At 39.1% G+C, this 144,179-nt stretch overlaps 1 long non-coding RNA gene across 1 annotated transcript; it reads left to right on the top strand.

Annotated features, from left to right (window-relative positions):
• Positions 1–81,770: 81,770 nt before the first annotated feature.
• LOC120522764 lies at positions 81,771–132,620 on the top strand. Its single transcript, XR_005632517.1, has 3 exons — positions 81,771–81,911; positions 120,763–121,088; positions 132,301–132,620. It is a non-coding gene; the product is annotated as an uncharacterized LOC120522764 (long non-coding RNA).
• The last annotated feature ends 11,559 nt before the right edge of the window (positions 132,621–144,179 follow it).

Genomic DNA, 144,179 nt, shown 5'->3' with positions numbered 1-144,179 from the left:
TTATCATTGTTAAGATGAATATCCTTTCTAAGCTTCTCTTTTTATTTCAAAACATTCCAATATTCATCAGTAAATCATTTTTAAGAAGTTAAATTCAACCATAACCTCATTTACTTGGAATTCAAAACATCCACATATCCAAAAAGCGACCCTAAAAGACCTAGGGCAGAGGTGGCATGGTTCTACCTAACTTTCAATTTTATTACTGAGCAGCAAACATACAAACTATAAAAACCTGGGCATGGACACAAATAGATGAACATACACAGGTTTGGTTGACAATAGAAATAAAATCCTGCAGTTCTTCTTTATATTCCTTGCTTTTTGCCCCAATAAATAAAAGTTATCACCAATATACTAACAACCCGTTTGTGCTTCACTCATTCAGAATATTTAAACAATGTAAATGGAAAACATTTGAGATTAAATCACTTAGAGATCTATACATAGACATCTTTGCATCCTACGAAAAATTACATTCCAATCTTAACTTTCCAGCAACACATTTCTTTCACTACCTTCAAATTAGAAACTTTGTTAAACAGATCCTCCCAATTTTCCTCACTTCCCACCACCTTCTATGCTGGAAAAATATTGATCAGTTTCAAGGACTTATACAGCATTTCTGCAATATATATAACCATTTTACAGTTCCCCCTTTTCAAAAATCCAAGAGTATAGTAGGAAAAGTATCTCTCACTTAATATCTCAGAAAAGGAGTGAAAGGTAGCAATGCAGAGAAGTCACATGAACTCCATATGTTCAAAACATACGATTATTCAACTCATAATTATATATCTAGCACATTTGTCTCGTTTAAAATTGTCCAAAATGTTTCCAGGGCAAGAGCCAACCTACAATCAAGATCCAGTCTCACTGGGTCACTTGTTTTGGGCCTCGTCAAATTAGCATGTAACCTATTTGAAACTGGAAAAATCTAAATTGCACTTAGAGGAACTGTGCAGAACTTTTACAAAACCTGGCAGGATATAATTAATAACATTTTAGAATAAGCATTTAAAGCACTGAGGGAGCAGATTCTCTCCCCATTTCTTTTTCTTCTCCATTTATCTTTATTTACTTATTAATTAATCTATTTACTTATTTTTTACTAGCTTTAAGTTTTACTCTGCTGGCCATGCTCTCTTTCTCACAAGTGGGGTTGATTTGTTTTCAGTCCTATTTTTGTAAAAATTGATGTATTTGTATGGAATGTTGTGTGATTACAATAAAATCAATAAACTTAAAAAAACTCAAGAGGAGACACTTGTAATATTACAGTGGTGAAGTATTCAGGAGAAATATCTTACTAAAGCAATGCATAGAACCCTTGAAGGCAAATTGTCTAACTAAGTTACAAAGAAATTTATTGGACCTTTGAAAGAAATGTATCTAACTCAGTGGTTCTCTACCTGTGGGCGGGCTCCCCTAGGGGCACAAAGTAACAAAAAGGGGCGAAGATGTGAAAAAAGAAAACAAGAATCAAAACAAATTAACTTAAACTACATTCTGATACTAGAACAATAAATATAGAGTTAGATAAATGTCAATAAAAGTTAAGTAGGTATAATAAAATATGCAGCTACATTTCAAAAAATGTTAGGGGCGTGATTAAAACTGTTATGAAAACTCGGTCGCAAATACTTAAAGGTTGAGAAACACTGATCTAACTACATCTGCAATATTTCTTTTGATCAATAGTTGAAATTTTGTGGCCAATAATTTAGCAATAGTTTATAACTTTCACGCATGTATAAAGTGAAAAGTCAAGCAAAATGACACCTTTTATTGGCTAACTAAAAAGATTACAATATGCAACCTTTCGAGGCAACTCAGGCCCCTTCTTCAGACAAGATGTAATACAGAAACTGGAGTTCCCTGTGTTTATATACACACTAGGACAAGAAACAACATTGGTAAATCTTTAATTGAGAAATCTAGCTTGCATATTGTAATCTTTTTAGTTAGCCAATAAAAGGTGTCATTTTACTTGACTTTTCACTATATTCATAATGGCTAACACGGTATAACACCCTAGTACTACATACATGTTGTCACAGGTGGCTGGGGCGACCGGCCGGGATGCCATAGAGGACCGGAGGAGGGCTTACACCTCCCGTAGACCACGTGGGGTGACCATCCTAGTGGCTATGGGGACCACGGGTGCAGAGCTTTGAAGCTGAACCCTGTAGGTGCCCGTGGTCACCACCAGGTAATGCCCCAATGCCTTTGGAGCCCTGGACCTCAACACTTCCGCCACACCAGGTGGGGAAGAGGATCGGGGACACCGGAGTGTTTCTGGAGTGCGCAGCGGCACTTCCGCCACACTGGTGAGTGCTGGTGGAAGATTGTCAGGAGGCACCTGGAGCACATCCGGATGGTTATAAAGGGGCCGCCTCCCTCCATTCGAGGGCTGGAGTTGGGAGAGAAGGAGGAACAAGGTCTTGGAGAAGGCAAGGAGGTGGCCTGAAGAAAGAAAGGCATTTGGACTTTTGGGGCTGTGTTGCACAATTGTAAATAGTAGGATATACAATAAATGTGTTGTAGGTGAATTAAATGTGTCCTGCGTGCCCACTGATGATTGGATGGAGGCGGGACTAAGGAATGTCTGTCTCGTGCGGGAAGGACCGATTGTGCGGAGGAAAGGGCCCACAGGAAGCAACTGGTGTGTGTTGCTGACGGACAGGTAAGCCCACCGCTGACTGACTTTCTGTCCTTGCCTGCGGGTCTACGTCAGCTGGAGGTCTGCCTTCAGCCTGCAGAGTCGCTGTCACAGGTGCTACGTGCCCTCCGTGCGGAGTTGCAGAAGCTGGAGGGAAGGCAGTGGCGTCAGTGCCAGCTCTGTGTGCATCGGCAGAACGGCGCGACGCTGGATCCTGCAGCGGGCGGTACAGCAGGGACAGTGAGTAGAACCGACCCTGTAAAGCATAAGGGAGATCCAACCAAAATACCCATGATATAAATGATCAGAACCGAGTAGGGGTTCTCCGACAGTGGACACGGTGGTGAGGGGAGAGAGAGCGAGTAGGCAGGCAAGGCGTGGGCTGATGTGTGCCCTGGGTCCTAGAACCCTACACCCCGAGCCAGCAGCGGTCTCCTGTTGGTCTACGGGATGCAGATGGGACAGGATCTGTACCTTTGCCATAGGCAGACCCAATCCAGTGGAAAAGGAGGAATCGAGGGAAGAGAGCCAGTTCCTCCGATAAGGGAGGCGTGAGGCAGGAAGCTCATGTCAGTGGATGGCCCCCCTCTACAGATGCAGAGGGGAACCCTGAAGTCGGCTGAGGCTACGGGGTGCAGTAGCTCCAACCGAAGGGGCATGGAAACCTCGGAGGGGTGTCGAAGGAGAAGGCCCGGGGTGCTGGTAGGAGGGGAGTGCTGCCTGTGCAAGGCACTACAAGACGCCAGGTGGTGGTGTCCAGGCAGCGTCTCCACATCTGTTTCTGCTCTTTGTTTTGCAGAACAGGACCCTGGAGCTTCAGGAGAAGGACCCACTGGGGTGAGCTGCCCTCGGGGACGAGCGCTCCGCCCGACAGGTCTTCGCTGGCACAGGGGCAGTGTCACAGGTGGCTGGTACAACATGTTAGTACTACATACATGTTGTCACAGGGGCTGGGGGACCACGGGTGCAGAGCTTTGAAGTTCAACCCTGTAGGTGCCCGTGGTCACCGCCAGAGGCCCCAATGCCTTTGGAGCCCTGGACCTCAGCATTGCCGCCACACCGGAAGTGCTGGGGAAGAAGATCGGGGACACCGAGTGTTTCGGTGCGCAGCGGCACTTCCACCACACTAGGGAGTGCCGGAAGATTGTCGGGAGGCACCTGGAGCACATCCGGGTGATTATAAAGGGCTGCCTCCCTCCATTTGAGGGCTGGAGACGGGAAAGAAGGGAGGACAAGGTCTTAGAGGAGGCAAGGAGGCGGCCTGAAGAAAGTAAGGCATTTGGACTGTTGGCCAGGACTTTTGGGGACTTTGGGGCTGTGTTGCACAATTGTAAATAGTAGGATGTACAATAAGCGCGTTGTGGGTGATTTGAGCGTGTCCGCCTATCTGTGTTGGTCATCCTCCACAATGTATAAGTAATTTAAGTATTCTTAGTTTGAAATAGTCAGACAATTTATAACTTAATAGTTAAAGAATGGAAACAAGAAGACATTGCACAGATAAGTATGAGGATCAAAGCTTTTGGGCAGAGTCATCCATTTCTGGGATAGGTAACCAATGTTATGTGTATAATACATGTAATAATAATAATAATAATACATAATATTACATATATGGACATGTATGTTTAACATAAATAAAGGCCCATTCAATGAACCAAAAATAGAGCAACATCAAAGACAGAGATACATCAGACAGAGATACTTTGAAAACGCAACTCCTGCATCAGCCCGACTTCCTGAAACTAAAAGCTGCCCAAAACAACGTCTTTTTATGGCATTGTTGCTAATTTTCAGTAAAATTTCTAAGACTATATATACCCAGACTTTGCTATAATTTCTTTGACTGCTATTATTCAATTTTAACAAGTACTACTTTGCATTAAAATATCTATACTTTGTCTTTATATCTTGAATGACTGACGTAATAATGGTAAATACAGTACATGACACCTAGAGTGAGGAGGCTGCCACTGTTTTTCTAAGGTCATGGCAATGCCACAAGAAAAAGTGAACTTCACAGTAATTGGTTGGTGTTTTCAACCACATGTGTCCTAATGTGTAAACTAGAAAGGCATAGTAAAGATGTGTCTTGGGGACCAAGGTAGCCTTAGATCTAGGTTACAGTATACTCGGAGACACCCATGTGTTGTTCATACAGTACCTGGTGAGTTCCTATGTGGAGTACTGAAGAGTGACAAGCTGTACAAGCATCATCCATAATCAGTGCTTGTGTGGATAGGGTCTGTGTGTGCCTTTTGTGTATGAACTTTATGGTGTGAAAGTAAACCAACCCAATAATGAACTTTATGAGTTCCACTCATCCAATGGTAATGCAGCAAAACAGATACTCCGCTACAGTAGAACCATTGGTGGCATAGCTGTTAATAATACAAAACACAAAATTACTGTTTTTTACAACTGTTGGTCTCTCTTGCCAACAAAATTATCATCTTGAACCTTCTCCTGCCTTGTGCAGTCTAGGTGGTTCTCTTGAACATGATAACCCTGTGCCTGCTCAGAAGCTTTCATTCTATAATTGAAATAAACTGTTCAAAAATTAAATATTTACTTTAATTCTTTCAGATTAGGTGTTATTTTGAAATTGATCTGTCCTTTAATATTCACATTACTGCTTTGTTCAAACTAGCTAAGGGACATTTGAAAATCAAGGCAATATCTCCATACTAATAATAAAATAATAATAATAATAATAGTATAGCACCTTTCCCTTGCTCAAATTACTTTACTCACTTCTGACTTAATTTTTCAAAGCAATTAGGTTGGCTTGAACCTCAGTATCCTTAGCAAAGTTCCTTGAATGAAGAGTGTTCTATATATTGGCCTGTTTCACATCATCTTTTACCCGCTACATGTTATTTTCACTAAAGCCAGTCTGCTCACTTCCTCCAATTCTTTTTTTTTTTCTCTCTCAGCTCATTTTTCACCTTTTTTCCCTCTGTCTATTCTGGTCTGCAAGTCGTATCTCCCAGGAAGTTCAGCAGTTATAAAGTACTGCATTACACCTCTCTTTTCCAAGAAGCAAGCAGTGTTCACCGTCAAAAATCAGGTGTATGGTTTATTCAAAAATAATAAAGTAGCAATTTGCACCCTTTTATTTGGTTAAATTTATTCCCATCTTTAAATAAGATAGAAATCCCAAATTAGTGTATCAAACACATCCAAATAAGTCAGATAAAGTTTACCTAATATTACAAATTTAACATGTCAAAAGTCTCAAATGTAAATCAGAAAAGGCTACTGAATTATATTTAATATTTTTAACTCTTTTATCACATTCTAAATTGCACTAGGATATTAGGTATGATTTACTTCTACAACCTTTATTTTTGGTAATTATTTCAGCTTTATTTAAGAGCTTAAGAGTTCATGACAGAGCCATTGGTGATTGGCAAAGTTAGCTACTGTGTGTGTGTTCATCTTGTGATGGACTGGCACCCTCTCAGGGTGTTGATCCTGCCTATAGTTAATTATTTTAGCTTTATTTAAGAGCTTAAGAGTTTATGGTAGATGGTATAGCCATCTATCCATCCACTTATTAACCTCACTTATCCAATGCAGGGTTGTAGAGCAGTTGGAGCCTATCAAGCAATCACTGGGTGCAAAGCAGGAACATCACCAGTCCAATTTACCATTACACCACCATACCACCCTGTCTGTTATTATTCTTACCTAAATATTCTGTCAAAGCGTTATTAAGAAAATCTATTATTATTTAATACCTTTCCACAGTGGTATACTGTATTCTGTAGCACAGTGACACAGTGGCAGCGCAGCTGCCTCACAATAAGGAGACAAGGGTTCACATCCTGGTCGCTCCTGCACGATGTATGCATGTTTTCCCTGTGGGTTTCCTTCAGGTGTTCTGGCTTCTTTCCACAATCCAAAGACATGTTGGTTTAGGTGGACGGGTGCCTCTTAATTGACCCTAGTGTGTGTGTGTGTGTGTGTGTGTGTGTGTGTGTGTGTGTGTGTGTAAAACCTGTGATGGACTGCTACCCTGTCCAAGGCTCCAGCTGCCCTGGAATCTTGTCTTGGATACACAAATTTAGATAATGGATGGTTCTAGCATAAAGTATTGATCTCTTAAATAAAGTTGATATAATTACCTACAATATGAAGGTGTTTAGAAGTAAACATTGCCTAATATCTTAGAGTAATTTATCATATGATACAAAATAAAAATGTAATACATTCAGTAGTCTTTACCTGATGTATCCTTGTGTCTTGTTAAATTTCAAGTATTAGGTGGACTGTATCTGAATTATTTGGATGTGCTTAAAACGCTAACTTTGGGTTTTCTTAACTCGCTAAAATGTGGGACAAGTTCTCCCAAGTTATTGTCTGTGTTTTCAATGTACATGTAAACCATTTTGATTGTGTGACTCTTTCAGTTGTTAAATTAACTCATAACCAAAATGTAGAGAATAGATAATCATGTGGTTTATAATGCAAAAAGTTAATTACTTATTTATCCTAATAAAAAGCAAGTACTGTCACAATTCCTTTACTATTCTCTTTTTCTTTCAGTATACTACCATGGGCATGATCCACTGCTACAGTGCTACAGTGGGCATCAGGCCATACCTACTTTCAGTCTGATATCTGCTACATTTATTAGATTTTTCCTTTAAAACAGAGAGACAAATTTAACTTGTAGACCCCGAATGGGCAAATTGGCAGCATCCCTAATTTGACATTGATCTTAAACATTTGCTCTCTAAAATGTAATGTGCTGAGTCCCCTTGTTCAGCTGTGACTTTATGGCCAAACACATTGTCACCTCTGTCATTAAAATTTCTAATGATTATCCCCAGTGTAGGTTTGATCAGCAGCAATGATGAGACACCCTGTGAAGAAGAGTTTTACCTTCTGACAAGACAACAATCTCTCCACTATCATTAGCAAAATGAAGGAGCTTGATGTAGATTAATGAAGTAGGAGAAACACCACACATCCATTTACATCATAGTGGGTGCTGAAAAGTCTCAGCAACTTTAAATTACTTTGGGTCACCATCACAGATAACCTGAAGTGAGCACAATAGATCTCAGCTATAGTAACAGAGGCTCAACTTAGTCTTTACTTGTTATAATAGTAGATGTCTACACCTATGTTCTCCAAGTTTTATATGTGTACAATAAAGTCCTTTTCACTGGCCACATTATATCCTGGAATGACATCTGTTCAATTCAGGACTGCAGTGCACTGCAGTTTATACTGACGTCAGCTCAAAATATTACTAACACACTGTTCAATTCTTTTTAGGAGATTTATAACACATACTGCTTTGGAAAAATTATCTTCATTTGTAAAGGCTTATGTTTCCTGTATTATTACTTTTCATCTTCCTTCATTGTAAAAATATTAGTTGACCATTAATACACATCCATAGATTTAGGGACAGTTTTTATCCAAAGGTAATAAATTAATCCAGCAACTCACATCAGCAACTGCTTTGGAGGCCCTGACATGTGTTTCTTCTATGTATATCTTGGCTGATTTTTATTTTTTGCCTGTCACCTTATATTGCACTGTGAACACATAACAATAAACTTGGATTTGAAGTAGGATTTTTATATTACTTATCGTTGAAACAGAAATGTGTGCTTATATAGACTATGTGGAGGCAATTAAAAAATCCAGGGTTGAGTACAGCAAGTCAGCATTTATTCAAAATGGTATACAGGAGAAACAAACACAAGTCTCACAACCTTCACAAGCTTTACAATTAACTTTATACAGGAAAGAAGCAATAATCCCTCACAAAGAAAAGAGAAACTGAGGATATACAAGAGTAAAGTCTGTTTTAAGAACAAAACTATTCTTGCAATACAAATTTGGTGTGTGCATTGAACTAAGTATGAAATCAAAAGAAAAACAAGATATTTAGGCTGGTTAGCCAATAGTCAGGTCACTTTGATAGCAGAGCTCCATCTGGTGGGTTGCTCTTGCTAGAAATGACTCCTTCTGGGAAATTCGGGGTTTGGAGGCTGAACCAGAATGGGTGGAGTCAGTTGTTCTCACTGGGCAGTTTCTCAACAATATGGGGAGAGAAGGAGACGACACAATTAGCAGTAGTGCCCCTCTCATCTTAGGGGTTATTACATACTTCAACAGAGCCTATAAGGAGGTCCTCTGATGCACATGAGTGACACTAATAAAGTTCAACGTACAGTTAAGTAAATGAGTAATTGCATCATTCAATGCACCTTAAATTCTAGACAAGAACAAAATAGCTGACAAAGGTAATGTCAACTTAAATAGAAAATATTCACATTTTCATAATGAGATCCACCATACCCTCCTTTTGGTCCAAGATGACCATTCTACAAAAGTGATTCAAAATCACAGTTAAAGAGGGAAGATAGCTTCATAAAAGATAAGATATGCGGTAGTGAAAACAAAGGGAGATGGGAAGCTGACACAGTCATCTGAAGCGATATATATGACAAATTTTACAGAATGTAAACCAGAAAATGTGAGGCAATGGAGGATCTACAATAACAGATCAATACAAAGAGTCTAATCACAATAATTCTTACGAGTTTTAACCCCTGTCAATTAACCAGTTTGTAAGCCAGGATAACTCAGAAAAGCTGTTACTGGAGATAAGCTGACCAATGTCCTTAACAGCACCTTTAATGTACTGAGTTAAGACAACAATTTATGGGAGGGATCTGAAATATATGTACAGCACTGGGAACCAATAACAGTACAACTACCACCTTGGGAAGGCAAAAGCATATCTATGTCCATGTGATTTTGGCTCACATGGGAACAAATTCAGTAAATACACTGTCTGTAGCATCAGCAGTTAGGTTGGTAACAGTCAAAGAACTTGAGCAAGCTCAATATTTTGTGCCCATAGTCAAGGGAATTAACCTGGAACATTAGAATAATTGGGCCTCAGCCTGAGTCAGGGACTGATTTTATAGGTGGGATTATTTTTTGAAAGTGGTCTTTTTTCCTCAATGGAGTTCCTATGGGAAAATTCTAACTATAGAAGAAGATGATCAGAGCAGCAGGTACTATACCAGCATTTGGGCACCCAGTGTCTAGCATTCTGTCTATGAGGAAGAAAAGTCTTAATGGGTTTGATAGAGCCTATGCCTTGAGGGATGGCTTTTGTAAATTGTAAGGAAGCTGACATAAAAGGAGGAACTTGTGCAATTTTAAGTCACTTGAAAGCCCATCATCTTATAATTCACATGAGATAGGTACAAATATCCTGTAGGAATGTGCATCTGAAACAACTCTGTGTCCTATCTGTCTCTTGCCTGGTTTGTTTCAAAGCTTAATATCTGACAAGCCCCACATAATCTGATAGGTTGAAAGGTACTTGGAATAAAGGGATGCAAATCTATTACGAATGAGAAAAGCAGTGTAAACACCCGTGTAAGGTTGTTTGGTCCTTTACAAGTCTGAGATTGTCTGGTTGTTCACAAGTCTAAGTCATCCCGGACTAAGCAGTGGTGAAGCAGACGGGACTGGTGGCCGTGTGTAAGGTGGTGACAAGTCTGTCTCTGAACCAGCACACTCACATTCCTACTCCTCCTCAGCACATGCAGAATCCACCAATAGAAACTGAATTCACTGACCCCATACAGAGCTCTATACTTTGTCTTTATCTGAGTCCTAGTTCTACTTGTCTCTATAGACTACTCTCAATATTGATTACACTACTTATCTAGCCCATAGGATATCAGTACCATCAAACACAGAACTTTTGACTTTATAAGATTCACATTATATTTAATCAATTTCTCTTATAAAGACTCATATTTACTGTATGCCTTAATGGAATGCAGGCAGCTCACAGACATTATCCATTTTGAATAAAGTTAGGTAAGCAGGGGACTCCCAGGAGCATCATGGTAAAGGGAATGTGTCAGTTCAACTCAGGTATCCTTTACCTTGCATTTTAGCTGACTGAAGTTTCCTGAGATGTTTTCCAGATGTGAAGGACTCTGCCAGGTCATGTTTCGCTTCTGACATCAAGTCTTTAGAAAAGTCGAAATCTGAGTACAGTGAATCAGCATTTATTGAACGTCACATACAGGAGAAATGAACACGAGTCTCGCATAAGGTACTTCCTCAAAAGAAAAGGGAAGTTCAACATATCTGATAGCCAAGGTCATTCTTAATAAATTAAGTCCAACGCTGAGAACAAGCAATAAATTAAACTACTGTCACTGTTGAAAGAAGCTATAGCCTGCAGGGTCATATTAAGTTCACAGCACATTTCAGTAAATGTGTAATGCCATCTTTCAATGCACCTTAAACACTAGACAGAAAAACATGTCAGAAAACACTAATGTCAATTTATATAGAAAGCATTCTTATTTTGAAAATTAGATTTTATTTATAATATAAAAATAATATATTATATATATATATATATATATATACAGTGTATATAAATATATATATATATATATATTGTCGCAGGTGGCTGGGTGTGGTCACCAATCAGCCACCTACTTAGGAGCTGCCGCTCTGCAATCAAGGCTGGAGTCGGGTGAGGAGGAAGACAAGGTTGTGGCAGAGGAGGCAAGGAGAAGCCCGTGTGTTTGTGTGTGAAGACAGTGGCTAGTGAGAGCCTGGACTTTGGGGATCTGGGGGTTTGGTGGCGGTGCACTTAATGTTTGTAAATACTGTAAATAAGCGTGGGGTGATGACTGAAACGGTGTCCACCTGTGTATGTCCAGGCCGCATGGTTTCACAATATACAGTGGGATGCAAAAGTTTGGGCAACCTTGTTAATAGTCATTATTTTCCTGTATAAATCGTTGGTTGTTACGATAAAAATGTCAGTTAAATATATCATATAGGAGACACACACAGTGATATTTGAGAAGTGAAATGAAGTTTATTGGATTTACAGAAAGTGTGCAATAATTGTTCAAACAAAATCAGGCAGGTGCATAAATTTGGGCACCGTTGTCATTTTATTGATTCCAAAACTTTTAGAACTAATTATTGGAACTCAAATTGGCTTGGTAAGCTCAGTGACCCCTGACCTACATACACAGGTGAATCCTATAATGAGAAAGAGTATTTAAGGGGTCAATTGTAAGTTTCCCTCCTCCTTTAATTTTCTCTGAAGAGTAGCAACATGGGGTCACAAAACAACTCTCAAATGACCTGAAGACAAAGATTGTTCACCATCATGGTTTAGGGAAGGATACAGAAAGCTGTCCCAGAGATTTAAGCTGTCTGTTTCCACAGTTAGGAACATATTGAGGAAATGGAAGACCACAGGCTCAGTTCAAGTTAAGGCTCGAAGTGGCAGACCAAGAAAGATTTCGGATAGACAGAAGCGACGAATGGTGAGAACAGTCAGAGTCAACCCACAGACCAGCACCAAAGACCTACAACATCATCTTGCAGCAGATGGAGTCACTGTGCATCGTTCAACCATTCGGGCACTTTACACAAGGAGATGCTGTATGCGAGAGTGATGCAGAGGAAGCCTTTTCTCCGCCACAGCACAAACAGAGCCGCTTGAGGTATGCTCAAGCACATTTGGACAAGCCAGCTTCATTTTGGAATAAGGTGCTGTGGACTGATGAAACTAAAATTGAGTTATTTGGGCATAACAAGGGGCTTATGCATGGAGGAAAAAGAACACAGCATTCCAAGAAAAACACCTGCTACCTACAGTAAAATATGGTGGTGGTTCCATCATGCTGTGGGGCTGTGTGGCCAGTGCAGGGACTGGGAATCTTGTCAAAGTTGAGGGACGCATGGATTCCACTCAGTATCAGCAGATTCTGGAGACCAATGTCCAGGAATCAGTGACAAAGCTGAAGCTGCGCGGGGCTGGATCTTTCAACAAGACAACGACCGAAACACTGCTCAAAATCCACTAAGGCATTCATGCAGAGGAACAAGTACAACGTTCTGGAATGGCCATCTCAGTCCCCAGACCTGAATATAATTGAAAATCTGTGGTGTGAGTTAAAGAGAGCTGTCCATGCTCGGAAGCCATCAAACCTGAATGAACTAGAGATGTTTTGTAAAGAGGAATGGTCCAAAATACCTTCAACCACAATCCAGACTCTCATTGGAACCTACAGGAAGCGTTTAGAGGCTGTAATTTCTGCAAAAGGCGGATCTACTAAATATTGATTTCATTTCTTTTTGTGGTGCCCAAATTTATGCACCTGCCTGATTTTGTTTGAACAATTATTGCACACTTTCTGTAAATCCAATAAACTTCATTTCACTTCTCAAATATCACTGTGTGTGTCTCCTATATGATATATTTAACTGACGTTTTTATCATAACAACCAACTATTTATACAGGAAAATAATGACTATTAACAAGGTTGCCCAAACTTTTGCATCCCACTGTATATATATATATATATAGTGTAGTACTAGGTTGTTGTACCGTGTTAGCCATTATGAATGTAGAGAAAAGCCAAGCAAAATGACACCTTTTATTGGCTAACTAAAAAATTACAATATATATACAATATTATTGTAATCTTTATTTTATTTTTTATTTATCTTTATTTTTTATTGTAAGATTACAATATATATTGTAATCTTTTTAGTTAACCAATAAAAGGTGTCATTTTGCTTGGCTTTTCTCTATATATAGTGTATATATATTGTGACGGACAGCGGGTCCCATGCCTGGCGGGGACGCCTCTGCTGCATACTGCCTGGGGCAGTCTCCTGGCCGTGGGTCCTTCCTCAGTCTCCCCGTGGCTTCATGGGACATGGAGTCCACCACAGCAGTTGGGAGATGGGGTGGCCACTAGGGGTGCTGCAGAGCCAGCCGCCACATCGGACAACTTACCAGCCCCACCCGGAGGTGCAATTAAGGCCAGCTGGTCAGGCACCTGGAGCACTTCCAGGTGGGCTATAAAACAGGTAACCTCCCTCCATTCGGGGCTAGAATCGGGAGGAAGAGGACGAGGTTGCCTGGGAGGAGTGGTGGTGGCGGCAGAGAAGGTTGTGAAGAATTGTGCTTTGTGCTTTGGAACTGTGTTGGGTCTGTGGGACACGGGAAGGCGTGCCCTTAGGGTGAAGGAAAAAGAATAAAGCCTGTTTGTTTTATACACGTGCCTCTGCGTGGTCTGTGCGGGTCGAGGCTATATAGCTCCTTTTACAATATATACACAGTGGAACCTCGGTTTGCGAGCATAATTACTCGAAAGGTGCTCGCAGTCCAAAGCACTCGTATATCAAAGTGAATTTCCCCTTAAGAAATAATGGAAACTCAGATGATTTGTTCCACAACCCAAAACTATTCATATAAAATTGATTAATACAAAATATAAAGTAAAATACATAAAACAAATTAACCTGCACTTTACCTTTGAAAAGAATCATGGCTGGTGTGAGTGAGTTTCTAAACTCTTGTGGGATTCCACCCAAGGGGATGACACGTGGAAGAGCGTCCCAAAGCAATCGCAGTCTCCCATCGCTGTAGCAGTTCGCGTATAAGCGTATCAAAAGATCGCAGACATGCTATAAGTGCCTGCTGTCGATGGGTGATACAAGAACATTATAAAGATCCGCTACAATAATTAACCGTGCTGTTGCTGCTTCAAGCTGAATAAAGCTGGTGTTAAAGTACTGAGACTGTGTTGGGGTGTTTTGGGGTGCAAGGCGGGGACTCGACTGCGGCACACACATGCGCACACACACACACAGTCACAATGCTGTAGTTAACAGTATATGCTCGTGCGGTGTTGATTATATGAGTGAGGCAAGCAGACTCAGGCGGAGAATAGGAGGCGATTGCCCTCAAGAGAAGAGAGTAGCGTGAGCAAAAGCGATAATGAGATAGAGTCGCGTGCGTGAGCAAAAGCGATAAGGAGATAGAGTCGCGCCGTGAGCAAGAGAGAGAGAAATGCGCGCCGAGCAAGAGAGATAAGTAGAGAGATGCGTGCAAGAGAAGAACCATCAGCTCAGTTGTGATCACATGATGCTCAGCAGACAAAGTGTATCCATACCACTCGTATTACAAGACATCGCTCGTTTATCAAGTCAAAATTTATTAAAAATTTAGCTCGTCTTGCTAAACACTCGTAAACCGAGGTTCCAATATCTATCTATCTATCTATATATATATATATATATATATATGAATATATATATATATATATACAGTATATATATATATATATATATATATATATATATATATATATATATATATATATATATATATATATATATATATATATAGTGATCGAATAAGAACTCAGAGAAGCTACAGAAAGGTTTGGGGAACCACCAGGACCACAAGATGAAAAAAGGAAAAAATAAAAGAACACAAGGATGCAGATAAATGAGAAAACAAATGTAGTACTTCTGAGCATTCTGTCTCAGCCGTGGTGAGTCATGACAAGCTTCCCACAAAATGAAAAAGGAAAAATAAATCACACACAAGGGTGCTGATAAATAAGAAAAGAAATGTGGCCATTCTATTAATTATTTTGCAATTATTAATTATCTTAATTGAGTTAATTGTGTCATAAAATGTTGTATTGTGCTTAAGAGTGGGGAGCTGAGAATCATAATAAGATTTAAATAATCTCTCTGTAACACCTGAGGATAACTGTACATAATACAGTAATCCCTTGCTATATCACGCTTTGACTATCGCGTTTCACTCTATCGCGGATTTTAAATGTAAGCACATCTAAATATATATCACAGATTTTTCGCTGGTTCATGGATTTCTGCAGACAGTGGGTCTTTTAATTTATGCTACACGCTTCCTCAGTTTGTTTGCCCTGTTGATTTCATACAAGGGGCGCTATTGGCGGATGGCTTAGAAGCTACCCAATCAGAGCATGTATTACATATTAACTAAAACTCCTCAATGCTATAAGATATGCATCCCTCGCGGAGCTTGATTGTTTGCTTGTCTCTGCCTCTCTCTCACCCTCTTTGACATTCTCTCGCCTGACGGAGGGGCTGTTTGCACAGAGGCTGTTTGCTTAAAAGATATTGACGCTCCTCTAAAAAAAATGCCGCTTTATTGCGGTACTTGGCATATTTAAAAGCACACGTATTGATTTTTTATTGTTGCTTTCATCTCTCTCTCTCTCTGACGTTCTCTGCCTGATGGAGGAGATGTGAGCAGAGGGGCTGTTTGCTTAGAAGATACTGACGCTCCTCTAAAAATGCCGCAAACTTAAAAGCACACGTATTGATTTTTTGATTGTTTGCTTTTTCTTTGCAAGCGCTCTCTCCCTCTGAAATTCTCTGCTCCTGAAGAGAAGAAGATCTATTTGCATTCTTTTAATTGTGAGAAAGAACTGTCATCTCTGTCTTGTCATGGAGGACAGTTTAAACTTTGACTAAAGGGTGTTATTTCATGTCTAGAGGGCTCTAATAATGTTAACAGTGTGGGAGAGTTTATAAGGGCTTAAAATATATAAAAATAACTACACAAACATATGGTTTCTACTTGGATTTTAGTCTATCGCTGGGGGTTCTGGAACATACCCTTGATCGAGGAGGGATTACTGTATTCTGTATGCCACTTCCTTTTGCAGTGGCATTATTTCACTTTAGCTGTATCCTCTGCTTCCATTTGTGCTTAATACATTTCTTAAGTTATTAGTCTTTTGACCATTTTCTTTAGGATTGTTCATCTCTAAACCTTGGGGAGTTGTTCTTGGATTTTGTTTTCAGACATAGTGCTTTTATGATTATCAGTTTATTCTTTTCACTTTTGTTGAAGGTTTAGGTATTTAGATATTAAGTATATAATTTTGTATTTTTTAAAACTAAAACTGAAAAAGAAGTCTTCAATAAAAAAACTATGTCTTATATCGCCTGATGAGGCCTAGAAGCAAAATCATGCTGGTCCCAAACTCAGGAAGTAAGTTTCAAAGCCTGCACAAGACAAAATGAAACATACATTGAAAACGGGAGAAGGGAACCATAAAAACCCTGGCATACAATATCTAAGCTATTGGAAAGGAAGTTGAGAAGGCAGACTTGTAGCTCACTGTAGTTGCTGTGGTGTGTCAGTTAGAACACAGGAGCTAATCCAACCATTGCAGGAACATTGCTTTAATGTTGAAATACCCATGAGGTAGAACAACTGTACATGTAGGTTTGAGATATGTACAATTTCTGAACCTTGTTCATAAATACAAAGATGAACACAATAACAGACAACATGAAACATAAAATTACAAAAGCCTAGTTGAACTTGTTGTCACCTAAATCACATCCTAGTGAGCTGAGCGACTTCCGCCTGTCGCTCTGATGTCACATGTGATGAAGACCATGAAGACCATGGAGTGGCTGCTGCTTCACCACCTGAGATCACAGGTCTGCCATGCCCTTGAAGGTGGGTGCGGAGGATGCCATCATCTATATGCTACACCGATCCCTCTCCCACTTGGTCAAAGGCAGTGGTGCTGTTAGAATTATGTTTTGGACTTCTCTAGCGCTTTCAACACCACCCAACCTCTGCTCCTTAGGGACAAGCTGACAGAGATGGGAGTAGATTCATACCTGGTTGCATGGATCATGGACTATCTTAAAGACAGACGCCAGTATGTGCGTCACGGAACTGCAGGTCTGACACTGTGGTCAGCAACACAGGAGCGCCACAGGGGACTGTACTTTCTCCGGTCCTGTTCAGCCTATATACATCGGACTTCCGATACAACTTAGAGTCCTGCCACGTGCAAAAGTTTGCCGATGACACTGTTATCGTGGGCTGCATCAGGATTGGGCAGGAGGAGGAGTATAGGAAACTAATGAAGGACTTTGTTAAATGGTGCAACTCAAACCACCTACAACTGAACACCAGCAAAACCAAGAAGCTGGTGGTGGATTTTAGGAGGCCCAGGCCCCTCATGGACCCCATGATCATTGGAGGTGACTATATGCAGGGGTGCAGACCTATAAATACCTGGGAGTGCAGCTGGATGATAAATTGGACTGAATAGCCAATACTGATGCTCTGTGTAAGAAAGGGCAGAGCTGAATATACTTCCTTAGAAGGCTGGCGTCCTTCAACATCTGCAATAAGATGCTGCAGATGTTCTATCAGACAGTTGTGGCAAGTGCCCTCTTCTATGTGGTGGTGTGCTGGGAGGCAGCATAAAGAAGAGGGATGCCTCACGCCTGGACAAACTGGTGAGGAAGGCAGGCTCTATTGTAGACGCGGAGCTGGACAGTTTGACATCCATGGCAGAGCGGCAGGTGCTGAGCAGGCAATTATCAATAATGGAAAATCCACTGCATCCACTGAACAGGATCATCTCCAGACAGAGTTGCAGCTTCAGCGACAGACTGCTTTCACTGTCCTGCTCCATTGCTTCAATGCCACCCGGGGTAAAACATTAATATTATAGTTATTATAAAAGTTATTGTCTGTCTTTATACCTTCATTGTTATCACTCTTTAATTTAATATTGTTCTTTATCAGTATGTTGCTGCTAGAGTATGAGAATTTCCCCTTGGGATTAATAAAGTATCTATCTATCTATCTATCTATCTATCTATCTATCTATCTATCTATCTATCTATCTATCTATCTATCTAAATATAACTTATGAATTATATTTCTTGGCTTAGCTAGACCTCATTCTCACATATAGCAAAAGACACATAACTTATGAATTCTCATCTTTTAATACATGTGTTCAGGATGGATAAGATTCTTTGCTAATTATTCATATTTTAGTGCCTGCACCATAGTGTTCATTTGCTCACAGCTAGGCTTCATTGGCTCACCCTTCCTCACAGCAGTTTCTGTGTGTGAGTAGAACATCATTTTCTCTGTTTTCAACTGTGCATTTTTATCATCATTATCTTTATTATAGCTTAAAAGAATTGCACAAAGGTTTCACTTCTTCTTTCTATGATACCAGACACTGACTAGAAGGGAACTACAAACTGGAACATGTTGTATCCTTAACTTTAAATCTGTAAAAGTCTCTAAACATCTAGCAGGAAGGAGCTACAGTTGTTTAAGATTCCTTTGTACATTTTTGTTGACATAGCAGACAACTGGCACTAAAATCTAATCATTTTTGTTTGTTCAATTGCTTCTTTTGTGCCTTATTTTTATAGCCATTACACCTCTGTGCACATTGAGATATTAAATAACAAAAATGTACAGATTGTTAATTTGGCAATGTTTTAAGTTGTTTAATTTAATTAGAATAATTTATATATTTGTAATACTCATAGTGTTCCTTAAATATTTACTTCTACTCTTTTCTCATTCTCACACAACATTCGTGCTTACTCAAGTTATTGGTGACAAGAGCTGGCATCCAACACATGGCATGAATCATTTTTGGAAGAGGCATCACTCCATTGCCAGGCACACTGCATTACATACTCACCGTGGGCGAGTTTAGAGTGTTCAGTAAAGCTCATTTGTGAATCTAGGAAATGTTTGAGTAAAACTAGAGTACACAGGGAAGATTCTGGCAAACACAAGGAGAAGAAAAATGTCATGCAGATAATGAGATTGTATTCAGAGCCTGGAGGCTGGATTCATGACGCAGCCAAGTTAACCACTATGCCACCATACAAACATTTTTGTTGCTATTAGTTGATCAAAAATGAGGCCATTCTTGTATATCCAGCAGAAACGCATGCTACTTGGGAAAATGTTCTTTTAAGATTGTAGTCATACTGGAGGCATTATGGCGGAGATATTAAGACAATGAAATTATGGTATAGCAGAATATATTAAACTTCATTTTAAATACTGCATTTTCTCCTAATAAAAACAACTGAGGATGCCAATCAGACAGCACAATTGCCTTATGATGTTTTAGTGGAGTCTTCGATAATCATATAGACATTTTCAGATCAGTCAGAGGCATGTTCCTACAGGGAGGATGTCTTCCATCTGCCCATAGGAAAGGTTTCAATGAGTGGATTTGCTGTATTCTCTTTAATACCCTTACTTGCGGATGTTACATCATCTTGTATCAAGACACTGCTTGATAGAACTTTAGTAACTATTCAAAACCATTGCTGACCCGTTAGTACTTTAGTAGTAGCTTTTTCATAACTGTATTGACCATTAGCTTCAATGGACTGGCACCCTTTCCAGGGTTTGTTCCTGCCTTGCACTTTATATGTGACTAGCCAAATACCCGCTTCTCAGCGGAGAAGTAGTGTGGTAAAGAAGTTATGAAAAAGAAAGGAAACATTTAAAAATAACGTAACATGATTTTCAATGTAATTGTCATATTCTTATTTTAGTATTGAAAGTGAATTTGATGATTGTAAAGAGTTTCATTTATGATTGTAAATGTTGTGTATGAGAAATGCACATTTTAGGCAGAGAGCCAACCACATGGTAGGTACGCGGACAGCGGCCATGTGGAAAAGAAGGGGACCGGGCGGCCTTCTGCATCTCTGCCGTGAAATAAATCATCTGTTAACAGAAAACGGTATGAAACCACCAAAAGGAGAGGTCAGTTCAAAAAGTTCCTTACGGCATAATGGTGACGACTGCCAAAAGAAGACGTTATTTTCGAAAGTTCGTTACGGGCACGGCGCGAAATGAAACATACTTAATGTTTGTAAGTACAGTGTAAAGGATGAGCATGGGAAATTGGTTCGTATATTGGAAGTCACAGAAATAGTGAGGAGGGGTTTCCTCTATCTATATATACAGTTTAGGGGGTACACCCATTTCCCCCCTTGGGTGTTGCAATAGGACATGAAATATACCTAACTTTTGTAAGAACACTGCAAGGAATGAGCACACGAAATTTCAGTTTCCCACCTATATGGAAAGTGGGAGAATTAGTGATGAGTCAGTGAGGGCTTTGCCTTTTATATATATGGATAGGCTTTATGAACCCCACCCTCACGACCCCGACTGAATTAAGCAGGTTAACAAATGACATAACATGAAATGTTGATCATTATCATTTATTTCACAGAAAATCTAACAATTCAATTTTGTTTTAGTCATCTGGTTGACCTGTCAATAGGCCCAGTTAATATTCAGACTTAATTTCCTGTTGATCGCCTATCTTCCATTTACAATGGTCATTCTACAATCTCCAGGTTACTGTCTATGACCTCATTGTGTATTAAAGTAAAATTTAATCTTAAATGTAAACTATTTTGCCTGCATTAAAAATGAGACTCACTGAAAACAATGACATTCAATCTTTGGCAAACCAGAGGGTTTCATTTAACCATTCCTGATGAATAATCTAGAGACATGCTGAACTGTAAACTTTATTTCAATAATTGACAATAAAAATATCCTAAACCTAAATCCCCTGTTGAATATTTCGTAGAGCATTCCAAAAGTTTCCACATGATTTAACATTTCATTTCCACCTTAAGTATATTTAGAAATCATTTTATCCTTTCTATGATGGAGTATAATATTTTTGCTTTATTGTTGATCTACATATGTCGATACTGGGTTCCATGTCTATTATTTCATTTGCTACTCAAGCCTCACGCTTGTCTACAGCCTGTAACTTGTCAAAACAAAGCTTTACTAAATGTGTGGCCTTACCCTCTTTAACTGTTTCATACAACATTACTGGAATTAGTAAATTAATCACCTTCTCTTATTAAAGACATATAATATATCATATTCAGTTGTGAATATCCCTTATACAGTACTTTCTGTATTTTCTCACAGTTTCCACGCAGAAGTTTTCATTAGACTCAGGTTTACAATTCAGCATGTCTATCTACACAAGTACTGTACAGTGCTATGAACATTCAATAATCAATTTAGGCCTTGTTTTAATAACTCACAGTAATTTTACCAGACTTTCAATATACTATAGCCCAGTGGTTCATAGATAACTCCATCTTTATTTGTAAACCCTTTTATGTTTTTGTTGATTTCTCTGAAGCTGTTCATGCAGACTTAGTTGGCTTTGGATGTGGCAGGACACAATTCACAGGAGCTAAAGGTGATATAAAGACAATTTAGGCAGATAAGATGTACCCACATGCTGTCACATTAAACCAGAATAAACACACTTCACTGGCTGCAGCCTGTACAGTAGTCTACACCATAAGGAACCTTTGAACCCAAGAACTGCCATCATATTTTATACATCAGTAGGCATTTCAAATCTCTTTTATTACATGCATGGATACCCAATTGCTTTTCAGAGATGTCTGCACAACATTATGTATCATTAAATTTGCTTTGACTGCTAGTATCTGGCCTTGAATGTTTAAAAACTCTTCTTATGACCCTATTTCTCTGAACAGAATCCTGCAAACACTTTTTCACCAGCTACTGTATATCACCCTATAATTACAAAGAGCCAAAATTCATTCATACAGTCACAGTCATAGTTGGAAGGGCATTTAAAATCACCATTGAAGAACTCTGTTTCTTGGATGATAATATACTTTTGGGCTGGAGAGGTTAATATACCACTAAACTTACAGGCAAAGTTCTCAAATGTAATTGCTACACTAAAGTTAAGTTAAGGGTGCTACACTAAAAATTCAAGGAGTAAAAACTAACACAGCATAACAACAATTGTGTGCATTAAAGTACAGTACACAGCACTATGACTGAAATTATACATCCTCATTTGCCAGTCTTGTATTTGTCTGCCTGGTATGTTCCATGAGTTTTTGGGTGGTTCCCAAGTGGTGGGGCCAAATGCCCATCACCACAAGTGACTGCCTTCAGCCCTGTTACAGTGGAGTCAACCAACTGTTCTTTGAGATTTCATTCAAATGCCCTTGGGAGTTGATGTTTCTTGTGATTATTTCTGTGCTTCATTGATTTTTTTACCTTTTGCTGTATTCTTGGCCCTGCTTTAGATCTCATATTGAGACTTTGATCACCTTGGAATGCCTTTCCTGGCAACTCTGTTTTGCTTTTTGTGTTCTTTCTTTATATTTATGAACTTAAGAATTTGCCTTACTATAGAGTGGGACATGAGAAGTAGTTATGAACTGCCTGATACTTACTCTCAGTGAGGAATAGGAATAGGAGTTCACATTTGAAAATGAATGACATCACGATTTTAGGGAACTCAAACTGCAAAATGGCACGTAATGATGTTTCATAATTTTCTGATATTAACTCTAAGGCTTTACAATATAGATAATAATAATAATATGTATAAAATGTATAATTCTGCATATTACCTTACATGTTGTAAAGGCATTCAAAATTCAAGAAATGTTTGGTTGTGACATGCCCAAATCTTTCATATTCTAAAATGGTCTTTTCCCTTTGGGCAAATAATGTAATCTTACCAACATATTAATTTTGGCAAATAGTGCAAGTCTGGTTAATAGAGACAGAGTGTATTACATTTGTTATGAATTTTATTGTATCTCAGTCAAATTGAATTTGTTTTGTGAGTTCCATCTTGTACTTGTCCAGCATTCCCACAACATTCCACCATTCCCAAAATATGTGTGCCAATCACTGCCTGAATGCCATTTTCTGACAGCTCCTAACAGCTTAGGATAGAGCATGAGTTCTTCTAAATCCTGGCAAAGTTATATAGAGAATATATATTAACAAAGACAAAGTACAACAAAATGCTAAACAGAGGAAAAGGAGTTCCCAGTATAGCAGTCATAAAGTGAATGTAGCTGCATTTTCCCAAAATTACCAAAGTTCAGCAGCTTCAACTCAAAAAATGGGATTCAACAAAAGCCTGACGCGCAGAAATGATTCCACAGACAAAAAATCTTTGTTTTTAAAAGTTTAGTTAAGTTTTAAAGTAAAACAGTTCACACAAAAAGGGAAAATTAAAATAGCAAAAGAGGAAAAAGTAATGTTAAGAAAAGTTCAATTATAAGTTTAATCTTGTTACATCTCAAATCGTTACTATTTACTTAATGTTTCTGAACCATTTCAAAACGGTCAGAAAACTGTATGCTTATCCCATTTCTAAGTTTAAAATGAGTCTTTTAAGTCCCTATGTACTCGGACCTGTTCTAAACAACAACTAAGCTTATTATCACACTGTTTCTCAGTTACAGTAAGAAGGTTCTCTTTCTTCCTAACTTATAAGGGGAAAAGACTATACCATAGGTTATGACTATGAAAGAAATTTATGTTCTATTCAAATTAAGCAAACATTAATATGACATTAATATGAGTTATCTTACTTTGTAAGATTGGCTCTTACAGTGAACAACTCCCAAAATGACAATCCAATAGAATAGTCAAAAACAGAGCAAAAGACTAAAAAACCCTAGAAAATCTAAACCAATGAATCATTTAAAGAAGGGAATATTTATTAACAAAAGAAAATGTACAACAAAATGCTCAAAAGAGCAAGAAGGAATTCCCAGAATGGGACTCCTAAAGTGAACAAGTCCCAAAACACAATCCAATAGAACATTCAAAAAGCAGAGCAAAATAGTCAAAACAAAGAAATTCTAAACCAATGAAAATACAACATTACTTTATCCAATAAACTCACTCAATGAATCACAACAATCTCACTTCCCCACCTGCCTTTACGGACCTGGGGTAGTCCCAAGTAGTGATGCAAGAGGTGGCCCACCCTCGCAGTTTTACCCAAAAAATATAAGGAACATAGTAGTACAAGATTAATCACACAGAAACAAAATAATAAATAAATAAATAAAATAAAATAGATAGAGAATGCATAATTGGCAGTTGTAATTTATTACATATTTATATAATCATTTGGATTATCTGTCGGCAACACTTATAGCAGCAATTTGGGACTCTCTGACCATAAAGCAGTGCTTTTCACTGTCTCATTATCTCTCCCTCCTCTTATCTGGTAAATGTCAAATTTCTTTCCAAAACCTTAAAAATATCTGCCTTAATAAATACATCACTCTACACTGGGTTTGTGCCAGCCAATTTTAAAATTGCTTCTGTAACCCCCATGTTAAAAAGTCTAGTCTTGATGATGACAATCTTAACAATTTTCGGCCTATTACCCATTTACTTTTTCTGTCAAAAGTTCTTTAGCGTGTTGTAGCATCTCACCTCGCCAAGTACTTAACTTCTAATAATTTGATGGAACCCTTTCAGTCTGGTTTCAGGGCGCAGCACAGCTGTGAAACTGCTCTTCTTCGGTAACCAATGATTTGCTTATGGCAGCAGACTCTGGACAAACCATTATATTAATTCTATTTGACCTCAGTGCAACATTTGATGCTGTCAGACATGACATTCTGCTGTTCAGAATGGAGAACATGCTGGGTATCTCTGGCACTGCCCTCCAATGGTTCAAGTCCTATCTGACTGATAGGCAAGAGTTTGTTAGTCTTGGCAACAGCAGATCCAGTTCAGCGCCAGTCACACAAGAAGTTTCTCAGGGCTCTGTCCTTGGCCATCTTCTCTTCTGTTTTATATGCTTCCCTTGGCCATGTTATTCATAGCTATGGACTGGGTTTTAATTTTATGCAGATGACACTCAACTTTATTTCAATGTTTAAAGTGCAACTTCATCAGAGTTTCCTCAGTTTACAACTTGCCTCAGTGAAATTAAAATCTGGATGGAGCAGAAGTCTTTTAAAATTAAATTGCAACAAAACTGAACTACTGCAAATTGCCACTAAAGAGCTACTTAAGAAAATGAGCTCCTTTCCAGTCACTGGGAAGTCGCAAGGAATCTTGGTGTCATTTTTGATTCCTCCCTTTCTTATTCCCCCACATAAACCATATTAAGAATCTTTCTTAATTTCACCTCCATAGCATATCCCGTGTTCTCTCATTCCTTTCCTTTTCTAATGCTGAGAAACTTTTCCATGCTTTTATCACATCCCGCATCAATTATTGTAACTCGCTGCTGGCAGGTGCCCTTCTAATCTTATATCACAGCTCCAGCTGATTCAAAACTCTGCTGCAAGAGTCCTTACTTGAACCAGCAACAGTGAGCACATCACACGCATCCTGCTTTGCCTTCATTGGCTCCCTGTGTCTTACAGGATTGAATATAAAATTCTATTAATAACCTACAAAGATTTAAATGGCCTTGCATCGACTACATCAGTGACCTTCTACATCACTAGGCTCCTGTTCGCCTACTAAGGTCCTCTGATTCTGGTAATCTTGTTGTGCCTCACACTAACCTGCACTCTATGGGTGACAGGGCTAAGCTCCATAGCACCCAGACTTTGGAATGACATCCAGAAATTAATTAGATTAGCTGACTCCATTCATTCTTTTAAAAAAACAACTTAAAACTCATCTATTTAGGAAGGCTTTTAACTTAACTTAACATTGTGCCCTTTCTTTCAGTTTACCTCTCTGTCCAGGTGCTCAGGATAATTTGTGTGTCTGTTATATCACACATTAGCTTATTTGTTAGGTTTTTCTTTTAGTATTTAATTTAGTATTTTATTCTGGTTTATTGTTCTTTATTCTATTTAATGCTTTGTTATCTGTTTCATTGTTCTATTCAGGAAAACATGTCTATCCAATGTTACATACAGTATACCCTGCTGTTTTTCTAAGACTCTGTGAAGCGCCTTGAGCATGGGAAAGGCGATATATACATAAAATCTATTATTATTATTATTAATTGTAATAAATGAATCAAATATGAACAGAAAAGTAATTTAAGCATAAACCAGATGAGGTTATCTAACTTAAACATAGCGTGCGTTAATATCTATCAGTCAAGCTTTTCGAGTAGTTGGTTAAGAAAGTTATAGAGAACACGATCAGGTATTATTGGAGGTGAAAGTACAATACAATTTGGTTTCTTGGCTGAGAAATAAGCAAAAGGCAAAGTGTTAGGAGGCATGGAAGAGGTAAGTGCATACCTATGTGGCATGTGCAGTAGAAGTGTTGGGATAAATTCAATTCATTGCACAGACTGTTGGAAGATTGTGCATAAAAGATACAGTGGTACAAAGGGGAGTCTGATGACACTGAGGTTACATAAAGTGTATTTCTCATTTCTAATTGCTTATGGAGAAGTACTCAGTTGACCTATAGTTAATCCCAGAATTGTTTTATAATGTCAATTTTTTTCTTTGATGATTGTTGAAAGATGGTCAAAACTTGGGTCATCTTTACAAGATGCTCTGCTCTGTCAGATTCTTTGCCTTAACTCTTGACTGTGTCGTCCTAAAAACATTGACTAGGCAAGAATATATCTTCAAAGATGTATTATTCTCTACCTTTATAAATTCAGTGATTACATGATACTTTATTTTGCAGTGTTTAACATTCATGTTGACTTAATTATGAAAAAACCAATACCCAAGTATAGGAATGCAAATCTGTGAATACAAAAGGAAACAAGAAATATAATTTTTGTTGGTGTGTTAGTGTTTGCGTATGGACAAATGTGTGAATGGTGTGTAATAAGTGAGCCTACACCTTTAATTAAGAATCTTATCCAAAGTAATGTATGGTTCATACTAACTAGTGAGTTAATGTTGGCTCTGCCCACTCCTACTACTACTATAATAAAGAACATTTAATTATGGATTTCATCCCTAGTTGTACAAATATGTCTGTTTCTTAATCTGATAAGTACAAACAGCAGTGCATACAGAGTTCCAGGAAATACAAAATATTTGTGTAACACCAACTTGTGGACCTTTTTCTACATGAGGTTCCAAATCCTTAATTATTACTCATCTACTCAGCTATCAATTTACCTTGATTAGTTCTGAACAAAGGATAGAGTAATACATGATAAATAAGAGAACGTTTTCACTTTCAACTATTACTGTACTGTATATCTAGTAGTAAGCTACAATAATATGTAATAACTGAATACTGTTTTTCTTTATATTGTATTTGTGCAAACCGGTTTATGGAATGCGAAAGGGATGACATTTGTTCCAATATGAAGTCTCAAATCATATATATATATATATATATATATATATATATATATATATATATATATATATATATATATATTTTTGGCCACACCAACACAAATTATCCTTAACTGTCTCTTGTTTCATCATAGCATAACTATTCACAGGTAATTTTTAATGTCGTGTTTCACTTTTATCAGTTATCTTTGTACACATTCTGTGAAGGTTGCTTTTGAACATGTCTAGTTATAAATTATAATTGCTATACAAAACGTGTGTCCAGCATTTAGCAAATTGTCCCAGTATGGCATGTGTGACTCAGCTAACCATTTTCAAGAACTGGATATTTGCACCTTCTACTTTACATATTTTCTACTGCCTTGTTCCAGTTGCTGACATGATAGGTTTCAAATCTCTTAATCCTGAACTTGGATTAATGGTGATTGAGGCCTAATTCTGACTATAAAATTGTAAAGTCAGTTAATTACAAGTATGCTTTGCATTAAACTATGTAAAACATATGTGCACTGCACATTCAATACATGACACATCTGGTGCCTCGATGGTGACATAAATGAGGCATGAAAGAAATCTGTAAAAGATATTTTAAGGTAGAATTGGTATCACAAGTGGGCATAACAATCTAATGTTCCTATAGAGGTACAATAAGTTTGTCTATCCATGTTTTTGTTTTTCCAATGGGGACATAATCGTTATTTTTTATCCTTGCAAATACATTGTGTTCCAGCTATTCACTAAATCTAATGCACATTTTAAGCGCCATTTAAAAAAATCCCCTACACCACTGTTTCTATCATAAAGTAATCTTGACTAAGGTGATCATGCTCAACCAAAACTGTCACAAGAAGCCAGTTGCCGAAATTATTACATTAACTGTAAAACTGTTGATATTTTTGATTTAAAAGATTTAAAACATGCCCTTTTAAGTGTATTATTCATTAACCGATTCTGAGAATGTTATGACTATAGTACAAACTTATTTCTCCATTCAGTCTGAGCGTTTAATATCGTAGGGCTATAATAATAATAATACGTGTTTGACAAGATTAATTCTAATTATATCGTTCGCACTCTGGAGGTCATTCGAACTAAAGACACAAAAAAACACAAAACCATTCGCAACTAAATATACATACAAAAACACCGGATTAAAAACATGTCTGGATTTCTCAAAGGTAATGTAGACTCTCCCGTGTTTGTCCACTCCCCTACCCCGCTGTGATACTTTCACTTGTTAGAAGTCACCGCTGCAGCTACCAGTTGCCAGTCCGAGATGGAGCTGCGAATGAAAACCGCCGTCTGTGCGGTTCTGTCCGTGGCGCTCCATTCAGGTAAGAAGATGTAATAATTGTTCCATGTGCTCCGTTTACACTCCCAGTCACCGTGTACTAACTTTCTGTAAAACTTATTTTAAATCTTCCTTTTTCTCTTTTCCCACAGGCTGCTCCAGTTTGAATGACACCACTCCCGCAACCACCGCTTACGTGAGCGTCATAGCTAGTACTGCAGTGACTACGAGTCGAGGTGTCACATTAGGTAAGCAATGAACAATTTTAATTTGACTACAGATCATCCCAAACACACTGTAGCTAAGCATTATATTAATTGAATTCGTTCTAGTCACGAAGATGTGTAATCTACGGAAGAGCATTAAGGTCACAGAGAAGACAAAAATTAGGGACATAGTGAGGAAAATAAAAGTTCAATTTCGTGATTAAAAGTCGAAATTTCTACTTTAAAGTGAGAACTTCGAGATTAATCTCGTAGTTTATTTCGGCATTAAAACGAAATTTCGTTTTAATCTCGAAATTTCCATTTTTGTAGTTTATTTCGTGATTAAAGTAGAACATCAAATACTTACGGAAGCGTATTAGGGCCACGGAGAAAAAAAATACGGACTCAGTGAAGAAAAAGTAAATGTCGAGATTAAAGTCGACATGTTGACTTTATTCTCGACATTTCCGCTTTATTCTCGACATTTATGTCGACATTTCCACTATATTCTCGTACTTTATTTTGTCAATAGAATGTCGCAAAGTAAACTTCATCTTAAAATGAATGTTTAATTTAGTAGATTTTCTCGAACCCCATTATAAATTAATGTAGCACATTAAATGCTTTATATTAAGTGTTCCCGACCCAGTTGTTAATCTCTACACGCTTCTTAAACTGACTTCCTCTGCACTAAGAGGAGGCGAAGGCAGCGATCGCCGCACATTCACTTCATGATATTCCTGCTCTATGAACATTCAGAATACTAAGATAAATACTTGATATCTTTTTCATGATGAAATGCAGTAAGGCATGTATTAAACATGGGTTGCGGGGCACGGTAGTGTGGCGTTACTGCTGCCCCTTGCATTAAGGGGTCCCCAGCTCTACGTTCAGTATAGAGAACGTTATAGCAGGTGTGATGATACTCCAAAAACTGGATTTATGAATGGGTATCGCACAGGTTTAACATAAATATTGTGTAAATGTTGCGTTCGTGATGTGGTGGTCGGACACACGAAACACACAATTCAATGGATGTTCTTCTGAGCGGCTTTCTTTATTGCATGCGTGCCGTCTTTGTCTGAGGTACTAAACCTCCTATCCTTTCTTTTCTTTATCCACATAACCAATCATAACACAATAAACGTCATTGTGAAATTAAAACTAGTTATAAACTCTGACCTCATAGTTTTCAGAACTTTAAAACAATCTTTATTATGCATGTTTAATTATACCATCCATTCAGGGTTGTGCCTATCCCAGCAAGCATTGTGTGTGAGGCAGGAGTAAATCCTGAATGGGGCCAGCACATCGCAGGGTGAAAAGGAGCAATACATACAGTAGCAGGGTCAATAATACATAACAAAACCCCACATCCTGCATGACTTTGAAAGGAAACTGAAGCATGCCGAGTAAACCCACCAGGAAAACATGCAAACTCAAGGCAGGGTACACCGGGACCCCTTGCTGCGAGGCAGCAGTGCAACCACCATGCCACCGTCTCACGTGTTTAATACATTTCATCATAAAAATGATATCATGTATTTATCTTAGCATTCTAAATGTTCAGAGAGCAGGAATATCATGAAGTGAATGTATTCTGTGTGGCAAATACAACCCTAACCCTAATTTCTCCTTTCTCTGAATCCTTGTGTAAAACTGAATTTGACAAAAATGTTAGCAAAATTGTAACAGGGATTGACACACATTAGCAGTACTACTACTACGTTAACCTTGGATTGTACATAAATCTGGATCTTACCTTCATAATTATGGATGTAGCTTGAAACATATCGTTTGAAGCCATTCTCCTTTAAGCTCCTGACCTGTGGCATAATGTTTGAATAATGTGAGTTACATGTAACTGGGCACATCTTGAAGTGATTATAGTCTGCGTTGATATTAGCACTGGAAGTGAGGTAGCAGACATAAGTGGAATCCGGAAGAGAGTGTGCATATAGTCCATTGTATGAATGTATAAGAAATACAGTATATTGTACTGGTTATGGAATATGACCTTAGAGGACACAAGTGTAAATAAAAAAAGAAGCTGTGATACTTTATATTCTTGGTTAAGTTAAGTTTATTTGTTTTATTGATTGTAATCTATGATTGTAAATATATAAATAATTATAACTTTTCATTTATGGCAATCAGCTTTTGTTAGCTGTCCTACTATACTTGCTGAAAAACACTTGATTGTTTACCTCTTTGTAAGTCACTTTGCATAAAAACATTTGCTAAGCAAATCAATGTAAAAGTATTTTTAGGGATGATGGATGAAAATTAAATCATACTTGCTGGCTACAATTTACGTAAAAGGTGAACAACCACCGAATAATGTTCACACTGACCGAAAGTTCAACTAACTTCTCAATCTGAACACAATGATAAAGTCTGTACATAATAAGTGGCTAGAGTGGCCTCAGATATTTGAAGATATTGTTTGCCATAATGAATGTGGTGTCTTTAACACCCACCCTTTATTTGGTAAATGTACTGATTTGGAACTATGAAATGGATGCTATCAATGAGAGAAGATTTTTAAGTAGATCCAAAGATAAAGCTAACAAAGAAAAATATTTCCTTTTTCGTAATGGCACCTGCATGATCACTGTTCTTTTCTACAGGCCATGTACCACCTTACTGTCTTCCAAATAACAGAAATATCTTCAACAGGATGTCCCACCTTGTGAGGTCTTTTAGCTGATTAAGTGAAGAAGACCACTGAGCTTTACCTGGTGTAACAAGTTTAATGTGATATAGCATCATAAACATTCTCAGTTGAGTTTCATATTGATATAGTATGATTGATGTGATGAAAAACTACTCCAACCAATGTGTTGCACCACCTGTCATTGGAGACCCCCACTGTTAGTCAAGTTCCCTAAAGGTTCTTGTTTCCAGCCGGTCCCACGAGGAGGTGTTGGTGGGATTTCACTGGCCTGGTTGTGGAATTTCGCTGGACATTGTGGTGGGATTTTGTGCAGCTTTATTAATTAGGATGTACAATTATTTTTATTCAGTTGTTTTAAAATCTAAATAATCCCACTAAAGATTAAGTGCCTTGTGACAAAGGCACTTTCATAAGAACAGAGGCACGTGCATATTCAGACCAACTGGACGGCGACTCACTACATGCCAGCCTTTCCAATTGTTTTCATTTCCTGACCCTTAAAACACTTGAATATTAATGAACTTGAAATATTCTCAGTTGATTATCAACTTTAAAATGGGATGAAATATGAATTTTAAAACAGGTTTAAAATATTCTCATTGATAAATTTGGACTAATATCATCATGACTGACAGTTATGGGATTAAAGATACTTGGAAGGTGGGGATCGATCTGTTCTTAACATAAGTCTTTTTTTTGTAAAAACTTGATTGCTATGTATGGATTGTAATAAAATTAATAAAAAAAAAGATACTTGGAAGAAGTACGATCGAAATTGTCAAATGAAAAGAATGAATGGGTAATGATTTTAATTAGGAGAAAACAGAAGGATTAAGCTGTAATGTTTTGAAACTGGGAGTCACAAAATTGCTGAAAAATATGAAGATGGGTAAAAGTGGTGATGATGATGACAATGATTATGATGATGTGCAGACTAATCTTGTTGTACTAAAAGTCACTCTCTTTATCTCCATTGTTTGAACATAACAGTCACATATAAAAGCAAAATAGAGCAGGAATGCCAATAATAATAATTCAGAGAAACAAAATAATGAAAAAAAGACTGTTTATGCTTGTTTAAACAGCTTGACATGTAAACAAGATTTGCACATTATTTAAGCAGGAGAAGCTCACTCTGTGTATTGAATGAAATCCCTACATAGGTTGTGGGATTTAAAAGGCTGGATTTTGCTTAATCCAAATCAGAATCATGGAAAGCTGAGCTGGGCTAAAGTTAATTGTAGGGCCCACCTATGCAGAAACCCTTCAGTGATTATAATTGCCAATCATCTCAGTAGAAACAACAACAAAGCATGGGATTTGAACCCAGGATCTGTGAAATGCTGGCTGTAATTATTACATTATGTTGATAATCAGTATGTTATATCATCAACGTCCATAACACTGAAGCAACAAGGCCAGTCAGTTATGCATTTGCATTCTATGATCATCAAAGTTATATTGCTAATTTTACAATAATAATTGTTGTAAAGGCTTTTTAATAAGCTCATTATTGTGTATGTTTTGCTTTTGCTTGTTTTCTTTGTTTTCATGAATTTCATCTGCTCAGTCATAAAGAAGCATTTCAAGCAAAATAGTTATAATAAAACACATTTTTCCAATTGTTTCACAAATATGGAAACTGAATTGTTTATTACATCTCAATGAAACATTGTGGCGTTTGTGAATTTACTATATCTATTGAGGTTACATAGAGAATACTTTGTAGCATCTCTTTTCAGTTGTTGGTTAAATTATCTGAAAATAAACTGATTTATTAACAGTCTGGCTTTTTTGGAAACATTTGTATTATTTGCAGTATACTCATAATTCAGTTTAAATTAATATGCGTGGAAGTTCCATAACAGCATAAACCCTTTCAGTGTGTATGAACATTGTTATTGTTTATTTAATGACTGATGTAAAACCTCCTACATTTTCCAGAAAGTTCAGAAGGCACCCATTTCTCCTTTTCCATAGGTCTACTGAGAATTTATCACACTGATAACAAACACATCACAGCAGAAGGGTCATTTGTTGAACTATGGACATTTGGTATTCTCCATAAACTAGTATCTGTTGTGCTCAGCATTTTCTATTATTATTGTTGACTGAATTATTTTGTATAACTCATTTTAGATGTCAGCTCAGACAGCTTCATTAAGTTTGATTCCATTAAGTAACCTTGAAAGTTTCGTCATACAAGAGAAAGAAGTAAAGTTGAAAAGGCTGAAATGAGGAAGATTAGATGATTTTGTTTGGTGTTGTATCATGACAGATGAACGCATATTATACTTGTGTGTTGTATGACAAGTGTTTAAAGTTCTTCTTCTCAGCATTCATGTACTGCACAAACAGGCAGGCCATTTCTTATATTACTAATACCATGAATGATTGTTTTCCGTATAAAAACATTTTTAGCAATGTTTTGTCATGGGCTGGGTCATGGGGAGACCCCATTCTCCCTTTATACTCTTTATTACTTAGTGCTAAGCAGAATGTCCAAAATCCCAAATATAGCCCTCATAAGGTATACTTACACATAGCTGCAGAGAAAGTTTCTACGTTTATTAATTCACAAATTAGCTTACGGTTTCCAAATGTGTCCAAAATATAAGCAGAGTAAAATGGGTGTTTGATGTACAACTATAATCTAGTAAAAGTTACATTTATAGATTGCATTTCACTTTCCAACAAATTAAGAGCTGATTCCTAAGAATTGCCTTATTTACAGTAAAATATCGTCTTTTATCATATTATCTGCCAAAACTGAATAACATCACCCAGAAACTCTCAGTGTCACGACTTGCAACCTCATCTTTTAGATCTTTAAACAGGACATTCTGAAATGCAGAAATTAATGTATCTTTATTCTGACCTGTCTCATCAGACTAGATTTTGAAAGCATTTATAAAATCTCAAATGGAACAGTTAACCTATTTAAGATATCGAAGTTTGAACTGACTGATACCCCAACCAAGCTTGGTTCTTCCATTGCACCTGAGTGGAATCCTTACTCCCAAGACCTTGAACATGTTGAAATGAGCTCAATAATGGATTGATAATTATTACTGATTTTGTTTTTCTGATACCTCTAAAGAAAACATTTCACTTTGTAACTTATTGCAGATGGAGGAGCAATGCAAACCATTGCCAAAGTCTTTTCTAGACGTCTTCGTCTTGAAGAACTGATAGATGTCATACTGGATTTCTCAGAGAAAATCACTTGACTGCAGCCTAACAAATAAACTTTTACACTCTGATGCTTTGATTGTCCGTCTTCAGAAGAAGCAGTAGTAGATAGTAGTAGTAGTACCAAGTGTACAATGTGATATGTGCTTTACAACTTGTAATTTGAAGAGCAGCAGCTTATTTAACTGAAATATCACTGTGCTTCTCCATTTTAACAGATAAACTTGGAACAAATATTAAGCAATGACTAAATGGTCCTTCGATGATAATATAAAAATATTGTCTATACTTTCTTTAGTATGAAGTGAATATTTCCCCATGTAATAAAGACAAAAAGAAGCATAAAATGTTTGGGGTTCATAATGGTGAATAAAGACTATTTGATTGCTAAATACTCACTTTAAGTAGAGTTGAATACCGCACTATGTATTAATAATATACTTGTTCCTTTCTTTAGATACATGGCTTGTAGTCATAATCCAGTATCATGATATGGTTAAATGGTATGATTGTTTAATGTCTTTTCTTTTCACAGAACCGGTCTCTGATGTTGTAATAAGACCCAGTCCACCAGAGCCTATTAAAAATCACACCTTCTCTTTGACTTGTGAGGCAGCACACGCTCAGTCCTTTCGCTGGCTTAAAGATGGTAAACTTCTTGTCTTTAATGATAGAATATCATTGACAGAAAATGACCAGACGGTTTTCTTCCAGCAAGTATTGCACTCAGATGAGGCTGTTTATCAATGCAGAGCATCTAACATTGTCAGTAATATGGCCAGCAAAGGATTCATGCTGATACTCAACAGTAAGTAAAACCCAACTTTTCTTAAAGCACAATGTTGATATCTGTTCCTCTACTTTTCCTCTGATAAGCTGGTGATCCTTTTTACCTTGGTTCTTGCAGCTGATAAGCTCTAGCCCCATCATGCTAAAATGGACTAAGCAGGTCTGTGCATATCATGATGCATGTTCTGCTCTCTAGTTTGGTATGTATAGCAGATGAAGTACAGAAGGCACCCATCACAGTGCCATACTGTGTAGACACTGGATCATCTGGAGCCTTTACATATTCGGTTCTTTCCAGACAAAATGATAGCATATACTAGCTATTCTAGTGAATACCAGATTCACAGGTATTGTACTTACGTGATGAGAGCTGCAAGTTTGGCTGATAATTGAATTTCCAATTGCACAATGATACACCTGGCAGCCCACAAGAAGCACACAGATGCTAAATGATTGGTTGTGAATTTTAGGCTGTGTACAGGATTTGGGTTGTTTCATATATAAAAATAAGACATGTAAATGCTGCTTACTTTTTAATTGACAGTTGCACAAAACAATGAAAATGCGAAGGTGTTCACAGAATGTAGATGAATTTTTAAATTTGGTGATGGAACAGCAAGAAGGAGGGACAAAATTCAGTAAACATATATACACCCTGGGTCAGGAAAACAGGAATTCAAGAATATCTGCATCAAGCCAAAACAAAAGTTAAAAGAAAAAATATCCAAAGATGTTTCTTAAATAGCAAAGCTACCATGTAAAAGCCTTGTAGTCATTATCCCAAAGCTAAGATGCCAGAAGTTGAATCTTTAATGGGGTCAGAATGATGATGCAATATGTCACATGACTTTGGCTTTGTGCAACAGGCATAGTAACTGTAAATAATACGACGGCACTCATCCAAGGATAGTCACATATTCATGGTGACCATACCAAAACAGAATACAAAATGACACTGCCAGAATAACATTACAACTAAACAACAATTTAAATAGGAAACAATAACCAAAAATAAAATCTCTGAAAGCAAAAAGAGTGAATTGTCACAAGTAGCTTGGTGGTTTCTTCTATGTGGCTTAAATTGAATATTGGCCTAGTCGCTGTCTTAGAGAAGGTTTTCTTATGGATAGTCAGATTTTCCTCTCACATCTCAAAGATGTGCGTTTATGTTGACAAACATACTTTAAAGTGGCTCGGGGTGGGTGAGTTTAGGTATGAGTCTACGTATGCCCTGTTGTAGATTGGCATTCTATTGAAGGTTGGTTCCTGGCTTCCACCAAGCATTTCCAGCAAAATCTTTTACAGTTTATACTGAAGCTCTGAGTGGAAAGATTCACAGCACAAAATGTATATTAGTACACAACAATGAGTCAGTTAGCTCTACATTACAATCACATTGTTAGGCCGGGTTATTCAATTTTTATTAGGTCCCTAGTTGAATTCTAAAGTGGCAGTATATAGCATCTCATAATTAAATATTATTTTTGTATAGTACATTTACAAATATATATGTTTCCTTTATATGGGCTGTTCACAAACTAATGTAGTCGTCTCCTTTTTTTGCTTTTAGAATGTGTTATTTTCATAACTAATAATAAATATGGCTATGATAAAACACAACACAGGGATAACAGAAAAACAACTTCATTAATCATAATTCCGTTAAAGAAATTGTCCACAAACCTTTGACAATGAAAACCCCAAAATCATTCACAAACATAAGAAAAGCAGTAGAAGAAAATTAATTCTCATTGTCTGTTGAAACATTACAGACTCAAAATACACAGAAATGGGAGGTGAGTTAGAATTTGCCTTGCTGCCAGCTGCATCTTAAACAGTGATGAGCAATCCCTGCTTTGCCTCAAGTTCTACAAAAACACGGAAAGGATTGGGAATTTCGCAAACGCTGTGAAATGCATTGATGTCAATGTGGAAACTGAACTATTTTTGTGTTAATTATTATAGTACAGTGGTCTCTTAAGTGTCAAAGATGGCAGGGGAAGAATCTGTCAGCTTTATTGGACCAATTATTGTGGGCAAAATTGCTACCTGAGCTTTGAGGCAGTAGTGCTAACCATTGCACCACCATGCCTCTCTGAGATAAAATAATATCACAAATCAGGCTACATTGTCACTTTCTAGGGCTGATTCAGTTACAAAGAAACACACTCTTTCACACAGACAGAGGTCAGAGCCATGCTTAATCAACTGTGCTTCTGCACAAGTCACATATCTCATGGTGATAAAACCACAGTCTGTGGTTCAGGCATCATGCAGCCCATCTTCTACAATGGGGAACAGCTCTCTAAAGCAGTGGCTCTCCAACTCTGAACTGCCACATCTCAAAGAGGCACAGAGAGGAAAATAAATTAACACTAGAAGTGTCAGGGGAATGCCAATGTTATGTTTTAAATCGCTAATTATTTTATCAGTGTGTATGTCACACTCCTTAACTTTTCCTAACTTGCTACAGTTTGAACGACCATGTTTTTGAAATTATATTCAGAAAATGTGATTATTGCTATTTGTCTTTGCTTTTCTACACAAAGACCCCACTTTACCATCCCAAGCAACATCGAGAACACTGGTACCCAGGTATGAATTGCTGTCTGTTTACTTCGCTACCACTTGAGTACATTTGCATATCCTTTATACATTAAAAATCCTCTCCTGCCACTATTACTAAACTGTAAAACTGTTGGCACTTGACTTATTTCTATTAGGCAAAAATGACTTTGCACTCATTTTGAATTGTATAACAATGCTTTTCACATAGCATGAAGTACAAGGTACCCAGCCAACAACAACATTTATTTATATAGCACGTTATTATAAAAATGATGATGAAGAAAGAAAAAAAAGAACAGAAAGGCCGGCATTAATGTGACATAGGGAGGGAGAACATGCAAGTGGCAAATACTGGGCCGAGTGATCGAGCCATGAATGGAAAGCGCAGTGCACTTGAAAAGTCTTCACACACACAGCAGACCTTACAATGAATGCAATTGTGAGAATAAATGGTGGGATTTCTTTGTGAAAATGGAAGGACTGATGCAACAAGTTACTCAACCATAAATGAGGCTCTGTTTAGGAGTAAAAATATGATTTGAGTATAGCTATCTTGAAATGCTGGCACAAGTATTGAATTACACACATTCACATAATGAATCCTATACATGATTTAATGGCAGATTTGTATGCACAATAAAAGTGACTGTTTATTCTTGTATTTACATACTTTGCCAGGTCTGCTATGACTGTGAAAACATTACAAAGTGAGCTGCTTTCACTTGCAGACTGCTCCATCCACAATGTGCCATCTCACATGTTCTCCTTTCCACACATAAAACTGATGCTGGTTGCACACTTCTTATAGGGACAACTTTGCTGTCATATTTGGCGACTTTGTGCAGAACTGCATCATTTATTACAAGTAAGGGAAAAACACCCATTGATGGACAAGGGATCAGAAATTTATAATCGGAAGTTTCCCATTGAACTTGACTGCTGAGGATGTGTAGTGTTACGCCAGCCAAACAAGGTCACCAGTGAACCCAACAAATTCGCTCAATTTTTCGCTAATCAACAGTAATGAGATACAAACTTCATGGTTTCTTTACTTTTGTAAACCAATCAGAAAAGCTCATTGCTTCTTTAAATTATATGAGATTAGTTACCGTGAGCAGCACTGATATGGGATGATTCATTTATCAGGTCAGAAAATTAGAGTTTGACCACCCAGGTGATACCCAAACCCATAAACAATATATACTTTGGCCTCATCTCAGATGAAAAGTATATTTGATTTCTCTTGTATTTGTATTGTAAGTGGAGTCATGAGTGCTTAACATGCATTATTCTGTTCACATATTCAAAGGTATCCTTTCTGAAACTAGAATCTCAATACTCGTAGTCATTGGCAGCTTTCATATTAATAGCTCTTTGCAGGCCTGTCCAGTCCAACAATATAGTACTACATGGACTGGGTATTTAAATCAGCAGGAAAAGGCCATTGCATCCAATTTAGTTAATTATTCCTGCTTGTGATTAAAATTTCACCAGTTGTACTTGAAACTCAGTTACAGAAATGATCAATTTATCTTTTAATTGCATGTGACTAGCAATGTAAAGTCTCCCTGAACAAGCTCAGTTTGTTTAAAGTCATTAAAGTTGTTTTATTGTATGTTTTGGTTTTCATTAAAGGATGATGGTCCAGTTGTATTTGTGAATTTAATGATATCTCACTTCAGAAACCATGATATTGTTTTGTATTTTAACAGCACCTTTACCAGGAGCAGTTTTCACAACAGAAAAACTAGCTGGAACGATCATCGGTTCATTTCTAGGTGGTGCTCTTGTATCAGTGATTGCATTTCTTATTGCAGATAGCATCAGGTGAGCACAACAAATAATCATCTTAATTCTGTTCATTTTTTCCGGATAATTAGCATGTCTGGAAAAGTACATGAGATTTGATTTTACAGGAAACCTAAGCTTGAAAATAATGATTTAAGTGTATTAATTTAATTTAAATTCATAAGTCCTTCATAACAGATTATTATGCTGTGCTTCATCCAGTTACAATCACACTTGTTGAAGTTCATTGGTTAATTGTGATCAGTATAATGATCAATCTACAAAGGTAATAACAGTGTGTTTATATCTCCAGGAGGGGCCTACTTTGCGGAAAAATTTTAAATATTAAAGCAGATATCAATGGTATGTAATCTCTCCTTTATGTTTAATCAGCTTCACACTCCAGTGCTATATACTGATAAGTTAGGTGACCTGTTGTTAAGCACAACCTTGTCTTTAGTTGTCAGGCTGATATCAATGTTTCCTTTCCATTCTGTAGATTTCTTATGTGTTTCACTCTTGTCACCATAACCCTCAGTTGACTGTGTAACATATGTATGGAGTATTCAACATTAAGAGTACTTCTATAGTGACACTTTAAACACAGATAAATATTAAGGAGGATAAATATACAGAACAACATATTATAAAGAGAAAAAAGCAAAAACACAGGTGATCTAAGAAGAACACTTAAGTACATAATATATTAAAGGAGCATCTTTACATCTACCTCAAAGAGTTCTACTCATTGTCTGCTCACATTTTCTTCTCTCATCTCTCTTGCTTACATACTCCCAGCCCCATGGATTATATTCCATTAGATAGTATCCCACCTCAATTCCTTTCTCTAGACATGAAATGCTCTTGGCAAAACATAGCTAATGATAATGATTGTGAGACCTGCTGGAATCACTTCTTGGGACAAGGATGGCCCCATGAAATTTCGGGCCAAAATTCCAGACATTGTTCAATTCCACTCTACTAATAAAGCACATATGCCCCTCTGTTATATAAAATCATTTCTGCCACCTGTTAGTATGATGGGATTTTCCAGTCTTTTGTCACTCCCTCATGACATCTCTTTTACTTTCATGTCCACAGAGTATAATTAGTTCTAGAGCACTCTCTAAACATATAGAGTATTCCATTCCATCAAGGTGCCTTTCTTTACCTTCTATAATAATATATAAATTTGCTTTTCCATTGTTCCCTCATGTGGTCTTCTTCTCCACCAAGCTCATTTCTTGTCCTCTCCCACCTTTTTTTCCTGGTAAACCTCACGGACTATGTAAGGTCCCACCATTCACAGAGCTACTGTATATTGCAAAATATTAATTTGTTTAGCAGAAATGGACTATAGACCTAATTATATTTTATTTAGCGTACTAAAATCTTTTTCAACTTAATGTCACATGTCATCAATGTAGAATTTTACAGTTAGAACTGAATTAGAATTACATGTGTAGTAGCCTGTAAGAAGAGAAGAGAGATTTCAATCATCCATGTTTTAATATGTATACAATACATTGTTTTCATGCTCTCACAAATCACACCTAGAATTAGAACAAGAGTCACATTTCTCTTTCTTCTTGTGTCTAACTCTGGCACTCTGACAGTGCTGAATCTTTGATTTGGAGGCTCAAGATGTTGTGATTCCATAGCACAAAACTGCAAAATAGAATGAACAGGCCTTAAATAAATAAAATCCTGACTAGGACTTCACCCCAGAAAGCCTGGCTCCAAACTCAGATGGTAGGCTTCGAGCCTTGTAAAAGCCATAAATGAACCTTAGGCTTTTAAAGTTCAAACTCAAATACACAAAAACTCAAAAGAAAAAAATGCGCCTTAATCATAAATCTCTGGTTTACAAGTGAATTGATTAGGAGTCACGAATATGTCAAAAAGGGAATTAATTTTCCAAAATAAGCCACAAAGCAGGCCAGGACCTTTATCAGTCAGCCCAGATGACGCTAACTTTAAAGCAGCCCGATTTCCCAACTCCACATACAGGCTTTGGCCTAGCTAGGCCCAATATAGGAATCTAGCTTTTAAATTTCAAAATATCTTAAATGTCCCAAAATAAATGAAATTATCAAAAATGGCCATAATAAGAGATGAACTGTTAAACATAAATCTGGCTTAGAAGAACAAGGCTAAAGCAGGATCTTCAAAAATAAATAAATGTATTTGAAGATCTAAAAATTATTAAAATTGCAAGAATGGGCAGAAATAAGGCCGTACAGAGCAAACAAGTACAAATATGCATTTCAAAAATCCAAACCCTAAAACTGAAGTAAAATAATCAAGAAACATAAAAATCTTACAATAACTTTAGAATACTTTAGAACAACATCCAATGACACGCTAAAGCACCTGCCTTTCAGCTTCAAATACATAAGCTTAAGGAGGTTCTTCAGGGGTGACAGCAGGATGTTTTGGGGTTTCACAGGACAATAACTATGAAACAAATATACATAATACAAAATATAAAGAAAAATGTAAACAAACAATATTATCAAATATCACAATATGATAAAAACAATAAAATAATAGTGCAAAAGCTATTGAAATGTTAACCAAAAGGAAAACATATTTAAGCCAAGGAGCCTGTCTGAAAAATAACAATATTTAGCTGATAGCTAGATAACAATGTGGCTAAAGATGGCAGATGGCTAAAGATAAAAAGAGCAGTCATGGTCCTAGTGAGGCATTATGAAGGTGTATGTCCGTTGGTATGAAGGAGACCCAGTAACATTTGCACTTCTTGTTGTCTAAAAGTACTCAATGTTACCGTATGAAAGGGGATGAGCTTCTTTCCTTGAAACCTAATAAAAAAAAGAACTATGGGTTATCACAGCTGACAGTGGTTAACCTTTAAATTGTTATCACAAAATACCCACATTATCTAAAATGCCATATAAAGGGTGGTTATACCAGAAAAGACAGAGTGGCATTTTTAGAGTCACATTTCGTGTAATGCCTTTTAGCCACAATTACAAACTGCCATTAATATCGCCCTTAAGATCCAAGAAATAAATACCACTTTTAGAGAACACCTATATTAAGGAAAAGCTGAGACAATGAGTTACTGCTAAACTGCTGTGTTCATTAAGATCTAGTACTGCCCGCTTTATGTGACAGAAGTGTTTGGCTTTGCTCATTTGTTTCATTTGTCTAAAATCAGTCCATCACAACTCATAAAATTTGACTGACCAGGGCCTCATGCATAACGCGCGTAGACTTCACACTAAAACATGGCATACAAACAAAGTGGAAATGTGCTTGCACAAAAATATCCAGATGCATTAATCTGTGTGTACACCAACTTCCATGTTCTTCTGCTACATAAATCCTGGTCAGCGTGAAAAGTAACGCACGTGCCTGCACCTGCTGCCACTTCACAGCTCCTCCCAGAATTATGCCTCTTTGAATATGCAAATCAATATAAATAACCCTTAAGCGCAGCGCTCAGTGAAAAGGCAATGGCAAAAACACTGTGGGAAATTAGAAGAATTTCAACAAATACCAAGTGGAGGCAAGGAAAATGTACTATTTGCTGGTTTAAACAGTGGTGTAAACAACAAAAGAAAGTTGATTGAGTGACATAGAGTGTCAGAGAAACTCGAAAGCTCAAGTTCATAAAGTCGCACAGTTTCCAAAATAAAAAGAAGTTGTCAGATATCAAAGTCACCGTGAAAAGGCGAGTTGTAGCCCACCGTCTGAGTGTCATATAAAAGCTTATTAGGGAACAAATAAAAGAAAAACAAATAGGGACACAATGGGAAAAGCTCAAAATTTCCACTTTAATCACGTAGGTTATTTTGTCATTAAAGTAGAACCATCCATCCATCCATTTTCAAACCCGCTGAATCCAAACACAGGGTCACAGGGTGTGCTGAAGCCAATCCCAGCCAACACAGGGGCAAGGCAGGAACCAATCCGGCAGGGCGCCAACCCACCGCAGAACATCAAAAACTTCATCTTTAAATCATTTCATTTACTAGTTCCTCAAATTCCTTCGTAACTAAAGTAGTGTGTTAAATGCTTTGTTTTTGCATGTGTTTTTCTATGTGCTCTATGTGTGTGAATCACTACGTGCTTTCTCTTCCTCCGACAGGACTCAGAATTCATTACATTTGTGATATTGCAGCTCTCTGAATAATTTAAATACTGAGATGTATATTTGATATCATTGTCATGATGATATGAGTTAAAGCATGTTATTAAACATGGGAACACGGTGGCAGTCATTGTGCGTGACCATCGATGAAATAATTTATTGCAGCAGTACTGTCTCTTTCAAACGTGATTTACCCACAGTTCCTGTCCTTTCTTTCTCCAAGTACCCAACGCCACACAATCAGCTCTGTAATAGATGTTAAGCCATCTGTAAGCTTGATTCTTCAAATCTTTTAAGGAACATTAAAATATCTTCATGTTTAATTATTCTATCCATCTATCCTGCCAGTGTTGCTCCAGCCCCAGCAAGAATGCAGGGTGAGGCAGGAACAATCCCTGAAATGGGCGCCAGCTCTTTGCTAGCACTGCAACACCGTGTCCTCACATTTAAAAATATAGATTATTGAAATGATGTTAACATTTTATCTGTATAATGTAATAAACATATTTTGCTGCATTTCATCTTAAAATGATATTGTCATTATATGTAAATATGCGCTAAAGTGGCTCATGTTGTGCAATATGATAACTGTATCGCAAGTTTACAGTGAGGTAATTGTAGTAATAAGTAAAACAGTTCTACAAGGAGCACTTGATGGACTGACTGATTGCATTTATAGTTCTTGGGATGAAACTGTTTCTGAACCGCAAGGTCTGTACTGGAAAGGCTCTGAAGCTTTTGTCGTATGACAGCGTGTGCTTATACTGTATACCGATAATCCTCTTTCCAATCAGCTGCTGTAGAGTTGTGATTCCACACTCAGATACAGTGATATAAGTAATCCGAGTGGTGCAGTGAGAGTAATATGGAAAGAGATGATCTGCTGTGGCAACCCTTAACGGGAGCAGCTGAAAGAAGAAGAATGTGCAGTGAGAGTAACAACACTAAATCAGTTATGGTATTTGGAATAGTTTGGACATTCTGTGGACCATTATATTCTTACAGGTTAATTACAATCAGATGCTTTAAACTAATAAACAATATGTGGTTAATTTCAGTGTATGTGATTAAGCTGTGTCAGGGATGTGGATCTAAAAAGAAAGGGAAACCACACTGGAACAAAACACTGCTTTCAAGCTGGGTGTCGCCAGTTTGCAAAACTGAGCGGAGAACTTGCGCGACGCCAAGGATTGAGCTAGCGTGAAATGTGCGGGGCTTTGCACCAAGTTTAGCCTTTATACATTGTGATGTGAGCGTGGAAACAGATGTATGCAATATTTTTGCGTGTACACACGTTTATACATGAAGTCCCAGATCTGGCACTTTTTGATTTGTTTCTTTAGCAGATATTTGTATGGGTCATTTCTAAATTACAAGTGGATTAAACAAATGACTGTGCAGTGTAATGGATTTCATGGGCTGGCCAGAATGATTGAAAACACAACATTTCTGGCTCTCTAGGAGTTTGGCGTGAGATGCTATCAATATGAAAGGTATGCTGGCATCCCAATTGAAATGGAGCAGGGACATTCTGTGGGGCCACCAGGAGAGTCACCAGATTTAATGACTACTACTTTCAGGGATTTCCGTTTGACCCAGAAGTACTCCCAATGGGCTAGGCTGCAGCACCTGAAGTACACCGGGAATCCTTTTGAAAACATACAATGGCATCATTAATTTCCTGTAGTTATGCACTATGATAGGTGTGACTGACCTTCAACATGGTAGTAGGAATCACGCTCACCAGTTTCCTCGTGCATATCTGTACAAGTTACACAACTGTATGGTTTTCAACTTTGGTGTTCACTCTCATTATAAACAGACTGGAAAATTCAAACTATAAGACGTTTAAAAATAATGTTTTCCAATGTCTAACTGCAGTTAACCTAATAAAAAACAATGGCACTTTACATAGCCTTATACACACAGTCTGTGCATGCGTTCCACTTCGGTTTAATGCCAAATGTTTTATTTCAGATCACTTTATTGTGTTGACAGGGAAATTTTTAATAATACTGTACATTGTATTATGAATGTAGTACACATTTTTTCCATATTCATATATCCCAAAAACATTCCTCTTTTAAATGGCATACTGTGTAAATATTTTGATGGATTGTTCAGTGGGTTGGGGATTGACTTGAAAAAGTGTAGTGGTAGAGGATGAAAACAGAATATACCAATGCTGAGAAGGAGAGAGAGACATGGCAGTGATGACAGAGATCATTGTGTCAGAGTAAAGCAGAATTTTCCACTAGCAAAACACATGTTATGTAAGTGCTGTCCAGAAGACAGTAGTCAAAGACACTGAGTTACTAAAAGGGAATTTTGACCTGGAAACATAAAAATTTCCTTAAGACACTCAAGAACAGCCAAAGCAGGTTGGTAGGGATGCCTTATCCTCATTGCAATAACAGAAGTTAGACAGAAGGCCAAAGCAGCAACTTGCAATTTAATGTCAACATGTTTACCCAATCTGCAGTGGGCTGGCACCCTGCCCGGGTATGTTTCTGCCTAGCGGCCTGTGCTGGCTGGGATTGGCTCCAGCGGACCCTGTGACCCTGTGTTAGGATATAGCAGGTTGGACAATGACTGAGTGACCGACTGTTTATCCAGTTGGAAATTTGAATGATTTTGCTCTTTTAAAGGTGAGCTTTTGGAAAGATGTCTACGGGCTATTGTTTCTCTCCACGATGTCATTCATGACTGGAAACTGTGGGACTGTGTGGCCTTTTAAATGAGACACCATACAGACTGTTTGATCTTTCATGACCATGGAAGCCAAGTGGTTGCAATGGCATCAGTGAATATCAGAGAGCCCTGTGGGGTGCTGTATCAGGATCATTGGTGTATCATTGATGGCTGCAAGGCTTGATCGACTCACCCTGATCCTAGCTTCAAATGACCCCATCAGGGATTCAAACCCATCTAAGGCCAGAGCCCCAGTGACACTAGAGTTTAGAAGTTAGTTGAGCAAGGGCTAATTGTCAGATTAAGAAAGTCCAGAAAAGAGAGATGATAACATTGAGAGACAGAATTGGAGGTGAAGTGTTTAATCCTAGTACTGGTGGTCTAGGAGAGATGGGAAAATAGTTAAATAAATAAGTCAACCTGTATCACATCTGCAATAACTCTGTTGAGTACCTAATATTTAATAACAATGATAACAATGGTCATTCATAAATTTTAAACTTGACTTACAAAGTATTTTCTTTCTTTTTTGGTCTGTATTAATAAATTGATCCTCTGTTATAGAGAACCCATCCAGCACTTATGAAAATGTGCTCAACAAAAAGAATGGTGAGTCTCCTTATCAGTCTTTTCACTCTACATTCATTCTGACATCACCTCATTATAATGAATTGCACTTTTTAACTCATTAACTTTATCTCCACTGCATAAACCAATTTTAACTATTGAATTACGAAGTGTCTTTGACAATACAGTATATGTAGTGGTGAGATTTACCATTATTCAATACTACAATCCACTCAAGATGTCACAGTCTAACCTGTTCTTTCCAGCAGCTATTGCTAAATTTTCCACAACTTTAACTTTTAGGATAAAGGTCCTTCTCTTCCAAGTCCCTCCACAGATCAACTTTACATGGTGAGAAATTTAATCTGTGTTTTGTTTAATTTTACTAAAATGATTCAAAAATTGTTATCAAATAATAAGAAAAGAAAGCAAACTGGTTCTTGATGCTGATTAACAGGAAAGTCAAAAATAAAATGCAGAAAATGATGACATTATTAACAAAATAGTGTGGCAGACGTGCCCAGTCAGGACGTCTTTAGTACCAGGAGGAGGACAGTACCTCCCTGAACCACCAGAGGGCCGCTGCCCTGGTCTACATGGGGCCATGGAGTCAGAGATTGGAAGCTCATCCCTGTTGGTCACCACCAGGGTGCGCCCAACAATTGTGGAGCCCTGGGCAGCAGCACTATCGTCACACCAGGAAGTGCTGCTGGAAGATTGTCAGGAAGCACCTGGAGCACATCCCGGTGAGAGATAAAGAGGCTGCCTCACTCCATTCGAGGAGCCGTAGTCAGGTGGAAGAGGACGGAGCTTGCAAGGAGTGGAGTGGAGACGGCAATAGAGTAAGGAGAAAAGGAATGTGAGCTGTTTATGGACTAATTTGTGTACTATGTTTGTGCTGTGTAGTGTTGTGTGGAATAAATGTGTGTGCTTTTTGACATCTGGCTGTGTCCGGGCATCTTCCACAATAGTTATTGTCCTATAGGTTGTCAAGAGCTGAAACAACTAAATAGACACAATTTAATGGATGCAAGTAACAAAATGATTAATTCAAAGAATGAGATAATTCCAGGACTGCATGTGGTTCAGCCTGTAGTGGTTGTGATGTGGTGTTTCCAGTATTTATATTAACACATTTCCTCGCTGGTTTTGTCATTAATGCTTGTTATTTAATAAAATTAATTTTAGTCTTGTTTAGAGCTCTTCACTGAGTGCAGGCTTAGAGTGCTGTGACAGGTTCACAGGTTAATGCAATTAAAAACTTTACAAATCACTGATTGCGTAATAAATACACATAAAGCCCAAGATTTGTTTAAATACACAGATAAACAACAATAACCATGACATTAAACAAAAAGACAAAGTCCATTTTACCTCTCTTTCCAAATATATATATTAACACAATTTTAATAGTTACAAGTGTCAGACACTTTACTCACTTGTAAACTCATGCTTTTAAGAATACTTTCTTAATAATGATTTTCATCTTTCATAGGGTCTGCAGCCTGGACAGCAGTCAATCTACCACTCAATCCAAGGACAAATGCCTGCTTAGCATGAGATAGAGGAATGTTTATATTGGACAGTCATTTGTGATCACTGGACAGCTCCTTCAGTTGCAGTTACAGGAAAAATGCAATTTTGCTATGTTTTATTATTGCATTTTAAAAGATTTCAAGCCACAATGATGAGATATTTTTCTAAAGCTTAAACACACTTTTAAATCTTAGCAAAATCAATCAACTCACATTCATGTTGTCTTCTTTCCATGTGTTTTCATTGCCTGCATTTCTTTAAACATCAGTCATGGTGTTGATACTGCTATTTAATGCTTTAGTGGCTACAAAGTTGAAGGCCATTGTAAAAATATATGTTTCACATTTGGCAAAACACTTTACTGCCTATATGTTAGGCGTCAGAGGGGCTTAGAAACTTTGTTTTTAGGGTACCTTGAAGATCTGGTTTGGAATCAGACAATCCAACTGCTGTTTGTGTTTGATGTGCTTCTCTTTGTATCAGACCACAGAGGATACTCAGGCTCTTCTTCAAATGCAAGCTTTTTAAATCAATTAAGCTCATATTTCTTTTTCTTAAAGCTGTTTTCAATGGGAACAGATTTTCAAATATGACTCATCTATTACAAAAGGTTTATATCCAATCCGACAAGACCTAAGGTTTTTATGTTTTGCTGGGGCCACCCACATGAGAACATTAAAGATTTGTAATGCTGGTGTAACTTTGAAAATCAAAACAGCTGCTGATATTAGCTACATATGCTCATCATCATCCTCTGCAGAACAAGAATCTCTTTTCAAACTGTCGTTTTTTTTCACTCTTATGGAATTCTAGGATCTTAATCTTTTTCCCATGATCTGATTCTGAGAAAGGATTGAAAAGCTGGAATGTAATGCTGATTCTACAAAGAATCTGGTAGTCACTACCACAAAAACAGTGGAAGTGATAATTGACTTTTGCAAAAAACACTTGCAGCCTTGTCCTCTAGAAACTGATGATTCAACTGTCAATATGGAGGAATCCTTCAGATTCTTGGGCACAACTATCACAAACTCTCCTAGCTGGGACATTAACTTCCATCACTAAAAGGACCAGCAGCAGATGTATTTTTACGCCAATGAAAGACATTAAGTTTCTCACAGCCTTGGATGGAACAATTCTACTAAGCTGTAACTGAATGTGTGATCACAATCTGGTTTGGCTCAGCAATATTCTACTTCAAAATAAAGTACAGCATGTCGTGAAGTCTGCTGAGAAAATAATAGGCTGTGCCCTTCCAGGCCTTTATGCATCTAATGTCAATAAGATTGCCACTGACTCGGTCATCACTTGTTCCAAAACTCCTTTCTGGAAATGCCTTAGGTCAATTAAAACTAAAACTAATTGACAGCTAAACAGTTTCTTTTGTTTCCCAGAGCCATAGCCCACACTAGCCAGTAATTTAGCTTGTCTTCTTTGCTTATTTGTATGTTCTTTCATAGATGAGGTTGTGTCAGTGTGTGTATAAATACAGTATATGTACACGTATATGTGAACTTGTGCACACACACTATACAGACACAGTTTGATTTCTACATTTCCTTTATCATTGGACTATTCTGTAACTCTTTAGAATGTTATTCATCTTGTGTTATTTGTATGTAATTTTGTGATCATGCTTTAAGCAGCCTTAAAGGTACCAAGTGAAATTTCTATTAATTAACTACTGGAGAATCAAAGCTGATTCTGATTGGCAAAGAGATTTTAAACCACATGCTTTTTATCACATTATTCAGATTTTTTCTTTAATTATTGAAATATATAAAACTTACCACATATAATTTTATATCTCTACTTCTCTGGGACCTTGCCCCACCAGAACGCATGGAGAAGGGAAGGACTGGGAGAGGAGCAATATCTTCCTGGGGCGCAGAGGGCAGTCCCCTAGATTATATCGGGTCAAGGATTTGGAGCTTGGAAGCTAAACCAGTTTTGGTCACCAGGGGCACCTGGACGATCTTGGAGCCCTGGGTGGCAGCACTTCTGCAGGAAGTTCATCAGGACGTTCCTTGAGCACATCTGGGTGCAACATAAAGTGGCCGCCTCACTCCTTTCGGGGAGCCGGAGTCAGGAGGCAGAGGACAGAGCTTGCGGGAGAGAGATGGAGGCGGCAGAAGAGAAAGAAAGTAAAGGGCTGATTGTCTGTGAACTGTATTTGTGGTGATTTATGCAATGTGTGCTGTAAAACAGAGAATAAATTAAAGGTGTGTTCTTGGACTTCGTGTCTTCTGGCTGTACTGTAAATGTTATTTTCACTAAGGCCAATCTATTCACTTACTCTACTATATGAACACAAGAGGGCATTGTCGCTACTCAAACTCAACAGACAGACACTGAGGACACAAGTTAAAAGTACTAAGAAGTCGTTTATTTGTTGAAATTCCTCACAGTGCTCTTCAACCACCACAGCCACAAGGAAATAGCCAATAAAGCACAAAAATGATTCTTTTTTCTTTCATTCTTTTCTTTTCTCCTCCACAACTCCCAGCAAGCTTTGTCTACCTTCCACCCGACTGTGGCTCTCTGACTGGGTTTAAGGCAGGGCTTCTGCTCTTCCACCCACATGGCCTGCCAGCACTTCCGGGTCAGGCGGATACTTCATGTCCCCCAGTGTATTCACAACACCTCCTGGCGGCACCCATGGAGCCCAAAAGGGCTGAGTTACAGAATTGCAAGTCTCATGGTGCCCTGTAGGAATCTGGGGCACTGCTGTAAACCAGGAGAGCTGCCCTCTAGAGTCTTGGGGTTGGCAATGCCCTAAAAGCTGCCTTCCCGCATCCTTCAATATCTGGGACGTCCCGGCCAGGTTGAGCTGCTGGCCATCTCTTACAGTTGCTTCTGGTCTGCAAATCTTCCCACCTGGGAAGTTCAGCAGTTCTGGTCTACTGCACTACACCTCTCTTTAATAAGAGGCAAATTCACTGTTAAAAATAAGGTCCATGATTTTTCAAAATAATAAGGCAACAATTTGCACTCCCTTTGGGTAAATGTATTCCCTGTTTTAATTAGTAAAGAAAACCCTAATTTCTTTCTTGTTAATTATTTCTTTATTTAAGAGTTCATGGCAGGGCCATTGGTGATTGGCAATGCTACCCTGACCCTACTGTGTGTGTGTGTGTGTGTGTGTGTGTTCACCCTGTAATGGACTGGTGCCATGTCATGGTGTTATTCCTGCATGTTGGTAATTATTTAAGCTTTATTTAAGAGTTCATGATATAGCCATCTATCCATCGACTTACTAAACTTGCTTATCCAAGGCAGGGTTGTAGGGCAGCTGGAGCATATCCAAGCAATCACTGGGTGCAGAGCAGGAACAACACCATCCAATTAACCATTGCACCACTTTGCCAACCTGACTGTGATTATTCTTAGCTATATATTCTGTTTAAACATTATGAAGAAAATCTGTTATTATTTAATACCTTTCCAGGTGGGTATGTTCTGTAGCACAGTGGCAGTGCTGCTGCCTCACAATAAGAAGACAAGGATTGACATCCTGGTTGCTCCCTGTGTAAAGTTTGCATGTTTTCCTCCAGGTGTTATGGTTTCTTTACACATTCCAAAGACATGTAGGTTAGGTGGACAAGGTGGCTGTAAATTGACCCCAGTGTGAGTGTGTGTATCCTGTAATAGATTTGTACCCTGTCGAAGTGTTGATCCTGCTTGTTTCCTATGCTTGCAGTTGCCCTGCAATCTTGTCTTGGATTAGGAAATTTAGAAAATGAATGGTTATGGCAAAAGTATTGATCTCTTAAATAAAGCTGATATAATTGCCTACAAAATGAAGGTGTTTAGAAGTAAACATTGCCTAATATCTTAGAGTAAGTTATCATATGATACAAAATAAAATGTAATAAATTCAGCAGTCTTAACCTGATGTATCCTTCTGACTTTGACTTTCTAAATTTGCAAAATTAGGTAGACTCTGTCTCATTTATTTGGATGTGCTTAACACACTAAGTTTGATTTTCCTAACTCATTAAAACATGGGGCCTAATTTACCCAAGTTGCTGCCTTTGTTTTTTCAGGGTAAACCATATACAGTACCATATTTCAGCATTAAAATTGAAAAATTCATTTTCTTCTTCAAAAGACAGATATTGGATATTTATGTTTTTAGAGTGCAAAAGGTTAATTATTTATCCTAATAAAAAGCAAACACTGTTAAAATTTCTTTCCTTTTCTTTTTTCTTTCAGTATACTACCATAGACATGATCTACTGCTACTTTGACAAAGTTGCTACATTGGGCATCAGGCCATACCTTACTCACAGTCTGATTTCTGGTTTATTTAACTGGCAGACGCACAAAAGAGCAAACTGGCAGCATCACTTATTTAATGTTGATCTTAAACATTTGCTCTCTAAAAGGTAGTGTGCTGAGTCCCTTTGTTCAGCTGTGACTTTATGGCCAAACAAAATATTACCTCTATCGTACAAATTGTTAAAGATATCCCCAGTGTAAGTTTGATCAGCAGCAATGATGAGACGCTCTGTGGAGAAGAGCTTTACCTTCTGACAGAGTGGTGCCAAGACAACAATCTCTCCACTAACATTAGCAAAGTCAAGGAGCTTGACGTCGATTTCAGGAAGTAGGAGGAACACCACACATCCATTTACATTATAGGGTGCTATAAAGAGGCTCAGCAACTTTAAATTACTTGTGGTGACATCATGGATAACCTGAAGTGAGCAGAAAACATCTCAGCTATAGTAAATGAGGCTCATCATTGCCTCTGCTTGTTCAAATGTCTATACCTATGTTCTCTAAGTTATATATGTGTACAATAAAGTCCTTTATCACTGACTGCATTATATCCTGATATGCCATCTGTTCAATAAAGGACTGCAAATCACTGCTGTGTATAGTGACGCCAGCTCAAAATACAAAAACAACAACATTTACTTATATATCATGTTTTCATAAAAATGATGCAGCTCAAACTGCAAAAAGGTTTATAAAAATATAAAGTTTTAAAATAGGATTAGACAATACTAAGTAACAAAGAACAAAGTAAGGTCTGATGGCCAGGAGGACAGAAAAAACAACAAAAATCTGCAGGGATTCTGAGGCCATGAGACCTCCCAGTCCTCACTGGGCATTCTACCTAACGTAAAAGATCTAAATCTAAATGTTAATAACACACTGTTCAATTCATTTAGGAGATTTATAATGCGTACTGCTTTAGAAAAATAATCTTCATTTTTAAAGACTTACGTTTTCTGCATTTTTACTTTTTTCCTTCCTCCATTTAAAAAATGTTAGTTAACCATTAACACACATCATTAGATTAAGGGACAGTTTTATCCAAAGGTCATAAAATAATCCAGCAACTCACAACAACAAGGCACCAGTGGCCCTGACATGTGTTTTTCTTTGGTTATCCTGGCTGATTTGTATTTTTGTTTGTCATCTTATATTGTATTGCGACTACAGAGCAATAAATTTGAAGTTGAAGCTGGATTGTTACTTTTAATTTTAACAGATATGTTCGCTTATATATATTATGTGGAGGCAATTTAAAAATCCATGGTTGAGTACAGCAAGTCGGCATTTATTCAAAGTGGTACACAAGAGAAGCAAACACAAGTGTCATAGTCTTCACAAGCTTTTACAATTAACTTCATACAGGAAAGAAGCAATAATCCTTCAAAACAAAAGAGAAGCTGAGGATAAACAAGAGTGAAGTCTGTTTTAAGAACAAAGAGTCATTTCACCTGTTCTTGCAGCTGTTGTGGCTGGAATGACAGCTCCATGAACTGAAAAATTGAGGTTGTCCTATTTATTGTCCAAGCAAAATAAAGAAAATCAAGTGTTCTTTCGTGTGTGTCCAACTAAGCAGGGAATCAAAAGAAAACAAGATATTTAGGCTGGTTAGCCAGTAGACAGGTATCAGCAAGAATGAAAGGAAAGGTCTACAGGATGGTAGTGAGACCAGCTATGTTATATGGGTTGGAGACGGTGGCACTGACCAGAAAGCAGGACACAGAACTGGAGGTGACAGAGTTAAAGATGCTAAGATTTGCATTGAGTATGATGAGGATGGATAGGATTAGAAATGAGTACATTAGAGGGTCAGTTCAGGTTGGACGATTGGGAGACAAAGTCAGAGAGGCGAGATTACTTTGGTTTGGACATGTGCAGAGGAGAGATGCTGAGTATATTGGGAAAATAATGTTAAGGACAGAGCTGTCAGGTAAGAGGAAAAGAGGAAGGCCTAAGAGGAGGTTTATGGATGTGGTGAGAGAAGACATGCAGGTGATGGGTGTTAAAGAACAAGATGCAGAGGACAGAAAGATATGGAACAGGATGATCCACTGTGCGAGCCCTAACAGGAGCAGCCAAAAGAAGAAGAAGAAGTAGCCAGTAGTCGGGTCATTTTGATAGCAGAGCTCCGTCTGCTGGGATGCTCTTGCTAGAAATGACGCCTCCTATCAGGAAGTTCAGGCTTTTATGGAGGCTGAACCAGAATGGATGGAGTCAGTTGTTCTCACTGGACAGTTTCTTGATGCTGTGGGGAGAGTAGCAGATGACACAGTTAGCAATAGCACCCCTCTTGTCTTGGTGGGTTATTACATACTTCAACAGAGCCTGTAAAGAGGTCCTCTGATGTACTTGAGTGATACTAATAAAGTTCAATGTACAGTTAAGTAAATGAGTAATCGATCATTCAATGCACCTTAAACTGTGCACAAGAACAAACTAGCAGGCAAAGGTAATGTCAACTTAAATAGAAAATATTCACATTTTCATAATGAGATCCACCATGCTCTCCTTTTGTCCAAGATAGCCATTCTACAAAAGTGATGCAAAATCACAGTTAAAGAGGGAAAGGGAGCTTCATAAGAGACAAAGTATGTGGTAGTGGGAAAAACAAAGGGAGATGGGAAGCTGACACAGTCATTTGAAACAATATAAATGACAGACTTTACAGAATGTGAACCAGTAAATGTGAGACAATGGAGGATCAACAATAACACAATCAATACAAATGGTCTAATCATAATAATCCTTATGAGTTTTTAACCCTAATCAATAAGCCAGCTTGTAAGCCAGGATAACTCAGAAAAATGTGACTGGAGATAAGCTGACCATTCTCCTCAACAGCACCTCTAATTTCCTGAGTTAAAGAGAACAATTTATAGGAGGGATCAAAATTATATGTGCAGCACTGGGAACCAATAACGGTACAATTGCCACCTTGTGAAGCCAAGAGTATATCCTTAACCATATGATTTTGGCTCATGTGGGAACTGATTCAGCAAATACTACGTCTGTAGCATCAGCAGTTAAGCTGGCAACAGTCAAAGAACTTGAGCAAAATTTTGTGCCCACAGTCAAGAGAAGTAACCTGGGATAGTAGAACACTTAGGCCTCTGCCTGAGTCAGGGGCTGATTTTATAAGTGGGAGGGTTTTTGAAAGTGGTCTTTTGTTTCTAGAATGGGGTGGCTATGGAAAATTCAAACTATAGAAGAAGACTATGAGAACAGCAGATACTATACCACCATTTGGGCAGCATTCTATCTGTAAGGAAATAAAGTCTTAATTGGTTGGTAGAGCCTAAGCCTGAGGGATGGCCTTTATAAATTCTAAGGCAGCTGACATAAAAGGAGGAACTTGTGCAATATGAAGTCACTTGCAAACCAATCATCTTATAAATCACAGGAGAGGCACAAATACACTGTAATACATTGTGTTCCATCTCTCTTGCCTGGTTTATTTCAAAGCTTTGTACATGATAAGTCTCAGGTAATCTGATAGGTTGAAAGGTACTTGGAATAAAGGGATACCAATCAAGGAGGAATGAGAAGAGCAGTGAAAACATGTGTAAGGTTGCTTTGTCCTTTATAAGCCTGAGATTGTTTGGTTGTTCACAAGGCATTTGGATCCAAGTGGTGGCGGAGCAGATGGGACTGTTGGCCATGTGTAAGGTGGTGACAGGTCCATCTCTGAACCAGCACACTCAGATTCCTACTACCTTCTCATGACATGGAGAATCCACCAATGGAAACTAAATTCAATGACCCCATACAGAGCTTTAGACTTTCTTTTTTGAGTTCCTACTTGTCTCTATAGATTACTCTCTGTGTTGATTACACTTCTTATCTATCCAATGGGATATCAGTTGCAGCACACACTGCACTTTTGCCTTTTATGATTCATGTTATATTTTATCAATATTTCTTGTAAAACAATTTTGTAGAGGCTCACAGTTATGCCTTGATGAAATGCATGCTGTTCACAGGCATTACCCATTTTGAAGAAAGGCAGATAAGCAGGAGCATCATGGTAAAGGGATGCATCAATTCAACTCAGGTATCCTTTACGTTGTATTTTAGCCAACTGAAGTTTTCCACAGATGTCATCCAGATGTCAAGTACTCTGCTATGTTATGTTCCTTTTCTGACACCAAGTCTTTAGAGGAAATGACCAAATATAACTTTCAGAACAATAAGGAGAAATGAACACTTATAAGTCTCACATCCTTCTCACAGATACAAAGCTTTTGCAATGAACTTTATACTGAGCAGAAAAGATACTTCCTCACAGAGAAAAGGGAAGCTCAACATATCTGATGGCGAAGTCATTCTTAATAAATTAAGTCCAACACTGAGAACAAAGAATAAGTTAATCTACTGTCACTGCTGAAAGAAGCTACAGTCTTCATGGTCATACTAAGTTCACAGTACATTTCAGTAAATCAGTAATGCCATCTTTCAATGCACCTTAAATACCAGTCAGAAAACACTAATGTCAAGTTATATAGAAAGTATTCTTATTTTGAAAATGAGATTTTATTTTTATACATGTTTACAGTATATATATAGTGATTGAATAAGAACTCAGAGAAGCCTCACAAATGTTTGGGGAACCAGCAGGCCCACAAGATGAAAAAGAAAAAATAAATAGAACACAAGGGTGCAGATAAATGAGAAAATAAATGTAGTACTTCTGAGCATTCTGTCTCAGCCATGGGGAGTCACAGTGAGTTTCTGACAAAAGGAAAATGTAAAATAAATCACACACAAGAGTGCTGAAAAATAAGACAATGAATGTGACCATTCTGGTAATTATTTTGTAACTATCAATTATCTTAATTTAGTCATTTATATTATAAAAAGTATTATTGTGTTTAATAGTGGGAGAATGATAACTTTAATAAGATTAGAGGCCCCAAGTGATTTAAATAATCTCTGTAGCACCTGGGGACACCTATACATAATATTCTGAATGCCACTTCCTTTTACAGTGTCATTAGTTCACTTTAGCTGTATGCTCTGCTTTTTAAAACTCAAACTGAAATAGAAGGCTTTGGTACAAAAACTAGGTCTTATATCTGCTGATGAGACTTAGAAACAAAATCATGCTGACCCCAAACTCAGGAAGTAAGCTTCAAATCCTATACAAGCCAAATGAAATCTACATTGAAAAGGGAGACGAAAACCATAAAAAGCCTGCCACACAATATATAAGCGAATTACATTTAAGGAATGGTTAAATAATTTAGAACAATAATTTGCCAAAATAGAAAACAAGAACAAAATTATTAAAAATGATTTCAAGAAACCATGTCAAAAAGTTAAGAAAGTAGACTACAATCCTAACAACAAAAAGCAAAAAATCATGGCCAAAGCAGAGTTCATAAAACAAGAAATCACAAAACGTCCTTACTATAATAGAAATGCAACAAAAGAAACTCAAACAAACATGAGTGAATGTCTATACCTCAGCCTCAGCCCTAATACATATGAGGTGCACCAACTGTTACAGCATTAGGGGACCCTGCCTCTGGGCTCATTACACAAAACACTAGGAAATTAAGAAACAGAATCAAGAGGTATATAGTTAACATAATCTATTACTAAAAATAATCAATTCAATAATCAATGATAAATAACAATAAAAGATTAAAAACAGAAAGAAAGCACAGACAGAATGAATAAAAATAATATGCAACAGACAACAAAATGAATACATAAAAAGAAATAATACTTGAATGAGGGATGAAATTCTGGTTTTATTGGGAAACTAATAGTGGGAAGTGATTAGCAAGAACAAATCAAAATATAGCACCAAAAACCCTTTTACGACTTATCTCTTCTTCTTCTCTCTTATTGGCTCAATTTGATATTTCTTCTTCCCACCATTCAGACATATAGACCACCCAATTCAGACAGTAATTTCAACACACATCTTTTAGTAATATCAAAAGGCAAGTTTACAGGGGATATTATAGTCATGGGGACTTTAATTATCCAAATATTAACTGGGATAACCTTACAGATGGAGGAGCACAAGAGCAGGAGTTTTAGAAGTAATCAGCGACTGTTTTTAACACAGCATGTTAAAGCACCAACAAGGGTGAAGCCTGTCTGGATTTAGTATTCTGTAATAATCAGGATAGAATTGAGGGTGTAGAGGTGATTGAACCACTAGGGTCAAGTGACCATAATGTAATACAATTCTCAGTATTTTGTAAGAGTACAGATGCAAAGACTAAAATTGTTAAGTTGAACTTTAGTAGGGCTAATTTTGAGCAGATGCACAAAGTCTAAGTAGGATAGACTGGGATAAGCTTTTAAATGTGGAGACAGTCGAGGAGCAGTGGAACAGGTTTAAAAATGTTTTACATGTAATGCAGGACAGATACATACCTAAATTTGGAATTAATAGGAAACTAAAAAACTCCACGATGGATTAATAAAGATTTAAAAAGAAGTTGCAAAGGAAAAACTGCTGTATAAGGCATATAAGACTAATGACTGCAAAGAGAATCGTAGAGCGATGAGAACATGAGGGCAACCATTAAGAAGGATATCAGGAGGCTAAAAGACAGTTGGAGAGGAATATAGCAGATAAGGCGAAAGAAGACCCCAAGAGATTCTTTCAGTATTTTAGTAGTAAAAGAACAGTTAAGGAGGAGGTCAAGTTCATCAGGAATAGTAAAGGGAATTAAAAGATACAGACAATGAAATAGCAGATGCCCTAAACTTACATTTTTCTGAGGTGTTTACAAGTGAGCAAGTGGATAACCTCCCAGAGGTAAACGCAACTACTAAGGAGGTACTGAGGGATTTGGAAATTGTAGAGGGAGAAGTGCTGCTCAGATTAAATAAGATGAAATCAAACAAATCACCAGGCCCAGATAATATTTATCCTCGTGTTCTTAAGGAGGCTAGTGAGTACATATATAAACCCTTGACACGTATTTTTAGGAAGTCACTGTGCACTGGAGAGATTCCAAAGGACTGGAAAATGGCAAATATCATCCCATTATATAAAAAGGGTGACAGGGCAGATCCAAGCAACTATAGGCCAGTAAGCTTAACAAGCATCACAGGAAAATTAATGGAAGGAATTATTAAGGATAAGATTGAGCAACACATGCAAGGACAGGAGTTATTCTGAACAGTCAGCATGGGTTCAGAAGAGGGAGGTCGTGTTTTACTAACATGTTGGAATTCTATGAGGAGGCAACAAAAGGATACGATCAAAGTGGAGCTTATGATATTATTTATCTGGACTTTCAGAAAGCATTTGATAAGGTGCCACATGAGAGGTTGGGCATCAAGTTAAAAGAAGTGGGAGTTCAGGGTGATGTTTTTAGATGGGTGCAGAATTGGCTCAGACACAGGAAGCAGAGGGTGATGGTGCGAGGAACCTCATCAGATTTGGCGATGTTAAGAGTGGTGTTCCACAGGGGTCAGTGCTAGGGCCGCTGCTATTTTTAATATATATAAATGATTTAGATAGGAATATAAGTAACAAGCTGGTTAAGTTTGCAGATGATACCAAGATAGGTGGATTAGCAGATAATTTGGAATCCGTTATATCATTACAGAAGGACTTGGATAGCATACAGGCTTGGGCAGATTTGTGGCAGATGAAATTTAATGTCAGTAAATGTAAAGTATTACACATAGGAAGTAAAAATATTAGGTTTGAATACACAATGGGGGTGGAAAATCGAGAGTACACCTTATGAGAAGGATTTAGGAGTCATAGTGGACTCTAAGCTATCAACTTCCAACAGTGTTCAGAAGCCATTAAGAAGGCTAACAGAATGTTAGGTTATATAGCATGATCTGTGGAGTACAAGTCCAAGGAGGTTATGCTCAACCTTTATAATGCACTGGTGAGGCCTCATCTTGAGTACTGTGTGCAGTTTTGGTCTCCAGGCTACAAAAAGGACATAGCAGCACTAGAAAAGGTCCAGAGAAGAGCACTAGGCTGATTCCAGGTCTACAGGGGTTGAATTATGAGGAAAGATTAAAAGAGCTGAGCCTTTACAGTTTAAGCAAAAGAAGATTAAGAGGTGACATGATTGAAGTGTTTAAAATTATGAAGGGAATTAGTACAGTGGATCGAGACTTGTATTTTAAAATGAGTTCATCAAGAACACGGGGACACAGTTGGAAACTTGTTAAGGGTAAATTTCGCACAAACATTAGGAAGTTTTTCTTTACACAAAGAACGATAGACACTTGGAATAAGCTACCAAGTAGTGTGGTAGACAGTAAGATGTTAGGGACTTTCAAAACTCGACTTGATGTTTTCTTGGAGGAAACAAGTGGATAGGACTGGCGAGCTTTGTTGGGCTGAATGGCCTGTTCTCGTCTAGAGTGTTCTAATGTTCTAATATGTATTTTCAAATCTCTTGTCTCCACATTTAATTAAAGACCTATGTTAAGTGACTTTAAGTGTCATCTTCAGGCCTATTGCTAGGCTTGAATCACTTCATTGGTGAGAGTCAACTACACTACTGTTCCAGGGATTCGGCTAGAACTTCCTCTAGTATCCCCTGGTGTTTCTACACTCTATAACCATCATAAAATCTGAAAAACTATACAACATTTCTAGTAGATGGTCAGGAAGCCCCACTCATAGTGTAAATTCATTGCACTACGTATTTCCTTTATTGTACTGTTTAAATAAACTTATGTATGTAAAACGTTTCTCCAGAAGTCACCTGTTATCGAGTTATATAGTTATTTTTTCACTTGCCCGTGTTGGAAAGATAGGTAAATCACTTTTTAATTATCAGTGGCAATGCTGGTAATTAATTGAAATAATTAACAAGACGCCCAAAAAGGAAAAGCCAAATTAATGTTGATTGAGTGAAGAATCTCTGTTTCACTTTCCAGCTGGAATGCCAGAAATATGATGAGATATGTACAATTTGTGAACAAGGTTCACAAATACAAAGACAAACACAATAACAAACAACACTAAACATAAAATTACCAAAGCTTAGTTGAACTTGTTGTCTCCTAAACATAACTTATGAAGTATATCTCATTATATCTCTTGGCTTAGAAAGATCTTATTCTCTCATATAGCAAAAGGAACATAACTTATGAATTCTCATCTTTCAATACCTGTGTTCAAGATGGATAATAATTTTGCTAATTATTAAGATTATAGTGCCTGCACCATGGTGTTAATTTGCTCACAGTTAGGCTGCATTGGCTCACTCCTCCTCACTGCAGTTTCTGTGTGTGAGTAGCACAACATTTTCTCTGTTTTAAACACAGCATTTTAATCATCATTATCTTTATTATAGCTTAAAAGAGGTGCCCAAAGGTTTTACCTGTGATAGACAAATACATCTTAGCATCAGCAGTTGCTGGCAACATCAAGAACTTGAGCAAATTGTCCACAGTCAAGAGAAGTAACCTGATAGAGCACTAGCCTCTGCCTGAGTCAGGGGCTGATTTTATAAGTGGGAGGGTTTTTGAAAGTGGTCTTTTGTTTCTAGAATGGGGTGGCTATGGAAAATTCAAACTATAGAAGAAGACTATGAGAACAGCAGATACTATACCACCATTTGGGCAGCATTCTATCTGTAAGGAAATAAAGTCTTAATTGGTTGGTAGAGCCTAAGCCTGAGGGATGGCCTTTATAAATTCTAAGGCAGCTGACATAAAAGGAGGAACTTGTGCAATATGAAGTCACTTGCAAACCAATCATCTTATAAATCACAGGAGAGGCACAAATACACTGTAATACATTGTGTTCCATCTCTCTTGCCTGGTTTATTTCAAAGCTTTGTACATGATAAGTCTCAGGTAATCTGATAGGTTGAAAGGTACTTGGAATAAAGGGATACCAATCAAGGAGGAATGAGAAGAGCAGTGAAAACATGTGTAAGGTTGCTTTGTCCTTTATAAGCCTGAGATTGTTTGGTTGTTCACAAGGCATTTGATCCAAGTGGTGGCGGAGCAGATGGGACTGTTGGCATGTGTAAGGTGGTGACAGGTCCATCTCTGAACCAGCACACTCAGATTCCTACTACCTTCTCATGACATGGAGAATCCACCAATGGAAACTAAATTCAATGACCCCATACAGAGCTTTAGACTTTCTTTTTTGAGTTCTACTTGTCTCTATAGATTACCTCTGTGTTGATTACACTTTTATCTATCCAATGGGATATCAGTTGCAGCACACACTGCACTTTTGCCTTTTATGATTCATGTTATATTTTATCAATATTTCTTGTAAAACAATTTTGTAGAGGCTCACAGTTATGCCTTGATGAAATGCATGCTGTTCACAGGCATTACCCATTTTGAAGAAAGGCAGATAAGCAGGAGCATCATGGTAAAGGGATGCATCAATTCAACTCAGGTATCCTTTACGTTGTATTTTAGCCAACTGAAGTTTTCCACAGATGTCATCCAGATGTCAAGTACTCTGCTATGTTATGTTCCTTTTCTGACACCAAGTCTTTAGAGGAAATGACCAAATATAACTTTCAGAACAATAAGGAGAAATGAACACTTATAAGTCTCACATCCTTCTCACAGATACAAAGCTTTTGCAATGAACTTTATACTGAGCAGAAAAGATACTTCCTCACAGAGAAAAGGAAGCTCAACATATCTGATGGCGAAGTCATTCTTAATAAATTAAGTCCAACACTGAGAACAAAGAATAAGTTAATCTACTGTCACTGCTGAAAGAAGCTACAGTCTTCATGGTCATACTAAGTTCACAGTACATTTCAGTAAATCAGTAATGCCATCTTTCAATGCACCTTAAATACCAGTCAGAAAACACTAATGTCAAGTTATATAGAAAGTATTCTTATTTTGAAAATGAGATTTTATTTTTATACATGTTTACAGTATATATATAGTGATTGAATAAGAACTCAGAGAAGCCTCACAAATGTTTGGGAACCAGCAGGCCCACAAGATGAAAAAGAAAAATAAATAGAACACAAGGGTGCAGATAAATGAGAAAATAAATGTAGTACTTCTGAGCATTCTGTCTCAGCCATGGGGAGTCACAGTGAGTTTCTGACAAAAGGAAAATGTAAAATAAATCACACACAAGAGTGCTGAAAATAAGACAATGAATGTGACCATTCTGGTAATTATTTTGTAACTATCAATTATCTTAATTTAGTCATTTATATTATAAAAGTATTATTGTGTTTAATAGTGGAGAATGATAACTTTAATAAGATTAGAGGCCCCAAGTGATTTAAATAATCTCTGTAGCACCTGGGACACCTATACATAATATTCTGAATGCCACTTCCTTTTACAGTGTCATTAGTTCACTTTAGCTGTATGCTCTGCTTTTAAAACTCAAACTGAAATAGAAGGCTTTGGTACAAAACTAGGTCTTATATCTGCTGATGAGACTTAGAAACAAAATCATGCTGACCCCAAACTCAGGAAGTAAGTTCAAATCCTATACAAGCCAAATGAAATCTACATTGAAAAAGGGAGACAAAACCATAAAAAGCCTGCCACACAATATATAAGCGAATTACATTTAAGAATGGTTAAATAATTTAGAACAATAATTTCCAAAATAGAAAACAAGAACAAAATTATTAAAAAATGATTTCAAGAAACCATGTCAAAAAGTTAAGAAAGTAGACTACAATCCTAACAACAAAAAGCAAAAAATCATGGCCAAAGCAGAGTTCATAAAACAAGAAATCACAAAACGTCCTTACTATAATAGAAATGCAACAAAAGAAACTCAAACAAACATGAGTGAATGTCTATACCTCAGCCTCAGCCCTAATACATATGAGGTGCACCAACTGTTACAGCATTAGGGACCCTGCCTCTAGGGCTCATTACACAAAACACTAGGAAATTAAGAAACAGAATCAAGAGGTATATAGTTAACATAATCTATTACTAAAAATATCAATTCAATAATCAATGATAAATAACAATAAAGATTAAAAAGAAAGAAAGCACAGACAGAATGAATAAAAATAATATACAACAGACAACAAATGAATACATAAAAAAGAAATAATACTTGAATGAGGATGAAATTCTGGTTTTATTGGGAAACTAATAGTGGGAAGTGATTAGCAAGAACAAATCAAAATATAGCAAAAACCCTTTTAGACTTATCTCTTCTTCTTCTCTTATTGGCTCAATTTGATATTTCTTCTTCCCACCATTCAGACATAAGACCACCCAATTCAGACAGTAATTTCAACACACATCTTTTAGTAATATCAAAAGAGCAAGTTTACAGGGGATATTATAGTCATGGGGGACTTTAATTATCCAAATATTAACTGGGATAACCTTACAGATGGAGGAGCACAAGAGCAGGAGTTTTTAGAAGTAATCAGCGACTGTTTTTTAACACAGCATGTTAAAGCACCAACAAGGGCAAAGCCTGTCTGGATTTAGTATTCTGTAATAATCAGGATAGAATTGAGGGTGTAGAGGTGATTGAACCACTAGGGTCAAGTGACCATAATGTAATACAATTCTCAGTATTTTGTAAGAGTACAGATGCAAAGACTAAAATTGTTAAGATTGAACTTTAGTAGGGCTAATTTTGAGCAGATGACGACAAAGTCTAAGTAGGATAGACTGGGATAAGCTTTTAAATGTGGAGACAGTCGAGCAGTGGAACAGGTTTAAAAATGTTTTACATGTAATGCAGGACAGATACATACCTAAATTTGGAATTAATAGGAAACTAAAAAAAACTCCACGATGGATTAATAAAGATTTAAAAAAGAAGTTGCAAAGGAAAAAACTGCTGTATAAGGCATATAAGACTAATGACTGCAAAGAGAATCGTAGCGTATGAGAACATGAGGGCAACCATTAAGAAGGATATCAGAGAGGCTAAAAGACAGTTGGAGAGGAATATAGTAGATAAGGCTTAAAGAAGACCCCAAGAGATTCTTTCCAGTATTTTAGTAGTAAAAGAACAGTTAAGGAGGAGGTCAAGTTCATCAGGAATAGTAAAGGGGAATTAAAAGATACAGACAATGAAATAGCAGATGCCCTAAACTTACATTTTTCTGAGGTGTTTACAAGTGAGCAAGTGGATAACCTCCCAGAGGTAAACACGACTACTAAGGAGGTACTGAGGGATTTGGAAATTGTAGAGGGAGAAGTGCTGCCTCAGATTAAATAAGATGAAATCAAACAAATCACCAGGCCCAGATAATATTTATCCTCGTGTTCTTATGGAGGCTAGTGAGTACATATATAAACCCTTGACACATATTTTTAGGAAGTCACTGTGCACTGGAGAGATTCCAAGGACTGGAAAATGGCAAATATCATCCCATTATATAAAAAGGGTGACAGGGCAGATCCAAGCAACTATAGGCCAGTAAGCTTAACAAGCATCACAGGAAAATTAATGGAAGGAATTATTAAGGATAAGATTGAGCAACACATGTAAGGACAGGAGTTATTCTGAACAGTCAGCATGGGTTCAGAAGAGGGAGGTCGGTTTTACTAACATGTTGGAATTCTATGAGGAGCAACAAAGGAATACGATCAAAGTGGAGCTTATGATATTATTTATCTGGACTTTCAGAAAGCATTTGATAATGTGCCACATGAGAGGTTGGGCATCAAGTTAAAAGAAGTGGGAGTTCAGGGTGATAATGTTTTTAGATGGGTGCAGAATTGGCTCAGACACAGGAAGCAGAGGGTGATGGTGTGAGGAACCTCATCAGAACTGGCCGATGTTAAGAGTGGTGTTCCACAGGGGTCAGTGCTAGGGCCGCTGCTATTTTTAATATATATATAAATGATTTAGATAGGAATATAAGTAACAAGCTGGTTAAGTTTGCAGATGATACCAAGATAGGTGGATTAGCAGATAATTTGGAATCTGTTATATCATTACAGAAGGACTTGGATAGCATACAGGCTTGGGCAGATTTGTGGCAGATGAAATTTAATGTCAGTAAATGTAAAGTATTACACATAGGAAGTAAAAATATTAGGTTTGAATACACAATGGGCGGTTGGAAAATCGAGAGTACACCTTATGAGAAGGATTTAGGAGTCATAGTGGACTCTAAGCTATCAACTTCCCAACAGTGTTCAGAAGCCATTAAGAAGGCTAACAGAATGTTAGGTTATATAGCACGATCTGTGGAGTACAAGTCCAAGGAGGTTATGCTCAACCTTTATAATGCACTGGTGAGGCCTCATCTTGAGTACTGTGTGCAGTTTTGGTCTCTAGGCTGTAAAAGGACATAGCAGCACTAGAAAGGTCCAGAAAAGAGCAACTAGGCTGATTCCAGGTCTACAGGGGTTGAATTATGAGGAAAGATTAAAAAGAGCTGAGCCTTTTACAGTTTAAGCAAAAGAAGATTAAGAGGTGACATGATTGAAGTTTTAAAATTATGAAGGGAATTAGTACAGTGGATCGAGACTTGTATTTTAAAATGAGTTCATCAAGAACATGGGGACACAGTTGGAAACTTGTTAAGGGTAAATTTCGCACAAACATTAGGAGGTTTTCTTTACACAAAGATAAGATAGACACTTGGAATAAGCTACCAAGTAGTGTGGTAGACAGTAAGATGTTAGGGACTTTCAAAACTCGACTTGATGTTTTCTTGGGGAAACAAGTGGATAGGACTGGCGAGCTTTGTTGGGCTGAATGGCCTGTTCTCGCTCTAGATTGTTCTAATGTTCTAATATGTATTTTCAAATCTCTTGTCTCCACATTTAATTAAAGACCTATGTTAAGTGACTTTAAGTGTCATCTTCAGGCCTATTGCTAGGCTTGAATCACTTCATTGGTGAGAGTCAACTACACTACTGTTCCAGAGGATTCCGGCTAGAACTTCCTCTAGTATCCCCTGGTGTTTCTACACTCTATAACCATCATAAAATCTGAAAAACTATACAACATTTCTAGTAGATGGTCAGGAAGCCCCCCACTCATAGTGTAAATTCATTGCACTACGTGATTTCCTTTATTGTACTGTTTAAATAAACTTATGTATGTAAAACGCTTCTCCAGAAGTCACCTGTTATCGAAGTTATATAGTTATTTTTTTCACTTGCCCGTGTTGGAAAGATAGGTAAATCCTTTTTTTAATTATCAGTGGCAATGCTGGTAATTAGTGGTGAAATAATTAACAAAAGGCCCAAAAGGAAAAAGCCAAATTAATGTTGATTGAGTGAAGAATCTCTGTTTCACTTTTCCAGCTGGAATACCAGAAATATGATGAGATATAGGTACAATTTGTGAACAAGGTTCACAAATACAAAGACAAACACAATAACAAACAACACTAAACATAAAATTACCAAAGCTTAGTTGAACTTGTTGTCTCCTAAACACAACTTATGAAGTATATCTCATTATATCTCTTGGCTTAGAAAGATCTTATTCTCTCATATAGCAAAAGGAACATAACTTATGAATTCTCATCTTTCAATACCTGTGTTCAAGATGGATAATAATTTTGCTAATTATTAAGATTATAGTGCCTGCACCATGGTGTTAATTTGCTCACAGTTAGGCTGCATTGGCTCACTCCTCCTCACTGCAGTTTCTGTGTGTGAGTAGCACAACATTTTCTCTGTTTTAAACACAAAGCATTTTAATCATCATTATCTTTATTATAGCTTAAAAGAATTGCCCAAAGGTTTTACTTTTTCTTTCTATGATACTAGACACTCATTGGAAGGGAACTGCACCTATAGACTGGAGAATGTTGTCTCTAAAGTCTCTAAACATCTACCAAGAATGAGCTGCAGTTCTATAAGATTCCTTTGTACATTTAGTTGACATAGTAGACAACTGGCACTAAAATCTAAGCATTTTTGTGGTTTTTCTATTATTTCTTTTTGCCATATTTTTTATAGCCACTACACCTGTATGCACACTGAGATGTTAAATTAAATAACAAAAAAAAATACATAAATTATTTGTTAATTTGCCAATGTTTTAAGTTATTTAATTCAATTAAAAATAAGGTATGTATGCATTTGTAATACCTCATTGTGTTCCTTAAATATTTACTTCTACTCTTTTCTCATTTTTACACAACATTCCTGCTTCCTTCCAGTTATTAGTGACAAGGGGTGGCATCCAGCACATGGCATGGATCATCTTTGGGAAGAGGCTTCACTCCATTGCCAGGCACACTGCATGACATACTCACTGTGGGCCAGTTTAGAGTGTTCAGAGTATTCAGCTCATTTTGAATCTAGGAAATATGTGAGTAAAACCAGAGTACACAGGGATAATTCTGGAAGCAAAAGGAGAAGAAGAAAACATCGCGCAGATAATTAGATTGTATGCAGAACATGGAGGCTGGATTCATGATGCAGCAGAGTTAACCATAATGCAACCCATTTGACCTTGATTTTTTATGCTGGTTAATCAAAAATTAGGTAATTCTTGTTTATCACCAGAAATGCATGCTCCCTGGGAAAATGTTCATTTAAGATTGTAAGTCAAACTGAAGGCATTATATCTCCCAAGTAACCACAGCGGAGATATTAAGACAATGAAATTATGGTATAACAGAATATATTCAATTTAATTTTTAATACTGCATTTTACTCCTAGTTAAAAACAACTGAGGATACCACTTATATAGCAGAAATGCCTTATGATTTATTAATCTGAGTCTTTTGATGATCATATGACCATTGTCAGATGAGTCAGAGGCATAGTCCTAGGCATGAACAGCAAAGGATGTCTTCCATCCATTCATAGGAAAGGTTTCACACTGAGTGGTTTTTGCTGTATTCTTTTTTATTCCCCTACTTGCATATATTTATATCATCTTGCATCAAGACATTTGCTCGATAGAACCTTAATAACTATTTCAAACCATTTGCTGACCAGTTAGTTCTTAGTATTAAGCTTTATTTAAAACTATATAGACCATTAGCTTCAATGGACTGGCATCCTTTCAGGGTTTGTTCCTGCCTTGCACTTTATATATATATATATATATAGACACTTATAACCCTGATCTGGATTAAGCAGGGTTAGGAATTGACATGTTGATCATTAGCATTTATTTTAGAAAATCTAATAAGAACTGTTTTGTTTAAGTCATCTGGTTGACCTGTAATTAGGCCCAGTTAACCTTCAGACTTCATTTCCTGTTACCTGCCTTGCATTTACAATGGTCATTCATTCTACAATCTCCAGGGCCTCATGCATACTGTGCATAGAACTCACCCTAAAACATGGCATTACAGACAAAAGCAGAAGCGTTAAGTATCACAAAATCCAGATGCATAAATCATGCGTTCACCAACTTCCGTTCTTTTGCTACATAAATCGCTCAGTAAAAGTAACACGTTACGCTGCGCGCCTGCCTCCCAAACTCGTCCCAGAATTACACTCTTTGAATATGAAAATCAATATAAAAGCCCAAAGCTCAGCATTCTGTGAAAGGCAATGACAAAAGCATGGGGAAATAGAATTTCACGAATGCCAAGTGGAGAGCAGAAGAAACATATTATATGTTGGACTTTAAAAGTGATAAAAACAACAAAAAGAGTTGATCGGTGACATAGAGTGTAGGAGATTCAGTTGAAGTTCACAAAAGTCACAGTGCCGAAATAAAAAGTTGTCGATATCAAAGTCGCCGTGAAAGGTGAGTCATAGCTCACCGTCTGAGGTCAATATGAAGATTATTAGGGTACAGAGAAAAGAAATAAAAAATATGGACACAGTGGGGAAAAAGCTCGAAATGTCATTTTAATCTCAAAATTTCCACTTTAATCACATAGTTTATGTTTGTCATTAAAGTAGAACATCAAAACTTCATCTTAAAATCATTTAGTTACGATGGGATTTGAAACTAGTAAATTAAAGCTTAAAAATGCTTTGTTTGTACAGTATGTGTTCTTATATAACTCTTTGTTGTGAATCACTATTAGCTTCTTAAAGCGGGCTTTATCTTCTTCCGACAGGACACAGAATCCATTTCATTTGTGATATTACAGCTCTCTGAATAATTTAAATACTGAGATGTATACTTGAAATGATTTTCATCATGATTAATGTATTAAACATGGGAACAAGTGGCGCAGTGATTGTTCATACCTCACACAGGTGCTTGCTGCGTCATGGACGACCTTTGATGAAATAATTTATTGCAGCAGTTCTGTCTCTTTCAAATGTACTAACCTCCAATTCCTGTCCTTCTTTTTTCTTTCTCCAAATACCCAATCATACACAATCTGGCTCTGTAATAGACTTTAAGCCATCTGTAAGCTTAGAGCCGATTATCGTCAAAACTTTTAAGGAACATTGAAATATCTTCGTAGTGTATGTTTAATTATTCTATTCATCTATACTTCCAGTGTCGCGCATAAGCCCAGCAAGAATACAGCGCAAGGCAGGAACAATCTGTGAGCAGACTCCACAGCTCCTTGACAACCCTGAGACACCGTGTCCTCACATGTTTAATTATTAACCCCTAATGGGAGCAGCGAAAGAAGAATATAGATTATTTAAATGAAGTTAAAGTTTATCTGCTATAATGTAATAAACATATTTTGCTGCATTTCATCTTAAAAATGATATCGTCATTATATGTAAATATACACTTTATAAAGTGGCTCAGATTGTGCAATATTATAGCTCTGTTGCAAGTTTACAGTGAGGTAATTGTAATAAGTACAAACAGTTCTACAGGAGCACTTGATGGACTGATTGATTGCGTTTATAGTTCGTGGGGATGAAACTGTTTCTGAACCGCCAGTCCGTTACAGGAAAGGCTCTGAAGAGTTTGCCATATGAGGAGCAGTTCAAATAGGCAGCATGACTGAGGCAGCATTGCTTGATGCTGTATACCGATAGTTCTTTTCCGATCAGCTGCTGTAGAGCTGTGATTCCACACTCAGATACAGTGATATAAATACTCTAGATAGTTGCAATGAGGGTAATATGGAAAAGATGATCCGCTGTGGCAACCCCTAATGGAAGCAGCTGAAAGAAGAAGAATGTGCAGTGGTAACAATGCTAAAACAGCTATGGTATTTGGAATAGTTTGACCATTCTGTGGACCATTATATTGTTACAGGTTAATTGTAATCAGATCCCTTAAACTAATAAACAATATGCGGTTAATTTCAGTGTAAATGATAAAGCGGCGCCAGGGATGTGGATCTAAAAGAAAGGAAACCACACTGGAACAAAAGCACTGCTTTGGCGATGGCTGCTGCAGTTTCAAACCGAGCAGAGAACTTTGCATGCCAGATGAGCTACCGTGAAAATGTGCGTGGCTTTCACGACAGAGTTTAGGTTTATACATTTGAGCATGGAAGCGATTAACATTTTTTGGTACATTTATACATGAGCCCTAGGTTACTACCTATGACCTCATTTTAAGTGAAATTTAATCTTAAATGTAAACTAATTTGTCTGCATTAAAACAATAGGGCTCATTGAAAATAATGACATTTAATATTAGGGCAAACCAGGTATTTCATTTAACCTTTCTAATGAATAATCTACAGGGGGTCAGATCTAATTATGTAGATCCAGATGGTCTGGATGACTTTTGATTTATGTGGGGACAATTCCAGTTCAGTGTGAGACAATTCTTCATGTTGTCAGTTCGCACACTTCTTGATGGTCAGGATTTTTGAGTGATTTTCTATGTAATAAGCGTAATAGTTATAAGCGTATTAGAAATTGCATAATTAGGTCAGGACCACCCTAGAACATGCTGAACTGTAAACTCAAAGTCTAATTCTGTATAACTATGTTTCCAATCTTGTTGCCAAATTATTGCCTTATTTTATTTCAATAATTGACAATAAAAATATCTAAACCTAAACACCTTGTTGAATATTTATTTCCTAGAGCATTCCAACAAGTTTTCACATGATTTAATATTTCATTTCTACCTTATATATATTAAAATCATTTTATCCTTGCTATGATGGGTATAATATTTTTGTTTTATCGTTGATTTTCTTATGTCGATGCAGGTTCCATGGCTATTATTTCATTTGCTACTCAAGGTTTGTCTACAGCCTGTAACTTCCCAAAACAAGGCTGCACTAAATGTGTGGCCTTACTCTCTTTGTTTTTTCATACAACATTACTGGTATTAGTACATTAAATTTCTCTCTTACAAAGACATATAACATATCATATTCAGTTATGAATATCACCTTATCTACTTTCTCCCCAGTTTCCACACAGAATTTTCATTATACTCAGGTTTACAGTTCAGCATGTCTATCTACACAAGTACTTACAGTGCTGTGAACATTCAATAATCTATTCTCCTTTATCCCCTGTTTTTTAATAATTCCTTAATAATGTTACCAGACTTTCAATTTACTGTATTTCTTGTCTAGCCAGTGGTTCATAATAGCTCCATCTTCATTTGAACACCTTCTGATTTTGTGGATTTCTCTGAAGCTGTTTATGCAGACATAGTAGGCTTTCAATGTGGCAGGACACAGCGTAGGAACTGAAGATGATCTAAAAAGCCGTTTAGATAAATAGATGCACCCCATGGTGACACATTAAACCAGAAGAAACACACTTCACTGGCTGCAGCCTCTACAGTAGTCTACACCATGAGAATCTTTGAACCCAAGAGTTGCCATCATATTTCATACATCAGAAAGCAATTCAAGTCACTTTTATTACATTTATGAATACTTTGTCCTTTTCAAAGATGTCTGCACAACTCCATCTATTTCATGTATCATTAAACTTGCTTTCAATGCTAGTAGCTGGGTTTGAATGTTTAGGAATCTTCTTAGGACCATGAACAGAATCCTGCAAACACTTCTTCACCAGCTACTGTGTATCTCCTATAATTAGAAAGGCAAAATTCATTGATATAGTCATTAGTCACAACCATACTTGGAAGGGCATTTAAAATCACCATTGAAAGAACTCTTTTCTTGGCTGATAAAATACCTCTGAGCTGGAGAGGTTAAATACCTAGACTGAGTGGAAAAAGTTCTGAAATGTAATTGCTACACTAAAAAATCAAAGAGGGTGTAGAGTAAAACTTAGTAAAAGCATAACAATAATTGTGTGCATTAAAGTACAGTACACAGTACTATGACTGAAATTATACAGTATATCCTCCTACGCCGTCTTGTACCTGTTTGTATGTTCCATGGGTTTTGTGGGTGGTCCCCAAGAGGCGGGAGGAAGGCTGGCACACATGTTGTTGCCGCTCCTCCCTGTTAACAACACTTTTCATAAATTTGCCTTAATTCTACACTTTCTTACGCTTGTTTTATTTCTTTTATTATGCGTATTATAGTCCGTGGATACAGACTCAAATTGCATGGATTTGGCTTAATATTTACAGATTTTATGGACTCTACTTGACTGGGAACAACTGAGTCTGTGGATCGCGGGACGCTTTGTACCTGGCGATCTAGGACCTCAGGATGATCTGTCTCCGTGATTATATTCGCTATGCTGATTTGCTCCTGTTTCATCTTACAATACTCTACGACTGGGAACTGATCTGATGTTCATACTAACCTGGCTTATGGCTCTGGGGTGATCACGCCTGAAAACCAAGCGTTACTGTTTGTGGCTGTGTATTGGAACCTCCAAATCCTGCTACCTCCTCCTGCTATGCTTTCTGCTGCTTACTATGCCGCTCACCTCGCTACCACACCACCTATCCTACGGTTCGCTGTGCTGTGCTGCTTCTCCACTGCTTTCAGATAGTATTGTCCAGTATCATGCTAAAATACTCTCATGACAAACTCCTTCTTATTAAACAGTTTGTCCAGAGCAAATGGTCTGACTGGAACATCCTAAAAGATGCGGTATTTTGCAGCGCCCGAAATATGTACATCGCTGGTCAGGTCGCCCGCACTGCTGGGCTGTGAATGAAAAGACAACGGCAGCATTTGCTCAGGAATTTCTCATGGCCCTGGAAATACAAGTGTCAGTGTGCCAAATTTACATTATGTGGAAATAAACCCTGATCACGCTCTGTGCAAAAAGAAGCTTAATTAACTAATATTGCACTGTTTAACTTGAGATCTCTTAATGGCAAAGCATTGGTGCTGTCAGAACTCATCACTGACACCAAACTTGATATACTGTGTTTAACGGAGACTTGGCAAAACCAATGAATTCGTCTCTCACGGAGGCGACTCCACCTGGTTTCACTTTCCATACAGAACCTCGCAGCTCAAACAGGTGGTGGGCTAGTAATTATCAGAGCAGACTTAAATATCAAACGAATCCCAATTGACTGTCCACTGTCTTTTGAGTGCCTGGCTCTTAAACTAATAACGGAATCAGGTCCTGTCTCACTCATTGTTCTTTATCGTCCCCAAAATACAATGCATCCTTCTTATCTGATCTGATTGAACTTTTAACCCACCAGTAATTCCTTACTCTCAGAGAATTATCCTTCTTGGTGATTTCAACATCCATATTGACATTACTACATCTAAACTGAGAAATGAATTCCTATCCTTACTGGACTGTTTTGACTTGACACAACATGTTGATTTTCCCACCCACTCTGGTGGTCATATATTGGATCTGATCTGCACTTCTGGACTATCTGTTGCCAACATTTACAGCACTGATTTGGGACTCTCTGACCATAAAGCAGTATTTTTCACTGTCTCACTGCCTTTCCTCCTCTTACCTGTAAACACAAATTTCTTACAGAAACCTTAAAATATCTGTCCCTCTATCCTTTCTGGATCCATTTCTGATCTTTTACTGTCTGCACCTATTCCATCAACACTAGATAGTCTTGTTGACCACTATAACTCAGCCCTTCATTCAGCATTAGATAAAACAGCTCCTTTAAAACATAAGGAGGTTTCCTTTAAACGTTCAGCTCCTTGGTATAACTCAGAATTGCGATCTATGAAAGCATCTGGCCGACCTTGAGAGAATGTCACGTAAGACTGGCCTCACGTGCACATCCAGGCTTTCTCTGACCACCAAAGAGCTTACAGAGAAGCACTAACTGCTGCTAAGAACACCCATATGGCAGAATAATAGAAAGTGGCCACGATAACCCAAGGGTTTTGTTCTGTAGTTAATAAACTACTGAACCTGCATCTGGCCCAACTACCTCTTCTACTGAAGTCTGTGAGGATTCCTCCACTTTTTCCGTAACAAAATTAAAGATCTAAATAATTCAACTAACATAAATACATCATCTGTTTATATCTCTCCCTGTTTTCCCACTCCATCCAGCTCCTTCTCTAAGTTCTCACCAGTCACATCTGTTTGTTTACTTGTGTACTGGACCCCATCCCAGCACACTACTTAAATCCTGCCTTCATGCCATAATCCTAACTGTTACAACAATAATAAACTCATCCCTTGACACTGGCTCTGTGCGCTCACTTTTAAAATCGCTTCTGTAACCCCAATGTTAAAAAGTCTGGTCTTGATGCTGACAATCTTAACAATTTCGGCCTATTTCCCACTTACCTTTCAAAAGTTCTTGAGCGTGTTGTAGCTCCCAGCTCACCAATTACTTAACCTAATAATTTGATGGAACCCTTTCAGTCTGGTTTCAGGGCTGCACAGCTGTGAAACTGCTCTGCTACGGGTAACCAATGATTTGCTTATGGCAGCAGACTCTGGACAAACCAGCATATTAATTCTGTTAGACCTCAGTGCAGCATTTGACACTGTCAGACATTCTACTGTCCAGAATGGAGAACATGCTGGGTATCTCTGGCACTGCCCTCCAGTGGTTCAAGTCCTATCTGACTGATAGGCAAGAGTTTGTTAGTCTTGGCAACAGCAGATCCAGCTCAGTGCCAGTCACACAAGGAGTTCCTCAGGGCTCTGTCCTCGGCCCTCTTCTCTTCTGTATTTATATGCTTCCCCTTGGCCATATTATTCGTAGCTATGGACTGGGCTATCATTTTATGCAGATGATACTCAACTCTACTTCAATGTTAAAAGTGGAACTTCATCAGAGCTTTCTCAGCTCACAACCTGCCTTAGTGAAATTAAAACCTGGATGGAGCAGAACTCTTTAAAATTAAATTGCAACAAAACTGAACTCCTGCAAATTGGGACTAAAATGCAACTTAATAAAATGAGCTCCTTCCCAGTCCATCTTGGTGGTGATCTCATCAGACCTGCCTCTACTGCAAAGAATCTTGGTGTCATTTTTGATTCCTCCCTTCTTATTCCACCCACATAAATCACATTAAGAAACTTTCACCTCTGTAACATATCCTGTTCGCTTCTTCCTCTCCTTTTCTAATGCTGAGAAACTTGTGCATGCTTTTATCACATCCCGCATCGATTATTGTAACTCCCTACTGGCAGGTGCCCCTTCTAATCTTATATCACAGCTCCAGCTTATTCAAAACTCGGCTGCAAGAGTCCTTACACAAACCAGCAGCAGCGAGCACATCACACCCATCCTGCTCCGTCTTCACTGGCTCCTGTGTCTTACAGAATCGAATATAAAATTCTACTAATAACCTACAAAACCTTAAATAACCTCTCACCAAACTAAATCAGTGACTTTCTCCATAGCTATGTGCCTGTCCGCCCACTAAGGTCCTCTGATTCTGGCAATCTTGTTGTGCTTTACACTAATCTACACTCCATGGGTGACAGGGTCATCAGCTGTATGGCACTCAGACTCTGGAATGACCTACGAAATTAATCAGATCAGCTGACTCCATGAATTCTTTTAAAAAACAACTCAAAACTCATCTGTTCAGGAAGGCTTTTAGCTCTACTTGACTTTATTATCCTTCTCTCAGTTTACCTCTCAGTCAAGATGCTCATGTAACCTGTGTGTGTGTGCTAGATCAATTATGTTGTCTGTTAGGCTTTTGTTCTCTGAATTTACTGTCTTAATCTTCTTTAATAATTTATTTGGTTTTGTACAATGCTATATACTGTATACCCTGCTGTTCTTTCTTATATTCTGTAAGTGCCTTGAGCATGGGAAAGGCACTATATATATAAAATGTATTATTATTATTACTGCCTTCAGACCTGTTACGGTAGTCAACCAACAGTTCTTTGAGATTAATTCAAATGCACTTTGAAGTTATTTTTCTTGTGATTATTTCTGTGCTTTGTGCTTCTGTGATTTATTGGATTTTTTTACCTTTTTATTGTATTCTTGAACACACTTTAGATCTTCTATTGGGACTTTGATCACCTTGGAATACCTTTCCTGGCATCTCCTTTTTGCCTTTTGTGTTCTGTCTTTCTATTTATGAACCTAAGAATTTGCCCTACCACAGAGTGGGACATGAGGAGTGGTTATGAACTGCCCGATACTTGTTCTCACTGAGGAATAGGAGTTCACATTTGAGAATGAATTACATGATGATTTTAGGGAACTCCATACTGCAAAATGTTACTCATAAACGTGTTTGGAAATCGTAATGATGTTTCATAATTTTCCAATGAGAGCAGCGAAAGAAGAAGAAGAAAAATGCTAAGGCTTTTACCATACAGATAACAATAATAATAATAATAATAATAATAATAATAATAATCTAAAGAGACAAAGGGCAAAGAGACAAAACAAAACAGAAAATCTAAATCAATTAATCATTTAAAGAACAGAATATTTATTAACAAAAGAAAACATACAATAAAATGCTCAAAAGATCAAAAGGACTGGAATGGGACTCCTAAAGTAAACAAGTCCCAAAAACACAATCCAAAAGAACAGTCAAAAAGCAGAGCAAAAATAGTTAAAAATAAGAAATTCTAAACCAATGAAAATGCAACAATACTTTATCCAATAAACTCACGCATTGAATCAAAACACACTCCCTCACCTGCCTTTTATGGACTGGGGGCAGTCCCTAGTAATGATGCAAAGGGTGCCCCTTCCCTCACGGTTCCACCCAAAAATATAAAGAACATAGTAGAAAAGATTAATCACACAGAAACAAAACAATAAATAAATAACAAAATAAATAGAGAATACATAAATGACAATATTAAATATTTATATATTCTTAAATAGTTATATAATCATATCAATATATTATTGACATATTAATTGTAATAAATGAATAAAACATGAACAAAAAGATATAAAAAGAAATTTAAGCATAAGCCAGGTGAGTTTACCTGGCTTAAACATAATGTGTGGTTGATATCTAGCGGTCAAGATTTTTGGACCAGGAGGTTAAGAAAGTGCTAGAGAACATAACCAGGTATTATTGGAGATGAAAACAAAATACAATTTGGTTTCAGGCCTGAGAAATAAACAAAAGGCAAAGATTTAGGAGGCATGGAAGAAGTGAGTGCAAGTCTGTGTGGCAAGTGCAGTAGAAATGTTGGGATAAATTCAATTCATAGCACAGACTTTTGGTAGATTGTGCATAAAAGATGCAGTGGTACAAAGGAGAGTCTGATGACAATGAGGTTAACACATTAAGTAATTTTCTCATGTTTAATTGTTTATGAAGAAGTACTCAGTTGACCTACACTTAATCCCCAGAGATATCTCACCATCAATTTTCAATTATCCTTTATAAATTGTTCTATAGTGACAATTTGTTTTGTCATGATTATTGAAAAATGGTCAAAACTTAGGTCATCTTTACATGATGCTCTGCCATGATCAGATTCTTTGCCTCACCTCTTGACTGTGGCTTATATAATTCACTGGTTCTAAAAATATTGACTAGGCAAGAATATATCTTCAAAGAGTTATTATTCTCTACCATTATACATTAAAATAAAAATGTTAGCTATTATAAAGATAAAGGGATTTTAATCACTCCCTCACTCACTAAGAACTTTTTTTTTTTTAACAGAACATCCACATTAATGTTCCAGAAAGAACGTTTTATTTAAATCCATAACAAATTCAATGAATGCCCATGAAGAGATGATTACAGATTTGTGAAATTTCAAAGGGTTAACTTCAGGTTTTCTTGATCTGCCACTTGGCAGCCTTCTGTTAATTAAATATTTCTGATTTGTCCACAAATTAGGAACTGTTTCAAACAACTGATTTCATATTTTAAAACTCCTCCCAAAATGAAATAGATCTTTATCAACCAATGGTTCTAGGAGGAACCACACAACTCAGTAAAGTGCCATTAAAGCACCAGTAAGTTTAAACATGAGTATGTGTGCAGGTGTCGTTGTGTGTGTAAATGTACCCTGTAACTGACTGGTGCCCAGTAGTGTCACTGACTTGTTCCAATTGCTGCCATGACAGGCTTCAGTCCTCTTAATCCAGAATGGGTTTTAACAAAGGGTTAATGGTGGTAGAGACCTAATTCTGACTATAAAACTGTAAAGTCAGTTAATTACAAGTATGCGTTGCATGAAACTATGTAAATCATATGGGTGTGCACATTCAACACATGGCACATCTGGAGCCTAGATGAAATCTGTAAAAGAAATTTTCAGATGCAGAATTTGGTATCACAGGTACGGATAACAATCCAATCCATCCATCCATTTTCCAACCCGCTGAATCCGAACACAGGGTCACGGGGTTTGCAGGAGCCAATCCCAGCCAACACAGGGCACAAGGCAGGAACTAATCCCGGGCAGGTGCCAACCCACCACAGTAACAATCCAATGTTATAGGAAAAAAGTTAAAGTACAATAGGCTTATCTATCCATATGTTTGTTTTCCAGTGGGGAAAAAACTCGTTATTTTCCCCCTTGCAAATACATTGTGTTCCAGCTCTTCACTAAATCTAATACACATGTTAAGCACCAATTTTAAAATAAAGTCCCCTAAACCACCGTGTCTATCATCAAGATTGACTAAACTGATCATGCCCTACCAAAACTGTCACAAGAAAACAATTGCCGAAATTATTAAATTAACTTTAAAACGGTAGATGTTTTTACGAGTGTTTAAAACAGGTTTAAAAATACCTTTTAAGTTTATTATTTATTGAACGATTCTGAGAATGTTATGACTATAGTTCAAACTTTAATTTCTCCATTCAGTCGTTAATTTATACAGAGCCTTTAATATCGCAGGGATGTAAAAATAATAATAATAAAAATAATAATAATTATTATTATGATGATGACGATGATGATAATAAAACTGACGTGTTGACAATCTTAATTATAATTATATCACTCGAACTTGGAGCCCTTTCGAGCTAAAGACACAAAAACACAAAACCATTCGCAACTAAATATACTACATAACACCGAAACAGAAACATGTCCGCAATTTTTCAGATCTGATGTTGACTGTTCCGTGTTTTCCACTTCCCTCCTGCTCCGCAGCTTTCACTTGTTAAAAGACACCGCTGCAGCTGTGTTGCCAGTCCGAGATGGAGCTGCGAATAAAAGCCGCCGTCTGTGCTGTTCTCTCCGTGGCTCTCCATTCAAGTAAGAAGATGTAATAATTGATCCACGTGCTCGTTTACACTCCCAGTCACACTGTACTAACTGTCTGTAAAACTTATTTTAAGCCTTCCTTTTCCTCTTTTCCCACAGGGTGTTCCAGTTTGACTCTCACTATTCCACAAGCCCCGTTTTCGTACGAGTAGGCGGCGATGTGACATTAAACTTTTACTTAATCCTTCAAATGCCGTGTTACAGGCTGTGACCTGGACGGTAAACATCACTAACAATGTGGTGATTTGGACGGGTGGTGCAGTTTCATACAGGTGGGGTATGAAGGGAGAGCCCATCTGAACACAATGACAGGATCTCTGACGCACTTCAGACTGACACAACGTGACACGGGACAGTACAACGTGAGCATCATAACTACTGAGGGAGTGACTGCAGAGTGGAGTGTCACACTTCAAGTGTTAGGTAAGTAAAGTGCAGTTTTTATCTGGAGGCAGATGATCGAAAATACACTGCAGCCAAGCATTATATTAATTGTATTCGTTCTAATCACGAAGCTGTAGAAATCTACAGAAGAGTATTAGGGCCACAGAGAAGACAAAAATTAGGAACATAGTGAGGAAAATAAAAGTTCTATTTCGAGATTAAAAGTCGAAAATTCTACTTTAAAGTGAGGAACGTCGAGATTATTCTCGTAGTTTTAGGCATTAGAGACGGAATTTCGTCTTGATCTCGAAATTTCCACTTTGATCCTGTAGTAGCCTAAATTTGGTGATTAAAGTAAAACGACGAAAACTTCGATACTACTAGAGTACGCAGATCCTTTCGTATGAGGGGCCAAACAGGTCATAAATCATATATTTCCGTGTGTAATCTATTGGTTTACATGTGAACACTATTGGTTTATGAATAGTTACTATCGGTTTGCGTGCATACTTAATTGGTTTGCGTGCGTAAATACTGGTTTCATCCATATGAACTATATTTCGTTCGTGTCCGTATATTATTAGTTTGTGCGTGAACTGTATCCGTTTGTACGTGCATACCACTGGTTTGAATATGAACTATATTGATTTACGTGTGTATATCACTAGTTCCAGTACGATTTGTTATTGGTTTGTGAGTGAACTGCAGTGGTTTACGCTTGTATGTTATTGGTTTACGTATGAACTACATTGGCTTGTGTTCTGTGTCGGTCTAACAATGGATTTGCGTATGCACTATATTTATTTCATGCACGTCTTATACTAGTTTCATGTGGGTAACCTCTCGATTTTGCGCTTGAACTCTATTGGTTGTATGTGTGCACTATGTCGGTTTCGCGTACGAAACATATTGGTTATGCGTGCGCACCCTATCGCAACTCTGTGTATGAACTATATCGGTTCTGCGTGTGAACTATATTGGTTGTTCACGTGATCTTCAGAGGAAATGGGCGGGCAAGAAACAGGAACTCAAGGGCCGGTAGAGTCATGGAGTGTAAAGAGAAGTGGCTCGGAGGCATCTGCGTTTAAATGGCATTATATATTTTTTTCCGCACCATACGTTTGCGAAAGGACTTGGTGGTAATTATTACTATTTAACAGAATCTACCCTTGAGTCTGTAATGAACACAAGGCTGAAGTTAGGTACCTATTGGGCCATCTTATTTGCTTCCTGGATCATGTTTGCTCGCACCCAGCCACAGTACTTTTCACACAACTTTTGAAACCAGTTATTCATTCTGAAAGCAAAATATTCTACTTTTACTAACGCCTTTATCCAACATACAACATTTAGATACTACTGGTTACATTCGCCCAGTGCTGCACAGACAGGTGAAGTGACTTGTTTATGGTCACATAGTGTCATTATCAGGACTTGAACCCACGAACTCAGTTTAAAAGTGCAGTCTTAAAAACACTACACCACAACACTTGCACATTTACAACGTGTATATTAATTGGCATTATATAAACTTGTCCAGGACAGGTTCCATTGTTAAAGTTGAGTTTAACATTTTCAACCCGTTCAAGTTTTGGTTGAAAATCTGGAATATTTATTTTTTCAAATAATGGATCAGTTTGCGGATTAATGTACACACTGTAGAATATTTTGCCTTGCTGTTAATATAGAAAAGAAGCTGGATTGTGAATAAGTAGCTGACTGCAAGCTTAAACTGGATGTAGCTGGAAGTGAATAAAAAGGCAGCTGAATGTGCACCTAACTTAAAAATAATTACCACCAAACCCTTTCACAAACATACTGTGACGTGCAAAAGTATTCAATCCCTTCAAAGTTGTCATAATTTTATGCAAGACAAAATATTTGTACACATATTTATTCATTCCAGTATTTTTCTTATGCTGTAACAAAACATTTCCAAAGTCAAAATAAACTATTTTATGTAGACATTTAATTGAAGAAGAAAATCTCCAAAGTTAGTGTTTACATAAGTGTTTAAACCTCTGTGCTTTGGAAGCTCCAGGTTTACACCAATGACAAATTAATTACAAAGGTGGCAGACATTTGACAGTCATATTAAACATAATGAGGTGCTACTTTCTCTCTGGATATAAAAGCCCCTTCGTAGGCGCTATAGTCTTTGGTGGACAGTCACTGAAAAATGAAGACAGAGGAGCATTCTGCTGATGTGAGAAACAAAGTTATTGAAATGCACAAGGTAGCAGGAAATAATTATAAAATATCAAAGTCTGATGTCCCATTGTGCACTGCTGGATCCATCATCAGAAAGTGGAAGGTTCATCACAGCACCGACTCTTACTAGAACAGGCCATCCCTCAAGACTGAACATCAGAGTTAGACATCAACTAGAGAGAGAGAGACTAGAAATCCAACGTCACTCTCAGATGTTTGCAATGCTTTTTGGCTGAAACTGAAGTGAAGGTGCAGGGGTCCACAATTTCAAGAGCTCTCCATTAAACAGGCCTCTACAGGAGGGTGGCAAGAAAGAAGCCATTCCTTAAGATGGTCCACATAAAACACATATGGCATTTTCCAGTTAAATGTGGGAGAAGGGTTTATGGTCAAATGAAACCAAAATAGAACTTTTTCTCAGACTTCAAAGAGGTACAGAATGTGTGGTGTAAAACAAACACTGCCCATGCCACAAGAAACACCAGACCTACAGTGGAATATGGTGGTGGCAGCATCTTGCTATGGGATGTTTTTCATGTGCTGGGACTGAGAATCTTGTCAGAGTTGAAGGGACAATAGATGGCCAAATACCACACAATATTGCAGGAAACTCGTTCCAGTCTGCTATGAATTTAAAGCTCGGTAGAAGATACATCTTTCAAGATGACAATGACCCTAAGCATTAGACCAAAGTGACACTGGGATGGCTCAAAAACAGACAGGTGAATGTTTCGGAATGGCCAAGTCAAAGCCCTGATCTTAACCCTGTTGAGAATCTGGGGCACTGTTTGAAAACTGCTGTTCAGAGATACCATCCCACCAACATAGAGGGTACCTAGAAATCATGCCAAGAAGAATAGGGAAGAATCACGCCTGAGCAATGTGCAGAACTGGGGTATATTTACATACCCCAAAAAATAAGGCTGTTACTGCAGCAAAAGGTTCTTGATAAAAGTGTTGGGCTTGAATACTTAGAGGCAGACAATCACTTTGGAGTTTTTCTTTAGTTATTTGGAGTTTGATAACATTTTGTTACAGCACAAGAGTTCACATTAAAAATACCAAATGGATAAATATGTGGACAAATCTTTTGTCATGCAGAAAATTAGGATGACTTTTAAAGGGATTGAATACTTTTGCACGTCACTGTATGTTTGTGAAAGGGCTTGGTGGTAATTCTTTTTACCAGTATTTTCCCTTAATTCTGAAATGATCACAGGGCTGAAGTTAGGTATGCATTCAGCTGGCATTTTATTCACTCCCAGTATAAGCTTGCAGTCAGCTACTTATTCACACAGCTTTTGCAAAGCAGCTTCTTATTCTATTATAACAGCAAGGCAAAATATTCTATAGCGCGTACATTAATCGCATCATTACAGACTGATCCATTATTTGAAAAAATAAATATTCCACATTTTGGTCCTGCACGGGTCAAAATTGTTAAACTCTAATTTAACAAATGAACAAATGAATCTGTCCTGGACAAGTTATATATATATATATTGTAAAAAGATGGAGAAGGACACAACATAAAGGTTTGGGGTTTTCCGGCCCCGTATATTGTAGACGATCCACAATCAAAAAGAAAAATGCAGGTCAAAAATATAAGCTAAACAGTTCATATCGTGACGGCGAAATATGGCGTCGGCAGGCCATTTTATGAGGGAGGAGCCGAAAGTGGAGGAATGCTGGCAAGGAACGTGAGGGAGGATGGGATTGATGGCGTCAGGAAAAGATGGAGGAGGAAGGGCGGAAGTAGCGTACTGCAGGCAAACCCGGCTTATGGTGGCAGAGTGTCTTTTTCCTACAAAGAAAGCAGAGGAGAGCGTTAGTACCCGCCATTCCCTGCTGGTGAATGTCTTCCCAGGTGTGTTAAAATCCGTCCGCGGTCTCCTACTTGCGGCGTGCATGACCACGATCCCCTTAGCCGAGACCGTCAGGTGAGCGGACCTAACCGAGAGTCGTGGATACGAGAGAGGCCTGAAGGGTGCCCCAGCGTTAAGTGACGGTGAACTTATATGGTTGTAAATCCAGAAACCACCCACAATCCAGTGACCCAGGATTCGACTCTTTATGTAGGGACATCCACTGGAAGTGCAGCGTGATCAGTCACCAGAGTGAATTCAGCGACCCAGCAGGTAATAACGAGATGGGTCACCGCCCACTTAATGGCCAAGGCCTCCCTCTCCACTGCAGCGTACTGGGTCTCCCGGTCCATCAGTTTCTGGCTTAGGTACATCACGGGGTGTTCGACACGCGTGGACGCTTTAGCTCAACCGCCCGCCCAGGCCTGTGTCCGGCGTCGGTCTGGAGAATAAAGGGAGCCCAAAATCGGGCGTCCTTAATACAGGTGCCGATGTAAGGGCCTTCTTTAGGTCACTGAATCGTGTTCTGCCTTGTCATTTCCACACCACGTATAAAGAGCGCCCTTCTTTGTTAAATTAGTCAAGTGCGGCTCTTTCCGAGAAGGGCCGCGAACGGTGGTAGTACCCGTTAACCCCAAGAAAGCTTGCACCTGCTTCTTGGTATTGGACGGGGCCATTCCAAGATGTCTTTAATTTTTGAACACTGTGGTCTCACCTGTCCCTGTCCCACGAGGTAGCCTAAATACTTGGCCTCCTTCAAGCCAAAAAACACTTTCAAGGGTTTATGCAGAGGCCGGCTTTAGCTAGTGTTGTGAGGACAGCAGAGACCTACAATAGATGTTCCTCCCAGGTGCCAGAATAGAATGCGGCGTCATCCAGGTAGGCGGCACTATAGGACTGGTGGGGTTTCAGCACTCTATCCACCAGGCGTTGAAAGATTGCGGGGGCCCGTGCAGCCCGAATGGGAGAACCTTGTATTGCCAGTGTCCACTAGGGTGCTAAAGGCCGTTTTTCTTTTCGCGGATGCCGTTAAGAATTTGCCAATACCCTTCGTCATGTCAAGAGTAGTCAAGTATTGAGCCGTACCAGCCGCTCAAGGAGGTCATCAATGCGGGGCATCGGGTAGGCATCGAATTTGGAGACCTGGTTCAGGCGTCTAAAGTCGTTACAAAATCTCCAGGAGCCGTCTGGCTTGGAAACGAGGGCGATAGGGCTGGACCAGGGGCTATGGCTCTCCTCAATAATGCCCATATCCAACATTTGTTGCACCTCTAACTCCACTTCAGCGCGTTTTGCCTCCGGGAGTCTATAGGTTCTCTCCCAGGCGATTACACGGGTTTGTGACTATGTCATGTGCAATCAGCGAGGTCCGGCCAGGTGACTCGCTCACTACTCGGGATGGCTCGGATCACATGAGTTAATTCTTGCCGCTGTTTGGGTGTTAGCTCATCACCGAGGGCAAGGAACCGTGAGGGAGGATGGGATTGATGCGTCAGGAAAAGATGGAGGAGGAAGAGCGGAAGCGTATTACTGCAGGCAAACCCGGCTTATGGTGGCAGGAGTGTCTTTTTTCCTACAAGAAAGCAGAGGGAGAACGTTAGTACCCCGCCATTCCCTGCCGGGAACTGTCTTCCCAGGTGTGTTAAAATCCGTCCAGCGGTCTCCTACTCGCTAGGCGTGCATGACACGATCCCCCTTAGCCGAGACCGTCAGGTGGGCGGACCTAACGAGAGGTCGTGGATCTGAGAGAGGCCTGAAGGGTGCCCCAGCGTTAAGTGGCGGTGAACTTATATGGTTGTAAATCCAGAAACCACCCACAATCCAGTGACCAGCAGGATTCGACTCTTTATGTAGGGACATCCACTGAAGTGCAGCGTGATCAGTCACCAGAGTGAATTCGCGACCCAGCAGGTAATAACGGAGATGGGTCACCGCCCACTTAATGGCCAAGGCCTCCCTCTCCACTGCCGCGTACCGGGTCTCCCGGTCCATCAGTTTCCGGCTTAGGTACATCACGGGGTGTTCGACACCGTCGACAGCTTTGGCTCAACCGCGCCGCCCAGGCCTGTGTCGGCGTCGGTCTGGAGAATAAAGGAGCCCAAAATCGAGGCGTCCTTAATACAGGTGCCGATGTAAGGGCCTTCTTTAGGTCACTGAATGCGTGTTCTGCCTTGTCATTCCACACCACGTATAAGGAAGCGCCCTTCTTTGTTAAATTAGTCAAGGGTGCGGCTCTTTCAGAAGCGGGGCACGAACCGGTGGTAGTACCCGTTAACCCCAAGAAAGCTTGCACCTGCTTCTTGGTATTCGGACAGGGCCATTCAAGATGTCTTTAATTTTTGAACACTGTGGTCTCACCTGTCCCTGTCCCACGAGGTAGCCTAAATACTTGGCCTCCTTCAAGCCAAAAACACTTTCAAGGGTTTATGCAGAGGCGGCTTTAGCTAGTGTTGTGAGGACAGCAGAGACCTACAATAGATGTTCCTCCCAGGTGCCAGAATAGATGGCGGCGTCATCCAGGTAGGCTGCACTATAGGACTGGTGGGGTTTCAGCACTCCTATCCACCAGACGTTGAAAGATTGCGGGGCCCGTGCAGCCGAATGGGAGAACCTTGTATTGCCAGTGTCCACTAGGGGTGCTAAAGGCCGTTTTTCTTTTGCGGATGCGTTAAGGGAATTTGCCAATACCCTTTTCGTCATGTCAAGCGTAGTCAAGTATTGAGCCGTACCCAGCCGCTCAAGGAGGTCATCAATGCGGGGCATCGGGTAGGCATCGAATTTGGAGACCTGGTTCAGGCGTCTAAAGTCGTTACAGAATCTCCAGGAGCCGTCTGGCTTGGAAACGAGGGCGATAGGGCTGGACCAGGGGCTATGGCTCTCCTCAATAATGCCCATATCAACATTTGTTGCACCTCTAACTCCACTTCAGCTAGCGTTTTGCCTCCGAGTCTATAGGTTCTCTCCCAGACGATTACACGGGGTTTGTGACTATGTCATGTGCAATCAGCGAGGTCCGGCCAGGTGACTCGCTCACTACTTTGGGATGGCTTTCGGATCACATGAGTTAATTCTTGCCGCTGTTTGGGTGTTAGCTCATCACCGAGGGCAAGGAACCGTGAGGGAGGATGGGATTGATGACGTCAGGAAAAGATGGAGGAGGAAGAGGCGAAAGTAGCGCATACTGCAGGCAAACCCGCTTATGGTGGCAGAGTGTCTTTTTCCTACAAGAAAGCAGAGGAGAACGTTAGTACCCGCCATTCCCTGCGGGAACTGTCTTCCCAGGTGTGTTAAAATCCGTCCGGTCTCCTACTAGCGTGCATGACACGATCCCCCTTAGCCGAGACCGTCAGGTCGAGGCGGACCTAACGAGAGGTCGTGGATACGAGAGGCCTGAAGGGTGCTAGCGTTAAGTGGCGGTGAACTTATATGGTTGTAAATCCAGAAACCACCCACAATCCAGTGACCCGGATTCGACTCTTTATGTAGGGACATCCACTGAAGTGCAGCGTGATCAGTCACCAGAGTGAATTCGCGACCCAGCAGGTAATAGCGGAGATGGGTCACCGCCCACTTAATGGCCAAGGCCTCCTCTCCACTGCAGCGTACTGGGTCTCCCGGTCCATCAGTTTCTGGCTTAGGTACATCACGGGGTGTTCGACACCATCGGCGCTTTGGCTCAACACGCCGCCCAGGCCTGTGTCCGGCGTCGGTCTGAGAATAAAGGGAGCCCAAAATCGGGCGTCCTTAATACAGGTGCCATGTAAGGGCCTTCTTTAGGTCACTGAATGCGTGTTCTGCCTTGTCATTCCACACCACGTATAAGGAAGCGCCCTTCTTTGTTAAATTAGTCAAGGGTGCGGCCCTTTCGAGAGAACGGGCACGAACGGTGGTAGTACCCGTTAAGCCCAAGAAAGCTTGCACCTGCTTCTTGGTATTCAGGCAGGGGCCATTCCAAGATGTCTTTAATTTTTGAACACTGTGGTCTCACCTGTCCCCGTCCCACGAGGTAGCCTAAATACTTGGCCTCCTTCAAGCCAAAAAAACACTTTCGAGGGTTTATGCAGAGGCCGGCTTTAGCTAGTGTTGTGAGGACAGCAGAGACCTGCAATAGATGTTCCTCCCAGGTGCCGGAATAGATGACGACGTCATCCAGGTAAGCGGCACTATAGGACTGGTGGGGTTTCAGCACTCTATCCACCAGACGTTGAAAGATTGCGGGGGCCCGTGCAGCCCGAATGGGAGGACCTTGTATGCCAGTGTCCACTAGGGGTGCTAAAGGCCGTTTTTCTTTTGGGATGCCGTTAAGGGAATTTGCCAATACCCTTTCGTCATGTCAAGAGTAGTCAAGTATTGAGCCGTGCCCAGCCGCTCAAGGAGGTCATCAATGCGGGGCATCGGGTAGGCATCGAATTTGGAGACCTGGTTCAGGCGTCTAAAGTCGTTACAAAATCTCCGGGAGCCGTCTGGCTTGGAAACGAGGGCGATAGGGCTGGACCAGGGGCTATGGCTCTCCTCAATAATGCCCATATCCAACATTTGTTGCACCTCTAACTCCACTTCAGCGCGCTTTGCCTCCGGGAGTCTATAGGTTCTCTCCCAGGCGATTACACGGGGTTTGTGACTATGTCATGTGCAATCAGCGAGGTCCGGCCAGGCGACTTCGCTCACTACTCGGGATGGCTCGGATCACATGAGTTAATTCTTGCGCTGTTTGGGTGTTAGCTCATCACCAGGTTAAGGGCAGTCGTGCATGAGAAGAGGGAGAGGGACCTATGGGAGTCGGAAGCTCCTCCCGATCTTTCCAGGGTTTCAACAAGTTTACACGGTAGATCCTTTCAGTCGGTCGGCGATTGGGTTGTTTCACCAAATAGTCGACCAGTCCTTTCTTTCCTTAACCTCGTATGGCCCTTGCCAGTGAGCGAGCAACTTGGAGTGGGAGGTAGGAACGAGCACCATAACTCGGTCCCCCGGGCGGAACTCCCGAAGGACGGAGTTGCGGTTGTAACACTGGGCCTGCGCTGCCTGTGCACGAGTCACGTGGTCTTTTAGGAGGGTCTGATTTTTGTGAGCCTGTCACGCAGTTACGCCACATACTCCAATATGTTAGAGGAGGGAAGGGCCTCAGCTTCCCAGCCCTCTTTTAGTATATCCAAAATGCCTCGGGGTTGTCGCCCATACAACAACTCGAAAGGGGAGAAGCCCGTAGAGGCCTGAGGTACCTCCCAGTAGGCAAAAAGCACGAGCGGGAGGAGCTGATCCCAGTTCCTACCGTCCGCGCTGACTACTTTGCGGAGCATCTGCTTAAGCGTCTGGTTAAATCTTTCTACCAACTCGTCTGTCTGAGGGTGATAGATCGACACTTTCAGGTGCTTTATTCTGAGTAACTTGGCCACTTCCTGAACGTATCCGAGGTAAAGGGTGTACCCTGATCTGTGAGGACTTCTTTGGGTATACCCACTCTGGAAAACAAATTAATTCCCGTGCAATGTTTTTTGTGTTAGCGGAGCGCAGGGGAACCGCCTCTGGGTATCGGGTGGCGTAATCCACCATAACCAATATGTATTTATAGCCACGGGTTGAGGGCTCCAAGGGTCCTACTAAGTCGACCCCTATTCTGTCGAAGGGGATGTCGATCAGGGGTATAGGGACGAGAGGAGCACGGTCCCTTCTGGGAATCTGGCGGGTCTGACACTCCGGACAGGATTGACAGAAGCGCCCGGACCTCCTCGTTAATCCCAGGCCAGTAAAAACCGGTGCTTAATCCTCTCCAAGGTCTTTTCAGCCCCGAGATGGGCGCCCAGGAGGTGAGCATGAGCTAATTCGCATACCTCCCGCGGAAGGTACGTGGAACTAGCAGCAACTTCCGCTTTGCCCTCGTGGGTCGCCACTCGATACAACAGATCATTTTCCAGCACAAAAAGGGCTCGTGTGGTGTGGAACCGTCGGCTTGTGAGCTGTTAGGAAGAACCACCGCATTCGGCAAACCGCGGGAATCATCGTTCCACTGCTCCCTCTTAAATGAGGCCGGCGTGGACCGAAATTGGTGATCCAAGCTTCCTAGAGGGTCTTGTGACCTGGACACCGGGAGAATTCCCTGGCTTGTCCCTTCCCCGGGGATTCTTCCGGGTCAGGGTCCGTCGCCGAGGAAGTGTTCCCCGAGGTGCCAGCGCCACTCGGGCCTGCCCAGAGCACGGCGTGGAGACCACAGGAGGGGCGCCTTGCCCCTCATAACCAGATCCAACGAGGCCCCTGGAGTGATGTGTGTCTTACTGCAATTTGTTTTTGACCAGTCATGTCCCAAAATCACGGATAGGGGTTCGGGCAACACAGCGACCATCAACTTAGTTAACTCCCCTTCCAGGTGATATAGCATTGTCGGAACGATACGACTTGGTCCCTCCATGCACACAAGTGACTTGTAGGTGTTTCAGCTACTGTCGCAGTAACACATAACGGACACAATGGTTATGTTGCTGCCGGAATCAAACAAAGCCACCACCGCGTGCCCATTTAATAACACCACTCCCGTGTTTGGACTCGCCAAGGGATGCGGCGGGTACAGTACCTCTCCGTTGATGCCCAGGTGCAGTCCATTGGCAGCAGATGGCGGTCTCACCGCACTTGTAACAGCACGGAGGGGCCGGCTTTTCTTTCGGTTTTGGCGGCGCTTCCGCAGCATGTCAAGGGGCTCGGGGTGTCCGCCCGTCCCTGTTGGTTCCCACGAGCTGATCTTTCTGACCCTCGACTCGGAGGACGCGAGCTGATGCTCGAGGACTTCCAGGAGTCCCGGCATGTCCTTGTATGGATGTCGCCGGACCTGCTGGGCGAGGGAACTGGGTATGGCATTGACTAGGCCCTCACAGGCCACCTGTTCCACTACTCTCCGGCCTGGGGTCCCTCTGGCCATAGCCAGCGCCCCATCTTGCCCCAGAATTGAAGGCCTGTGCGGGCAGGTTTTTCGAGTCAAACTGCCAGTTCCGCCACTCTGCCGCCTGCTGGCCTGGCATGATGCTGTAGCGGGCCAGGATCTCGGTTTGAGGAGGTTGTAGTTGCTGGCCTCCTCCTCAGGAGGTCATAATAGGCCGCTGCGCGGGTCCCTTCAGGTAGGGCGCAAAATGGGCGCCACTCGGGAGCGCTGCCACTCGTTCCAGGTGGCCGTCCGTTCAAAAATGCCCAAATACGACTCGACGTCGTCTGCGTCGGTCATAGGTACCAGAGGGGAGGCGTCGGTTTAGGCAGATTGGGTCTTTCTTGCTGGTCCTCTGCCAACCTGGCCTTCGTAGCCTCCAACTCCGGGTCGTAGTGGCTTGCGCTTGCTGCAGTGCTTGGAGTTGGGCGTTCATCCCCTGCAGCACGGTGTTTAGGTCCTGTCCTTGGTCATTTTCAAGGATCTTCTATCCTGCCGACTACGCTACTGTAAAAAGACGGAGAAGGACACAACATAAAGGTTTGGGGTTTTCCGGCCCCGTATATTGTAGACGATCCACAATAAAAAAGAAAAAGCAGGTCAAAAATATAAACTAAACAGTTCATATGCGCGACGCCGAAACATGGCGTCGGCGGCCATTTTATGAGGGAGGAGCCGGAAGTGGAGGAATGCTGGGAAGGAACCGTGAGGGAGGATGGGATCGATGACGTCAGGAAAAGATGGAGGAGGAAGTAACATACTGCAGGCAAACCCGGCTTATGGTGGCGGAGCATCTTTTTCCTACAAGAAAGCAGAGGGAGAAAGTTAGTACCCGCCATTCCCTGCGGCCGAATGTCTTGTGTGTGTTAAAAATCCGTCCTGCGGTCTCCTACTCATACGTCGCGTGACAATATATATATATATACTGCTCAAAAGAATTAAAGGAACACTTTTAATCAGAGTATAGCATAAAGTCAATGAAACTTATGGGATATTAATCTGGTCAGTTAAGTAGCAGAGGGGTTGTTAATCAGTTTCAGCTGCTGTGGTGTTAATGAAATTAACAACAGATGCACTAGAGGGGCAACAATGAGATGACCCCCAAAACAAGAATGGTTTAACAGGTGGAGGCCACTGACATTTTTCCCTCCTCATCTTTTCTGACTGTTTCTTCACTAGTTTTGCATTTGGCTACAGTCAGTGTCACTACTGGTAGCATGAGGCTTTACCTGGACCCTACAGAGGTTGCACAGGTAGTCCAACTTCTCCAGGATGGCACATCAATATGTGTCATTGCCAGAAGGTTTGCTGTGTCTCCCTGCACAGTCTCAAGGGCATGGAGGAGATTCTAGGAGACAAGCAGTTACTCTAGGAGAGCTGGAGAGGGCCATAGAAGGTCCATAACCCATCAGCAGGACCAGTATCTGCTCCTTTGGGCAAGGAGGAACAGGATGAGCACTGCCAGAGCCCTACAAAATGACCTCCAGCAGGCCACTGGTGTGAATGTCTCTGACCAAACAACCAGAAAGACTTCATGAGGGTGACCCAAGGGCCCCATGTCCTCTAATGGGCCCTGAGCTCACTGCCCAGCAGCATGCAGCTCGATTGGCATTCGCCATAGAATACCAGAATTGGCAGATGCACCACTGGTGCCCTGTGCTTTTACAGATGAGAGCAGGTTCACCCTGAGCACGTGACAGAAGTGAAAGGGTCTGGAGAAGCCATGGAGAACATTATGCTGCCTGTAACATCATTCAGCATGAGCAGTTTGGTGGTGGGTTAAAGATTGTCTGGGGAGGCATATCCATGGAGGGTCACACAGACCGCTACAGGCTTGACAAAGGCACCTTGGCTGCCATTAGGTATCAGGATGAAATCCTTGGACCCATTGTCAGACCCTATGCTGGTACAGTGGCTCCTGGTGCACGACAATTCCTGGCCTCATGTGGTGAGAGTATGCAGGCAGTTCCTGGAGGATGAAGGAATTGATACCATTGACTGGCCACCACACTTTCCTGACCTAAATCCAATAGAACACCTCTGGGACATTATGTTTTGGTCCATCCAATGCCACCAGGTTGCACCTCAGACTGTCCAGGAGCTCAGTGATGCCCTGGTCCAGATCTGGGAGGAGATCCACCACAACACCATCTGTCATCTCATTAGAAGCATGCACCGATGTTGTCAGGCATGTATACAAGAACACAGGGGCCATACAAAGTGCTGCGTACAATTTTGAATTGCAGCAATTAAATTTTGGCAAAATGGACTAGCCTGCCACATAATTTTTTCACTCTGATTTTTGGGGCATCTTTGAATTCAGGGCTCTGTAGGTTGATCATTTTCATTTCCATCAAACGATGTGGCATCCTTTCGTTCCTAACACATTACCCAGTCTATATCAGTATAGATATCCAGGAGGATTTCTTTTTCCCATTGAGATCTGATGTGTTTTCAAAGTGTTCCTTTAATTTTTTGAGCAGTTATATATATATATATATATATATATATATATATATATATATATATATATATATATATATATATATGCCAATGCCACAAAATTATGAAAATTAAGGTGGCCCAACGTCATTTAACACTTTACAGTGCCCATTAAATATCACAGTAAATCCCATTTATCTGATATTGATGTGGGAATACTTCGTCAGTTTCAACCTGATATTCGCACTGGGCAGAGCAAAACTCCGCTGCATCTTAAAAACACATCTGTCTTTCACAAAACTGTGAAAGGTAAGGTGGCCAATATGATGCAACTGACCCATGCAGGTCCTAAATGTTAAATTTTTAGCTTTTCAAAGACTTGGCACGTTTAGTCAATTAATATACACATTATAGATGTGCAAGCATTGCGGTTAGGGCTTTTCACTTTCAACCCTTTGTTCGCGGGTTCAAGTCCTGAGACTAACACTGTGTGACCCTGAGCAAGTCACTTCACGGTCTGTGCGGCGGTGCGGGTCACTGGGCATAAGAAATCTAACTAGTAGTAACTAAATGTTATGTTGCATAAAGACGTCAATCGTAAATGATGAATATTTTGCCTTTAGAAAAGTTACTTTTGCAAATACTGTGTGAACAAGTATAGCTGCGGGTTGCAAGCAAGCATGTAGATGGGACAGAATAAGAAGACGGCCGAATACATACCTAACTTCAGCCTTGCGTTCATTACAGACTCAATGGTAGATTCTGTTAAATAGTAATAATTACCACCAAGTCCTTTCGCAAACGTATGGTTTCGGAAAAATATATAATACCTGTACAAAAGTCGGAGTACGCTTTTGTTGCGTCATCGTGGTCACAGGTTATGTATGCGTGAGCGTGCGCACATGTTGTTAGTGATGGGCGAAGTGAAGCCTCATGAAGCATCAAAACGTTTGAAGTAATTGTGTCGGGAAATCGTATCGAAGCTTCGAAGCATTTGACACTCACCTCTCTAGTGACCCCTCCTGGCCATTTCCATTAACATTACACAAACTCATGATCCACTTCAATGACATCTGTTATAACTCTTATTGCTTTTATTTATTCGCTGCTACAGACTGACAACGAAGAGAAGGGTTTGTCAGCAACTTCTAGTGTCTGATGTCTAAAAATATAAATATAACTAACGCCGACAAGCAGAATGCACTATACGATAGCAAGAGTTAAACAAAATAAGACGCCTCACTCATGGATTCCTGGCTCTACCAATTTTATTTACTTTTGCACTGTATCATTATAATCGGTCCTGTTATTAGTATTATAATTAATCTTCATCTTTTCTTGAGATCACATTTAATAGCCTTAAATGTTTTCTTTGGTTAGACTTAATTAAAACGGAGTAGACGGAAAATAAAGGTTTATCCCTGTACATTGCCATGATATAGGTAAGCACATTTGAGAAAGAAAAGGTGAAATCCTTAAATCAGTTGTTATTATTCGATCAAGTATTGAAATATTTCATTTATTAATACTTTACAATATTTTGTGGAGCATGAAAGTAACGAATTAGCTACAAAGAAATGACGCCGTCAATGGCTCAACTAACTAAGGTGGTTGCTTTTCAAATTCTGAGCGTAGTGCTAGCCCGAGTTCGATCCGACTTAAAGACTCATCAAAATTAACAATAATAAAAAAATGATCAGAATTGAAATTTTATAACCAATTTGAATTAAATAATTTTGAGAGATACTGTGGAAGGATCACATAAGAGATCTGTTCGGGAATCACCAAAATCGCCATCAAAATGCGATGTCTAATTGCGGATGGCAGCTCATGTATTTACATTAATCCATTTCTATTCATTGCCATTTGACGTCCATGACCCCTCCATTGAATAAGGCAGTGGTTCTCAACCTGTGGGCGCGAAGTAACAAAAAGGGGGGCGCGAAGATGTGAAAAAAAGAAAACAAGAATCAAAAATATGATAAAAACATCTGTTGGAACCAAAACAAATTAACTTAAACTACATTCTGATAATAGAACAATAAATACTGTATAGAGTTAGATAAATGTCGATAAAAGTTAAGTAGGTATAATCAAATATGCATCTACATTTCAAAAAATGTTGGGGGGGGCGCGATTAAAACTGTTATGAAAACTCGGGTCGCAAATACTTAAAGGTTGAGAAAAGCTGGAATAAGGTGATAACAAACCCACTGTGGTAGATCAGGTTGAATTTGCTCTGCTGCACCAAACATTCAAAGGTGTCAATCCGGAGCACATCAGAGAGGCTGAGAGACACGGCGCAGATCAGTCACCGGCACACAGACACACACGGGGCACTCCAATGTGAGCAGTGCACATATCAAGGTCGGCATTAAAGATTGAGTGCTGAGGCAACAAAAGCAGTGGATAAACACATCTGGACCTGCTGTTGAAAAACATTTGCTTTTACCAACAGCATCCCTCCCTCGTGAACACATCTTCAAGGTCCAGACAGGTGATCAGTAAAAAGTTTTAGTCACAGCACAGTGCAATAATAAAACATTTCCTAAAACATATAGTTGTCCAGTCTGTATCATTCCTAAGCAATCTTCCAGTAATAGAGGCGCAATCCCAGTTACTAACACATTAACACTCAAAGTAAGAACACATTCCACCTTATCAATTTAATATTTAAAAATTTAAACCGCTAAACCCGCCATCAACAACTACAAAAACAGTTGAAATCGTTACTCAAATATTTTTTTGTTATAGACATAAAACAAGATGCACATTTCCATTTGATATATCTTTACTAGTGTTCTCGCCTTGCTCGCTCCCGGTCCACGCTGGAATTTGCTGTTTAATAAAAAAAAAGAAAAAGAAAATCAGACTCTTTTGGGTCATAATTCACAGTGGGTGGACGTGGGACCCGAACCCACGTATGCTTTATTATGAAGCGGTAACGCTACCACTGCACCACTACTATTTTCAGGAGGGTGGAATATAATGTATGTTTTTAATGTATACATGTATGTATGTACTGAAGACGAAAACAATTATATATAGATGTATACTATATGACATACCTTCAGTGTTGCATGAAAACGTTGCAGAGGCGAAGAATGGATATTTATGAGAGTATTATAGTGAGAGATGTGTCACCCGTATTGCTAAAGCTCTTCTTTGCAGCATTATGCATTCAACAAGTCGGCGTTTGTATGATGTATAATTTATAATTTTATTTTTGCCACAACGTATTATCGGCAGAATCATTTAACATGTATTGATCATCTACAAACTTTAATTTCAATGGGAATTCTGTTGAGTTTTTAACTGTTGATGCCATATGTACTTCAAACGGGAGCTCGATGAATAAATAATGAGTCGAAGCTTTGCGCAGAGTACTGAGATTGCGTCATGACGGGCTTTGAACGGGCTGCAAAGCCTCAGACATGCATACTACTGAGATCATGACGGGCTACTGAAGCCTCAGACATGCGTAGTACTGAGATCATTAGGAGGCTCCAAGCCTCAGACATGCGTAGAAATGAGATTGCGCCATGACGGGCTTTGAACCTCTATATTTTGAGAGTCTATCTGACACTTAACTCTCTTGTTATATTTTGTAATTCGTATTGACATTACACATTTCAGTTGATATGGTTAAGCTACAATTCAGGTAGTTGCTGAGAATTACTTATTGTTCTTGTGGATTGCTGTGATTTCCTTTGTCTGATACATAGTGTCAAAGATATATTGTCATATATCAGCTTTATATATATGAAAAGATTAGGTAAATCGTTCAACCTTTTATGGAACACTTAATTTTGTTCAAAACCGTACGTCATATAGTATACATCTATAAATATAATTTTTCGTCTTCATTAGGAGAATACAACAATGATACTCTCGTATCAATTAAACCATTTTAACGTGCATATGTCAAACAACATATTTCATCCATTCATTCATTTGCTCCTTCTTCTCAGTACTTGAGTGATCTTTATGTTCACCTCTGATGAATTCACAGTTTCTTTACAACTTTTTTGTCTCATTAATGCAGAAATCCCGAGGCTTTCCTAAAATTGCAGAAGACACTGTTGATGGCGCTTGATTCTGTTTTAAAGACAGTTGGGATTAGTTATGCAGAACACGCTTTTACTCACATTGCTTTTAGAAATCAATAATACAAATCAGCAACAGATCTGGGAATCACTGAATAGTAAAAACGTTTAATGAGGAATGTCTTGCGCTGGTGTAATGACCACGTTGGCTTTAGTGAAGCATTTCTAGCCTCTCTGATATGATCAACATGTGGTAGAATTGATTCTGGATTGTTATGATATGTGCTACCTACGCAAAATATACTCATCAATTTGTTACAAATTCTTGGTGGACACGATTCCACACCAAGGAAAAAGGTGCCCCATGTAAATCGCTCATAATGTCTCCAAAATATATTTGTTAACTTTCAGACAAGTACTACTTAACTGTTTTATACAAAATCCTCATTTCAACATATGCGAGCCCCAACTAGGATTTGAACTCGGGTTAGCGTATTTTATCAATATAGCACAGACAACGCTTTTATGCTTTGGAGCCAAAGCACTTCAACCGACTAGTTACTGACCAAATCGACTGCTGACTGCGCAGATATCAATGACGTCATTACGCTAGCATGCTCAAAATCACGTGGACGGCGCTGTTAATGTTATTGAACAATATTTAATGGAAAGTTAATGTTATAGATAATGGATTTTATAGTGTGTTACATAACCTTATAAATAGTTTTAAATATCTAAATTTAAAAATATGATGTATATAGTAAATTTACATGTTCCAATTTGTTTGTTATTAAGTGAATTTAATATGTACTGTATGTAAAGTAATGTCTCATGAGAACACACTTAATGGTTATTAGGAGAACATGAGAAGGACCTGCCCCAAAGAATCATAGGTGGGCGGATGTCTCTCGAGGCTTTGCCATGTTGCAAAAAGGATTTCAAACTGAACCATCTGAAGCTAAAACAAAGTGATTTAAAGACCTCTTTTCATGACAAGCGGCCAACGAGTTCTCACGGCGTGCTGGCGTGAGTGAATAACAAGAGCCCAAGCAATAAACGCCCGCTTAAAAGGACCGACCTGTGTCTGTTTTGTTGTGAAGAGAGCTACAGTGAGAACTCGACTGCTCAATACGGGTAGGAGAAACGCGCGACGAGGATCCGATGCAGCAGATAAGCCGAGCCCATAACGCATTGTCCGCATAGTGATTATAAACAACGGTTATTAGACTGTGTTAAAGTGCAGATTTTTCAAGCCAAAACCAGTAGGAGCTCTACCACAATAGTAAAGTTAACTTGGTGTGAGAAGTGGTTTAGCTTGGAAACTGCAACTAAGGACTCAGATCTGTTAACCTTGCATTCTGTGGTTAATGTGGAGATAAATCCAATGTTTGCATTCATAGTCGTTGTGTTATAAGGCTTAAAGAGCAAATAGTAGTAAAGTTAATGATTTTTGTAAATATTGAAAAAGGTACCCCATTACAAGTGAAAACTAAAGATTTCTAAGTAATTTTGAGTTTTATGAGAATTAATGTAGTTTAAAGAGCACCTTTAGTGAATTTAAAGGGTATAATACTGACGTGAAAACCTATTGTTATATAAAGGATAAGTTATTTAATGCATTTCTAACCATATTCCTGCTGGGATTAAGGTTTTACTTATATTTGTGCCAAGCAAATATAATTTTTCTTATTTTGTTTTGAAACTGAAGTTAATGTGAAGTTTAGAGAAGTTTAAATTCTGACAGTTATTTTGATGTAAATTTGATGTCTATACAGTGTATTTGGAAGATTCCTACACACATATGTGAACTTTCATGGCTGTTTAAACTAAGTCTACTGTAGCTTTCACTTACAATATTTGAGTTTAATATCTACATAGTTGTACTACCCTTATCTCAAGATGTCTAACATAAGTACTGAGACCTGCCGTAAGAATGTTAAACCATCTGCTGAAGCTACAGACACCAAATCTACAGAAGTAGAACAGCTACGAAGAAGTGAAAGAATGCGCACCCTAACAGAAAAAGGAAGAGAATTTCAAGGAGAAAGACTGAAGGGCATACAACGTCGATATAAAATCAACTATGAAAAGTGGAGGTGTCATGCAAGAATAGGCAAGGAATTATTAACTGATGATGCTTCTGAGGATGAATTAAACGAGCTTATTGAGAACATGAAACGGACCTGTTCTGATGTGAAGGTCATTTATGAAGAGTTGTGTCAAGTACAAACCCTGAACCAAACCTGCGCGCAGGGTTGATACATGCATATCACTCTCAGGATTCATTATTCAAAGGGCAGAGAGACAGCTTAAAGGGCATAAAGCAGATAAAGACGAAGAACCTTGGCCCGATGTTGGATCAATCTTAGACTCAACAGGTTCTGTATCTAGGCCACTGTCTCATCGATCAAGATGTAGTTCCAACCACTCAAGCATCCATTCAGTCAAAAGAATAGAGGCTGTGGCTGAAGCTGCTGCATCTCAGGAGGTCTTGGCTGTACTGGAAGAACAAGACAGGGAGGAAACAGAACTTCAAATGCTAGAGGCTGAAAATAAACAACGGCTAGCACAATTTGAATCAGAGAACTTAGCTAGACAACAAGCAATCAAAGATAAACACAGAAAGCTTGCACGCCTAGAAGAAGTAAAGAAGCTGAACGCTGCTAGAGCCCGAGTAAAGGTTTATAATGAAGTTGAAGAGAATGTTGATATGACTGACATGTTGTATGATGTGGAAGTAGTAGGAGAACTTCAAGTCCCTAACCCCACAATCCCTCCAGTCACAACCCAGGCTCTCAATGCATCAAGTCCCTCATTCATTCCTCAATCCCTTGGAGTTGCAAGTCAAGCCCCTTGTCTACCACTGTTACTTCAACCTCCTCCAGCCACAGTGTTCAGGCCCCAAGAGCAGAATAGCTTAGATCTGGTTAATGTGCTAGCAGAAGCTATAAGTGCTAATCGTCTTCCAACACCAGAGCCTGCAGTATTTACTGGAGACCCTTTGAAATTCAAAGACTGGCAACTATCTTTTGAAACATTAATAGAACGGAAAAACATTCCAAAGAATGAAAAACTTTATTACATAAGAAAGTATTTAGGTGGCACAGCAAAGAAAGCCGTAGAAGGATTTCTTCTATTGGGCACAGAAGAAGCATATGACTCGGCTTGGAAACTCTAGAGAAACGTTTTGGAGACCCATTCATAATCGGAAGTCCCTCAGAGACAAGCTGCATGCATGGCCAAAGATAAGCTCTAAAGATGCTTGTGAACTAAGAGAATTTGCAGACTTCCTCAAGAGCTGTGAGGCTGCAATGTCCCACATTAAGACACTGGAAGTCCTTAATGATTGCATTGAGAGTCAAAGGATTCTGCTGAAATTGCCAGATTGGTTGGTTTCCAGATGGAACCGTAAAGTGATGGAAGTCAGGCAAGTAAGGACTATGTACCCACAATTCAAAGAGTTTGTTGACTTTTTATCAAAGGAAGCCGATCTAGCTTGTGATCCCATATCCTCAATACAAGCACTCAAGAGTGTGGAAAGTGAAAAACAAAGGCATCCACGAAATCAAATAATTCAAGCAAAGACTCTGACAACAAACACAACACAGAGCAGCATTCCATCATGTGTCTTCTGCAAAAGGGCAGGACATGTCCTAGGCAAGTGCAGGAGGTTTACTGAAAAAACAGTTCAAGATCGTGTCAAGTTTGTGCACACAGAGAAGCTTTGCTTTGGATGTTTGAAAACTGGTCATCACTCAAGAAGGTGTGATGACAAAAGCACATGTGAAAAATGTCAAAAGAGACATCCGACATGTTTGCATGACGACAAGTTTAAAGAACGTCAGAAGCCAATGCACCTAAATGGAAATGACATTTCAAAAGACAGACAGACGCCACAGAAAAGACTGCAACAGCAACTACCAATAGAGTCATACAAGAGGGCCTATGCACACAAACGTCCTCTATCTTGCCAGTCTGGGTATCCTCTACCAAGCATCCAGATCAAGAAGTCCTTGTCTATGCACTCTTAGACACACAGAGTGATACAACTTTCATACTAGACGAAGTTGCCAAAGGCCTCAACACAAACAAAGAAAATGTCAGTTTGCGGCTATCCACAATGTCTGCCAAGTCAACAGTCATACCATGTCAGAAACTGACAGGTCTACAAGTGAGAGGATACAGCTTAAAGAAAAGAATTCTGCTACCACCTGTTTTCACACGAGAGTTCATTCCAGCAAACAGGTTACATATTCCAACTTCTCAAACAGCTCTAAAATGGCCTCATCTGGAGCAATTATCAGAAAGGATTCCACCACAGTTAGACTGCAAGTAGGCCTTCTCATTGGCTATAACTGTCAAAGAGCCCTTCTTCCAAGGGAGATCCTGTCTGGTGACGAGGATTATCCATATGCACAGCGAACTGATCTCGGCTGGAGCATTGTTGGTTGCTCAAATCCAGCAAGTGATGACAGCGATGCAATAGGAACAAGTCACAGAATCATGGTGCGACAAGTGACACCAGCTGTGCATTCATCAGTCCAGCTAAAGGAAGAAGTACACTTTGTGTGTAGAACTCAAGTCAAAGAGATAATTCCACTTGACATAATTAAAATCCTTGAGTCAGATTTCATAGATCACACTGCAGACGATAATCCAGTTTCTCAAGAAGACCTCCTCTTCTTGTCTAAAGTGAAAGCAGGAATAAGGCACAAGGAAGACGGCCACTATGAACTCCGCTACCTTTTAAGACAGACAAACCTAATCTTCCAAACAATAAACAGTGTGCAGTTCATAGGCTTCGCTCATTAGAGCGACGACTGAGGAAAAATGAACAATATTACAAGGACTATGTCAACTTCATGCATGACATCATAAACAGAGGAGACGCTGAGAAGGTGCCACAGCTTGAACTTGATAACCAACCAGCATGGTATATTCCACACCACGGTGTCTACCATCCCCACAAACCTGGGAAGATCCGTGTGGTTTTCGACTGTTCGGCACGCTTCCAAGAAACCTCTCTAAATGACCATCTCTTGACTGGTCCAGACCTGACTAACACATTAATTGGAGTCTTGTGTCGATTTAGAAAGGGTCCAATAGGCATAATGTGTGACATTGAAAAAATGTTTCACCAGTTCCATGTTGCAAAGGAACACCAAGACTATCTCAGGTTTCTCTGGTGGGACAAAGGTGATTTGGACTCCAAACCCTCGGTATACAGAATGAGGGTACATCTGTTTGGGGCAGCTTCATCCCCCGGCTGCTCTAACTTTGGACTTAAGCACCTGGCATCGCAGGGTCATGGGAAGTTCAGTGAAGAAGCCATCAAGTTTATCCTAGGCTGCTTCTATGTGGATGATGGCCTAACTAGTGTAAAGACACCTGCTGAAGCTATACATCTGGTGGCAGAGTCCAGAGCTCTGTGCGAAACAGGAAATCTGCATCTGCACAAGTTTGTATCCAATGATAAAAGTGTGATTGCAGCAATACCAGTACAAGAACGTGCCCAAACCAAAGATTTAGACATGGCCCTAGCAGAACTCCTCGATCGAGCGAGCACTTGGAGTGCAGTGGTGCATCGAAACAGATGAATTCCAATTCAGGGTCGTAGTAAAAGAAAACCCACTGACAAGGAGAGGGGTTCTCTCAACTGTCGCCTCAGTCTATGATCCACTAGGGTTTGTGGCTCCAGTCATACTGATCGGCAAACAGATCCTTCAAACACTGTGCAGAGACAAGGTAGGCTGGGACGAACTTCTCCCCAACACATCTTGCCACAATGGGAGTCATGGCTCAAAGATCTGCCTCATTTGGCAGCTCTGAAGATTTCAAGGAGCTACCTTCCATCAAGCTTTGGTGAAGTCGTACTGTATGAGCTTCACAACTTTTACGATGCAAGTTTCAAGGGGTATGGTGCATGCTCATATCTTAGAGCAATGAGTGAAACGGACAGATCAGTTGTTCACTTGTCTTGGGGAAAGCAAGAGTGGCCCCTACCAAACTAACAACTATCCCAAGACTTGAGTTATCATCAGCTTTGACTTCAGTTCGCATTGGTGATGTCATCAAACGTGAGCTTGATATTAAAACCCTGCAAGAGTATTACTGGACTGACTCAAAGGTGGTCCTTGGCTATGTGAACAACGATGCTAAAAGGTTTCACACATTCGTAGCCAACCGGATCCAGCGAATAAGATCTAGCACAAAACCTGAACAATGGCGACACGTCCGCTCTGAAGACAACCCAGCTGATTACGCCTCAAGGGGAATGAGTGCAATTCAACTGAAAGAGTCCAACTGGCTGAAAGGACCCAACTTTCTCTGGCAGCAGAATCTCCCACATGAAGAGAGAATGGTGGGAGAAATAGAAGCAACTGATCCCGAGCTTCGCAGGGCATATGTTCAGGCAGTTAAGGCAAGAGAACTGAATTCAGTGGTGAACCGCTTTATTAAATTCTCTGACTGGTCTAGAGTAGTTAGAGCTGTTGCCAGGCTTAAAAGATTTGTCAGGGAGTTCAAGGGATTTCAGTCAAGAACGAATGAGTCAACTAACCTTGAAGAACGAAGAGAAGCAGAAATCTTCATCATCAAGATGGCACAAGAAGAAGCATTTGCTGAAGAAATAAAGAAGATTAAAGACCAGAAGGAAGACACATTGAACAAGCACAACAGGCTACGCCAGTTGAATGCCTTTTTGGACAAGAACAGTGTCCTCAGAGTGGGAGGACGGCTATCTCAATCAGCCTTACATCATGATGTAAAACATCCTGTGATACTTCGAAGAAATCTCATATTACAGCCCTTCTCATCAAACATCATCATGAGCGCATACACCACCAAGGAAGAGGCATGACCATGAATGAGTTGCGTGCAAACGGAATATGGATCTTAGGATGTGGAAATGTGGTCTCCTCACACATTTACAAGTGTGTAAAATGTAGGAGATACAGAAGAACAACAGAGGTTCAACACATGGCTAATCTGCCTGAAGAGAGAACTGAAACATCCCCCCCTTTCACTTATTGTGGCCTTGATTGTTTTGGACCTTTCATTGTGAGGGAAGGAAGAAAAGAAGTAAAACGATACGGACTGTTATTCACTTGCTTATGTTCCAGAGCAGTGCACATTGAAATGCTTGACGACTTGACGACAGACGCATTCATAAATGCACTTCGAGCATTCATAGCTATCAGAGGACCTGTGCGCCAATTGAGATGCGATAGGGGAACAAATTTTATTGGTGCTAGAATGGAGCTTTCTAAGTTGCTTGGAGGAATGAATCAAGATCGTCAAAGGGCACTTGGTTGTGAATTTGTGTTGAATGTTCCATCAGCTAGCCACATGGGTGGAGTCTGGGAGCGCCAGATTCGAACAATTGAAGCGTCCTGCCTGCTATGCTTGACAAGTCAGCCAGCAGACTTGACACCACAACTTTGAGAACATTGCTCTACGAAACAATGGCAATAATCAACAGCAGACCACTCAGTGTTGAGCATCTTCATGATCCTACTGGCCCAGAACCCTCACTCCCAACCATATTTTAACCATGAAATCATCAGTTATTCTTCCACCTCCTGGAGAGTTCTGCAAAGAAGATCTTTATCTGCACAAAAGGTGGAAAAGAGTGCAGTTTCTGGCCAATGAATTTTGGCAACGATGGAAACGAGAATACCTGCTAAATCTTCAACAACGACAGAAATGGCAGAAGACATCACGAAACTCACAAGTAGATGACATTGTAATTTTACAAGATGACAGTGCACCAAGAAATGAGTGGAAGCTCGCCAGGATTGTGGAAGCTCAACTCAGCACAGATGGCAAAGTACGAAAGGTGAAACTTCTACTTAGTGACACCACATTTAATAAAGGAGAACCACTCACTAGACCAGTTTATCTTGAAAGACCTATTCATAAAGTAGTTACCTTACTTGAGGCCAACTAAGTCACACATAAAAGTACACAGACTCACACACTTCTCTTATAGTTTTATTTTGAAGAAAATCTCTCAATTCAGGTCAATGAGTGATTTTGGTGGGAGTGTAAATGTTATTGAACAATATTTAATGGAAAGTTCATGTTATAGATAATGGATTTTATAGTGTGTTACATAACCTTATAAATAGTTTTAAATATCTAAATTTAAAAATATGATGTATATAGTAAATTTACATGTTCCAATTTGTTTGTTATTAAGTGAATTTAATATGTACTGTATGTAAAGTAATGTCTCGCGAGAACACACTTAATGGTTATTAGGAGAACATGAGAAGGACCTGCCCCAAAGAATCATAGGTGGGCGGATGTCTCTCGCGAGGCTTTGCCATGTTGCAAAAAGGATTTCAAACTGAACCATCTGAAGCTAAAACAAAGTGATTTAAAGACCTCTTTTCATGACAAGCGGCCAACGAGTTCTTACGGCGTGGTGGCGTGACGGGGTGAGCATAGACAAGAGCCCAAGCAATAAACGCCCGTTTAAAAGGACCAACCTGTGTCTGTTTTGTTGTGAAGAGAGCTACAGGCGCATTTGAAGCAAGCCTCAAAGCGGTGCTTCAATAGCTCGACACAGTGTCGAAACCTGAGTATCGAGCGCTCATCACTACGTGTTGTTTTCTGTGTCTGGTACTGTTTGATGTAAGTCACGCTTTGCTGTTTATTTTAATAGAAATAATTTTCTGCAAGTAATGGTAAAGCTCGTAACGTTGTTTTGCTGACAAGTTCAGACAGCCCTTTGTGTCAAGGTGTGTTCAGTTTAACTTTCAGGATTGTATAAGTACATTCAGAAATGTTGCTTCTTTGTTATATATATGAGCTTCAAGAAAACAGACTTGGTAATATTTGCTTAAGTATTGATTTGTCTGAGTCTGTACAGCGCTAACGTATTTCGTAAGTTTTATTTAGTACCTTTTGTCAATGAAAGCACGTCATAGCGCTGTGTTAATTTCTGCTGCCATCTACTGACCTTTTTGGGCATTACCTGTTTAGCGTTCTCTGAGCCTTTATTTTGTGAGTTATTTTATGTTATTGTATTTGTTCTGTTTCAGAAACCACACATAAATATTTGTCTTCAAATAAACGTTAAGTTCTACAAAGCCATTGCAACTATTCTTTCCTTTGCATCGTTCAGCAGTTAATTATTCCTGGGATTGTAACCGAGTATGTAGTTCTCCAGATGTCCTGGGATGCGGCGGGTCCGGCTTGGACGGGGATTACGTGTTAGTGGCTCCTCCCTGTCTTTCTGGATGCTGGTACACACAAGTAGCTCGAAAGACCACTTGTTAAACAGTGTGAGCGTCAAACTGGTGTGTGTCTGTGGCACCAAATCCTAATCCTCGATAAGAGGCAGACCAGAATTAAGGTAGGAAGATCTTAACTGCTGAACGATGCAAAGTAAAGAATAGTTGCAATGGCTTTGTAGAACGTAACGTTTATTTGAAAACAAATATTCGTGTGGTTTCTGAAACAGAACAAATACAATAACATAAAATAACTCACAAAATAAAGGCTAAGAGAACGCTAAACAGGTAATGCCCAAAAGGTCAGTAGATGGCAGCAGAAATTAACACAGCGCTATGACGTGCTTTCATGACAAAAGGTACTAAATAAAACTTACGAAATACGTTAGCGCTGTACAGACTCAGACAAATCAATACTTAAGCAAATATTACCAAGTCTGTTTTCTTGAAGCTCTTATATATAACAAAGAAGCAGCATTTCTGAATGTACTTATATAATCCTGAACTTAAACTGAACACACCTTGACACAAAGGGCTGTCTGAACTTGTCAGCAAAACAATGTTACGAGCTTTACCATTACTTGCAGAAAATTATTTCTATTAAAATAAACAGCAAAGCGTGCCTTACATCAAACAGAGGCACACAAAGTCAACAAACAATGGAATAAATGCGAGTGCGTGCAGACTCTCTGAAAGTACAGCGCCTTCCGCGTACCTGACACAGAAAACAACACGTGCGCACGCTCATGCATACATAACCTGTGAGTGTGCAGACGCAACAAACAGCGTGCTCCGACTTTTGTACAGTACTGTTTTAACGCAGATGTGTCTTTACACTCCATGACCCTACCGGCCCTTGAGTTCCTGTTTTTGCCCCGCCATTTCCTCTGAAGATCACGTGAACAACCAATATAGTCCACAAGCAGTACCGATATAGTTCATACACAGAGATGTGATAGGATGGACACGCATAACCAATATGTTTCGTACGCGAAACCGAACTAATGCACACATACAACCAATAGAGTTCAAGTGCAAAATCGACAGGTTACCCACATGAAACCAGTATAAGTCGTGCATGAAACCAATAAAGTGCATACGCAAATCCATTGTTAAACTGTCACAGAACGCAAGCCAATATAGTTCATACACAAACTGATCACATTCAGCTGAAAATCAATGCAGTTCCCTCAAAAACCAATAACAAACTGTACTGGAACCAGTGATATACACACGCAAATCAATATAGTTCATATGCAAACCAGTGGTATGCACGTGCAAACGGATAATATACGGACACGAACCAATATAGTTCATATGAATGAAACCAGTATTGTAATGCAAACCAATTAAATATGCACGCATACTGACAGTAAATATTCATAAACCAATAGTGTTCATACTTAAATCAATAGATTACACATGGAAATATATGATTTATGGCCTGTTTTGCCCCTCATACTTTGGTATTTAAAGCAGCACGTTATTCTAAGTGCTCCTCGATCTTCTGAATCGCTGTGCTTCTTAAACTGGCTTCCTCTTGCAATGAAAGGAGCCACATGCATCGATCACCATCGATGATATTATAGGATTCCAAATGTTCAGAACTAAGACTTGGTATTACTTTCATGATGAAGTGAACTAGAGCATATATAGTTCATTTTAACTTCATTTAAATAATTTCTACAGGAGCATGGTGACTCAGTGGCAGAACTGCTGTCTCCCAGTAAGGGGTCACGTCCCGGTTGTAACCTGCCTGGAGTTTGCATGTTTTCCGGTTGGGTTTCCTTTGGGGGCGCTTGGGGTGGACTTTCTTCATTGCAACCGTTCTGTCTCCATAAAATTTACCAACTCCAAATTCCTATCTTTTCGTTTTCTTTCTCCACATAACCTATCACCACAAATTAAACGTGGCCTGTAAAACCAGCTGCACAAATGGCTATTCAAAACTTCGAAGGAACATTGAGAAATATTCGTTATACATGTTTGCTTGTTCTAACCATGCAACAAAACATTGTTCGCTAGACAGGAACAATCCCTGGATGGGATGCCAAATAATCGCATGAAGCAATATGAGCACACATATACTCTTGCGTCAATATTGCATCACCAAATCCCCTAATATGCATGTCTTTGGACGGAAACTGAGCAAACCGAAGAAACCCTCCAGGAGAACATGCAAAATCCAGGCAGGGAACAGCTGAGACTTGACTCTGTTACTGCGAGACAACAGCGCTACTACTGCGCCACCGTGCACCCCAAATGTTTAATTATTAACAATATAATTATTTAAATGAAGTTAACAAGTTATCTGTAAAATGTAATATACAGTAATTGCTTTAATTAATTTCATCATGAAAATAATACCAAGTATAAATATTATTATATTCGCAGAGCTATAATATCATGAATTCAATTTATTCTGTGTGGCGATCGAAGCCTGCAGCTCCTCACAGCTTTAAAGCTCTTAGATTAAAGTGGAAATGTCGAGGTTAATGTGGAAATCTCGTCTTTAATAACAAAATAAACAACGAGACTAAAGTGGACATTTCGACTTTTAATCACGAAATAATGTTTTCCCTCACTGTTTCCCTATTTTTTTTCTCTGTGACCCAAATACTGTTCCGTAGAAATCGGTACCTATTACCGTCCTGTTGTATTTAGTTATGAGTTAAGTTTGTGCCGTAGTCTGTGATGGAAGCAATCAGGAATACATTAAGAAAAAAGTTTAAACTTGTGTTTAATCACCCAGAAGAGTCTGCGTTTGTATTAAATAATAGACGAATTCTATACCCTGGAAGAGCGAGTTTAAGTTATTTATTTATTCATGTTTGCTTGTTTGTTTATGTTTTCCCGGCTTGAGTTAGTTTTATGTTGTGCTGTGCGTAAACGAATCGGATTGTGTCATATAGATTTACTAATTTTGCCCGTATTTTGACTACATAAAACAGAGGCGAAGTTTGGGCCAAGAGGGAGACAAGATACACGGGAACAATAGAAATACCGAAGCCTGTTTTCCGCTTGGGTTAAAAAATCGCTATTAAGTAAGTGTTTTGGTTACGCAGTACTAGTAATATCAGTAGTAATTCTTGCTTTATATCAACATGCAAAACGTCGCAACTCTCCGGCGAAAATGTTTTATTTTATTGAATCGAATTGAAAGCACAAATGTTCTGCTTGGCTCTCAGATTTTGTGGTCTGTTCCATGTGACATTCAGGTGGAAATATTAAGGTGAGGCGATCAGCCGCGATAGTTTAATAATCAGAAAATTTCGGGGTTTCGTGAGATGCTGTATAACTGTGGTTGACAGGTTTCCATTTTTTCCAGACATTATTGAGGTCAAAGAACACATTTTCATATTTATTATCTTCGCCACATCACCCAATGTATTTTTCAACATCTCGGATATTTATTTATTTTGGTGGCTAATGCCTTTTGGTAAAGGCAGCAGTGAATTAATTTCAGTTTGGAACCAATTACTTTTACATAAGCAGTAAGCCCAGTTATTTTCCCAGGTATTGCTTTGGCTTCATCTATTTTTATACCTATACATTTCCCCATTTCATATTGTTTAATGAATTGACCACTCAATGCCTGAAACATTGATTGATTAATATGCATCAACACACAAAACAGCAAAAATCCTTATTTACTTGAATTTCCCACAGATTCTGTACAAATGCTAACCTTTTTTTGTATGCTTTATGAAATTTGAGCTTTCATGGAGCTACACAGCAAGTATAGTTGCACATCTGTTGCCTAAAAATGAAAATTGCTTCAATATTTAGTTATCCTTCCTTTACGGTAGATAAGAATAAGAACAGCATTAGAGGAAATCAGTGAGAGTTTTTTTATTTTTTTAACACATTATGTCAGGGGTCTCCAACCTTTTTTCCCCTGAGAGCTACTAAAATAAAATGTCCAAAAGCTACGCATGTTTTCTAATGTTTATTCTCATAGCTTATTTCAACCCCAACAAACTGAATACGCTTGTTTTTCCTGAACATTTACAAAATGTTGGTGTCCACAACTCGCATTTTGCACTAAAACATCCATCCATCCATCCATTTTCTAACCCGCTGAATCCGAATAGGGTCACGGGGGTCTGCTGGAGCCAATCCCAGCCAACACAGGGCACAAGGCAGGAACCAATCCTGGGCAGGGTGCCAACCCACCGCAGGACACACACAAACACACCCACACACCAAGCACACACTAGGGCCAATTCAGAATCGCCAATCCACCTAACCTGCATGTCTTTGGATTGTGGGAGGAAACCGGAGCCTGAGGAAACCCACGCAGACACGGGAGAACATGCAAACTCCACGCAGGGAGGACCTGGGAAGCGAACCCAGGTCTCCTAACTGCGAGCAGCAGCGCTACCACTGCGCCACCGTGCGCCCTGCACTAAAACATCACAAAAATAATTAGTTCACCTGCAGGTGCATTTTGCATGTTTGCATGAATTTTCTAGCATATCTCACACTATTGAATTAAAACATGAATGCTGTAAAAACAAAACGATGCAATTCCAAATACACAGATATGACTTATTCATTTGTCATTTTGTTCCATGTCACTGTTTTATTTATTCACATGTCCAGGTGCATGTGTGATGTGTTTTAGTTAGTCAGATGACTGGCACTGCATGGAGTGAACAAGAGAGGCTGGTGGAGTGGAGCCACTGATACTGTTCCTGTGTGGTTTATCTTTCTTTTCAGATCCACATTACTGACGCAGCTTTATAAATACACTGAAATTAACCACTGTTAAGGACAGCCATGTCCCATGCCCGGTCGGGACGACCCTGCTGTATATGGTCTGGGGGAGCAGCCATGGACTCCTCAGTACCTCCCCTGGGACGCTTGGTGGCAGCCTCCCTGGTTGATGATGCCTCAGTTTCCCGCAGGGTTTCATGGGAGATGGAGTTCTTCCCAACCCTGTGGGGACCTGGGATGGCCGCCAGGGGGCGAGGCAGACATAGCTAAGCCCAGCTGGTTTAATCATCGGCCCCACACAAGAGTGCAATTGGGAACAGGTGAGCAAGCACCAGGAGCACTCCTGGGAGGGCCATAAAGGAGCCAGCAACCACCACTTCGGGAGGAAGAGGATGAGGTTGCCTGAGAGGAGGAGTGATGGTGCCAGCGGAAGGATTGCTGTGTTTAAAGTAAGGTTCTTTGGGACTGTGTTATATCTGTGGGGTTCACAGGGAAGACGTGCCCACAGGGGAAGAGTGTTTGGACTGTGTTTAAGTGTTTTGAACTGTGTTAGCCTGTGGGACACGGGAAGACGTGCCCCACGGCTGAAGAGTAAAATAAAAGATTTCTGTTTCAATTTACACGTGCCTCAGCGTAAATCTGTGCGGTCGGGCACTTATATATAGCCCTTATTCACACCACATAATGTTTATTAGTTTAACGCATCTGATTGTAATTAACCTGTAACAATATAATGGTCCACGGAATGGTCAAACTATTCTAAATACTATATCTGCTTTAACGTTGTTACTCTCACTGCACTTTCTTCTTCTTCTTTCAGCTGTTCCTGTTAGGGGTTGCCACAGCAGATCATCTTTTGCATATTACTCTCACTACACCACTTGGAGCGGCTGATCGGAAAGAGAATTATCAGTATATAGCATCAAGCACACGCTGCCTCAGCCATGCTTCCTATTTGAACTGCTTCTCACATGGCAAATACTTCAAACCTTTCCTGTAACGGACCTCGTGGTTCAGAAAGAGTTTCATCCCAAGAGCTCTAAACACACTCAATCAGTCCATCAAGTGCTCCTCGTAGAACTGCTTGTACTTATAATTACAATCACCTCACTGTAAACTTGCACTAGTAATAATATTGCACAACCTGAGCCACTTTATAAAGCGCGTATTTACATATGATGATGATATCATTTTTAAGATGAAATGCAGCAAAATATGTTTATTATATTATACAGATAAAACTTTAACTTCATTTAAATAATCTATATTGTTAATAATTAAATGACACGGTGTTGCTATGCTAGCAAGGATATGCCACTCCGCTCACGATTGTTCCTGCCTCGCACTGTATGCTTCACTGGGACTAGTGTGAAGGATAGAATAATTAAACATGTACTATGAAGATATTTCAATGTTCCTTAAAAGTTTTGAAGAATCGACATTATAAGCTTACAGATGGCTTAACGTCTATTACAGAGCTGATTGTGTGGCGATCGGTTACTTGGAGAAAGAAAAGGAAGGACAGGAATTGGAGGTTAGTACGTTTGAAAGAGACAGTACTGCAGGGGCGGCCTTAGGCATGTGCAAACTGTGCACCTGTGCTAAAAACGCAGCGGCAAATTTCGGCAAAAGTTAAATGCTTGTGTCATGAGCACGAGGCGGCTGTGCAGTGTCCAACGGACGTGGCCATCCGCTGTGCATAAGATACCATATTGACATTGGCGGACAAAGGGACCACCGATTCTTTCTCTGCCTAGGGCCACCACGAGCCTAGAGCCACCCTGAGTACTGCTGCAATAAATTATTTCATCGAAGGTCGCACACAATCACTGCCACCGTGAAACCCATGTTTAATGGCGTGCTTTAACTCCTATCATCATGAAAATGAGATCACGTATACATCTCAGTATTTTAGTTATTCAGAGCTGTAATATCATGAATGTAATGGATTCTGTGTCCTGTTGGAGGAAGAGAGCCGGTTTAAGAAGCACGTAGTGATTCACACACATAGAGGACGTAGAAGAACACATACAAAACAAAGCAGTTAACATGCTGCTTTAATTACGATGTGATTTGAGAAACTGGTTAATTAAACGATTTTAAGATGACGCTTTATGATGTTCTACTTTAATGACAAAATAAACTACATGATTAAAGTGGAAATTTCGAGATTGAAGTTGACATTTCATGCTTTTTTCCCCACTGTGTGCCTTTTTTTTCTCTGTATTCTAATGAGCTTTCATATGACACTCAGATGGTGGGCTATGACTCGCTTTTTCACGACGACTTTGATATTTGACAACTTCTTTTTATTTCAGTCACTGTGTGACTTTGTGAACTTGAACTTTCGAGTTTCTCTGACATGCTATGTCAGTCGATCAACTTCCTTTTGTTGTTTATACCACTGTTAAAACCAACAAATAGAGATCTTTTCCTTGCCTCCACTTGGTATTCACTGAAATTCTTCAATTTTCCCTCTTGCTTTTCCCATTGTCTTTTCACAGAACACTGAACTGAAGGGCTATTTATATTAATTTGCATATTCAAAGAGGCATAATTCTGGGAGAAGTTGGCTTAGCGGGACAGCAGGCGTGCACGAGCACAGACAGGCAGACATGTTGTTTTCCACTTTTCACGCTGACCGATTTATGTAGCGGAAGAACGTGGAAGTTGGCTCCAGACGCACAGATTTATGCATCTGGATTTTTCTGTGCGTAAGGACATTTCGCTTTTGTGCTTACATCATGTTATATTGTGAGTTGTACACATGGTGTTATGCATGAGGCCCCAGGTTAGTGGCCAAGTAATACTGTTCCCTGCATTTACAATGTACCTTGCATCACCCATCAAGATCTTTTCTGTTTGTTTTGCTGGCGAGCCGCAGCAGAGCGTTGAGTCTACTGTTGCCCCAGCAATGGATAAGCAATCTTCCATAGACTTCCATAGACGGCGTGTTGTCCAGTTGGTCGAGGTCCCAAAAGAGTTTACAAACCTCACATTTTCTTGAATGAGTGCCGCATTAATAGGAATGTTTCTTGAACAAGCATCACTGAACCACATAAAAACTGCTTTTTTAGTGTCTTCAAATGCAGCAGTTTGCAAATACGCTTGCAACCCGAGATTTTTCTTCTTTTTTAGCTCGGTCTTTCAAGAAAGTTGACAGTGTCGATGGCAAAATTCCGAATTTATTGGCAACATCTTCTTTCTTTTGCCGAACCGAAAACCGCAAAAATTAAAGTTTTATTTTTAATAGGAACTGTTGTCATTTTTTCGTGTCTGCCATTTCTATAGGAGTGTGACAATGAGTTAATTTCCAATGGATGTTTTTCAAATGTTGATAAGCGATAAGCAAAAGGTATCACTGAAAATCACAGAAAACAAAACAGCAAAAAAAAAACAGTATGAGGAAAGTTTGAAGAAAGATTTTTTTTTTTACAGTGTTTCTTTTGGGGATCATTGTTCACAACTGAGCTGCTACCACAGAACTAACTACTCTGTAGATGATTCATTCAGGCATTTCGATGTGTTTTGGGCACTTCGTTGTAATGAAAGTATCTGCTGAATGTATTTCATAGTAACAAGATTTCTATAGACTCGTGTCATATGAGCAAACTGTTGGAACCATAAAAATACTTTGTTGTAAAGATATTCATTGTAACAGAATTTTACCTGTATATGAAATCCGATGTCTGTCTGTCTGTATGTATGTCTGTCCACTTTTCACGAGAGAACTATTTAATGAATTTAGATCAGGTTTTTTTCTATAATTTGCTTGAACATTCTGGTTAATTGTGTAACTTCTCTCATTTTGCTATGCATCATAGTTCTCTTGTGGTACCGATTTATTTGCGCAAATCTGAGTTCCATGCAATGGCCCGAACGGAGGGGTCTTCCTCACTCACTTGCCAGCTTCAAGGCATGTTCCTTAACTCCGCTAGCTAGCAAATGAGCGTATAATTGAATTCAACTTTGTTTGATATCTAAAATAAAGTGTTACTTAGGTCTTGATGAGTTTGAGTCCGGATATTCTCCTAAGTGTATGCCACATTGAAAAGATGGATTGCAATTCAGATTGTGGATCGTAATTTTGTGTTAAACGGATCGTGATATGATTTTTTGGAAATATCATCCACCCCTACTTTGACTAATCAAGTTTTCAAATTTATGTAGGATTCATTAACCCTTTGGCGAGCTATTTGGAAAGGGGTTGCGAGCTACCAGTAGCTCCCGAGCGACGTGTTCGAGACCCCTGCCTTAAACCAACACAAATTACCCTTAACTGTCTCCTGTTTCATCATAGCATAACTATTCAGTTACCTTTTTAGTGTAATTTTTCACTTTATCAGTTTTCTTTGTACACCACACATATTTGTGAAGGTTGTTTTTAAACATTTCCAGCTGTCTCTTTAAATTATAATTGTTATACAAAAGGTGTGTCCAGCATTTAGCAAAGTGTTTACATACCACTATGAATTTCAAAGTGTCCCATGCAGTAATGCATGTGTGACTCAGTTGTCCGTCTTGAAGAATCGAATATTTGCACCTTCTCCTTTACTTATTTTCTTGTCTGAAATGAAACAGTGTCATTTCTTTCCTAAATAATAGTTCCTTTAATAAATACACAGCTAAAGCTAAATTCAGATTTAACTGAGGCACAGATAAACTTCTACTTTAAAAATTAGAGACAAAAAGAATAGCAAACTTACATATCTTCAAATCCTCTCTAATAACAAATACAAATTATATTTATACCAGATGCAGTCTTTACATGTGCTCCTGAAGTGAAGAACATAAATACTAATATACAAAAAGAAAGAATTTGAATTTAAAATAAAATGTCAGCTTGTAGCGGATGCCACATGTGCTATTATTCTGTGGGCAGTTGCTACCTCTTTGGGTGCATTGCTGTAAATACACCTTTAAGGGGGAGGTCATAACTCGGTCAGGGTGGTTGGTGTTGAAAGCTTAAAACCAGAAAAGAAGGGAGAAAGGGAGACATCTTGTGGTGGAGCAAAGAGAAGTGACAAGGTAGCGCCAAGAAAAGTATCTACTGGAACAAGATCTTTTATCTTTTGAAGACTCAGCGACGCAGGAGACGCGTCTGAAGACGGACTCTTCTTCTTTGATTTGCTGACAAATATCTTGGACCGATAGGATTAAACTTTGTTGTTATCGACTCGACAGCCGGCATATTCCATTAGGGTTTCTCTTTGCCCTGAACAATAAGGACAGTCGGGGTTTGATTGCTATGTATTTGTTTGTTTGTTTTTCTTTATATATGTAAAATAATATATTTGTTTTTGCTTCTTCTTTATTTGGTGATATGGCTTGTTGTTAATGCTAAGCTGGGACTGGTGGTGGGGGTCAATAAAAGGACGAGCGTTGGTCACGTTGCCCGATAGATTTTAGATATTGAACTGCTTTATACTAGCAGTTTTCTAATCGTGCCTTAACTCGGGGTTTAGTTGTTTGCCCGGGGTTAGCGGTACAAGCTGTTATAAAGATATTTAGTTTAGGGTATTTTAATCAGGACGGCACAGTGGCGCAGTGGGTAGCGCTGCTGCCTCGCAGTTAGGAGACCGGGTTTGCTTCCGGTCCTCCCTGCATGGAGTTTGCATGTTTTCCCGTTCTCGCGTCAGTTTCCTCTGGTACTGGGTTTCCTCCCACAGTCCAAAGACATGCAGGTTAGGAGCATTGGCGATCCTAAATTGTCCCGTGTGTGTGGGCCCTGTGGTGGGTTGGTGCCCTGCCCATGGTTTGTTTCCTGCCTTGTGCCCTGTGTTGGCTGGGAATGGCTCCAGCAGACCCTCATGACCCTGTGGTTGGGATATATTGGGTTGGGGGATGGATGGTATTTTAATCACTTCCTCTCTTTAAGTGATGCCATAGGGAAATAATTTTTTAATAATTTTTGGTTCCTAAAAGGAAAATCTATATAAAGGTTCCAGAAAGAACTTTTAATTTAAGTCCATAACATATTCAATGAATACCCATGAAGAGATGATAAGATCTGTGAAATAAAAATTATTTCCCCAATTATAAAAAGGACTCTTGTTGCATATAACACAGGCTAACTTCAGGCTTTCTTGATCTGCCATATCCTGCTTGGTAGCCTTCTACTAATTAAAGATTTATGTTTTGTCCACATATTAGGAACAGTTTCAAACCCCAAAGAACTTATTTCATATTTTAAAAACTCTTCCCTTAAGTAAATAATTCTTTATCAACCAATGGTTCTAGGAGGAACCACACAACCCAGTAAAGTGTAATTAAAGAACCAGTATGTTTAAGCATGTATGCACACGTGTTGGTGTGTGTGACCCCTGGTGCCCAGTAGTGTTAGCTACTCCAGACATGATAGGCTCCAACCCTCATAATCCTGAACTGGTTAACATGTTTAATAATGGATTAATGATGATAGAGACCTAATGTAACTATAAAGTCAGTTAATTACGAGTAACTATGAGAAACTATGTAAAACATACGGGCTGTGCACATTCAATACATGACACAGCTGGAGCCTAGATGTTAGCATAAATAAACCATGAAATAAATCTGTCAAAGAAATTTTAAGGTAGAATCGGTATCACAAGTGGGCATAACAATCCAATGTACTAGAAAAAAACGTTAGAGGTACAATAGGTTTGTCTATCCATGGTTTAGTTTTTCCAGTGTGGGAATAATCGTTATTTTTTTTACCCTTGCAAATACACTGTGTTCCAGCTCTTCACCAAATCTAATACACATGTTAAGCACCAATTTTAAAATAAAGTCCCCCTAAACCATTGTATCTATCACCAAGTAATCTTTACTAAGCTGATCATGCCCTACCAAAGTTGTCACAAGAAACGAATTGCAGGATTTATTAAATTAACTATAAAACAGTAAATATTTTTTATTTAAAAATTACCTTTTTAAGTTTATTATTCATTGACCGATTCTGAGAATGTTATAACTGTTGCTCAAACTTTAATTTCTCCATTATGTCTTTAATTTAACAGACCCTTTAATATTACAGGGCTATATAAATAATATTGTAATAACAGACGTGTATGACAGGCTTAATTCTAATTACAATGCTAGTACGCTGGAGCCCATTCGCACTAATGACACAAAAAACACAAAACCTTACATTCGCAGCTGAATATACTAAAAAAACACCTCATTAAAAACATGCCTGTATTTTTTCAAATGTAATGGTGACTCTTCCGTGTTTGTCCACTTCCCTCCCTGCTGTGTTGATTTCACTTGTTAGAAGTCACCACTGCAGTTACCAGTTGCCAGTCCAAGATGGAGCTGCGAATGAAAGCCACCGCCTGTGCTGTTCTCTCCGTGGCTCTCCATTCAAGTAAGAAGAAGATCATAATTGATCCACATGCTCCATTTACACTCCCAGTCACATTGTACCAGGTTTTTTTAAAAAACTTATTTTAAGTCTTCCTTTTTTCTCCTTTCCCACAGGGTATTCCAGTTTGACTCTCACTATTCCCACAAGCCCCGTTTTTGGATGGGTAGGCGGCGTTGTGACATTAAACCTTTCACTTAATCCTTCAAATGCCGTGTTACAGGCTGTGACCTGGAGGTTAAACATTACTAACAATGTGGTGATTTGGACGGGTGGTGCAGTTTCATACGGAGTTGGGTATGAAGGGAGAGCCCATCTGAACACAATGACAGGATCTCTGTCGCTCTTCAGACTGACTCTACGGACACGGGACAGTACAGCGTGAGCATCATAACTACTGAGGGTGTGACTGCGAGTGGAAGTGTTGCACTTCAAGTGTTAGGTAAGTAAAGTGCAGTTTTAATGTGGACACAGATCTTCCAAAACAGACCTGATTTGTAGTTAGGCATTATATTTGTGATTTATTGTCTAGTGTTAATTCTTGCCAATGGTTGGTGATGTTTGTTTACATGTATAATTCCAATAGGGATTTTTTTTCTCTTAACTTTCGTTCTTGTTGTTTATGTGTGTTTTTGGTGCAAATTGTAATATTCAGAGTTCACAAAATAAACAGTCTTTTCCAGGATATTCACGGAATGGCATTATCAGGCCACTTTGAAGAGTCTGACATTTCAAATCCGGCCTGCTGAGAGACAGACTCGTATGAGGAGTCAGAGATGAGTCTCGTTAGAGGTGGCTCTTAGCGAAATCAAACTTAACCTTTGCCTTATAGCTCTGGAAGAAGCACTTGGATATTAGGCTGCATCACTACAGTCAAAATAAATTGAATCATCTATTAAATTGTGCACATCAGACACTCATCAGCTGCTAAATAGAGACCCAAAAGCAAAATCTTATTCCCTAAACTCAGACACTTTGAACCCATCTCAAGGAAATTGCAATAGTTGTGGGGAAATCACAGATGTGATATTTGTTTTTCAGAGATGTTGTGTGTGATAAATGTAAGCGCCTGGGGCATCTACAGAGAGTATGTCGACAGGGTCTTATCCAGAGAAAGGCAAGCCAGTAAGTGCAAGTGCATCTCACAAAGTAAAAGAAAGAGGCAGGGCATTGCAGAGAGGTTTGAAAATGGACCTGATACAAGTGTATATTCTGCAGAAATCATCAACGTGTGGGAGCTTGTACAACCAGACACAAGACTTATACTCTTGTCACATTACAAGGAGTTCCATGCAAGATGGAAGTGGACTCACGATGTCAGCATTTGTTAATCTCAGAGAAGACCTACCATGCATTATGGCCAGTGAATGCTTGTGAATTATAACAAACACAGTGTTACTGTGCTGGGTACCTGCTCAGTCAAGGTACATTATAGGAAGGACAGGTTATTCACACCTTATTGTTGTTAAGGGACAAAAGGCCAGTCTACTTGGTGTAGAGTGGTTTAAACCTCTAGGTATTCAGTTAACAGGAATACACAACCTTGCCACAGACCCAATACAGACAGTTCTTAAAGACTTTATTTGTGAGTTTGAAAGGCGTTTGGCCAAATTTAAGGGTGCACCAATCTCTTTTCAGTTGGACCCAAATGTAGCACCTATATGTTTAAAACCAAGACCTGTTGCTGTTGCTCTCCACCCATAAATAGAAATAGAGCTTGATCGTGTAGTGAATCAGGGTGCACTAGTTTGGTAACTCACCCAGTTTTGGCCACCCCCATTGTTCCAGTATTAAAATCGAATGGTAAGGTTCGAATATGTGCTGACTACAAATCCACAATTAATAAGGCATTACAGAAGCACCCATACCAGATTCCATTCATCAATCAGATACTTACTACATAAGCAAAGGAAGAGTTTTTGCAAAACTAGACTTGGCACAAAGCATATCAACAATTTTCAGTGGAAGATGCAGCTGCCGATGCACAGACCATAATTACTCACAAACGTGCATTTTTAAAATCAATTTTAAACAGCTGAGTCTCAAAACAGGAGAAATTGCCTACAGTCATAAGTCTACAATTTAAACGATTCTGAAAAATAGTACCAACCCCACCCCTCGATCAGCAATTCTACAGTAGGTGAACTAAAAAGGTACAAGCAGGTGGGGAGAGATCATGGAAATAAATTTGGGTTGCAAGCACTTAACCAAGTCTCTGACATAATTAGAAAGTTCAGGTTGCAAGGCGTAAAAAGTCATTTAAAATAAATGATTTGTTGGCTACAGACTGAAGGTTCATTAAGGCCATCTTCACAGAGCAGTTTGAAGGTGTTTCACAGTCTTTTTGATTGGTCTTTATCATACATGAGTATTGAAGTGAGCGAAGGCTATCAAAGTTAACTCCTCCACCCCTTACACTTGATCCACAGAGAGAAAATCCAATAGCAGAATAGATGGTAGTAATTAATCTGATGGCCAGAGAACCGAGGGCATACTCCAGTGCAGCCTCTGATGAGAACGGTGATGTATATAGCGGGGCAGTCTTAAAATTCTTAGAGCAACATATAGATTATATAATCCAGCTACTAGGCAAGGCGTCCAATTCAAACTCCTCAACTCAACAAATGAATAAGCAAGTGAAATGAAAATGCACACATTTTAGACCATAAGCTGAAGAACAGGGGATCAGATCCAGAAAAAATTGTATAAAATAAAAATAGTCACACTTCATGCGGCCACCTGCTCCCCAACATGCCACCTTGGCACAAATTTTCAGAAACACGTTAGCCAGCCAGCCCCGGCAGAACGGACAGACAACCTAACAAAACCGAAAGAAAGTTGCAACTTACGGTATATGGGGTCAGACCGAAGTGTCATGAGCAGCGAGGGGCTCATGCAAACCGAGACGGCCAGCGAGATCTTTGCTGAAGGCAATGGAACAACTGCAGGTAGATCCCCAAACAACTGACATCTCCAAAAGGTTCAGGAGAAAAATAAACTCGGAAGGTCCCGCAACAAAACAACAAAAACAAGATCCCACAACAATAAAATCACACCAGCATTCACCCAACTGGTAACGGAAAACCACATTTTCAGATAAATTGTTAACTTTGTGTAGCGCTGCTGCCTGTCACTAAGAGGGTCACGTCCCCAGGTGTTCCCTGCCTGAAGTTTACGTGTCTTGCTGATGGGTTTCATTCTGGATGGGCTTTCTTCATTGCAGCCGTTCTGTCTCTAGAAAACTTGCCAACCCCACTTCTTATCTTTCTGTTTTCTTTCTCTACATAACCTGTCGCCACAAAATAAATGTAGAATGTGAAACCAGCTGGAAACTTAGAACAATGATTCTTAAAACCTGTGAAGGAACATTGAAAAGTCTTTATTATACATGTTTGATTATTCCATCCATCCAGGATGGAACACCCTTCCCAACAACCATAGCACCCGAGCCAGGAACAATCCCTGGACGTGGCGCCAGCTGCATCAGGGGGCAATACGAACACACACATACACGTGTCAATTTTGCATCACCAAATCCCTAAATATGCATGACTTTGGATGGAAACTGGAGTGAACAGAAGGAAACCCACCAGGAAAACATGCAAACTCCAGGCAGGGAACACCAGGGACTTGACTTTGTTGCTTGACTCCATTACTGCAAGACAAGTGCTACCACACCACCACCAGTAAATATTTAACTTCAACACACTGTTGATTATTGGACCAGAGCTCTTCGTCCGCAGCTCAATAAACCTTGCAGTTTGGATCATATGGCACTTCCTTCCTGCTCCAGGTGCTATTAAACAATTACATTGTTATCTCAATCACTCTAGATATGAAGACAAAGTATAGAAAGTTAAAAGAAACGTAGTATTAATTAAAGACAAATAGTACAATTAGAGAAAGCATGAAAGAAAATGTAGATAGCAAAGTCTGGATATATATCGTCTTTAGAAAAAGTTTACGAAAAGTTAAAGATGTTAAAGATAGATGCCCTAGGCAACTTGTGATCTAGCACTCGAAGTTATTCATGAGATGCTTTGCTGACGATCAGTTGGAAATAGCAGCACGTTGCTGGCGCTCTCTTCTGGCGCCGCTCTTCTGTCATCGCTGTTTTCCTCTTCTACTTCTGACATCGCTCTCAGATGAGACATATTTATTATAAAAATTTCCATGGGGGTTTCGCAACGTGATTATTACATACTCTGATTAGCTGGCTGTCAATATGATGGATGACTTTGCTCAAACCCTTTAATCTGTTAGAGTAGTCCATTTCCCAAACAATACAGTTTTTGATGTTTTATGAGCCTTCCTTTCCCAAGCAGTGAACCGATTTAGTTCTGGTGCCTTTCCCTTCACAGGTTATAAAATCATCAATACATCTTGAGGCTTCTCCAGAATTCCTGCTCAATTCAAACAGATGGATCTGTGGTACAATTCAGGAAAACACAATGTTTTAATGTTAAACGACCCATGCAAGTGTCCTGTATTTAATTTCATCTTGTTTGGCTTGAGCAAAATATAATGAAAATATAGACTAAAATTGCAGATTTTGCACACCACAACCATCGTTTACTGTAAATCTGGGCACATTTTGAAGTGACTGGGTGAAAACACCATAGCTAGTCTGTTTTGATATTAGCACCGAAGTGAGGTAGCAGGCTTACGTGGAATCTAGAAGAAAGTGTACATATAGTCATCACATGAATCAAAAATGTATATGAAATATAATATGTGGTGCTGGTATTGGAATATAACCCTATATTACTTATTTTTCTTCTTCTTTCGGCTGATTCCGTTAGGGGTTGGCACAATGGAGCGATCATCTTTTTCCATATCTTCCTGTCCTCTGCATCTGGCTCTGTTACACCCACCAATTGCATGTCCTCTTTTACCACATCCATAAACCTTCTCTTAGACCTTCCTCTTTCCTCTTGCCCAGCAACTCCATCCTTAATATCCTTTTCCCAATATACCCAGCATCTCTACTCTGCACAATTCCAAACCAACGCAATCTCGCCTCTCTGACTTTGTCTCCCAACTGTCCAACCTGAGCTGACCCTCTAATGTACTCATTTATAATCCTGTCCATCCTCATCATACCCAGTGCAAATCTTAACATCTTCAACTCTGCCTTCCCTAGCTCTGTCTCCTGCTTTTTGGCCTGTGCCACCGTCTCCAACCCATATAACAAAGCTGGTCTCACTACCGTCCTGTAGACCTTCCATTTCACTCTTGCATGTACCTGTTTGTCACAAAAACACAAAACAATGAAAATGAGAAAACAATACAAAAATGCAGAAATCATGCAATCTCACCATGAAGAATGTCTGGGCCATGGTTTGAACCCTGGACTTGAGATATAAAGAAGCAGCTCTAACCAATTTATCTTTTAATGTAGTAGCAACTACTAAATGATTTATGCCTTCTTGATGTTTATTGTGCATGATAATGCAAACAGAGAAATAGAAAGAAGAAAATAGTTTGAAACAAAATAATTAATGTGCACAAATTCTCATCTCCTTTGTCTGGCTAGGACATTTATTCTTGGTGAGTAGTTTAGTAGAGCAGACTAGACAATTGTTAGTTTGACAATTCATACAATTTCAAGGCTGCTCCAAAGGTAAGGAATCCAAGCCACATACATTCCTCATCTTCGTGCAAAGCTGTGGTATCTCAATTTAGAGGCGATCCTAAATCTTTGAATAAGTGCAGCTTGTAATGGGCCACAGTAAAAAAGAAAATATTTTTGACATATAAATAAATCCAGCAATTTCTCTGGTATGGTATCTTTTGGTATGTATAGAACTTTTACAGCATCCAGAAATCAACTAATTCTACAAAGACTGCCAACTATTGTCAGGCCTAGTTTACAAAATGCATTGTAAATTTTCTTTATCTGCTTGTAGCTTGTTTTGATGACATGCAGTGTTCAAACATGGAGTTTAATTTGGTGACCAGAAGCTCAATTTTGGTCTCATTAGACCATAGAACCTTCCTTCTGGTGACTCCAGAGACTCTCATGTGCCTTCTGACAAACTCTTTGTGTGTGTGTTTGTGTTTTAAACAGTGGGTTTCTCTTTGCTTGCCTCTCATTAATTGTCCACTGGTGTAACCTCCTATCATCATGAAAATGAGATCACGTATACATCTCAGTATTTTAGTTATTCAGAGCTGTAATATCATGAATGTAATGGATTCTGTGTCCTGTTGGAGGAAGAGAGCCGGTTTAAGAAGCACGTAGTGATTCACACACATAGAGGACGTAGAAGAACACATACAAAACAAAGCAGTTAACATGCTGCTTTAATTACGATGTGATTTGAGAAACTGGTTAATTAAACGATTTTAAGATGACGCTTTATGATGCTCTACTTTAATGACAAAATAAACTACATGATTAAAGTGGAAATTTCGAGATTGAAGTTGACATTTCATGCTTTTTTCCCCACTGTGTGCCTTTTTTTTCTCTGTATCCTAATGAGCGTTCATATGACACTCAGATGGTGGGCTATGACTCGCTTTTCACAACGACTTTGATATCTGACAACTTCTTTTTATTTCGGGCACTGTTCGACTTTGTGAACTTGAACTTTCGAAGTTTCTCTGACATGCTATGTCAGTCGATCAACTTCCTTTTGTTGTTTATACCACTGTTAAAAACAACAAATAGAGATCTTTTCCTTGCCTCCACTTGGTATTCACTGAAATTCTTCAATTTTCCCTCTTGCTTTTCCCATTGTCTTTTCACAGAACACTGAACTGAAGGGCTATTTATATTAATTTGCATATTCAAAGAGGCATAATTCTGGGAGAAGTTGGAGCGGGACAGCAGCTGTGCACGCTTACTTTTCACGCTGACCGGGATTTATGTAGCGGAAGAACGTGGAAGTTGGCGAGCAGCACAGATTTATGCATCTGGATTTTTCTGCGTAAGGACATTTCGCTTTTGTGCTTACATCATGTTATATTGTGAGTTGTACACATGGTGTTATGCATGAGGCCCCAGGTTAGTGGCCAAGTAATACTTTTCCCTGCATTTACAATGTACCTTGCATGACCCATCAAGATCTTTTTCTGTTTGCTTTGCTGGTGAGCCACAGCAGAGCGTTGAGGCTACTGTTGCCCGCAACGGATAAGCAGTCTTCCATAGACTTCCATAGACGCGTGTTGTCCAGTTGGTCGAGGTCCCAAAAGAGTTTAGAAACCTCACATTTTCTTGAATGTGTGCCGCATTAATAGGAATGTTTCTTGAACAAGCATCACTGAACCACATAAAAACTGCTTTTTTAGTGTCTTCAAATGCAGCAGTTCAAATAATGCTTGCAACCCGAGATTTTTTCTTCTTTTTTGCTCGGTCTTGCAAGAAAGTTGATAGTGTCGATGGCAAAATTCCAAATTCACTGGCAATATCTTCTTTCTTTTGCCGAACCGAAAACCGCAAAAATTAAAGTTTTATTTTTAATAGGAACTGTTGTCATTTTTCGTGTCTGCCATTTCTATAGGAGTGTGACAATGAGTTAATTTCCAATGGATGTTTTTCAAATGTTGATAGCGATAAGCAAAAGGTATCACTGAAAACCACAGAAAACAAAACAGCAAAAAAAAAAAAAAAAACAGTACGAGGAAAGTTTAAAGAAAGAATTTTTTTAAATATTTCTTTTGGGGATCATTGTTCACAACTGAGCTGCTACCACAGAACTAACTACTCTGTAGATGATTCATTCAGGCATTTCGATGTGTTTTGGGCACTTCGTTGTAATGAAAGTATCTGCTGAATGTATTTCACAGTAACAAGATTTCTATAGACTCGTGTCATATGAGCAAACTGTTGGAACCATAAAAATACTTTGTTGTAAAGATATTCATTGTAACAGAATTTTACCTGTATATGAAATCCGATGTCTGTCTGTCTGTATGTATGTCTGTCCACTTTTCATGAGAGAACTATTTAATGAATTTAGATCAGGTTTTTTTCTATAATTTGCTTGAACATTCTGGTTAATTGTGTAACTTCTCTCATTTTGCTATGTATCATAGTTCGCTTTGGTACCGATTTATTTGCGCAAATCTGAGTTCCATGCAATGGGCCGAAGGGAGGGGTCTTCCTCACTGACTTGCCAGCTTCAAGGCATGTTCCTTAACTCCGCTTAGCTAGCAAATGAGCGTATAATTGAATTCAACTTTGTTTGATATCTAAAATAAAGTGTTACTTAGGTCTTGATGAGTTTGAATCCGGATATTCTCCTAAGTGTATGCCACATTGAAAAGATAGATTGCAATTCAGATTGTGGATCGTAATTTTGTGTTAAACGGATCGTGATATGATTTTTTGGAAATATCATCCACCCCTACTTTGACTAATTAAGTTTTCAAATTTATGTAGGATTCATTAGCCCTTTGGCGAGCTACTTGGAAGGGGTTCTGAGCTACCAGTAGCTCGTGTGGCGTGTTCGAGACCCCTGCCTTAAACCAACACAAATTACCCTTAACTGTCTCCTATTTCGTCATAGCATAACTATTCAGTTACCTTTTTAATGTCATTTTCACTTTATCAGTTTTCTTTGTACACCACACATATTTGTGAAGGTTGTTTTTAAACATTTCCAGCTGTCTCTTTAAATTATAATTGTTATACAAAAGGTGTGTCCAGCATTTAGCAAAGTGTTTACATACCACTATGAATTTCAAGGTGTCCTGTGCAATAATGCATGTGTGACTCAGTTGTCCAATCGAATATTTGCACCTTCTCCTTTACATATTTTCTTGTCTGAAATGAAACAGTGTCATGTCTTTCCTAAATAATAGTTCCTTTAATAAATACACAGCTAAAGCTAAATTCAGATTTAACTGAGGCACAGATAAACTTCTACTTTAAAAATTAGAGACAAAAAGAATAGCAAACTTACATATCTTCAAATCCTCTCTAATAACAAATAAAAATTATATTTATACCAGATGCAGTCTTTACATGTGCTCCTGAAGTGAAGAACATAAATACTAATATACAAAAAGAAAGAATTTGAATTTAAAATAAAATGTCAGCTTGTAGCGGATGCCACATGTGCTATTATTCTGTGGGCAGTTGCTGCCTCTTTGGGTGCATTGCTGTAAATACACCTTTAAGGGGGAGGTCATAACTCGGTCAGGGTGGTTGGTGTTGAAAGCTTAAAAACCAGAAAAGAAGGGGAGAAAGGGAGACATCTTGTGGTGGAGCAAAGAGAAGTGACAAGGTAGCGCCAAGAAAAGTATCTACTGGAACAAGTTCTTTTATCTTTTTGAAGACTCAGCGGCGCTAGGGAGGGCGTCTGAAGACGGACTCTTCTTCTTTGATTTCGCTGACAAATATCTTGGACCGATAGGATTAAACTTTGTTGTTATCGACTCGACAGCGGCATATTCCATTAGGGTTTCTCTTTGCCCTGAACAATAAGGACAGTCGGGGTTTGATTGCTATGTATTTGTTTGTTTGTTTTCTTTATATATGTAAAATAATATATTTGTTTTTGCTTCTTCTTTATTTGGTGATATGGCTTGTTGTTAATGCTAAGCTGGGACTGGTGGTGGGGGTCAATAAAACGACGAGCGTTGGTTACGTTGCCCGATAGATTTTAGATATTGAACTGCTTTATACTAGCAGTTTTCTAATCGTCTTAACTCGGGTTTAGTTGTTTGCCGGGGTTAGCGGTACAAGCTGTTATAAAGATATTTAGTTTAGCATATTTTAATCAGGGCACGGTGGCGCTGTGGGTAGTGCTGCTGCCTCGCAGTTAGGAGACCGGGTTTGCTTCCGGGTCCTCCTGCATGGAGTTTGCATGTTTTCCCGTGTCTGCGTCAGTTTCCTCTGGGTACTCGGTTTCCTCCCACAGTCCAAAGACATGCAGGTTAGGAGCATTGGCGATCCTAAATTGTCCCGTGTGTATGGGCCCTGTGGTGGGTTGGTGCCCTGCCCATGGTTTGTTTCCTGCCTTGTGCCCTGTGTTGGCTGGGAATGGCTCCAGCAGACCCTCATGACCCTGTGGTTGGGATATAGCGGGTTGGATGATGGATGGTATTTTAATCACTTCCTCTCTTTAAGTGATGCCATAGGGAAATAATTTTTTAATAATTTTTGGTTCCTAAAAGGAAAATCTATATAAAAGGTTCCAGAAAGAACTTTTCATTTATAGTCCATAACATATTCAATGAATACCCATGAAGAGATGATAAGATCTGTGAAATAAAAATTATTTCCCCAATTATAAAAAGGACTCTTGTTGCATATAACACAGGCTAACTTCAGGCTTTCTTGATCTGCCATATCCTGCTTGGTAGCCTTCTACTAATTAAAGATTTATGTTTTGTCCACATATTAGGAAAAGTTTCAAACCCCAATGAACTTATTTCATATTTTAAAACTCTTCCCTGTAATTAAATAATTCTTTATCAACCAATGGTTCTAGGAGGAACCACACAACCCAGTAAAGTGTAATTAAAGAACCAGTATGTTTAAGCATGTATGCACACGTGTTGGTGTGTGTGACTGGTGCCAGTAGTGTTAACTCCAGCCATGATAGGCTCCAACCCTCATAATCCTGAACTGGTTAACATGTTTAATAATGGATTAATGATGATAGAGACCTAATGTAACTATAAAGTCAGTTAATTACAGTAACTTTGAGAAACTGTGTAAAACATACGGGCTGTGCACATTCAATACATGACACAGCTGGAGCCTAGATGTTAGCATAAATAAACCATGAAATAAATCTGTCAAAGAAATTTTAAGGTAGAATCGGTATCACAAGTGGCCATATCAATCCAATGTACTAGAAAAAAACGTTAGAGGTACAATAGGTTTGTCTATCCATGGTTTAGTTTTTCCAGTGTGGGAATAATCGTTATTTTTTTTACCCTTGCAAATACACTGTGTTCCAGCTCTTCACCAAATCTAATACACATGTTAAGCACCAATTTTAAAATAAAGTCCCCCTAAACCATTGTATCTATCACCAAGTAATCTTTACTAAGCTGATCATGCCCTACCAAAGTTGTCACAAGAAACGAATTGCAGGATTTATTAAATTAACTATAAAACAGTAAATATTTTTTATTTAAAATTACCTTTTTAAGTTTATTATTCATTGACCGATTCTGAGAATGTTATAACTGTTGCTCAAACTTTAATTTCTCCATTATGTCTTTAATTTAACAGACCCTTTAATATTACAGGGCTATATAAATAATATTGTAATAACAGACGTGTATGACAGGCTTAATTCTAATTACAATGCTAGTACGCTGGAGCCCATTCAGCACTAATGCACACAAAAACATAAAACCTTACATTTGCAGCAGAATATACTAAAAAAAACACCTCATTAAAAACATGCCTGCATTTTCAAATGTAATGGCGACTCTTCCGTGTTTGTCCACTTCACTCCCTGCTGTGTTGATTTCACTTGTTAGAAGTCACCACTGCAGTTACCAGTTGCCAGTCCGAGATGGAGCTGCGAATGAAAGCCACCGTCTGTGCTGTTCTCTCCGTGGCTCTCCATTCAAGTAAGAAGAAGATCATAATTGATCCACATGCTCCATTTACACTCCCAGTCACATTGTACCAGGTTTTTTTAAAAAACTTATTTTAAGTCTTCCTTTTTTCTCCTTTCCCACAGGGTATTCAGTTTGACTCTCACTATTCCCACAAGCCCCGTTTTTGGATGGGTAGGCGGCGTTGTGACATTAAACCTTTCACTTAATCCTTCAAATGCCGTGTTACAGGCTGTGACCTGGACGGTAAACATTACTAACAATGTGGTGATTTGGACGGGTGGTGCAGTTTCATACGGAGTGGGGTATGAAGGGAGAGCCCATCTGAACACAATGACAGGATCTCTGTCGCTCTTCAGACTGACACTACGTGACTCGGGACAGTACAGCGTGAGCATCATAACTACTGAGGGTGTGACTGCGAGTGGAAGTGTTGCACTTCAAGTGTTAGGTAAGTAAAGTGCAGTTTTAATGTGGACACAGATCTTCCAAAACAGACCTGATTTGTAGTTAGGCATTATATTTGTGATTTATTGTCTAGTGTTAATTCTTGCCAATGGTTGGTGATGTTTGTTTACATGTATAATTCCAATAGGGTTTTTTTTTTCTCTTAACTTTCGTTCTTGTTGTTTATGTGTGTTTTGGTGCAAATTGTAATATTCAGAGTTCACAAAATAAACAGTCTTTTCCAGGATATTCACGGAATGGCATTATCAGGCCACTTTGAAGAGTCTGACATTTCAAATCCGGCCTGCTGAGAGACAGACTCGTATGAGGAGTCAGAGATGAGTCTCGTTAGAGGTGGCTCTTAGCGAAATCAAACTTAACCTTTGCCTTATAGCTCTGGAAGAAGCACTTGGATATTAGGCTGCATCACTACAGTCAAAATAAATTGAATCATCTATTAAATTGTGCACATCAGACACTCATCAGCTGCTAAATAGAGACCCAAAAGCAAAATCTTATTCCCTAAACTCAGACACTTTGAACCCATCTCAAGGAAATTGCAATAGTTGTGGGGAAATCACAGATGTGATATTTGTTTTTCAGAGATGTTGTGTGTGATAAATGTAAGCGCCTGGGGCATCTACAGAGAGTATGTGACAGGGTCTTATCCAGAGAAAGGCAAGCCAGTAAGTGCAAGTGCATCTCACAAAGTAAAAGAAAGAGGCAGGGCATCGCAGAGAGGTTTGAAAATGGACCTGATACAAGTGTATATTCTGCAGAAATCATCAACGGTGTGGGAGCTTGTACAACCAGACACAAGACTTATACTCTTGTCACATTACAAGGAGTTCCATGCAAGATGGAAGTGGACTCACGATGTCAGCATTTGTTAATCTCAGAGGAGACCTACCATGCATTATGGCCAGTGAATGCTTGTGAATTATAACAAACACAGTGTTACTGTGCTGGGTACCTGCTCAGTCAAGGTACATTATAGGAAGGACAGGTTATTCACACCTTATTGTTGTTAAGGGACAAAAGGCCAGTCTACTTGGTGTAGAGTGGTTTAAACCTCTAGGTATTCAGTTAACAGGAATACACAACCTTGCCACAGACCCAATACAGACAGTTCTTAAAGACTTTATTTGTGAGTTTGAAAGGCGTTTGGCCAAATTTAAGGGTGCACCAATCTCTTTTCAGTTGGACCCAAATGTAGCACCTATATGTTTAAAACCAAGACCTGTTGCTGTTGCTCTCCACCCATAAATAGAAATAGAGCTTGATCGTGTAGTGAATCAGGGTGCACTAGTTTTGGTAACTCACCCAGTTTTGGCCACCCCCATTGTTCCAGTATTAAAATCGAATGGTAAGGTTCGAATATGTGCTGACTACAAATCCACAATTAATAAGGCATTACAGAAGCACCCATACCAGATTCCATTCATCAATCAGATACTTACTACATAAGCAAAAGGAAGAGTTTTTGCAAAACTAGACTTGGCACAAAGCATATCAACAATTTTCAGTGGAAGATGCAGCTGCCGATGCACAGACCATAATTACTCACAAACGTGCATTTTAAAATCAATTTTAAACAGCTGAGTCTCAAAACAGGAGAAATTGCCTACAGTCATAAGTCTACAATTTAAACGATTCTGAAAAATAGTACCAACCCCACCCCTCGATCAGCAATTCTACAGTAGGTGAACTAAAAAGGTACAAGCAGGTGGGGAGAGATCATGGAAATAAATTTGGGTTGCAAGCACTTAACCAAGTCTCTGACATAATTAGAAAGTTCAGGTTGCAAGACGTAAAAAGTCATTTAAAATAAATGATTTGTTGGCTACAGACTGAAGGTTCATTAAGGCCATCTTCACAGAGCAGTTTGAAGGTGTTTCACAGTCTTTTGATTGGTCTTTATCATACGTGAGTATTGAAGTGGCGAAGGCTATCAAAGTTAACTCCTCCACCCCTTACACTTGATCCACAGAGAGAAAATCCAATAGCAGAATAGATGGTAGTAATTAATCTGATGGCCAGAGAACCGGAGGGCATACTCCAGTGCAGCCTCTGATGAGAACGGTGATGTATATAGCGGGGCAGTCTTAAAATTCTTAGAGCAACATATAGATTATATAATCCAGCTACTAGGCAAGGCGTCCAATTCAAACTCCTCAACTCAACAAATGAATAAGCAAGTGAAATGAAAATGCACACATTTTAGACCATAAGCTGAAGAACAGGGGATCAGATCCAGAAAAAATTGTATAAAATAAAAATAGTCACACTTCATGCGGCCACCTGCTCCCCAACATGCCACCTTGGCACAAATTTTCAGAAACACGTTAGCCAGCCAGCCCCACGGCAGAACGGACGACAACCTAACAAAACCGAAAGAAAGTTGCAACTTACGGTATATGGGGTCAGACCGAAGTGTCATGAGCAGCGAGGGCTCATGCAAACCGAGACGGCCAGCGAGATCTTTGCTGAAGGCAATGGAACAACTGCAGGTAGATCCCCAAACAACTGACATCTCCAAAAGGTTCAGGAGAAAAATAAACTCGGAAGGTCCCGCAACAAAACAACAAAAACAAGATCCCACAACAATAAAATCACACCAGCATTCACCCAACTGGTAACGGAAAACCACATTTTCAGATAAATTGTTAACTTTGTGTAGCGCTGCTGCCTGTCACTAAGAGGGTCACGTCCCAGGTGTTCCCTGCCTGAAGTTTACGTGTCTTGCTGATGGGTTTCATTCTGGATGGGCTTTCTTCATTGCAGCCGTTCTGTCTCTAGAAAACTTGCCAACCCCACTTCTTATCTTTCTGTTTTCTTTCTCTACATAACCTGTCGCCACAAAATAAATGTAGAATGTGAAACCAGCTGGAAACTTAGAACAATGATTCTTAAAACCTGTGAAGGAACATTGAAAAGTCTTTATTATACATGTTTGATTATTCCATCCATCCAGGATGGAACACCCTTCCCAGCAACCATAGCACCGAGCCAGGAACAATCCCTGGACGTGGCGCCAGCTCATCGCAGGGGGCAATACGAACACACGCATACACACGTGTCAATTTTGCATCACCAAATCCCTAAATATGCATGACTTTGGATGGAAACTGGAGTGAACCGAAGGAAACCCACCAGGAAAACATGCAAACTCCAGGCAGGGAACACCAGGGACTTGACTTTGTTGCTTGACTCCATTACTGCAAGACAGGTGCTACCACACCACCACCAGTAAATATTTAACTTCAACACACTGTTGATTATTGGACCAGAGCTCTTCGTCTGCAGCTCAATAAACCTTGCAGTTTGGATCATATGGCACTTCCTTCCTGCTCCAGGTGCTATTAAACAATTACATTGTTATCTCAATCACTCTAGATATGAAGACAAAGTATAGAAAGTTAAAAGAAACGTAGTATTAATTAAAGACAAATAGTACAATTAGAGAAAAGCATGAAAGAAAATGTAGATAGCAAAGTCTGGATATATATCGTCTTTAGAAAAAGTTTACGAAAAGTTAAAGATGTTGAAAGATAGAATGTCCTAGGCAGACTTGTGATTTAGCCCTCGAAGTTGTTCATGAGATGCTTTGCTGACGATCAGTTGGAAATAGCAGCACGTTGCTGGCGCTCTCTTCTGACGTCGCTCTTCTGTCATCGCTGTTTTCCTCTTCTACTTCTGACATCGCTCTCAGATGAGACATATTTATTATAAAATTTCCATGGGGTTTCGCAACGTGATTATTACATACTCTGATTAGCTGGCTGTCAATATGATGGATGACTTTGCTCAAACCCTTTAATCTGTTAGAGTAGTCCATTTCCCAAACAATACAGTTTTTGATGTTTTATGAGCCTTCCTTTCCCAAGCAGTGAACCGATTTAGTTCTGGTGCCTTTCCCTTCACAGGTTATAAAATCATCAATACATCTTGAGGCTTCTCCAGAATTCCTGCTCAATTCAAACAGATGGATCTGTGGTACAATTCAGGAAAACACAATGTTTTAATGTTAAACGACCCATGCAAGTGTCCTGTATTTAATTTCATCTTGTTTGGCTTGAGCAAAATATAATGAAAATATAGACTAAAATTGCAGATTTTGCACACCACAACCATCGTTTACTGTAAATCTGGGCACATTTTGAAGTGACTGGGTGAAAAACACCATAGCTAGTCTGTTTTGATATTAGCACCGAAGTGAGGTAGCAGGCTTACGTGGAATCTAGAAGAAAGTGTACATATAGTCATCACATGAATCAAAAATGTATATGAAATATAATATGTGGTGCTGGTATTGGAATATAACCCTATATTACTTATTTTTCTTCTTCTTTCGGCTGATTCCGTTAGGGGTTGGCACAATGGAGCGATCATCTTTTTCCATATCTTCCTGTCCTCTGCATCTGGCTCTGTTACACCCACCAATTGCATGTCCTCTTTACCACATCCATAAACCTTCTCTTAGACCTTCCTCTTTTCCTCTTGCCCAGCAACTCCATCCTTAATATCCTTTTCCCAATATACCCAGCATCTCTACTCTGCACAATTCCAAACCAACGCAATCTCGCCTCTGACTTTGTCTCCCAACTGTCCAACCTGAGCTGACCCTCTAATGTACTCATTTATAATCCTGTCCATCCTCATCATACCCAGTGCAAATCTTAACATCTTCAACTCTGCCTTCCCTAGCTCTGTCTCCTGCTTTCTGGCCTGTGCCACCGTCTCCAACCCATATAACAAAGCTGGTCTCACTACCGTCCTGTAGACCTTCCATTTCACTCTTGCATGTACCTGTTTGTCACAAAAACACAAAACAATGAAAATGAGAAAACAATACAAAATGCAGAAATCATGCAATCTCACCATGAAGAATGTCTGGGCCATGGTTTGAACCCTGGACTTGAGATATAAAGAAGCAGCTCTAACCAATTTATCTTTTAATGTAGTAGCAACTACTAAATGATTTATGGCCTTCTTGATGTTTATTGTGCATGATAATGCAAACAGAGAAATAGAAAGAAGAAAATAGTTTGAAACAAAATAATTAATGTGCACAAATTCTCATCTCCTTTGTCTGGCTAGGACATTTATTCTTGGTGAGTAGTTTAGTAGAGCAGACTAGACAATTGTTAGTTTGACAATTCATACAATTTCAAGGCTGCTCCAAAGGTAAGGAATCCAAGCCACATACATTCCTCATCTTCGTGCAAAGCTGTGGTATCTCAATTTAGAGGCGATCCTAAATCTTTGAATAAGTGCAGCTTGTAATGGGCCACAGTAAAAAAGAGAAAATATTTTTGACATATAAATAAATCCAGCAATTTCTCTGGTATGGTATCTTTTGGTATGTATAGAACTTTTACAGCATCCAGAAATCAACTAATTCTACAAAGACTGCCAACTATTGTCAGGCCTAGTTTACAAAATGCATTGTAAATTTTCTTTATCTGCTTGTAGCTTGTTTTGATGACATGCAGTGTTCAAACATGGAGTTTAATTTGGTGACCAGAAGCTCAATTTTGGTCTCATTAGACCATAGAACCTTCCTTCTGGTGACTCCAGAGACTCTCATGTGCCTTCTGACAAACTCTTTGTGTGTGTGTTTGTGTTTTAAACAGTGGGTTTCTCTTTGCTTGCCTCTCATTAATTGTCCACTGGTGTAGCACCCACACAACAGTTGTTGTATGCACAGTCTCTCCAGTCTCAGTCACAGTACTTTGTAAGTCCTTCAAAGCTATCAGAGGTCTCTTGGTGGCCTCCCTCACTAGTCTTCTGTTTACATTCTCAATCTCCGGCAGATTTCCAGCTATGCTTTTCTCTTTCCATTTTTAATGACTCATTTAACTGGACCCCAAGGGATATTCAGAGACTTGGATATTTATTTGACTAAGTTTGTGCTTTTCAGTCATGTAGTTGGTTAGAGTTTGCTTTTGTCTTCATTATTTAGTTAGTCCACCACAATGATGGTCCATACAGATCAGTTGACTTTACTCTACAGTTAACTGAAATCCCAGACAGGTAATCTGCAATGACCCGACGATGTGATATCTAAAACCAATTGGCTGCACCAGTGATGATTTAGGTGTGTCATGTTAAAGAGAGTAAATACATTGTAATTCATTATTTTGTTTTTATATTTGTAATTTATTTAGACTGTTTTGCAGAGATCTGCTTTCACTTTGACATTAAATAGTCTTTTTCAGCTGATTAATGTAAAAAATCAAATTAAATGCCATGTGATTCACTGTTATGTAACAGTAAAATGTGAAATCTTCCAAGGTCGAAAAAGTGTTTTAAAGGCACTGTATTACATATAAAAATAGTTAGTTAAACTGATAATTTATTCAGAAAACTTGCAGCTTCAAAAGTATAGAAAAAAACTCTTTAAGCGCCCAGAACGTGTAAATTGCTAATTTTCAATACTTTACCCTAATTAGTAGAAAATGCCTTATTAAAACAAATTAAACATTATAGTAGTTTAATATATTATGTTAAAAATATATTTCTTGAAAAGCATATGATAAAATGTAAGTATGTCAAGATAGTGAAATAAACTTTCACTGAAATACAGTCAAGGTACATATGAAATATGCAATTTAAACTCCTGAAATGCTTCCCTTCTGCTCTTCCAATTATATCAAACGTTTCATTTAAAGGGTTTTTGAATATGAGTTTACCCAGTTTAATGTAAATAAATGTGATTTATCAGTAAATATCATTTATTACTTTTTGAAAGTACAACATTATCAATGTTATACCTCAGAAAGGGAACACATGAAACAATAAAATATAAATAGCAAAATACATACATATTGTCAAACTCACATCTAATTCTGGGTGATATGCTAGCTGTACCAAGCACAGGACAGGGATTATCCTAAGCATTGTGGCTGTGAATCAAAGATCCCAATCACACATAAACATATTCATAATTACAATAACTGCAGAGTAACTAATTAACTTAAAATACAATTTACGGCATCTCTCAGAATCAATATATTATCTTGGTGAAGAAGTGACCCTTGAAACTATGTTTTCTAGAGGAGAAGCTCCTGTCAAAACTTCCCAAGGCAAACTGGTGATGATGAGTTCTTACAAAAGAGCAATTCAAATGCCCCCAATGATCCTGAAACCAAAATTTTATCCTGCCCAGTATGGGGTTTCTGGGTCTTCTCCTTTAGCCAGTTCTTGAGGGGAGTGCCTGATTTTGGTATTAAGAAACTGATTCCTGAGAATAACCTTATTTGCAGTATAATATCCTCTTTTATCATATTGTGTCCCAAAACTGAATAACATCATCCAAAACCTCTCCAATGTCATAACTTGCCACTTCATCTTCTAAATCTTTAAACAGGTCATTCTGAAATACAGACATTAACTTATTGTTATTCTGACCAGTCTCATCTGACTAGGCTTTGAAATCATTTATAAAATCTCAACTGGAACAATTAGCCTATTTAAGATATAGAAGTTTATAAGTTACAATTGAGCATTTTAGTAGTTTAACATATTATCTAAGTACATTCCCTATGTACAAAACCAGTTTTCTTAAACAGAAGTTCCAGCCGCCAGCCCATAGTTCTAAGCGAGCAGTAGGAGTAAATGAAACAGTCCGTGTTTTTAAAGGAGCCAACGTATTGAAAGCAGTAGACAGAACAGCATTATAGTGATCTACTAACTCTGTTATAGTGACAGTAAGAGGAAAAACAGGCTGTAGGTTAAGTAAACCAATAAAATTCTCAGGATCTACATGCTTAATATCATAAAATTTAATAACTTACCAAACCTGTGATTTACTAAGAAGTAGGATAATATCAAACATAATCATTTTATGGTCAGTAATGTAATAAAGAGGAGACTATGAGGTATGATACCAGAGCAGCAAACTAAATCTAAAATATGACCTTTGTTATGAGATAATTAAAACATTCAAGAATGTCATTAAAATCCATTGTAAATGTATTAGTTGAATTATCAAAGGGTATATTAAAATCACAAATAAGGATGACATTTGAAGACATGGCACACCGAGTCATTAATGCAGTAGAAAATTCTGCAGTAAAAGTACTTGAAAGCTTACGAGATCTATATAAAACAGCAATTATAGTAAGTAACTGACAACAGGTTTTGTTAGCCAGCAGTTCAAAAGAAGAAAAATCAGGAAGATTCACCAGTGATAGTTTTAGTTTTCCCAATATTATTTTTCAAGACCACCTCCTCTCCCAAGAAATGGGATTTAGAAATATACACAAATCCTGATGGGAATGCTTGGTCTAAATGAAAACAATTGCCTGGTTGCTGCCAAGTTTCCGTAAGACATAAACAGTCCAACCTAGTGTCCATAATAAAGTCAGCGATCAGCAAAGTATTATTGAAAATAGATTGTGTCTTAAACAATCCAAACTTTAAAGTATTGATAGACATTTGAGCCATTGACTTTGTGACTTTACTAGTGGCCTCAGCATGTTATAATCCACACGTCATCCTGAAGTACGTAGATAAGGATGATAACGGTAGCTTCTATCAGAGCAAAGTCTATAAATAGTCCCACTGCCAGTCATGCTGAATTGCCCCATGGGGGCACTGTAGGCTCGGGGAATATAATCGCAAACTTGGTCTACCCCAAGGCAATAAGCCAATGACAGAATTGTTCTGGTATGTGTACCAGTATTGCTCTAATCTCCCATGTTGGCATTTCTTGAAAAAAGAAAAATGTTGTACTAAATTATTTTTCTTATTTGTCTCATTTTTCCTTTAAGTGAAATCATTTATGCACCACATATTCACTTCTCACCACACACGCACATTCTATAAAATAAAGCCCTCATCACATTGCCCAGCTTCAAGTTGGAGGGATGTCAGACTTGACGACTGCTGTTGCTGAGCTTGTCTCCTGAGAATTTCAAATTACATGTTTGTTAAATGTTTTCAGCACATTTTCACCTTTCCAAACTAGAGTAAGCTGACCCCTTTTCTTGGCTGCCTGACTATGGTTCTGCAATCTTACTTTTTCCTATATATTCATGGTACATAAAACACAAAACATCAGACAAAGCTTCTCTTTTGTTTGTGAGTCCTAAACACACACTTGCTTGTTTCCTTTTGGCTTCTTTACATGCGTTGCACTTCTGGGTGAACAATCATTGGTTGTCAGTTCTCACGCATACAGAGCCCACCTTATGATGGCAAAATCAAATCTGGAGGTCACAATAAGTCACTGGGCATTTCAAATGACACAATTGGTGGTCACAGGAGTGTGTCATGACTGCACCCAACTCACTAAATGAGTGAAGTCTATGACTGAATACTGCAGGAGAAATCACATAGTGACATGGCCTTAAGGTGCATTGTTGCTATATTATTGTTTAGCCAAACTATTTTGTTACTATATTTTGTACATAGTTATTTAATACGTTTTGCTCTTTCCTAATAACAGTGTAGTTAAATGAAAATGTTTACTTTTCATAAAGTTTTGTTTATTAAAGTTTTCAAAGTAGGCTCTAGGAAGACTTGTGGCCTCATGCATAACGGCGTGCATAGAATTCGCACTATAACATGATGTAAGCACAAAAGCCGAAACTGTGCTTACACACAGAAAAATCTAGATGTAGGAATCTGTGCGTACTCCAACTTCCGTGTCCTTCCACTACATAAATCCCAGTCAGCATGAAAAGTAGCATACGAGCACGCGCCTGCTGTCCCGCCCTGTCTCCTCCCAGAATTACGCCTCTTTGAATATGCAAATCAATATAAATAGCCCTTAAGCTCAGCGCTCTGTGAAAAGACAATGGGAAAAGCACCGGGGAAAATATAAAAATTTCAGAGAATACCAAGTGGAGGCAATGGAAAAACACATTATTTGTTGATTTAAACAGTGGTATATTTAACAAAAGGAAGTTGATCGAGTGACATAGCGTGATGAAGAAACTTGAAAGCTCAAGTTCACAAAGTCGCACAGTGCCAAAAACAAAAAGAAGTCACATATCAAAGTCGCTGTGAAAAGGAGATTTGTAGCCCACCATCTGAGTCTCATATGAAAGCTTATTAGGGTACAGACAAAAAAATAGGCACACAGTGAGAAAAAGCACGAAATGTCAACTTTAATCTCGAAATTTCCACTTTAATCACGTAGTTTATTTTGTCATTAAAGTAGAACATCATAAACTTCATCTTAAAATCGTTTAATTTACTAGTTTATCAAATCCCATCGTAACTAAAGTAGCATGTTAAATGCTTTGTTTTGTATTTGATCTTCTTTGTGCTCTATGTGTGTGAATCACTACATGCTTCTGTTAATTCTCTTTCTCCGACAGGACACAGAATCCATTATATTAGTGATATTACAGCTCTCTGAATAATTAAAATACTGAGATGTATACATGATATCATTTTCATAATGATTGGAATGAAAGCATGTTGTTAAACATGGAAACACGGTGGCACAGTGATTGCTCATGTCTCACACAAGATGCTGCTGCACCACGTTACCTTCGATGAAATAATTTATTTTAGCAGTACTGTCTCTTTCAAACATACTAACCTCCAATTCCTGTCCTTACTTTTCTTTCTCCAAATACCCAATCGCCACACAATCAGCTCTGTAATAGGCGTTAAGCCATCTGTAAGCTTACAACGATGCTTCTTCAAAATATTTAAGGAACATTGAAATATCTTCATAGTACGTGTTTAATTATTCTATCCGTCTGTCCTTCCAGTGTCATGCCAGCCTCAGCAAATATACAGCGAGATGCAGGAACAATACGTGAACTTGCTTGTGCTGCGCACGTGTCCTCACATGTTAAATTAACAATACAGATTATTTAAATCAAGTTAAAGTTTTATCTGTATAATATAATCAACATATTTTGCTGCATTTCATCTTAAAAAGATATTGTCATCATATTTAAATACGTGCTTTATAAAGTGGTGCAGGTTGTGCAATATTTTAACTGTAGTGCAAGTTTACAGTGGGGTGATTGTACTTATAAGTACAAACAGTTCTACAAGGAGCACTTGATTGAGTGCGTTTATACTTTGTAGTTCTTGGAATGAAACTGTGTCTGAACCCGAGGTCCATAGGAAAGGCTTTGAATCATTTTGCGTGGCTGAGGCAGAGTGGGCTTGATGCTGTATACCGATAATTCTCTTACCGATCAGCTGCTGCTGTGATTCCCCACTCAGATACAGTGATATAAATACTCCGAGTGGTGCAGTGAGAGTAATATGGAAAAAGATGATCCACTGTGGCAACCCTAACGGAGCAGCTGAAAGCAGAAAAAGAAGGTGCAGTGAGAGTAACAACGCTAAAGCAGTTTTGGTATTTTGAATACTATGGCTATTCCCTGGGCCATTATATTGTTACAGGTTAATTACAATCAGATGCATTACACTAATAAACAATATGCGGTTAGTTTCAGTGTATTTATAAAGCGCATCAGGAATGTGCATCAAAGACAGAAAGGGTAACCACACAGGAACAGTAGCACTGCTCTGATGCTGGGTGCCACCTGTCTGCAAAACCGAGTGGAGAACTTGCATA

This window comes from Polypterus senegalus, unplaced genomic scaffold (genome assembly GCF_016835505.1).
Source record: "Polypterus senegalus isolate Bchr_013 unplaced genomic scaffold, ASM1683550v1 scaffold_2792, whole genome shotgun sequence".
NCBI lineage: Eukaryota > Metazoa > Chordata > Cladistia > Polypteriformes > Polypteridae > Polypterus > Polypterus senegalus.
This window is presented reverse-complemented; position numbering and strand designations above follow the sequence as displayed.